At 45.5% G+C, this 137527-nt stretch overlaps 4 long non-coding RNA genes and 1 other non-coding gene across 8 annotated transcripts; 3 read left to right on the forward strand and 2 right to left on the reverse strand.

The window, feature by feature from the left end:
- Positions 1–50450: 50450 nt before the first annotated feature.
- LOC147360210 (small nucleolar RNA SNORA79) lies at positions 50451–50597 on the reverse strand. Its single transcript, XR_015140076.1, has one exon. It is a non-coding gene; the product is annotated as a small nucleolar RNA SNORA79 (small nucleolar RNA).
- A 2443-nt stretch (positions 50598–53040) lies between these two features.
- Positions 53041–92023, forward strand: LOC147360211 (uncharacterized). 4 transcript variants are annotated; one of them, XR_015139004.1, is made up of 4 exons: positions 53053–53241; positions 55831–55961; positions 56095–56227; positions 91324–92023. It is a non-coding gene; the product is annotated as an uncharacterized LOC147360211 (long non-coding RNA). The 4 variants fall into 4 exon arrangements; XR_015139006.1 differs by lacking the exon at positions 91324–92023 and adding an exon at positions 75667–76062; XR_015139005.1 differs by lacking the exon at positions 91324–92023 and adding an exon at positions 59059–59790.
- A 520-nt stretch (positions 92024–92543) lies between these two features.
- On the forward strand, positions 92544–108776 carry LOC147360212 (uncharacterized). Its single transcript, XR_015139007.1, has 2 exons — positions 92544–95113; positions 108585–108776. It is a non-coding gene; the product is annotated as an uncharacterized LOC147360212 (long non-coding RNA).
- Positions 108777–110721: 1945 nt separating this feature from the next.
- Positions 110722–115269, forward strand: LOC147360213 (uncharacterized). The gene is made up of 2 exons (XR_015139008.1): positions 110722–110905; positions 114800–115269. It is a non-coding gene; the product is annotated as an uncharacterized LOC147360213 (long non-coding RNA).
- Positions 115270–128885: 13616 nt separating this feature from the next.
- Positions 128886–132172, reverse strand: LOC147360214 (uncharacterized). Its single transcript, XR_015139020.1, has 2 exons — positions 131356–132172; positions 128886–130004 (listed from the first exon to the last, which is right to left on the reverse strand). It is a non-coding gene; the product is annotated as an uncharacterized LOC147360214 (long non-coding RNA).
- Positions 132173–137527: the final 5355 nt, after the last annotated feature.

The following is a 137527-nucleotide window of genomic DNA, read 5'->3' on the forward strand; positions in this document are numbered from 1 at the left end:
AAAAGGCAGAGGAACCAGAGATCAAATTGCCAACATCCACTGGATCATCAAAAAAGCAAGAGGGTTCCAGAAAAACATCTATTTCTGCTTTATTGACTATGCCAAAGCCTTTGACTGTGTGGATCACAATAAAATATGGAAAGTTCTGAAAGAGATGGAAATACTATACCACCTGACCTGCCTCCTGAGAAACCTATATGCAGGTCAGGAAGCAACAGTTAGAACTGGACATGGAACAACAGACTGGTTCCAAATAGAAAAAGGAGTACATCAAGGTTGTATATTGTCACCCTGCTTATTTAACTTCTATGCAGAGTACATCATGAGAAACACTGGGCTGGAAGAAACACAAGCTGGAATCAAGATTGCCGGGAGAAATATCAATAAGCTCAGATATGCAGATGACATCACCCTTATGGCAGAAAATGAAGAGGAACTAAAAAGCCTCTTGATGAAAGTGAAAGAGGAGAGTGAAAAGGTTGGATTAAAGCTCAACATTCAGAAAACTAAGATCATGGCATCTGGTCCCATCGCTTCATGGGAAATAGATGGGGAAACAGTGGAAAGTGTCAGACTTAATTTTGGGGGGCTCCAAAATCACTGCAGATGGTGATTGCAGCCATGAAATTAAAAGACACTTACTCCTTGGAAGGAAAGTTATGACCAACCTAGATAGCATATTGAAAAGCAGAGACATTACTTTGCCAACAAAGGTCTGTCTAGTCAAGGCTATGGTTTTTCCAGTGGTTGTGTATGGATGTGAAGGTTAGACTGTGAAGAAAGCTGAGCGCCGAAGAATTTATGTTTTGAACTGTGGTGTTGGAGAAGACTCTTGAGAGTTCCTTGGACTTGGAGATCCAACCAGTCCATTCTAAGGGAGATCAGTCCTGGATGTTCTTTGGAAGGACTGATGCTAAAGCTGAAACTCCAGTACTTTGGCCACCTCATGCGAAGAGTTGACTCATTGGAAAAGACCTTGATGCTGGGAGGGATTGGGGGCAAGAGGAGAAGGGGACGACAGAGGATGAGATGGCTGGATGGCATCACCAACTCAATGGACATGAGTTTGAGTAAACTCCAGGAGATGGTGATGGACAGGGAGGCCTGGCGTGCTGTGATTCATGGGGTCGCAAAGAGTCGAACATGACTGAGAGAGTGAACTGAACTGTCTGATAGCTAAAAACTAATAAATTGCAAGTTTAGGAGCAGCTGCTACTTTGGGGGCCATACTCCAGTCCTCCCCACCCACATCCAAGTTCAACGAAAAGATATTTTAAAGGTAAGCATTTTTATTTGGGGCTGTCTACCAAATGGATCGGCTCCCCAAGTGGCTCAGTGGGTAAAGAATCTGCTTGCAATCCAGGAGATGCAAGAGATGCGAGTTCAACCCCTGGGTTGGGAAGATCCCTTAGGGGAGGGCCATGCAACCCACTCCAGTATTCTTGCCTGGAGAATCCCATGAACAGAAGAGCTTGGCAAGCTACAGTCCATGGGGTTATAAAGAGTCAGATACGACTGAAGCGAGTGAGCACTCACGTACCAAATGGGTACCAAGGGACAAAAAGCATAGGACTTAGAGTTGTACAGACTTGGGTTTGAGTTCTGCCTCCTCCAGGTACTAGCTGTATTCCCTGGGAGAGTCACATTACCTCTCCATATCCTGTTTCCTCCTCTGTGCACTTACCTTGTGATCTCCAGGAATAGATTGATTGTGGATTCCATGGGAAACTGACCAGTACCAATCTGATATTCATTGATCATTCCAGGTTTCTCTCCATGGGTTATCTCAGATGGCCCTACTCTCTGCCTCTCTGATGTGAGAAGCAGCTCATTCTCGCTCTCTTGAAAGCTTTAGACCGACCCACCCGAGCCCTGACCCTGCCTGACTTCTGCCTATGTTCATGTTGTATGACTAGAGATGCAGGTCCAAGTCCCAGCAACACCAGCTTCTATTTATGTAATCTGGAGTCACTCATTTGATTTCTGAGATGCTCTTTCTTTTCCGTAAAATGGGAATTATTTTACAGACTTTAAGAGTTTTGTAGTTGGTTAAACATCATAATGTTGAAATTAATTGATGGCATGTGTTTGTCCTCACCTCGGGGAATGATCTCAGTCCTTCTAAATGAATTCTTAAAAAAACTGAACTATAGTTGGTTCACAATGTTGTGTTAGTTTCAGGTGTACAGCAAAGTGATTCAGTTTTATATATATATATATATATATATGTATTTTTCAGATTCTTTTCCATTATAGGTTATTATAACATATTCAGTATAGCTCCCTGTGCTATACAGTAGGTCTTTGTCTATTTTATATATAGAAATGTGTATCTGTTAATCTCATACTCCTAATTTATCTCCACCCCCTGGTGGCTCAGATCATAAAGAATCTGACTGTAATGAAGGGGACCCAGGTTCAATCCCTGGGTCAGGAAGACTCCCTGGAAAAGGAAATGGTAATCCACACCAGTATTCTTGCCTGGAGAATTCCATGGACAGGGGAGTCCAGCAGGCTACCGTCTGTGGGGTTATGAAGAGTCAGACATGACCGAAGGACTAACACTTTCACTTTCCCCTGTGGGAGCCGTGTTTTCTAAGTCTGTGAGTCTGTTTCTGCTTTGTAAATGAACAAATTTGGATTATTAGATTAGGAATCTAGATGGCTAGATTCCTGCTAGCCATCTTTCTTTTTATTATTAAACTTTTTATTTTGTATTGGAGCATGGCTGATTGATAATGTTGTAATAGTTCCAGGTGAATAGCAAAGGGTCTCAGCCATACATATACATGTATCCATTCACCCACAAACTCCCCTCCCATCCAAGCTGCCACCTAACATTGAGCAGAGTTTCTTGTGCTATACAGTAGGTCCTACTAAATGAATTCTTTTGCGACCTTAAGAGTTCCTAGATTAAAGAGTCCCTCTGGCTTTGTTCCAGAGGGACATCTGAACCAGCTGGTTCACTGCTGTGAAGATTTGGAGTCCTCAAAAGGTCCAGTGCATGAGTAACCTCCTCCATCAGATGCTGCGTTAAGACTGATCTCTGCCTGGCTGAGACAGATTTTCATATAGACATAATCTCATTTAATGTTTTCAAAACCCTGTATCCAGACATAACCTGCCAAGGTTACAGAACCAGCAGGTGGCCGCACTGGGATTCAGATCTGCTTGCATCCTTTCTGGGGAGCCCACTGACGCTCACAGGCCCAGACTCTGCTTGGAATTCAATGTTACCATCACCAAGACTCACAGCCTGACTTTTAGCTTCACTTGCTTCTGAGGTTGTAACAGGGCTTTGAAAAGATATTTCAGGAAAATCAGAAGGTTTTTAAAAAAGAATTGGAGGTCTAGGTTCATAGGGACTTCAGAGACCCTTTCTCTTTTAAATAACAGCTTTATTGAGATATATAATTTATATATAATAAAATTCACTTTGTAAAATAATAGTTTGATGGTTTTAAAGCATATTCACAGAGTTGTTATGTAACCATCACCACCATTTAATTTTAGAACATGTTTATCACCTCCCAAAGAAACCCCATACCTGTTAGCAGTCACTCCTCAAATGTCCCTGGCAACGACTGATTTACTTTCTGTCTCTGAGTCTGTTTATTATGGACAGTTCATGTAAGTGGAATCATATGCTACATGGCCTTCTGTGACAGGCTTCTTCTACTTGGCAAAATGTTTTCCAGTTTCATCCATGTTGTTGCATGGATTAATATTTCATTCCTTTTATGGATGAATAATGTGTGTGTGAGTCACTCAGTCGTGTCCAACTCTTGCGACCCCATGAACTGTGGCCTGCCAGTCTCCTCTGTCCAAGGGATTCTCCAGGCAAGAATACTGAACTGGGTTGTCATTTCCTCCTCCAGCAGATTTTCCCAACCCAGGGATCGAACCCACGTCTCCCACATTGCAGGTGGACGCTTTACCGTCTGAGCCACCAGGGAAGCCACCTGGATGAATAACATTCCATTGTATTGATACACCACATGTTGTCTGTTGATCAGTTGAGTTGATAGATGTTTGGGTTGTTTCCCTCTTTTTTGACTATTATGGATACTGCTGCAATGAACATTCATCTACGGTTGTTTTTTTTTTCATTTATTATTTTTGGCTGCGCTGGGTCTTGTTGCTTTGTGCAGGCTTTTCTCCGATTGCAGCGAGTGGGGGATACTCTCTAGTTGTGGTGTGTGGGCTTCACGTTGCAGCGGCTTCTCCTGCGAAGCACGGGCTCTAGAGTGCATGGGCTTCAGTAGTTGCAGTTCCCGGGCTCTAGCACACAGGCTCAGTAGTGGCGGTGCACAGACAGGCTTAGTTGTTCTTCCTGAATGTGCATGTGTGATCTTCCCGAATCAGGGATTGAACCTGGGTCTCCTGCATTGGCAGGCAGATTCTTTACCACTGAGCCACCAGAGAAGCCTCATCTTCAGGTTTTTGTATGAATATATATTTTCAATTCTCCTGGGTGTAGACTAAGGGTGGAACTATTGGATGACATGGTAAATGTTCAATATTTTTTGTGAAACTGCCATACTATTTTCTGAAGTGGCCGCACCATTTAACAGCCCCACCTCCAGAATGGATTTAGCATGGCCAGAAAAGACCACCCTAAATATCCTGTAATAAAATTCAAAATATAGTACAGTCTTGAGTTTGAGTTCTTCTGTAAGAGCTATGATCTAGCACAAGAAGAACCACTTAGAATAGTACCTGTCTTGCTTTGAGTTCCTTTTGATGTGATGCTGAAACAAGGATTTGAGTACAAGTTATTTCCTTGGGAGGCTGGTTCCAAATTGGGAAAGGAGTATGTCAAGGCTGTATATTGTCACCCTGCTTATTTAACTTATACGCAGAGTACATCATGTGAAGTGCTGGACTGGATGAAGCACAAGCTGGAATCAAGATTGCTGGGAGAAATAGCAATAACTTCAGAAACGCAGATGACACCACCCTACGGCAGAAAGTGAAGAAGAACTAAAGAGCCTCTTGATGAAAGTAAAAGAGGAGAGTGAAAAAGCTGGCTTAAAACTCAACATTCAGAAAATGAAGATCATGGCATCCGGTCCCATCACTTCATGGCAATTAGATGGGGAAACAATGGAAACAGTATAGACTTTATTTTCTTGGGCTCCAAATCACTGCAGATGGTGCCTGGTGCCATGAAATTAAAAGATGTTTGCTCCTTGGAAGAAAAGCTATGTCCAACCTAGACAGCACATTTAAAAAGCAGAGACATTACTTTGCCAACAAAGGTCCATCTAGTCAAAGCTATGGTTTTTCCAATAGTCGCGTATGGATGTGAGAGTTGGACTATAAAGAAAGCTGAGCGCTGAAGAATTGATACTTTTAAACTGTGGTGTTGGAGAAGACTCTTGAGAGTCCCTTGGACAGCAAGGAGATCCAACCAGTCCATCCTCTAGGAAACTGGTCCAGACTATTCATTCATTCACCATCTTTCGACTGATGGTAAAGCTGAAACACCAATACTTTGGCCACCTGATGAGAAGAACTGACTCATTGGTAAAGACCCTGATGCTAGGAAAGATGGAGGATGATGGGGACGATGGAGTATGAAATGGTTGGATGGCATCACCAACTCTATGGACATGAGTTTGAGCAAGCTCCGAGAGTTGGTGTTGGACGGGAAGCCTGGTGTGCTGCAGTCCATGGGGTTGCAAAGAGTCAGACACAACTGAGTGACTGAACTGATGTGATGCTGAGACAAGGATATGAGTGCAAGTTATTTCCTTGGGAGGTGATCCCAGGAAACACTTGTGAAGAAATGTGAGAGAGGCAGGAGAAGGAAGCTGATAAGGGAGGTACTGTCAAGCAAATCACCATTGTAGGCAACCAGAGCTCAAATCAGCTGGGGAACGCTGGAAACCAGTGTAGAACGCATCTTGAAATTATCCCAATGGGGAAACAAAGAAGAAGCTGGAGCATTTATTTACCATTTTCTTATCTGTCAACTGGTTGAGGGCTGCTTCTGGGGCATTAACTGCTTGGGACTTCTGTTTTGCCCTGCGTGCTGACCTAGCCTGTGCTCATACCCACAGGCGATGAACTGCGAGGTTTGCCCTATGCTGCCTTCAGTGTATGGAGCTCCACAGGCAGAGAATAAACAGCATCAGCTATGAAGCCAATATAAACCGGTATTTGAGTAACTCTGTTAATGGCCATCTCTGCTGCTGTTGCTAAGTCACTTCAGTCGTGTCCAACTCTGTGTGACCGCATAGATGGCAGCCACCAGGCTCCTCCATCCATGGGATTTTCCAGGCAAGAGTACTGGAGTGGGGTGCCATTGCCTTCTCCGGATGGCTATCTCTGCTGCTGCTGCTGCTGCTAAGTTGCTTCAGTCGTGTCCGACTCTGTGCGACCCCATAGATGGCAGCCCACCAGGCTCCCCCATCCCTGGGATTCTCCAGGCAAGAACACTGGAGTGGTTGCCATTTCCTTCTCCAATGCAGGAAAGTGAAAAGTGAAAGTGAAGTTGCTGAGTCTTGTCTGACTCTTAGTGACCCCATGGACTGAGGCCCACCAGGCTCCTCCATCCATGGGATTTTCCAGGCAAGAGTACTGGAGTTGGATGCCATTGCCTTCTCCGGATGGCCATCTCTACCTGTGATAAAAAGGCTTGATCAAAATGTTATGTAAGGCTGTCTTTGTTGACTTAAAGGAATCAAAAGTAGGAGAAATAAAATCTTCTCCTAAACCTGTCCCTGAGGTTGGAAGCACAAAGCTTCTAGAACATAGGAAACAGCTGATATATTTTGTAAAAAATTGAAGTTGGAGGCTGTTTTTTAAGAAAGAAAAGAGTGGGGCAATTGAAAGGCACTTGTTGAAGTAATCAGAGTTGAGAGGCAGGAATAGAGATGGAAATCAGAATCTGCCTTGAGATAATTTAGCGAAATAATCACTTGCTAGGAATTGTGCCAGTCCCCCCCAGATCAGAACCACAGGGTTCCACAGGTCTCCAAGCACATGTTTCTGTTTAGGCGGACCACAAGAAAGGACCGCTGTAGAAGCAGGTTCCAACGCCACCGAAAACCAGAGTCCCCTGGGGCACGTGAGAAAAAGAGGGGTCTAGGGGCTCGCTGCAGAATTTCCAAGGGTGGGGCCCTGAAATCTGCATTTTAACAAGTACCCTAGGGTGACTGTGAGTCAGATTTGGTGACCTCTGAGAAGAAAGCTGTGCATAAGGTTCTGGAAGTTTTTGGAAATTGACAGGAAAACAGATAACCTACCGTGTTCCCATCTCAGCCTTCCACATGGCCCTCCTTAGATTCCACTGGCTCGTGCTTGCAGCTAGCCCAGGTCTTTTGTCACCCACCTTCCCACCCCCATTAAAGTATCTGGTAGGAAGTTCTGTTGGAGTTGGCTTTTCATCCCTGGAAATTGGGAATTTTAGACCCATGTGGTCCTCTTTGTAAAGCGTGGTCCTCTTTGTAAATCATGGTCTCAGACAAGCAAAGAAAACAATCAGAGTCTAGTCAGCTGAAAACAACACAAGAGAAGTTGCTTTAACTTCTCTCTAAACACATGAAAGGCCATTACATCTTCTCCTCACTCCTCATTGAACTCGTTTCCTCAGTGTTATAGCCGATGCTGTCCCTCCCCAATTCATGTTAAAGTCCTGTTCCCCAGGACCTCAGAATGTGACCTTATTTGGGACAGGGTCTTGCCAGAGTTCATCCAGTTAAAATAAGGTCATTAAGGTGGGCTGTAATCTGTGTAACTGGTGTACTTATGAAGAGGGAGAATTTGGAGACAGACGTGCATTAAAGGAGCAAGCCATGAACGTGAAGACAGATGTCTACCAGCCAAGCAGAGAGGTCCCAGAAGAAACCAACCCACCTTGATTTGGGACTTCCAGCCTCTAGAACTGTGAGATGATAAAATTTTGTTGTTCGAAGCACCGGGTCTTTGGTATTGAAACTTTATTCCTTTAGCAAACTCACAGAGTCAGCTTCCTCGCCAGGGGAGCCTACCTCCCAAACTTCTCTCAGTCTGTCTTTTCCCTCCATCTTCACGGCCTTTACTGTGACTTAAACCTCTATCATCTCCCTGGATTCCTGCAGCAGCTTTTAGTGTTACTGAGCCGGGTTTGTTTGCCCGATGTGCTGCAGGGCAAACACTGAGACGCTGAGGTTTGCAGCAGAGAAAGAGTTTATTCATGAGGCATTCAAGTGAGGAGATGGAAGAACAGGTCTCAGACCCACTTCCCTGAGGGCAAGGGGCTCGGGATATTTGTATGATCAAGGAGCAGGGTGATCAAAGGTGTGGGGAAAGGCGATGGGAGGCAGGAAAAAGGTGAAGTAATCCAGGTTCTGCACAAGTGTAGCTGAGTTATGTGCTTCTTCCTGGGATGTGTGTTTAGAAAATGGCAGTGTCAGCATGATCTGAGGGTCGTTTTGGGCCCATAAAAAGTCATTCACTGGACACTCCAACAAGCCCAGTTAAATGGTCAGTGGTCTTGACTGATTTGAACAGGGCAAAATTATGTTCCTGAAAAACAACTTAAGCAATCGTTTAACTATAGTGACTCATGTCAGAGACGTTATCTGTTGTTGTTCAGTCACTAAGCTGTAGCTGACTCTTTTGCAACCCCATGGACTGCAGCCTGCCAGATTCCTCTGTCCATGGGATTTCCTAGGAAAGAATACTGGAGTGGGTTGCCATTTCCTTCTCCAGGGGATCTTTCGAACCCAGGGATTGAACCCACCTCTCCTGCATTGGCAGATGGGTTCTTACCACTTAGCCACCGATCTATAAGGGGCAGTTAGAGGAGTCTCGTACTATATTGTTTAAGTTTTTGAATTGAAAGTCTCTCAGTTGTGTCCGACTCTTTGCGACCCCATGGACTATACAGTCCATGGAATTCTCCCGGCCAGAATACTGGAGTGGGTAACCACCTTTCCCTTTTCCAAGGGATCTTCTCAACTCAGGGATCGAACCCAGGTCTCCCGAGTTGCAGGCAGATTCTTTACCAGCTGAGCCATGAGGGAAGCCCTGTTTAAGTTTGCAGGTGTGCAATTTGCAAGAACAATTAAAATGACCTTAGTCAGTGAAGGCAGGTTTGAGAATATTATTTATTTATCTGGCCGTGCTGGGTCTCAGTTATGTGAGCCTGCGGCATGCAGGATCTATTTCCCTGACCATGGACTGAACCCAGGCCCCCCGCAGAGGAGTGTGGAGCCATTAGCCCCTAGACCACCAGGGAAGTCCCCAGAATATTATTTATTAAGCAGGTTATATTTTGAGGGATCTAATTGATAATGACCCTTGGTTTTACAAATTTGCCTTTCTGCTTTTACTCTGATGCCTGACATTTTTTTCTTTGCCCAGCCACCAGCAGCATGCTTTATAAACACACTTGGATTGTGTCTCTCCCCTGCTTAAAATTCTTCAGTGGCTCCCTATGACTTTCAGGGTAAAGACCCAGCTCCTCAGTCACAAGTCCCCATTTAGTTGAGCCTGGGGTGTCCTTCAGTTTTATTGCCACTTCCCTTCTCCTATCCCCTCACTCTGGTCTTTTTTGGAGTCTGAATTAACCTTTCTTCCCGCTCTGCAATCTCTACCAGGAATGCTCCTCCTGACTCCGCCCTACTCTCCGTTGATTGCCCTCCTTCCCTGAGGCCTCCGTTAGTGCAGTTCCTCAGGGGGTGACCAGGTTAGATTTCTTCTGCCATGTGCTTTCTTAATGCCCTGGACTCTCCCATTGTAGCAGCTACCTGTTTATAATTAATAATATGTGCAATGACTTATTTAGTGTCTCATCTAGAGTGTAAACTCCATGGGGGCAGGATTGAAAACAATTATTTATTTCTTTGGCTGCATCGGGTCTCAGTGGTCACACGCAGGATCTTCGATCTTCCTTGTGGCTCGTGGGATCTTTAGTTGTGGCATGCAAACTTCGTTTTCGGCATGTGGGATCTAGTTCTCTGACCAAGAATCAAACCCTGGTCCCCTGTGTTGGGAGCACCGAGTCTTAACCACTGGACCATCAGGGAAGTCCCAGGGGGCGGGATTTTTGCTCTATTTGTTCACTTCTGTGAACCGACACTGGGAACAGTGCCTGGTTGTATAGCGGGGCTCAGTCCATGTTGGTTGCACGAACAAACGAATGCATGGAATCACCGGAAAGGCCTGGCCCAGGTCTGTCTTGGTTCTTCCTGTTTCTCCAGCATCCAGAGCGGTGCCAGTCACAGAATAAACTCCCTGTGAATGTTAGGGGAGGGTGGTGAGAGAGGAGGAAGGGGAGGGAAGGAGGGTCCCTGGTGGGTGGGACTGAATCTCATCAGACAGAGCTTCCCTGGGTTGGACTCCTTCTCAGGGAGCTCTTGGCTCCAGGGGGGGCAACCTCTTGCTAGGAGACAGTCTGGCATCACTGTGATGGGGACACATCCACAGGGCTCCTGGAGTCATGTCAAAAAATGTGGGGCGGGGGTAGGGGGTGGATTCCGGGTAGAAGGAGTGGAAGAAAGGGGCTGGTTGAAAGGGCTGGTGGGCAGAGAAGAGGAGGAGGCTGATGAGGAGACATTGTTTCCAGGCTTCCCTGGTCCTGCTGGTTTGCGGGCCACGTGAGGACTTAGGGGGAGGCTGCCTGAAAGCTCGCCTACACTCACTCCCCACGTGAGCTCCCCCACAGCAGAGCACTGGGCTGATGGAGCTGCCTGCCTGGTCTTCACCACTGCACATGTGCTGCTGGGGTTCCCCCTTGCTTCCCCAAACTGTGGGCAGGCTTTTCTTAGAGGCTAAAGGATGGAATGTCTGTATGAAGCTTCCATTCTAGAAAACAAATTCCTTCTTCTCTTCCAAGATGTCCAGCTCTTCTAATGTCTAGGAAGCTTGAATTTATTCCAGAGGTTCTTTGGCAGATGGGCCCTGTTATTCAGAGAGTCCTCTGTTGGCTCCTCCCAGCAGGCTGGCCTTGCCAAAGGAATCCTTCCTCTGAAACTTTCTGTGCCTCAGCTCCCTGCGTTTTAACGCACTTCAGCACATTGTCAGGCTGTTTGGGTTTGGATGGCAAAACCGTCAAACATCTTTAAGAAGAGGGGAAAAGAAAACCCATGCCCAGCCCACCAGAGCTTTCTTGGGAAACATCCACAGGCCTGGCTCAGGCTCCAGATTGGATCTGGAGCTGAGAATCTGCCTGGAGGAGAGTGCTGGTGAGAGACCATGGGTTTTCAGGGCTCCACCTGATGTGGTTCCTCCAGCCAAGAGTCCTTGGGCATTGGGGACCACATCCCTGCTTCCAAGGATATCTTCAGCTTCGTCTCTCTCCTTCTCCTCCAGCTAAATGGCTTGACGCAGGTACTTTTGACTGAATTAGCAGTTCCTCAAGCACAACATAGATAAGAAAAAGTTGGAGGCAAAGTGTAAATGAGGAGATGGAAAGATTGACTATATTAAAACTCTCACCGAGGGTACCACAGAAATGTGATGTGATAATTCATTGAGATTGCTTTGTGCTTTGCTGATGCTGCTACAGTAGAATCGGAGATTGCTTGCAATCTCTTTGGACTTTTGGTGTTTTTCCTTCTATCCAGCCTCTTTCCAAGTAAGCATCTTGTCATCTCAGGTGGAGAGAACTGGACTCTATGTCTCAGGTAAGCCTGCAAGGAAGGAAAGCATGCCTTGCTCACCTTTGCTCCCAGACCCCATCAGCTCTTTGCAGCAGGTTCCCAGCATTCTGAAAGCTTCTCTGTGCCTCAGTTTTCTCATCTGTAAAATGAGGTTCACCTTCGTGGGGCTGTTGTGAGGATTAAATTAGTTAACACAGGCAAAGTCCCTGGCATGGACTAAGTGCTCGATTAATGAATTTTTACCATCACTCATGTATAGAGTTGGGGGGAAAGAACTATTTAGCGTATGTATAAGTCAGAGTTCTCCAGAGAAACAGGACCAGGAGGGTCTGTGTCAGTATCAACATCATATAAATATCTGTATCTGTATCTAGACCTGTGCTTTATCTATACCTATACCATACCTATACGTCTCTCTCTCCCCCCATATATATATATAGACACACATATATGTATATATATATAATATGTACATACAATTTATTTCAAGGAATTGGCTTGCATGACTGTAGGGGCTGGCAAGTCTGAGGCTTGCAGGGCAGGTGGGCAGGCTGGAAACTCAGTCTTGAGGCAGTCTTTGTCCTCCGAGAAGTCTCAGTTTTGCTCTCAAGCCCTTTCGATTGATTGGATGAGGCCCACTCACAACCCTGCAGGATAATCTCCTTTACTTAAAGTCAACTGATTGCAGGTGTTCACTACATCCACAAAAATACCTCGCACAATACCTAGATAAGCATTTGATAGAATAAGCGAGGTGCTACAGCCAGGCCAAGGTGATGTATAAAGCTGGCCATTGGAGCATGACATTCCTAATCTAGCCAGCTTGTTCCCGTGTATGGAAGACTGCTCGGACCAGCTGCATCTGACCTCCCGGAAGCCTTCCTTTCTGCTCCCACACCTCTGCCTCCCCTGTTAAGGCTGCCCCCATACCCCCATTCCTGACCTCTGACATGGGTACTCTCTTTCCTGTTAATTTCCCCTGTGGGTAGGGGAATTAGGGGGTGACCTTTGGATTCTTGGGGCGGCAGAGGGGAGGAAGACCGAAGAGGGAGTCAGGATACATGGAGACAGATGGCTACTCCTTTCTTCCTGTTGACACTGACTGTTAAAGGAAAGAAGGATCAGACCTCATCCACTGCCAGCGTGAATCTTATGCCAGAGCTCATGCAGCTTTTAGAAACTCATTCAGCTTAGAGCGTGTCTGTCTCCTCCCCAGTCTTTTTTTTTTTAATAGTTTTTTTTTTTTTTTAATGTGGACCATTTTTAAAGTCTTTACTGAATTTGTTACAATACTGCTTCTGTTTTATGTTTTGGGATTTTTTTTTTGTTTGTTTTTTTGGCTTTGAGGCATGTGAAATCCTAGCTCCCAGACCACAGATGGAACCTGCATCTCCTGCATTGGAAGGTGAAATCTTAACCACCAAACTGCCAGGGAAATCCCCTGGTCTTGAGTGATGTTAATAAGCTCCCTTTCCTGTTTCCTGCTCCATCTAGTTTTCTTTCCTTGATCACAATAGACAGGGGAGGGAAGGGCTGCCCTGTCCCAGTGGCTGGTGACTGTCACCCAGCTGGGAGTTTTGATTGGAAGACGAGACCCTGGTGTGTGTTTCTCCATCAGTTATGAAGCGTGTCTTCCACTCCTGCCCGCCACGGGCTTATGACTCTTAGGCTGCAAACTCCTTATTACAAACAGCTTGTCACAGTCTCCCCTGGTTGTAAAATTTTATTTTAAAACATTTTATGCTCCAGAATATTTACAGATAAAATTTGTACTGTTTGGGAGTTGCTTCGTAATAGTGCAGGTGGGACAAGAGGGTGGTGTATAGTGGAAACCAGATCAGCTGCAGAGAGAATTGTTGAAGCTGGGTGGTGGGTATATGGGGGCTTAATTGGCTATACCTTTCTGTGTACTAATGAATGGGGCTTCCCTGGTGGCTCAGTGGTAAAGAATCTGCCTGCAATGCCGGAGATGCGAGCTTGATTCCTGGAATATCCTCTGGAAGAGGAAACGGCAACCCACTCCTGTATTCTTGCCTGGGAAATTCCATGGACAGAGGAGACTGGCAGGCTACAGTCCATAGGATCACAAAGAGCCTGACACAAATGAAGCGACTTAGCACACACCCATGTACTATTGAATCTGCTGACAATTTTCCATAATGAAAAATTTAAAGAGACAAAAACCCCACATTCAGTTCAGTTCAGTTCAGTTGCTCAGTCGTGTCCGACTCTTTGCAACCCCATGAATCGCAGCATGCCAGGCCTCCCTGTCCATCACCAGTTACTGGAGTTCACTCAAACTCATGTCCATCGCATTGCTGATGCCATCCAGCCATCTCATCCTCTGTCGTCCCCTTCTCCTCCTGCCCCCAATTCCTCCTAGCATCAGAGTCTTTTCCAATGAGTCAACTCTTCATATGAGGTGGTCTAAGTACTGGAGTTTCAGCTTCAGCATCAGTCCTTCCAATGAACACCCAGGACTGATTTCCTTTAGAATGGACTGGTTGGATCTCCTTGCAGTCCAAGGGACTGTCAAAGAGTCTTTTCCAAAACCACAGTTCAAAAGCATCAATTCTTTGGTTTTCAGCATTCGTTATAGTCTAACGCTCACATCTATACATGACTACTGGAAAAACCATAGCTTTGACTATACGGACCTTTGTTGGCAAAGTAATGTCTCTGCTTTTGAATATGTTGTCTAGGTTGGTCATAACTTTCCTTCCAAGGAGTAAGCGTCTATTATGAAGTCCTTAAGTATGTTTTCAAATAGTGTTTCTCAAGAATATATACAAGGTTCCACAGATGTTTGGTTAAAATTTCAGTATTTAATATATTCTTAACTCTTTAAGGATTGGACTGACAGGATGTGGGAATGTAGAGCTGGGACTGACAAAATCTAGAAAGGGCCAGAGAGTGAACTTTTTTTTTTTGTCAGTATCATGAGGCTTGCAGGATCTTACTTCCCCAACCAGGGATCGAACCCAGGTTCACAGCAATGAAGGCACTGAGTGCTAACCACTGGATTGCCAGGGAACTCCCCAATGAACATTTTTCTTTGCAGGCTATATAGTTATATAGTATAAAAGCAGCCACAGGCAATGTGTAAATGAATGCATATGGCTGTACTCCAATAAAACTTTATTTATGAACATTGACATTTGAATTTCATATAATTTTCACATGTCACTAAATAGTCTTTTGGTTTAAAAAAATCATGAAAAGATATAAAGAGCATTCTAAGCCTGCAGACCTTACAAAAACAAATGGCTGACTGGATTTGACTTGCATGCCATAGTTTGAAAAGACAGGGCTGTAGATGATAATTTAACACACTGGGGATGACTGACCAGGTAATTTGTCCTTCCAGGGCTGTGTTTTGTTTTTGTTTTTTCCTTAAACAACTTGGAGGAATAAAACCTGCTCTGTCATCTCTGTGCATGTTAACAACAACAGCAACGAAAAGCAAAGCAAAACACCCAAGCCAACTTGAGAGTATTCTGATTGAAAAAGAAACAATTAAGCGTTTCCCTCGGGCTCCAGTGGTTAAGGTTTTGCCTTCCAATGCAGAGAGTGCAGGTTTGATCTCTGGTCGGGGGCTAAGATCCCATATGCCTTGTGGCCAAAACAAAACAAAATAAAACACAGAACAGAAATAGTATTGAAACAACTCAATAATGACTTTAAAAATGGTCCATTCAAAAAAAATCTTTTTAAAAAAGAATCCAACAATGGAAATGTGACAAAAGTACAGAAGTGAAGTTCCCTTTCTCATTGTCTACCCTCTGGCCCACTCCCCAGAGGCAATGGCTGGGGTTCCAGCCCTCGGGGATCCTAAAACACACTTGTCCATCCTTCTTCTTCCTCCCCAGAAGGCCAGACTTACATCAGTGCTGCCCTAAGGACTAAGCAAAAGACAAAGATTAGCTGACCACTTCCCCTAATATAAAGAATTATGCACTTTACCTTTTGAGAATCGGTCCACCCACTGGCAGGTGAACACTTGGAACTGATAAACCCTGAGGGAAGTGAAGGATTGTACGTCTGACCTGTGTACATGTGTCAGTGTTGATTTAAAGTCCTGTGGTGTGTGATACCTGTGAGCTGGACCCCCTAGGGAACCTGGAGCGAATCTTTCTTCCTGCCTCAGCTTTCCCAGTGTGTCTGGCCCCATTGGAATCCCCAGCTTTGGGGAGGTAGGTTATCTGATCAACCTGTGGGTCTGACGTCTCTTGTGGATTTTCTTTTTGGTTGTTGTTTCCCCTCTCTTTGTTTTTTCTTTTGATTTTCTGAGAGTGGACGCTAATTTGACTCTCAGCTTCCTTTCAATGTTTTCCTTTGGGAATCAAACTGGGCTATTTTTGTTCATGAGATGGTGAAATACACTGAAAGTAGAGAGAAAAAAAGCGTGAGAGAGAATATGCCCGCTGCTTCCGCTGGGATCCTCACTGGCTGCTCCTGAGTTTCCAGGGAAAGCACTTAGATACTCGGAACAACGTCTAAGCGGTTTGTGGGCTGCATTTTTGTTTCAGAACCCGGAGAGAAGAACCTCAGGGATTAGCTGATCCAAACCCATTTCCATATAGGTGGAGAAACCAAGGCTCATGGAGGTGGATGGCAGGAGGAGGGGAGGTGTGTATAAACAGTAGGGAGGTACATATGGGGGATGGTGAGCAGGCCTGGGGCTTGGGGTAGGTGGGGAGGAGGTGCTGTAGTGTGTCAGGGTTGAGAGATGAGCGGGGAGGGGCCAGGCTGATGCTTCCTCTTGGGGGTTAAAAGGTACTGGAAGACTTTGGCAGGGGGTCTTGGGTTCTGTTGTGCTTCAGAAAGATCTTTCTGTGAAGGAGGGACGTGTGATGCGAAGCTGGAGGCTGGGAGACTTGGGAGGGGTGAGAAAGGACAGACCGCAGGTGTGGATGTTTGGTGGCAGATGGAAGGAATGAGAGGAGGTATTGGTTGGGAGCTAGGCAGAACCAAGGCCCGGGGCTTTTGTCCAGGTGGGGAGTCCATCTGAAGGATTGCCCGAAAGAATCTGTGAGGCAGGGGGAGAAACTGAAGACCGGAGAGAGTTGCCACAATGGGATACCTTGGAGGTGATGACCCCGGGCCAGGTGGCGGAGAAGGGGAGGACTCAGGTGGCAGGTGCTGGCTTTGACAGGTGGGGGACCCAGACTAGAGTTTTGGCCCAGCCACAAAGGGCTGACCTGTGACATCCCCGTTCATGGTCAATTCCCTGACCATAGGGGCATTGGCCACTGGAAGGACAAGTCAGATGGGTGGGTTCTGGAAACCCGAGGGTCTGTAGTGTCAGACCCACCTCCGGCCCCACCTCCAGCCACCAACTCATCCTCCTTACTCTTGGAAGTAGAATCCAGGTGGTGTTGGCTACTGTTTGAAGAAGCTTAATGTGATTGGAAAATGTAATGACCTGAATGAAAACCACTGATTGGACATCTGGGAGCATCCTCTTAGCATCTGTGTATTCATGCTGACTTCTTTGGGCAGGTTCCTCACATAATATCAAGTCCCGCTCCAGCCATGCTTATTTCAGATCCTTTCCAATCTCTGACAATTAGTTTTTTGGCCATTAAACTGGGCTGAAGCAGGAATACTTTAATGTGCTTATTTATATCTCATTGGTTACAGAAGTTCCCTCATAAGTAAGCTCTATGATCCCCCGAAGTGTCTGTGTGAGAGCTTAAATGGACTCATCAATTTCTCAGCCGGTCTTCCTGGAAGGTCACCCTTGAAGTAAATTGCATCTTTGTCACCCCTGATCTCACAGCCCTTTTACCACTTTCGCCTCATTTTTGAGCATGAGGACCTTAGAATAGAGTTACAGGGTTCAGATCAATTTGAGAGAGGAGGTGGGGGCCATGCAGGGAGGGCCTTCCTAGCTGAGAAGGAGTCTAGATAAATATGTGGAGGGGCCCCACAGAGCTGGGCCCCTTCAGAGAGCTGGAGCCTGTGGCCGAGGGGCTGAGACCCAGATGACAGGGAGGCTGCTGCGTGCTAGTCATGGGAGGATCTTAAACCAGGAGACAGCACCGTCAGGCCTCACCTGCAGAAGATCATTTGGCTGCATGGTGGAGGATGCATGGAGGGAGGAGAGGCAGGCAAGGGTCCCACTGAGTGTGACCAGCTCCCTCACCCCATCAGAGCCAGCTCAAACCAGCTTCATGATTACAGAGCCCAGTGCAAAGTGCAAATGAGAAGCATCTTATTCAAAATTTAAGCACAGTGGGGTATTATTCAGCCATATAAAGGAATGAAGTACCGACCCCTGCTCCAACATGGATGGACCTCAAAAACATGATGCTAAAGGCAAAGGAGCCAGACACAAAAGGTCACAGATATTTTGTGATTCCACTTTTATGGGATATCCAGAATAGGTAATTCGTAGAGACAGAAAGTACAGTAATGGTTGCCAGGGGCCTGAGGAAGCAGCGACTATTTAATAGATATGGGGTTTCATCTTGAGATAATGAAATGGTTTTGAAACTGAAGGTGGTGGTTACATGAGATCACGAATCCACTAAATGACACAGAATAGTATGCTTTAAAGTGGTTAGTTTATGTTATGTGAATTTTTACCTTAATGAAAAAAACATATTCTCAGATGCTGGAGATTAGGATGTGGAATTCTTCATTCAGGGGTGGCCACTGCCAACCCTGAACGAATGATGAAACCAGTCCATCCTAAAGGAAATCAGCCCCTGAATATTCATTGGAAGGACTGATGCTGAAGCTGAAGCTCCAATACTTTGGCCACCTGATGCCAAGGACTGACTCATTGGAAAAGACCCTGATGCTGGGAAAAATTGAAGGCAGGAGGAAAAGGGAATGACAGAGGATGAGATGGTTGCATGGCATCACCGATTCGATGGACATGAGTTTGAGCAAGTTCCAGGAGTTGGTGATGGACAGGGAAGCTTGGCATATTGCAGTCCATGGGGTTGCAAAGAGTCAGACACCACTGAGAGACTGAACAATGATGAGAAGGGTGGCAGGGAATCATTACTCTGCCTACCACACCTTTCTAGAATGATGTTGGCTTTCTGACTCAATAGCTTGCAGAGCTAAGTTTTTCTAAAAACCTTAGTTTCTCAACAGAGTTCAGAGGTTCTTTTATAGTTTTTAGATAAACTATCCTTCTGCTGCTATATGTATGCATTTATGAAGATCTGTTTATTTGCAGTGGTAGCTACTCTAAATATATGGTAACTTGGACATTTTTGATGGCTATTATGAATTCCATGCCAGAATTATGTGTCATTAGCTATTCTCTTTACAGTTCATCTAGTCTGCAAGACAGAGGCTGGTAAGTGTTAACAGAAGACTAAAGGACCACAAGGGCAGGCTTTGAGATAAATTATTTAGTCCAACCATCTTACTTGATCCATCACACAATTTGAGAATTGCAGGAAAACTTCTCCTCCAAGCACCCTGATGATGTCCAAGCTTGATTGAAAGGATCTGAGTGAAGGGAACTCACTACCTGTCACAGCAAATTACCCCAAGGTTGAATATTTCAATGCCTGGAATGCTCTTATTTTCCTGCAGTGGAAACATGCCTTCCTTTAGTTTACACCCACAGGCTCTGGTTCTGTCCTCTTGGGCACACCAGTTATCCTTCTGGAGGGAGGTAAAGGCAGAGATCGGATCCCTTCTTCTTTTTATTAATTTATTTATTGGCTGTGCTGGGTCTTTGTTGCTGTGCTGGGCTTTCTCTACTTGTGGCAAGTGGGTCTATTCTCTAGTTGCTGTGTGTGGGCTTCTCATTGCAGTGGCTTCTTGTTGTGAACACAGCCTCTGGGTATGCAAGCTCAGTAGCTGTGGCACATGGACTTAGCTGCCCCATGGCATGTGAAATCTTCCCAAACCAGGGATGGAACTCATGTTCTCTGCTTTAGCAGGCAGATTCTTAACCACTGGACCACCAGGGAAGCTCTGGTCCCTTCTTCTTAAAGCTAAATATCCCCTATTATCTTGCAAACTTCTTCAGGGCCTGCCCATCCTCCCTAGGTACAATGAAGCTATTTGAATCACTGTTCAAACCTGGTGACCAGTTCTCCTTACCCCTTTCCTAATGCCACTTCTCTCAGGCTCCTTCTCAGGGTGCTGCCCCCTTCTTATTCAGGAATCTCACACAGAAGCCCTTCTTCTGATTCTTTAGTCCCAAGGTGGGGCTTTTTGATCTCCTGAGAAAACAAAGCCTCACTCTAGAGGCACGCTGAGCTTGCTGACCCTCACTGAAAGGGAAGTGGTCTGTTAGTGGCTGGATTGTGTCTCCCTTCAGCATTTATATGTTGAAGTTCTAGCACCCAGTACCTCAGAGTGTGGCTGTATTTGGAGATGGAACCTTTAAAGAGGTGATCAAGGGAAAATGAGGCCATATGGGTGGACCCTAATTCAGTAGGACTGTTGTCCTCAAAAGAAGCGATCAGGGCACAGAGGGAAGATCACATGAGGACACAGGGAGAAGACGGGTATTTACAAGCCAAAGACAGAAGCATCCGGAGATGGCAATGCTGCTAATGCCTTGATCTTGAACTTCCAGCCTCCAGAATTGGGAGAAAATACGTTTCTGTGGTTTAAGCCTCCCAGGCTGTCACAGCCCTGGCTAACCAATATAGGATCCTGGTCAGCAGAACCTCCCAGGCCGCTCCTGCTTTTCTCCCTTTCAGAGGGTCAGTCCCTACACAACCTCCACCTTTGGCTAGCCCAGGGTACAGAGAGCGACTTCTGCCTGAAGCAGAAAAAAACTAAAACCAAAAACATGGTTTCAGTTCACAGCAGGCCTCCCCTCTCCTGAAACTTTAACAGCATTCCATGCTTCTCCAGGAAGTTGAGTCCTAATTTTAGTGTCTTGCTGATGAATTATCTCCTCCCCCATCTGGACTTTGGGGTTATTGTCCCAAGTGCCCAAAATGGCAACTCTGACTCACCTTTTCATTTCTAATGGAGGGAAAATAGATTTAATAAGGCTACCAGCAGGGACATTCTGGTGAACAGCATGGATTTGGCCATACTCTAGGAATGCTTCTAAATGCTCAAGGTCCAGGGGGTGAGGTGATCGTGCCTAAACATCGCTCATCACAGTGGACAGTGGCCTGAGGGTCTGGGTGGGGCCTGATCTCCAGAATGAAGCTGGAAGTGGGTAGCTGAGGTGGCTTTTCCAACTCTGGCAGCTGGAAGTCCTCACCCTAGCAGACTTGCCACACATGGTCTTATGCGCCTTCATGGACAGGGTTTTAGATTCATTATTAGCCATATGCCTGAGTCACAATCAAAGCAGAACAAAGTTCACCTCTTTCTTTGGGTTCAGCCAAGATGGCATCTCAAGGCAGAAATTGATGCTAAAAGTTGAGAAAGGTCAGAGCAGAAAGCAGACACGACTCTCTGGTTGGCTGAGCTAGGTCACCAGGAGCAAACAAGGCGGAGGATAGGAGGTAGGGGTCTATAAGTCAGGGTCCCAAGATGGACCCTTATCTCTGACAGCCTGCTGTTTTCCATGTTCAGTGCTATAGGCCAAAACTAGTTGTCTTGGTTACAGAGCCTGTTTTCTTATAGGAGCAAAGGGCAGATGTATTAATGTCTGTTTGTGTCAATTGCAGGAGATATGAAGGAAGGTGAGGGATTTAAACAGCTGGGGGTGGGGATTTTGGACCTGGATGAGGCAGGGTGATTTACAAGGAGGAGGTGGTCACGAAGATGCAAGGAGCACGGTGCCTCTATCATTTGCCCCTCTCCGGTTGATGCTCAGCACTGAGCCCACTCTGGGCAGCACTGAGCACTAATGAGTTAGGTTTTCTGAGATTCTGGACTCTCTGGGTTGAGATCCTATACATGCTGAGGCTCCCTGAGCTTATGTTGCTGACAATGTTTTGTGTCTCCTAAGGTTATGATTCCTGGGGAAACTTCTATGGTGTAAGTCTTAAAATTAAGGCACCATTTGATGGGCTGCCATGATTATCTGGTGAAACTTAGGGGCCTTGAATGGCCCAGCTACAAGTTTCTTTCTCCACTCTGTTCCCACAGTTAAGGTCCTCTTACCAAAGAACCCTCCCTATCAGGGGAACTGGGTGCAGTTCCTGCTTATCCCTCAAGTAATAGGTTTCTGTTCTCTGTCAGATCATGGAATTACTCCAACAAGACAATCACATCCTCTCTTGGGAACCAGGGGTCAGCCCACCCTTCTGATACTATAAAACATGCCTCCCACCAACTCTGGTCTGTTCTCTGTGTTCTGGAGTACAATGCCTGTGTGGCCTCATGTGGCATGCAGTGTTCTCCTTACCCAGACTCTGAGTATATACCATCAATCTGCCCATCATATCTATTCAGTGATGGGTGAGCAGATTATTTGGGCATTCCCTTAACCCTAGAGCAGAAATCTCTCCTTCATCTGCAAGGTAAATAGGAGATGATTAAAATAGACTCTCTTCCCAGCCATGCTTGGTGTCTGTCATGTTAGACTCTCTGGAGAATGGAACTGCTGTCTCAGTTTAATTCAATTAGACCTTTGAGTTGCTCAAACCAAATTCCCTTGGGCCAGGTGGGAGGGTCAAGCCTGGGCACCTCCATCCTCCACCTCGGAGGTCATTCTCTGCTCCTTCCTTTGATCCAGTGTATCAGATCCAGCTTCTTAGGAGCTCTGCTAGCAATCCACAAGCCTTTCTCCTCTTTTATCCTTTGAGGCACTGATAAAATAAGACCCCCTGATGACTGTCTTGGTGTGCCAGCATTCCCATAGTTCAGATGCTTTCTTTCAAGATGAATAAATGAATGAGCAAGAGGGAGAAATGACTCTGTATAATACAGGCTTGATGTTCCCCAGGACTGTGTATTAGTTAAGATAAAAGACACGGCTGTTTTAACAAAAGACCCCAAATAATGTGGCTAAAGGACAGAGAAGCTCGTCTCCCATATAGTAGTCAGAGGCGACATCCTAGGAAAGGAGGTAGCTCTGCTCCACAGTTATGAAGGAGTCCAGGCTGATAGCACCTGTGTTATCTTCACATGGCTTCCAAGTCCCTTTGATTATCAGTAGGAGGGGTGTTGTTTGGTTGCTCAGTTGTGTGTCTCTGTGATCCTGTGGACTGTAGCCTCGCCACACTCCTCTGTCCATGGGATTTTCCAGACAAGAATACTGGAGTAGGTTGCCATTTCCTTCTTCAGAGAAGGATTGAACCTGCATCTCCTGCATTGACAGGCAAATTCTTTACCACTGAGCCAGTGGGATAGGAGGGGAAAGATATGCAAATCCAGGGTCATCAGTGCCATAAATTGTTAGTAAGCAAGTGAGACAGAAATAGCACATGTCCTGTTCACTCATATTCCATCACTGGAATGGGTACATTGCCATCCTTAGCCTCTTAGGAATCTGGGAAATGCATTTCCTAGCTGAAGGGCCATGTCCCAATCACAACAACTAGGGAACAAAGGGAGAATGGATTTGGGTGGACAGCTAGCAGTCTTAAAGAGCATCTTAATGTAGATGAAGGGACATAGGACTGGGAGTCCGAGGATACTCGTTCAAGTCCTGGCTTCCCTGCTGTTAGCTACGCGCTCTTGGGTAAGCACCTTTCCACTGTAGCCTCACCTTCTCCATCTGCAAAATGAAGACCACAATCCTGTTTCCCTCACTGAGTTGTCCTGAGGGTCAAAATGAGATGACGTGTGAACTGTTAATTGTTGGCATGCATAAGATATGCTGAAGTCCTTGGCTCTTTCTGGCCTTCACATTCTATGCCCTGGGGCAGGGGGCTCTTGCCTTAGTATCCTGGTCACCTGTGATGCTCATCTTCACTGTACTGGCTGTTCACTAGGAACAAGAGAATCATTGGGGGTTGAGGAGGGGGTTAACTTCAAGTGCTCAGGGCTCTCTCAACAGCTTTCTGTGGGAGCGCCTGCCTCCACCTACAGCTTTAGGATTTCCTTTCCTCTTCTGGTGCGAAAACAGAAAGAACTCAGAAAGGAAGATTTGAATCTATGTGGTGGAGAAAAACAGGAATCCAGCAGGCAAGCATCAGAACTGGGGCTTTCAATCTTGGGTCCACGGGCTCCTGTCTGGACATTGGGGTTAAGAACTCCTTGGAAAGGCAATACAAAAGTTTGTGAGTATGGTGCATGGTTTTGTTTTTTTTTGCTTCCAGGGAAGAGATTCCATAAATGTACTAAAATCTCAAAGGAGTTCCTGATACAGGAAGGCTAAAAGGCTTGTGTGAATGAATGACAGACAATTTCAATCAATACTGTATGAAAAGGACACTGGCCAAATGGGATACGTTGGAGAAGGCCACTCAGAAGCTGAGGAGACAGGGAGCATGTTTTCTAAGAAGGACATGTAGAGAGAAGTTGTGCTGTTCAGCTTGGAGGGGAGAGGTTGGGCCACAGGGATAGGACACACTGGCTGTCAGATAACCATAGGGCAGATGCTGTTGGTATTCTCACATCCCTGACACTCGGCTCTTGAACTTGCTGATGGCTTCCTACGGCAAGTTCCCCACAACTGTCTGAGAGTTTTCTTTGGCTGCTGAAGCTTGCAGGAACACTGGACAGGTTGAAATTCTCCCCTAGGAGCAACACTCAGCCAATGATACATGGAAATTGGTGGACAGAGCTGCAGCTTCCTCACGTCTTGGGTGGGATAACTCTAAAATATGCTCAATAACAGCACCAAACAATAGAAATATGTGAGCCATAAATGGGAACCACATAGGTAATTTTATTTTTAAAAAATATTTATTTATTTATTTGGCTGTGCCAGGTCTTAGTTGCAGCACATGGGATCTTTAGTTGTGCATTGTGGGATCTACTTCCCTGACCGGAGTTCGAACCTGGACCCCCTGCATTGAGAGCATAGAGTGTTAGCCACTGGATTACCAGGGAAGTCCCCGCACAAGTCCTTTTAAATTAAGGTAAAAAGAAACAAGTGAAATCAATTTTAATGCTCTATTTTGACCCAGTATGTCAAAATATTGTCATTTCAATTCATAATTGTTACTGACATATTTTACTTTTTTTTGAAAAACCCAGTGTGTGCTTCATACTTATTCCACATCTCAATTTGGACAAGCTACACTTAGAATACACTAAGTATTCCATAGTTCCACATAGCTAGTAGCTGCTATATTGGCCAGCATAGTTCTATATAATCTCCCAGAGGTTTCCCAGAGGCATTAAGCTATAATTGTCCACAGTGGTAACATGCTCAATACCCCCCGTATTAGTTTTGTTCCATTCCCTGTCTCAGATCCCATTCACCAACTAGGGGTTCCTAAAAGCACCTCCAAAATCAGTGTCTGCTTTGGGGGTTCCCTTCCTAAGACAGGCAGTCATAAGACCAAGGGTACTCCAGATGATAACATTAGGACCTTTGGGTGAAAGTATCAGGAGCGTTCTTGGAGCAGCACTGCAGGTGTTCATGCATTCATTCAAAAATATGCAATGAGTTCTTGCTATGTGCCACGAATGGCTGGGGAATGGGTGCGAAGCTCCCCATCACAGGAGGGGACCAGGAAGGTGCAGACAGACTTCTTGGTGGGGCAGCTCCACAAAGACTTTGTGAATCAGACTAGGATTTTGGTCACGTGCCGTCTGGCATCCTTTGCAGCCTATAGATGCTGCCTTTTGTGATTCATCTGTGCTCCGTGAAGCTTCTCACGTTGTTAATTGCCTGGCTCCTGTGGCACGTCGCTGCCTAAAGCTGCAAATCAAGGTTTTTGTGACATTTCTTCTCCAGCAGTGACTTGTGATTAGGTTGTTGTTCCTAAAAAAGGTCCATTCCTCATCATCTTTGCAATTTCCCTTTGATTTTCTTGTTTGGCAAATTGCGGTTCTCCAGATAAAGACTGGTTTGGAGTCTACTCACTTTCCCCCTTCATTATTCTGCTAGAAAACACACCTAAAACTCTTGTGACTGGAAGGGACCTCAGAGACCATCTGATTCAATGCCTTCATTTCAGAGATGGGGATATTGAGGGCTAGTAATGGGGGAAACTGCCAGCTCAGATTCACAGGGTAATACAAAGGCTCAGTGGAGGTGGAAGGAAGTTCCTGGGTCTCTGCAATTTCTTTCTCCAGCCCTCTGCCTCAACTGGCCCAGCTCATGCCAAAGCTACACCATCAGTATACACCACACTGGCTGGGGCAAGAAGCAAGCGTGCCCCTGGAAGGAAATGGTTCTTTTCATGGTGGGGGAGACTGTTTTTAGTCTTGAATTGTCCTGTGGCTATTGGGGGTGGTCACACAATAGTTAGGGCCTGAATCAGGATTCTGGGTCCTCCTTGAACAGCTGTGAAACTCTAAATGGGTCTCCTGGCCTCTCTGAACATCAATTTCCACTTCTAAGTGAAATAGCACAATTGTTATATGACTTTGCTCTGGTGTTAAAGGACAAATAAATCCATGATGCAGCCTTCAGGGGTTGGCCCCTGTTGAACCTGAAGATCCCTTTTATTCTGAGCTGCCCCTTGGTCGCAGTACTTGAGCTTCTTGGACTTTTTCTTAGTCCCTCGAATATGTTGGGGTTTTCTGCCCTGGGCCTTTGTCTATGCTGTTTTCTCTGCCAACACTGCTCTTCATACCACTGTTTCTTCTTTAAAAAATACTTATTTACATTTTGGCACCAGACATGACTGCACCAGGTCTTAGTTGTGGCAGGCAGGATCTTTAGTTGCAGCATGTGGGATCTGGTTCCCCAACCAGGGATCAAGCCCAGGCTCCCTGCATTGGGAATGAGGAGTTTTAGCCGCTGGACTGCAAGGGAAGTCCCCCTTCTCTTCATTGCTTGTTCACGTAATGCCTGGTCCTCTTTCAGATCTTAACTCAAGAACGACACTCTAAGAGAAGTCTTCCTGGGCCCCCACATGAGTCTAGGATTCCAGTTACATCACCACGTATCTCTTGTTCAGTGAATCTGTCTCAGTGCTTCATTGCATTCTCATTGGTGTGATTATCTGATTTTTGTCTGCCTCATGCACTAAACTGTGGTGTAAAGGCATCCACTTTGAGCTTGCTATATGACTTAGATTAGTTAATAATGAATACTTTTTGCAGGTAAGAAAACTGAACCCCAGAGAAAGGGAAGTGACAGTCTCAAAGTCATGTGGAACTGTGGTGAGAGCTGGGCTTCCACTCCTGTTAGTCTCATAGGTTTGTGAGGACATAGGTACACGTCCATTGAAAACTGTAAACTGTTGTGTAAAAGATCAGGTTTTAGGGTGTTTTTTCAAAGGTATGGTCTAGGGGTTGTTCTTTGAACTACTTTCCAAGTCTGGGTTTTTGCCTCATAGGGACCCATGGGTGGCAGTTGATGGCTATGGCCACTTAGGATGAATGTTGGCTGGCTTTTTCCCCACATGGGGCCCTTATGCTCTGAATGCCGCATAATCTGAGGTTTTTTGAGTCAGCTAGTCCAACTCTTTCCTAGCCATTATGTCCTCTGGATCATATGTGAGGCCAGTGGTCACCCAGACTGTAGGAGAACACACTCTGCATTTCCAAACCAGGTTGGAGGTGAGTCAGACTGCCTAAACTAGACCTCACATTTCCAGCCCTCTACCTCTTCGTACTCAAACCAGCCTCACTCTCAGCTCTCAGAACAGAGATGCCAGTCCAGCCAAAAGCTATTCAAAAGAGTAGAGTGCATTCTACAAAGAGGAAATAGCTTGAGCAAAGGCGTGGAGATACTGAGAACTTGTTGTCTCAGGGATGATTATGAATAAGCACTTTTAGCTTTCTTCCTGTTTCCACAAGGAAGCCTACTTATTCAGTTTCTGGGCTCACCTTTGTTGTATAGAATACAGGCAAAGTATGAAATGGAGAGAAAGCACTAAGGCTGTCAGAAGATTGAGCTGATTTACCCAATGAAGTCCATGGGGAACGCTGCAGTGCACGGGGTCTCAAAGAGTCGGACATGACTGAGCAACCAAACTGAACCGACCCAATGAAGAACTACTGTGAAAACATGTGGAGAGGGGGAGAAATAGAAAAGCCTCAAGGTCTGGAGGTTAAAAGTGAGTGAAAGAGAGAGAGAGAGTTTTAGGAAAATGATACACATGGGATGTTGAAAGCAACAGAGATAGGGAAGTTTTAAAGATGTTTGTTGAATGTTAACAGTGGATATACTTTTGCCTTTGAAATTCTCTTGGAGAACGAGTAAATATTTTAAGCGTTTTAAATTACTTTTTGGGTGCTGGACTGTTTCTTTCAGTATAACACTGTGTTGGGATGGCCAACATAGTCCGCATCCATACTGGGGTGACATGATGTTTGCGATTGAACTTGTCAGCAGTTAGAATCAGTATCATTAGGGGTCATCAGGGTGGAGAATACCAACATGTGAAGCTGTAAGGGACGATGAGAGTCTTCAGAGTAGTGCTAAGCCTATTCATATTTCCTAGGTTACCATGTCCCGCTTCTGTGTTCTTCACCAAGTAAATGTGTGTGGGAATAATAGTAATAATATTTGCTCTTGTTTACCATGCACTTACCACATGCCTGGAAGATTTCCAAGAGCTTTATCTGTATTATCTCAGTAATCCTAACAACTACCCAGATGAAGTACATATTATTATCTCCCTTATTTTGTAGATGAAGGAATTGAGGCATGGAAAGGTTAAGTGATTTACCCAAAGTTACTCCACTTGGAAGTGGTAGAGCCTATATTTGAATGCAGGCAGTCTGACCCTTAATAACTATCATAAGAATCAAAGCAATTGTTTTTAAAGGGAAAAATGACTTTGGCAATCTCTGAAAGGTTTTTCTATCTCCTTTTTTCCTTTTTCTTCCTCTTCTCTCACCTCTCTCTTTTGTGAGGGATTTATCATAGCGTTATGTGAATATATTGGATTTATAATATAGTTTACAGAGGCAACAGTTTTAGTTAAAGAAAATTGGTTTCCTTTTCAAAATGTCATGTTTCTCATTTTCTCTCAGCATCTCAGGCTTTTTTCAAGCTCCCCTCAGCTCCTAAGTCATTCAGAAGCATGCCTCACAATTAGAATGCTAGAAGTCCTCACCAGCCAATTTGAAATTTGTGATTTGTTCAAAAGGACACTCAAAATAAACCCGGGAGTTGATTTTGAAGGAGAGGAATGAGTGGGAGCTAGAGGGGAGAGGAAAAGAAGCAAATGTGAAGCAGTTTGACATCCCCAGGGATGAGGGGCTCCATTTATCCATCATGAACCATTCTCCCACCTGTTTATCTGTCCTTCCAATGTATAGACATCCTCATCCATCATCTATCCATTCGGTCATCCACCCAAATCCTTGTACAACCTCCATCCATCTACGTTAGATGTTTTTCTTTCTCTAACATCTCAGTGAAGTGAGGAATTTCTCAGGAATAAGCCTGGAATGGTTGATTTATAACCATTTATTGAACATCCAGATACCTAGAATTGCCCTAGAAAATGTGTTAACATCTACAACTGAAATTCCCAAGAACCCTAAAGAAGTGAGGCTCAGAAGAGTTAAATATCCCCATTCTCAAGATCACACAGTTAATAAGCAAAATGGAAACAGAGAAGGTAGAGGGAGAGGGTTGGGAACTGGACAGGGTTTGCCCCTGATGTGAGCTTGATTCTGAGAGAATTCACTTAGAGAAGATGGGGACATAGGAATTCCAGTCAAGTGGAGCTAACTGCTAGTGTCCAGAGATGTATCAGACAGCTATTGCTGCATAACGAACTATCCCCAAATGCTCGCTCCTATCATCTAGGGAATTTCAAGGTTTTAGAGGTTACCCTCACAGGTGCTGGGAATGAAGTCTAGGCCTCTCTTTGGGCAAGACTAAATTTTTACTACTCAAAATTAAAGATTGAGAAGTGTTGATTTAGGAAGAAGGATGGAAGAGAGGTGGAATCTTGTTTTTAAAAACCCTTAAACAATTTTTTAAAATTTTTATTTATTTGGCTGCAGTGCGTCTTAGTTGCAGCACGTGAACTCTTAGTTGTGACATATCTGATCTTGTTCCCTGACCAGAGATTGAACCCAGGCTTCTTGCACTGGCAACACAGAGTCTTAGCCAGCAGACCACCAGGGAAGTCCTAAGGAATCTTATTGTTTTGATCCTCCAATACCTTTCCCCCTGGTAAGCTCAGAACAGATGGTGCATTAATAGATTCTTCATCTTCATCATTATTAAATTTCTTCCTTCCTTTTCTTCGTATGGACCTCTGTTCAAGCGTAAAGTTTTTAAATGCATAACAAATACATAGGCTTCCAAAGGAAATCAATTATCTTGAAATATAGTTATCCAAATGTTAAGAAAAATATTTGTGAAATTGTGATCTATGTACTTTATTAACACTTTAACTATCAACAATGGAGAGTTTACTAAATAAATATAATTTCAAAGTAGTGCTGAATGTAAATATTTCAAAATATTTGAAATATGTCACAGTTGTTAGGCAGTATGAAAATATCCATGGGTTTAACAGGTGAAAGCCCAAGTCCTCCTTCTAATACCACTGTGGTTTGTTTTCTATATTCATAATGGAAAAAAATTCCAAATTTTAATCAGAGATTGGTGAATAAAAGATCTAACTTTTTCCTGCCTGACTTTATAGATCACTGAATTCTATCCGCTGACCTGCAGAACCCAGGTTAAGAAGCCCTGCTTTGAAATCTTGCATGATATGTGCTTATTTTTAATTGGATTCTGAGTGAAAATTTGATTTGTTTTGAGAAAATTTTGAGAAGTTTGCAAGAGTCATTGAGATAATTGGAGGCACCCTGGAGTTGCACAGTACTTGGCCTGGGAGCTTGGTGCACTGGTGCCTGATGGATTTATAGATAAGTGGGAGTGGAGCTGTTTATGGCCTGTAATCCTCCCATCTGGAAAAGTTACATTGTGCAACATGGCTCAAAGGTGGGCTTGGCATATCCCATTATCGGTAATGACATTCAAATTTATTCTACCCAAAAGCACTGGCCCAAGGCCAGGGTGAGGATGGAAGAAAAATAAATGAAAAATTTTAATAAAAGCAACTGTGCATAGCCTTTGGGAAGTCCATTTGCAACCACCACCCAGCATCAACTGGTCCCTCTGAATAAAGCCACAGTTTCCTAACTCTTCAGGACCAAAAAAATTGAATGAGACCCAAGAGCAAGACTAATGTTTTTTTAAAAAGGCATTTCCAGCATGGCCCACAAAGATTTTGATTATGTTCATCATTTTGTGCATAATTTTTACTGGCACTGTTAAGCCTTCCACTCACAGAAAGGTTTTCCCCTGTGTTCTCTTTTTAGGACTATGAAGGCAGACGTTGACTGTTGGCTGTATGCCAATACTCTTGTCAGAAAGAGCATTTCCTCAGAAATTCAAGGGCCAAACCCTTTTTCTATTTCTATGTGACTGGCACCAGCCCCTGTCCCCCAGCTTCCAATCAGAGACAAACAGGTTCTCAATTTGGATCCCTTTTGGGATCTAGTTGGGGTGAAAGCCTTGTGGTGACGTTGGTGGCAGATTCTTACCTGGATCTTTTTAACTGTTAAACGTTTGACAATGCAAAAGTTGACAACACAGCTTTGCTGGGCTTGGACTGACCTGATGCTTCAAAGTCTGCTTGACAGGCCTGCAACTAAGATCTGAGTCATGCAACCTTCCTGAAAACCCAGGGAATGAAAACTGGGAGCCCTCTGGAGCACACTGTCATGGTGGAGAGCTGAGCCCCCCCACAGAGCCCCAGGAATCTATATTATTGGCACTGGAGGCAGAAGTGAAAGGCACATGTTCCCCGTTGAAGGTTGGGTTGCTCCTTAAATGCACTGTGTCCAAGATGGAAGTCAAGGTCTCTCTCTCACCTGGTCCCCTCCCAGGAAGTAGTGATGCCCGTGTCTTAGATGTGATCTTCCTCCTCAATCCTCATATCTATTCCATCAGCACCTGCTACTAGTTTCATTTCCTAGTTACCCTTGAAATCTATCCATGCTTCTCTATTTTCACTTCCATCTCTCTAGTCCCAGCCACTAACATCCTTCTCCAAGAGTCTAGGATTCAGACGACAGCAGTGGACTCATCATCCATCTGCAGGTCTCACTCTGCACAGTCACACTGATTTTCCTGTGAACCTTTATAAGCAAAGCAGAGACAATGTAGTACCTTAGTATCCACTGTATTTTAATTATTTAATCAATTCATTTAATAAACATTTATTGAATATCCATGACTGTCCTATAGCTCGGTTCTAAGCCTGGCAGACTGGGATGTGTGCTTGCCTTATCCCTGGTGCCATGGACTGTTCACTTGGAACTATCTCAAAGTCAAGTGTCTCTGTTCTCAGTAAACAATGATCCCTGAGGTTTCTATAGACAGGAAAAACCTGTATCAAACTTACCTGTTTCATTTTTTTATTGTAATGATGGAATATTTCAAACAGAACAAAGAATTTGGAGATAAAGCCAAATACCCACCATCCAAAAATAACATATGTGAACATTTAATCATATTTTCTCATAAAACCTTTCTTTTTGCTTTTGTAAAATTTAAAAATTAACGTAAGTGATACCATGCTATAAATATTCTGCAACTTGCTTTTTAAAAATCAAACATTATGTTTTATAAATTTATCCATACTGATAATACAGGTCAAGTACATTCATCGTTTTAAAAAAATATCCCCTTATTTATTTATTTACTTATTTAGCTGTGCTGGGTGTTAGTTTCAGCACTTGGAATCTTTAGTTGAGGCATGCAGAATCTCTTAGTTGTGGCACATGGGATCTAGTTCCCTGACCTGGGATTGAACCTGGGCCTCATGCATGGGGAGTGTGGAATCTTAGCATCAGTATTAGCCAGGGAAGTCCCAAGTATGTTCATCTTAACTACTATATAGTATTCTAGCCTGTGAATTCATCACCATTTGCTTCTGTGTTTCTCTATTGAGGGATATTGAAATTACTGATATTTATTTTTTTATTATCCTGATGACAAATGATGCTGCAATAAACACCTCTATACATCTATCCTTGAGCATGTACCTGGGATATCTGTATATCTTCAGTCTTTAGCAGATACTAACATAGGACTTTTTAAAAAATGTTTATTTATTTGGATTTTCTGGGTCTTAGTTTGCAGCACATGGGATCTTATGTGGCAGCATGTGAACTCTTGGTTGCAGCACGTGGGATCTGGTTCCCTGACCAGGGATTGAACCTGGGCCCGCAGCATGAGGAGCACAGAGTCTTAGCCACTGGACCACCAGGGAAGTCCCTAATATATGACTTTTTAAAAGAGATTATTTCATGATGTCTGGGCTTCCCTAATAGCTCAGTTGGTAAAGAATCTGCCTGCAATGCAGGAGACCCCAGTTTGATTCCTGGGTCTGGAAGATCTGCTGGAGAAGGGATAGGCTACCCACTCCAGTATTTCTGGGCTTCCCTGTGGCTCAGCTGGTAAAGAATCTGCCTGCGATATGGGAGACCTGGGTTCAACCCCTGGGTTGGGAAGATCCCCTGGAGAAGGGAAAGGCTACCCACTCCAGGATTCTGGCCTAGACAATTCCGTGGACCATACAGTCCATGGGGTCGCAAAGAGTCAGACACAAGTGAGCGACTTTCACTTTCACTTTCATGATGTGGCAGGGAAGTCTTAGAGTTAGGAGTCAGGTGACCCAGTTCTAGTTTAATTCTGGCACCAGTTGACAATGTGACCTCTGGCTTGTCCTTGTTTGGCCTGAGTTTGTTTCCCTATCTTTAGGATGAAGGTATGGACTAGCAAATTTCTACACTTCCTTTTTGCTAAGTTGATTAAAAAGTTGTTTCACAGAAAGATCTCTTTTGGAAATAAATCTCCCAGAGGAATGCTTTCTGTAAGTCCTAGAGAAGGGTTTATTGTGGAAAGCAGTTGATACTTTTTGAGGTCCTAACAAGGGTTGGGCACTTCAGTTTTTCATTTACTTGGCTTAGGGAGATTAAATGGCTTGCCCAAGACCTCAGCACTAGAAAGTATCAGAATTGGGATTTGAACCTTTGTCTGAGGGATGGTGGCTCAGATGGTAAAGTGTCTACCTACAATGCGGGAGACCCAGATTCAATCCCTGGGTTGGGAAGATCTCCTGGAGAAGGAAATGGCAACCCACTCTAGTATTCTTGCCTGGAAAATTCCATGGACAGAGGAGCCTGGCGAGCTACAGTCCATGGGGTCATAGAGTTGAACATGACTGAGCGACTTCACTTTTCCCTGAGGGATTTCAGAGCCTCAGTTATGTTAACCATATAAACTGCTCTTGCTTTTCCACAGGGCAATTTTTTCCTAACACCCTTCTGTGTTGTTGAAATGGCATTCTCCATGGGCATCTCAATGAACACAAGGAGCCCCTATCCTGCGCCCTGCCGCAGGAATGCAGAGCTGAGCCTTTTAAACATGAGTAGGTACTAAGGAAGATCCCTCTGAAGGAAAGATAGGGAACGAGTGGCACTGAATCAGAAGCTGAGGACATCGTAAAAGTAAACTCTGAAGGCATTTATCGTCTGACCATAGCTAATGAACCAGTGAGGAATCGGCATCAATAAGAAGCAAATTAAACACCAGCTCCAGTTAATTAGTAAGCACAGCTGCCTGCTTTCCTACATTCAATTTCAGACTCACATTATGAATTGCCTCCCTGGAGAAACCAGCCCCCTCCTCCCCCAAAAAGCCTTGATCCAATAAACTAACTTTTAATGGAGCAGCATCTTTCAATAGAAGGACGGCAACTTATCTCTGGGTCCTAGCTCTGTGGTGACACAAATTCTCTGAGCTGCCCAATCTCACTCAAGGTTAGTAATTAAGGCATAATTGAAATGAAATTAATTGCAATAAATGTGTAATTAGCACAGCCATTGATTAAGGGCATTTGAAATGCAGTCTGTGCATGAGACATTGATTGTCATGTCTTTTTTTTTTTGATAAGTGTAATTGCAATGATATCTTTTGTTACTCCAGAAGGTCTTTTTTGGGTAATGAATTTCCATGGGAAGGATTGGCCTTGAAGCCATCTAACTTTATGGAAATCAGAGATATAAAGAGAATATTTCAGGCTCCAGCTGTGTGAGGTATGGACTCTTTTGCCCAGATTTCATGTAGAGTCTGTTTTAGGGCGGCCCCCTAACCTATAGGCATCTTTGATCAAATTAGCAAAGACACTCCTTCCTTTGGGCAGTCTCAGCTCATGCCAGGTGCTCAGTTTGGCCAGTGGAGTGTGGGTTGGATTTCAATCCACACTGTTCCATCCAGCTGGGCACCTTTGTGTGATGAACTCATATCCATACATGGCAAACCTGGTATCCTTCTCCATGTAGAGGGAGGTGACAGAAAGGCAGAGCCAGACCTTTGGGGGTTGAAATTCAACTCAGGAGCAAAGCCTGTAGATCCTGGATATGCCCTTCCCACCAGCCACCTTGATTGGGTGGATGTTATGCAGAAATTATAATCTGGAATGTTGAGACTGTAGCAGTAGCCAAGAGGGAAGACAGTAAGACTGGGCTAGACGTGGCTTGGTGAGGTGGGTGTAAAACGGCTGTAGGGCCAAATGGTGGGTAGATGGTAGAGGCAGGGGGGCAGACTGTGGCCCTACCACACTATGGAGGAGGAATGGTGACCCCAGGGCAATCAGGCAGGTGACCTTATATAAGGGTCAGGTATGGTGGTAGAGGGGTGGTTGGCAGAACCTTCCAGATGAGCTTGTGGGTAGCAGGGATAGGGTTCTCTGGGGTCCCACACTGAGTCTGGGGCAGGAAGGTCCAGCTCTGAGTCAGTGGAGAGGATTTAGTATGTCAGGGCAGCACCATCGAGTCCAGGCCCTGCCCTTGGACAGGGCCGAGCCCCAGGCTGGATGACAAGGTGCTGAACGTCATGTCTGATACTTCATGACAATGTTCCTCAGCTTTCTGGCTGTTCCTGATTGATCCCGAGGCCTTCCCTCTGTGAGTATCTGCTCCTCACACTCAGGAGTTTATTTATTCACCTGCTCATTTATTTTTTCATTCCTTCACTCAGTGACTATTTAAGAGAGCTTTGTGTGCAGGTGCTACGCTAGCTGCAAGAAACGAAATGATGACCTTGTTCCTGCCCTCGTGGAGTTCAAGTTTGAATCAGACAGACAGGCTTTGCATAATTTCTCAGGCTTATGTATTTCTTTAATTACAAGGTGGGACAACGCTCTGCACCTTCTGTTTGTCTCTCCCGGTCCACCTTCCTCCTTCCTCCACTGTTCTCTGTGCCCTGGGGGATGACCTCTGAGGACTGCATTGAATAGCTCTTCTATTCTCTGCCTTCAGGTTGGACAGAACCAATGGGAAGACTGGCTGCAGACCAGGAGGAGGGAGGGAAATGCAGTCGGGGTATTTACTCCCCTAGATCACTGATCATAGACTGTGTTCTTACTGAAGGCCATAGCACTCCACCCAGCTCTCAGGTTCTGTACAGCTTCGTCCCCACTGGGCCTCTGGCTGGGCTGTTCACCGTGCCTGCTGTTTCTAGTCCAGAGCACTGCATGAGCCTTTGTGTAAAATGATCCCTCTTTACAACTCCCCTCAGCTACCCAGCCTGACTGTGCTGTGTGTTTCCTCTGGGGACAGAATGGGTTCACAGAAGTAGAGGGAACTATGAGAAGGGATGACAGGGAGCACAGAGTTGATCTGGGGTGTGTGTGCATGTATGCATGTGTGAGCACAGGTGCGTGCATATGTGTGCATGTGTGTGTGTGTGCGCAGGTAATGTGTATGCACAGGTGTGTGCGTGTGTGTGTGTGCAGGTATGTGCGTGGGAAGTAATGCTTCTTTGTGGTTAAAGCTGAGATCCGAAGGATGAGTAAGGGTTAAACTGGCTCCTGAAAGAGAAAAGAGAAATTTCCCTGTAGAGGAAAGACCAATACAGAGGGCCTGGGGTGAGAGGAGACAGTGAAATGTCCTTGGGGCCTGGGAGGAGGCTGAATCCCTGCTGGCCTTCGCTGTTTCCTCTGGCCCAAAGCAGGAGCAGCTCTGGTCCCTGAAGCTCGCAGTAGTGTTCAGCATGGTCATACTCCTTCCGTGGGGCCTGGTCCAAGGCCCTGTGATGGTCTGGAGGCCCTTCAGCCATTTCCTCCAGTTAGTGAGTCTCCTTTTCTCCCAGTCCACATGTATCTTTTAGCATGCTTCTTGAACAGGAGCTGAGCGCTGGACATGAAGAGCAGTAAGCTTTGTGTGGTTGACCTCTTGGGACGATACTTACTTAGGTGTGATCCTACCTACTCTGGACCTGCTGCAAGGTAGTTACCACTTGGAGTCTCATTTTTTCACCTGTAAAATGGGGCTCAGGACTTCAGAGCCCTACTTCTTCTTGGCTGAATGTTGGAACAATCTCCCAGCTGGGTGCTTTGTTTCTCACCTTCAGTTTTGATCCCATCTGATCCACTCTTCCATTTTCCAGCCAGGTTGCTCATTCTGAAATGTCAGTTTGGCCTCAGAATGCCCCTAACTGTGAGTAATTCATAACTCTATCAGTGACTCCCCAGGGCTCCCAGCTGTGGGAACTCAGATATACTTGGAAAGTTTCCAGAAGTCATGTACAGATGTGAGAGTTGGACCATAAAGAAGGGCTGAGAGCCAAAGAATTGATGTTTTTGAATTGTGGTGTTGGAGAAGACTTGAGAGTCCCTTGGACAGCAAGGAGATCAAACCAGTCCATCCTAAAGGAGATCAACCCCGAATATTCATTGGAAGGACTGATGCTGAAACTCCAATACTTTGGCCATCTGATGTGAAGAGCCAAATCACTGGAAAAGACCCTGATGCTGGGTCTTTTGGATTGAGGGCAGGAGGAGTAGGTTACAGAGGATGAGATGGTTGAATGGCATCACTGAGTCAATGGACATGAGCTTGAGCAAACTCCAGGAGATAGTGAAGAACAGGGAAACCTGGCATGCTGTAGTCCATGGGGTCACAAAGTGGTGGACATGACTTAGCAACTGAACAACAGCAACAAAAGCACTCGGGGCTTCCCTGGTGGCTCAGAGGTAGAGAATCCACCTGCCAGTGCGGAAGGTGCAGCTTTGATCCCTGGGTGGGGAAGATCCCCCGGAAAAGGAAATGGCAACCCACTCTAGTGTTCTTGCTTGGAAAATCCCCTGGAGAGAGGAACCTGGTGGGCTACAGTCCATGAGGTTGCAAGAGTCAGACACAACACAGTGACTAAACAACAACAAATGCACGTAGCATAAAGCTTATCATCTTAACCCTTGTTAACGTTAATTAAATTCACATTGGTGAGCAACAAATCTCCAGAACTTTTCCATCTTGCAAAATTGAAACTCCATGTCCATTAAATAATAACTCCCCACTACCCTTCCCCAGGCTCCTTGTAACCATCATTCTTTCTATCTCAATGGTTTTGACCATTCCAGGTACTTCATGTAAGTGGAATCATATAGTATTTGTCTTTTTGTGACTGGCTTATTTTGCTTAGTATAATGTCCTTAAGGTTCATCCATGTTGTAACATGTGTCAGAATTTACTTTCTTTTAAAGGCTGAATAATATTCCATTGTGTGTATAGACCACATTTTCTTTATCTATTTATCCATCAGTGGATACTTGGGTTGCTTCTGTCTCTTGGCTGTTGTGAGTAATGATGCTATGAATGTGTGTGTGTGTGTGTAAATACCTCTTTGAGACCATGCTTTCAATAATTTTGGATACATACCCAGAAGTGGGATTGCTGGGTCATATGATAGTTTTGCTTTTAATCTTTTCAGGGACCACCATACTGTTGGAAACGTTCGGAGAAGTATAGAAGCCTAGGTTCTACCCTGGGAGATGCTGACTCCGTAGGTCTGGAGGCGAAGTAGGAGAGCTGAGCATCTCCCCTTTCACCTCCTCTGCAAGCCCCTCCCACACTCCTGGTGACTCTATAGAATTGAGTCTAAATTCTTGAGCCTGGCACACAAATGCCTTGATGACCTACCTCCACTCTGCCTCTCCAGCTTTCTCCTCTCCACTGTACCCCTCACCACACTTGTGCTTGAAAAATAACCATCTGCTTGTTTCCTAGGTCTTTCACACTTCCAGGCTTTTGCACATGCTCTATCTCCCATCTACAGTTCCCTACCCCTCTCTTCTGTGCCTGGAAAATCTCAGTTTAAACTGGCAAAATTCAGCTCAGATATTGGTCACCCCCATATGGAAAGCCCTTCTCTTCCTGGTCTTGACTCCTCTTGGCCAGAAGTCAATCTGAGTCCCACTGAAGAAGGAGAAGAACTATCCTGGTCTCTCTCAGGTCCACATAAGGAACCATTTCTTTATCCTCATCTGCAGATTTTGAACAAAGTTTAACTGCACACATGTCATGGTTTCCATGGTTACTGTAAAGGCATTCTAAATGTAGATGATTATATAACCAGCTGGGATGACTCTTTTGGGGAAAAGAAAAGTTTTGACCCTCCTCTCGCAGTGAATGACTCGCTGACTCAAGGAATGTGGGTGGTGACTGTGCATGGGGTCACTGCAAAATAATGCATTTGGACTGCAGGCAGCAGTAAGACTTGCCTTCAGAGAGCAAGTACCCCCATGCCACCATCCAGAACAGAGCTCTCCTTCTGCATATGGGAAAGCTGAGGTCACTGAAGTGACTTTCCCTGAGTTCTATAGAGAGCTGGAGCCTGAGCCAGGACTAGCTTCAGGTCGCCAGGGGTAGCAAGCCATGGGGGAAAGGAGCCCTGAATTTGACGTGGGACTACTTAAATATGAACCTTGGCTATTGGAGCCTCTGCTTTTAAACTTGTGTTATTATTTGTATTAATATTAGTCAGTGTAATCAATGCTGTTTACTGTAACAAAGAAGTCCAAAATCTCAGTGACCTTTTCAACAATAAAATTTCCATTTTTTGTGTGTATGAGACAGTGTAATTGGGCATTTGATGGATAACCTTCCATGTGGTGACTTGGCAGTCCAGGCTCCTTTTGCTGCTTGTTTCTGCCATCTCAGAGGATCATGAAGAGCAGATGGCGAAAGGCCTCCTTCTGCTAGGTGGACACAGGATAACAAGCACAGTGGGTTCATAGGAGGGAACATGGGAAAAAGCTGTCCTCCCGCCAGGAACATCTGCCTGTATTGCTTTAGCAAACTTAGCCTAAAAGGTTGGGGGGTCCTTGAAATCAAAGAATTGGTCTCCATCTGGGGCACCTATGAAAGCCTTCCACTTCCACACGGCTCCTTCCTCAGCCACCATGCTGGAATTTACCTGAAAGGGAGGCCAAAAGATAAAGACCAGAAACTTTAAAGTCATGCAGATTTGAGTTTTATCTTTGCTCCCATGTCTTACTAGCCATGGGATCTTGGGAAAGTCATTTACCTTCTCAGAGTTTCTTTACTGAAAAAGGGGATAATTAATAAAGACGGGAAGATGAAATTGGCTATATATAGAACAGTGCTTGCCCGTAGTTGGTGCTCAACAAATATGTTCTTTGTTACTTTCCTGGTCTGATTTTTAGAACCTGGAACCTAATGGCCCTCAAAACCGTGACCGCTTCTTCCTCCATACAGTGTTTTCACCTCCTGTGTCTTTGCCTCTTTTTATCCTTGTCCTGGTAGATGTGCCTGGGGTGTATTTCACAAGCCAGTCTCCACCTTCTTAGCATTTCCCTACCACTCCTAGCTCTGGGCCCATCCTAGAATGCTGTCAACCCCAACAGGCCACAGTCGGATAGGTTGGTAGATAGCTCTTAGGAACCACAGGGCCAAACCATGCAGTTTGTTGGAGGCCTTGAGGACAGTATTTTACTCTAAATGCAATGGAAAATCAACAAAGGATGTTACAAGATGAGAGAAGAATGACTTAAGTGATTTTAAAAGAGATGTTTTTTTTTTTTTCCTCCTGCTCAGTGGGGAATGAATTGTAGAGGTATGGGGCTAAGCAGGAAGACCTGTTGGAATGGGAGTAGTTGGGATGGAGAGAAATGGAGAGACTTAAGAGATTTTCAGGGGGACTAGAGTTCGATCCCTGGTCAGGGAGCTCATATCCCACATGCCAAGTGGTATGGCCAAAAAACTAAAAAAAAAAAAGAGTCTCTATGACTGGGAAGTTCTCCCAAAACAGAAGGGCTGAAAGTGATCAGAAGGAAGGAGGAGAATATTCAGGAGATTTGAAATATAGAACATTTTTCTCAGCAAAAGAAAACAATATAGCAGTGCTCGTTGTAGAAGCAGCAGTACCTGAAGGCGCAGTTACAGAAAAGTTGACTGAGCTAAAGAAAGACGAATCTACAGATGGAAAGTCTTCTCATATAATAAGAAAAAAGAACCGTCACACAGTCCCTGCCAGGGAAGATTTAACATCTCAAGGATGAAGAAACAATCCTAAGAGTATACTTGAAGGTAAACATTTTTAAAAGAAAGGGAGAAAAATCAGACCAACATGAGAGCAAATTTCTCCACAACATTCAATACAGAAGAAGAAAAGAAACAGAGTCAAAGCTTTGAAGGAAGATTACGTTCAAGTTCTATGCTTAAGCAAGAGGTCATTCCTGTTGGAAGACAATGTAAAAACATCCACAAGTATGCAGAGACAGTAATTATGCCACTTGAATTTTTTTTTCTGAAAAAAAAAAAAAAAAGACTGGAAAATGTCAAGATATAAAATAAACATTTTAAGAATGGGAAGTGAAAATTATCAGTGGTGGGCAGTCAGAGTTGAAATAGTTTAGAATACATCTAAATATTTTTTAAAATAGAAAGCAAATGTCATAATGGAGCTTTTCAGATGGCACAGTGGTAAAGAATCTACTTGCAATGCAAGAGATGCGGGTTCGCTCCTTGGGTCAGGAAGATCCCCCAGAAGGAAATGGCAACACACTCTAGCATTCTTGCCTGGGAAATTCCATGGCAGAGAAGCCTGGCAGGCTATAGTCCATGGGGAGGCAAAGAGTCGAACGTGACTGAGCGACTGAGCACATGTGCAAATGTCATAAACAATCCTAGACTAGAAATAATAGTGAATGGTTAGTGAGCACTTCCCATATGCTTGGCTCTGAATGTTTTACTAAATTCTCATATCTTCATAAGGGGCACTGTTAGAACCTATTTAAAAAAAAAACAAGGAAGTGGAATACAGAGAGATTAAGTAATTTCCCCAAGGTTACACACACACACACACACACACACACACACACACACGAATCTAGGAAATTTGACTCCAGAGCTTGCATGATCATACTCCTTCCTAACCAAATGGGAAGAAGAGGGTAATAAAAATAAAAAATAAATACGGGTGAATCTTACAAATCTATATAAATAAAAATGTGTATAGGAGAACTTTCAGGTGGAATTTCAAGCTGGATACCTTCCTACAACAAACACATAAAAATCATGAAAGAAAAAACATTAAAAATTTTGTATTATATGACCTTAAGCATTCCTAAGAAATAATCAGTAATATACCTACAGGTTTATGTATAAGGATTCTTGACTTTGTTAAATTAATTTATTTCTGGCTGCACTGGGTCTTCATTGCTGGGTGAGGATTCTCTCTACTTGCAGTGAGCAGGGGTCACTCTTCAGTTTGGGTCCATGGGCTTCTCTTATATATATATATATATATATATATATATATATATATATATAAAGCAAACTTTTTGGTCAACCCAATACATATAATTGTATTCCTTTTCAGATTCTTGTCCATTATAGGTTATTGCAAGGTATCAAATATAATTCCCTGTGCTCCACAGTAGGTCCTTTTTGTTTCCTTTATATATAGTAGGTTGTATTTGCTAATCCAAAACTCCTAATTTATCCCCCCCCACACCTTTTCCCTTTGGTAACTGTTTTCTATACATCCGAGTCTATTTCTGTTGTGAAAACAAGTTCATTTGTATCATTTTTTTTAAGATCCCACATATAATTGATATCATATACTATTTGTCTTTGTCTGACTTACTTCACTCAGTATGACGATCTCTAAGTTCATCTATGTTGCTGCAAATGGCATTATTTCATTCTTTTTTATGGAGGGGTAGTATTCCATTGTATATATAATATATATTATATATATATTACATCTTCTTTATCCATTCATCTGTCAATGGACATTTAGGTTGTTGGGAAATGTAGTTTTAAAAATATCATGAACAATCTTACAAGGTTTTGGTGGATTCTGTAACCAAAGGGAGAGTGGGAGAGTGAATCAAAGTGAAAGCCGCTCAGCTGTGACTGACTCTTTTCGACCCCCATGGACTGTAGCCTGCCAGGTCCTCTGTCCATGGAATTCTCCAGGCCAGAATACTAGAGTGGGTAACTGTTCCCTCTTCCAGGGAATCTTCCCAACCCAGAGATCAAACCCATGTCTCCCGCATTGCAGGTGGCTTCTTTACCATCAGAGCCACCAGGGAAGCCCAAGAATACTGGAGTGGGTTGCCTATCCCTTCTCCAGAGGATTTTCCCCATCCAGGAATCAAACCTCGGTCTCTTGCATTACAGGCGGATTCTTTACCAGCTGAGTTACTCTTTGTGACCCCGGGGACTGTAGCCTGCCAGGCTCCTCTGTCCATGGGGATTCTCCAGGCAAGAATACTAGAGTGGGTTGCCATGCCCTCCTCCAGTGGATCTCCCCAACCCAGGATCGAACCTAGGTCTCCCACATCTCAAGCAGATTCTTTACTGTCTGAGCCACCAGGGAAGCCTGGGAGAGTGAATACTAGAAAACAAATCGCACTCTGACTTGGCACAGAACAAATCTTACTACATATTAAGTGGAAAAAGTAGGGGAAAAAAACCAGAATCAATTTTAGACATCTATTTGTAAAGCAGGAAAAAAACAGAATGAATTTTACACATCTATGAGAACCTGTGGGCTTCCCAGGAGGCTCAGTAGCAAAGAATATGCCTGCCAATGATGGAGACTCCAGTTTAATCCCTGGGTCGGGATGAGCCCTTGGAGAAGGACATGGCAACGCACTCCAGTGTTCTCATCTGGAAAATCCCATGGACAGAGGAGCCTGGCTATGGTCCATGGGGTCACAAAAGAGTTGGGCACGACTTAGCAACTAAACAACAAAAACGTGTACCTGTATGAAAAACTCATTTTTTTTCCTCCTGTATAAATAGCGGTGTTCTTTAAGAGTTGGGGTTGGGGATGATTTAAATTTTCTTCTTTGTGCTTGTTTGGTGTGTTTTCCCAATTTTCTACAAACTAACGTTTATTTCCCCCTATAATCAGAAAAGTTCACCGTATATTCATTAAAAGAAGATTTAATTTAGGAGAGAGAGCCATGTGTGTAGTGTGACTGCAGCTGCCTCTCCTTTCTTCTCTGATTTCCCTCTGCTGGGCTTCTTTTGTTGGGGGATCTCTCATCTCTCACACAAAGGGATGACACTGTCTTTTCTATGTCTCAGATATGAAGCCCCAGAGGGAGTTGTCAGTGAGCTTATTTTGGTGAGAGGCAGAACGTTTCCTACCAGGAATACAAGTCAGCCTCAAACATGGCCTCTCCTCCAGGGGGATAATTAAGAGCAGTTCTCTTGTTCTCCCAGGAATGAGAGGCTCTTGCACTGAGATGGGGAGAGAGGGGCTGTTCAGAAAAGGGTGATGCTGGAGGCTGGGGCAGGAACCAGGAAACAGGAAGGGCTTTAAAGAAACTTCGATTCCCAGTCCTTCTGCTTCTTGGAGACTGAGACAGGGAGGGGTTCAGGAAAGACCCGCTTCATCCTGGGGTCTGGCTTCTTAACTGATCTCCCCCAGGGGAGGGACAGTCTTTTTTTCTTTCAGTTTTATTGAGATATAATCGCTAAATAGCACTGCATACATTTAAGGAGTACAGCATGATTGACTGTTACATATATTACAAAATGATAATCACAATAATTTAACATCCATCATCTCACATAGATACAAAAAAAAAAGAAATGGATTTTTTTTCCTGTGATAAGAACTTTTAGGACTTAACTCTCTTCGCAATTTTCAAATATACCATACAGCAGCATTAACTACAGTCATCACGCTGTATGCTATATTCCCAGTGCTCATTTATTTTACAAGTAGAAATGTTCACCTTTTGACCACCTTCATTCAGTTCCCCCAGCCCCCACCTCTCTCCTCTGGTGACTGCAAATCTGATCTCTGTTTTTATGAGTTTGGGTTCCATGCCCCCCCCACTCTTTTTTTCAGATTCCACATGTAAGTGAAATCTTGTAGTATCTGTCTTTCTTTGCCTGACACATAATGCCCTCAAGGCCCATCCATGTTGCAAACAGCAGGATTTCCTTTCATACGGCTGGATAGTATTTTGCTGTACATATGTGCCACATTTTCTTTACCCATTCATCTATCAGTAGGCACTTAATGTTGTTTCCGTGTCTTGGCTGTTGGGAGTAATGCGGCAATGAACATCTGGGTGCAGATATCTCTTTGACACAGCGCTTTCATTTTCTTCAGATGTGGACCCAGAAGTGTGATCGCTAGACCATAGGGTAGTTCTATTTTAATTTTTTGAGGAAAGACAGCTCTGACTCCCACTCAAAGCTTTGTTGGATTGGATGTTAGCCTGGCCTTTGGTCTAGTGATGATGCCTCAAGGCTCCCAAGGAGTAGACGAGTGTGTCCTGTGTGCCCAGCACTGTTCAGGCTGACGAGGAGTTCAAGGTTCAGCCCTGTGTTTTACTTACTGTGTGACTGCAGACAGAGCACTCACCTCCTCTGACCTTCAGTTTCCTGTCTGTAAACTGGTACTGTACAACCTCTACCCTTCAGGATGGATGAAAGTGTTAGTAGCTCAGTCCTGTTCGGCTCTATGCAACCACATGGACTGTAGCCCTCCAGGCTCCTCTGTCCATGGAATTCTCCAGGCAAAAATACTGGACTAGGTTACTGTTCCCTTCTACAGGGGTCTTCCAGACCCAGGGATAAAACCTGGGTCTCTTGCATTGCAGGTAGACTCTTTACCATCTGAGTCACCAGAGAAGTCCTTCAGGATGAGTAGGAAGATTAATTAACCAAGGTCCATGAAGTGGGCTTCCCTGGTAGCTCAGCTGGTAAAGAATCCACCTGCAATGCAAGAGACCCTGGTTTGATCCATGGGTCAAAAAGATCCCCTAAAGAAGGGATAGGCTACCCATGCCAGTATTCTTGGGCTTTCCTGGTGGCTCAGACTGTAAAGAATCTGCCTGCAATGCAAGAGACCCTGGTTTGATCTCTGGGTTGGGAAGATCCCCTGGAGGAGGGCATGGCAACCCACTCCAGTATTCTTGCCTGGAAAATCCCCATGGACAGAAGAGCCTGGTGAGCTACAGTCATGGAGTCACAAAGAGTCCGTCACGACTGAGCAACTAAGCACCCACATGAAGTGTCTAGCATGGTGCCTGCTGAAGACTGAAAAATACTGGCTTAGGTGCTAGCCATACAGAACCCTTACACTGGGTGGCTTGAACAACAGAAACATTGTCTCAAAGTTCTGGAGGCTGGAAGTCTGAGATCAAGGTGTTGTCAAGGTCTGTGACTTCTGAAGACTGTGAGGGAAGGATCTCCCTCCTTGGCTTGTAGATGGCCATCATTTGCCTGTGTCTCTTCACATCGTCTTCCTTTTAGGAAGACTATGTGTCTGTGTCTAAATCTCTCCTTATTATAAGGACACCAGTCATTTTGGGATCGGACCCACCCTAAAGTCTCCATCATTAACTAGATTACCTCTGTAAAGACTCTGTCTCCAAATAAGGTCACATTCTTAAGTAGTGGGGTTGGGACTTCAACATATGAATTTCCATATGTGGGTGTGGGGTGGGGAGGGTGGGGGAGGAAGTTTCAATCCATAACAGGCACCTATAGCATCCATAGCAGAATATTAGAAATGTCATGATCAGCACGGTCCTTGCAGGCTTTTATATGTCATGCTGCCCCAGGCCATCTCGAGTTGCCATGGCACTGGTTTCCTGGAAAGGGGTCAGAAAAGTCTTTCTTGCCTGAGCCACAATGGTGACATTCCTGTCTGTCTCCCAGGGCTTCATCCCAGACAGCTCAACGTGCCAACAGTCTCCGGGGTGCTGGCCAGCTTATGCCTTGTCGGGTCAGGTCTGTTTAACTCCTTCTCTCTCTTACTGAGAAAGTCTGAGAAATTCAATTATTATATTCATTTATTTGGCATCCACTTCTATTATGCTTACTATGCACCAGGCATTATTCTAAGCACCTTGCACATATTAACTCATTTAATTCTCGTATCAATCCTATGAGGCAGCTGCTGTTTTCACCTCCTATATGATCAAATGGAGGCAAAGAGAGGTTAATTTGTCTAGGATTTCGTGATTAGCAAGTGGCTGAGCTGGGGTTTTAACCCAAGCAGAGTTGCTCTGAACAACCACATTATGAAGGGGAAGCAATGTGGCAGGAATATAAACTTTGACATCAGAGAAATGGGAATTTGGATTTCAGCTAGTGAGCAGAACTGGAAATTTCCATCACTGCCTGACCCACAAATAGTTTTTCTAAGAAGAATAAGCCCACCCCCTAGTTCTCCTGGTTATGTTCCACTATGTCATTCCAGGTCTCAGGTGATTGGACTGAGGTGGACATGTGACTCAAGGGTGCTCCACTTGTTGGCTGGGACCCAAGGATGGCAAGTCAGATTTCACTCTCTGGCATTTGCTAAGAGGCTTGAGCAGTGAGGATGCGAGCTGAAACCTTTTGGTCCAGAGGCATCGTTGAACTGGAATGGTCATTTTGGGTCAGATGCAAGTTTGAATTAGAAGACAGTAGAAGGTGGCACAGTGGTAAAGAATCTGCCTACTGTTACAGGAGGTGCAAGAGATGCAGTTTCCATCCCTGGGTGGGGAAGATCCCCTGGAGGGGGAAAAAGGCAACCTGCTCCAGTATTCTTTTTTTTTTTTTTTTTTTTAACAGCTAAACAGGTAAACTTTATTTTTTTTTTTTTTCCAAAAATTTTATTTAAAAAAAAATCACATGCTCCCCATCCTGAACCCTCCTCCCTCCCAACCTCCCCATACCATCCCCCTGGGCCTTCCCAGCGCACCAGCCCCAAGCATCCAGCATCGTGCACTGAACCTGGACTGGCATCTCGTTTCATACATGACATTTCACATGTTTCAATGACATTCTCCCAAATCTTCCCACCCTCTCCCACAGAGTCCATAAGACTGTTCTATACATCAGTGTCTCTTTTGCTGTCTCGTACACAGGGTTATCGTTACCATCTTTCTAAATTCCATATACATGCGTTAGTATACTGTATTTATGTTTTTCCTTCTGGCTTACTTCACTCTGTATAATAGGCTCCAGTTTCATCCACCTCATTAGAACTGATTCAAATGTATTCTTTTTAATGGCTGAGTAATACTCCATTGTGTATATGTACCACAGCTTTCTTATCCATTCATCTGCTGATGGACATCTAGGTTGCTTCCATGTCCTGGCTATTATAAACAGTGCTGCGATGAACATTGGGGTACACGTGTCTCTTTCCCTTCTGGTTTCCTCAGTGTGTATGCCCAGCAGTGGGATTGCTGGATCATAAGGCAGTTCTATTTCCAGTTTTTTAAGGAATCTCCACACTGTTCTCCATAGTGGCTGTACTAATTTGCATTCCCACCAACAGTGTAAGAGGGTTCCCTTTTCTCCACACCCTCTCCAGCATTTATTATTTGTAGACTTTTGGATCGCAGCCATTCTGACTGGTGTGAAATGGTACCTCATAGTGGTTTTGATTTGCATTTCTCTGATAAAGAGTGATGTTGAACATCTTTTCAAGTGTTTATTAGCCATCTGTATGTCTTCTTTGGAGAAATGTCTATTTAGATCTTTGGCCCATTTTTTGATTGGGTCATTTATTTTTCTGGAGTTGAGCTGTAGGAGTTGCTTGTATATTTTTGAGATTAGTTGTTTGTCGGTTGCTTCATTTGCTATTATTTTCTCCCATTCTGAAGGCTGTCTTTTCACCTTGCTAATAGTTTCCTTTGATGTGCAGAAGCTTTTAAGTTTAATTAGGTCCCATTTGTTTATTTTTGCTTTTATTTCCAATATTCTGGGAGGTGGGTCATAGAGGATCCTGCTGTGATGTATGTCAGAGAGTGTTTTGCCTATGTTCTCCTCTAGGAGTTTTATAGTTTCTGGTCTTATGTTGAGATCTTTAATCCATTTTGAGTTTATTTTTGTATATGGTGTTAGAAAGTGTTCTAGTTTCATTCTTTTACAAGTGGTTGACCAGATTTCCCAGCACCACTTGTTAAAGAGATTGTCTTTAATCCACTGTATATTCTTGCCTCCTTTGTCAAAGATAAGGTGTCCATATGTGCGTGGATTTATCTCTGGGCTTTCTATTTTGTTCCATTGATCTATATTTCTGTCTTTGTGCCAGTACCATACTGTCTTGATAACTGTGGCTTTGTAGTAGAGCCTGAAGTCAGGTAGGTTGATTCCTCCAGTTCCATTTTTCTTTCTCAAGATCGCTTTGGCTATTCGAGGTTTTTTGTATTTCCATACAAATTGTGAAATTATTTGTTCTAGCTCTGTGAAGAATACTGTTGGTAGCTTGATAGGGATTGCATTGAATCTATAAATTGCTTTGGGTAGTATACTCATTTTCACTATATTGATTCTTCCAATCCATGAACATGGTATATTTCTCCATCTATTAGTGTCCTCTTTGATTTCTTTCACCAGTGTTTTATAGTTTTCTATATATAGGTCTTTAGTTTCTTTAGGTAGATATATTCCTAAATATTTTATTCTCTTCGTTGCAATGGTGAATGGAATTGTTTCCTTAATTTCTCTTTCTGTTTTCTCATTATTAGTGTATAGGAATGCAAGGGATTTCTGTGTGTTGATTTTATATCCTGCAACTTTACTATAATCATTGATTAGTTCTAGTAATTTTCTGGTGGAGTCTTTAGGGTTTTCTATGTAGAGGATCATGTCATCTGCAAATAGTGAGAGTTTTACTTCTTCTTTTCCAATTTGGATTCCTTTTATTTCTTTTTCTGCTCTGATTGCTGTAGCCAAAACTTCCAAAACTATGTTGAATAGTAATGGTGAAAGTGGGCACCCTTGTTTTGTTCCTGACTTTAGAGGAAATGCTTTCAATTTTTCACCATTGAGGATAATGTTTGCTTGGAAAATTCCATGGACAGTGGAGCTTGACAGGCTACAGTTCATGGGGTTGCAAAGAGTCAGACATGACTGAGGGACAGAGCACGCGCGTGCGCGCGCACACACACACACACACACACAAGATACATGTGGGCCACTGGAGGACTGCTTTCAGCGGTGGGAAGAAGGGAGCAGAGCGCAGAGAGAGACAGTGATGCCTCATGCTAGAGCAGAGGTTGTTCCCAAGAAGGAAAGACAAGAGGCACACACACTGTTGCTGACCCTCCCCTTCACTGGTGCCCTTACACATTCAGCTTCTGTGCACGTTGGCTGCTAACACCTTAAAGTTGTTTCTTCCCCAGAGAAACCCTCAACCTTAGGGCTTTCCAGCCAGGTGGGTTAGTTCCTCTGTCCCCAGCAACCAGCTGCAAGGACTGACTCACATGAAGTACAGGAGGCTGGCGTCCCGACTCAAGATGAGGCCGACTCTGTGCCATTCATACCCTGGAGCTCCCTGTGTGATCAGGCTGGACCTGGTCTCCACCTGAGATGACATTCCTGCTTAGATTTCCTCTCTCCCCTTCCCTGTCCTGATTCCCTCTCACCTTCCTCCTAGGAGCCTCCCTCAATAATCACTTGCACAAGAATTCCCATCTCAAGGGCAAGTTGGATTCTCAAGAAACAAAGACAGGTACCTTGGTTCTTGACTGCTGTCCCCTTTAAGGCTCATAACATTTGGTCTTGTTGAATTTCCTATCCTAGGATTCTGAGTCACCTATTTTTTTTCTTTCTTTCTTTTTTTTTTCCAACTGTTGGACTCCACAAGAATCAGAAAGCGCTGATGGACAGCCAACCCATTCCCATGGTGCCCTGAGTGAAGACAAGTCAGCTTAGATGTATGATGGACTAAAATCCCACTACATAAGGCTCCAAGCAGTGAGAGGAACTGAGTCACTTATTTTCTGTATAAGGACCTGATTGAGTTAGACCAGGATGGCCTCTCTGTTTCTCACAGCTGAGCAAGTGCAAATTGAGTGAATTTGGTAAAGTTTGTGAATCATTCTTAATCTGACTCCATCTGGAAAATGGGCCCATTATTCTCCTAACTTTAGTGCTTGCTTTAGTGACTTAAGAGAATGTATTTTGTGACAGCTTATAGCATTGTGATTGGTTTAGAGTAGGCACTCTGTTAGTGAGTTCTAGGCTTTTTGTTTGTTTCTTTCATTCTTTTTTTTTTTTAATAATATACTCTTTCTCCCTTACTCAATTCAGCCTGGGGAAGCATTAAGAGAAAATTTATCAGAGTACTGTATGACTTTCAAAGCACTATGGAAATGTGGGAGTTCAAAGAACTATAAATTTAGAGTCCCAGAGGTCCAAGTTCAATTCTCTAGCCCACTGCTTCTCAAATTATAATGATCTTATGAATCACTTGGGGTTATTGTGAACATGCAGACTCTGATTCAGGAGGTCTGAGTGGAGCCCAAGACACAGCCTTTGTAACAGGGCTCCAGGCAGTGCCAATGTGCTGGTCCTCAAAACAGCAAAACTTTGAGTGGGAAAGCTCTAATCTGTCTTTCGGTTCCAGAGTGATTTTTTTTTCCTCCCCACACAGTCAACCTGAATGGCAGGCTCTTCCCTTTACATAGCATTTTGCACCTCCTGTGAGATGTGGTTCCTGCCAATAAGGAGAGCTCAGTGGTTGAGGCAGCCAGGAAAGCTGTCGGTTGTAAAGGAAGGTATGTGGTAACTAGAGCAGGGAGGTGGGAGGCTGCTGAGGGGCCTTGCTCCTGGAAAAGGAGTCAGGAAAGTCTCCTTGGTGGGAGGAGCTCTCAGTCTATCACTGCCCAGATATCCCCGATTCCTACGTGCCTGCTCCCATACTCAAGGACCACACACAAGAATCCCGGGACTTCTATGACATCTCACCTCCTGTTTCCTGGACCCTGCTGTTGGTGCCCTGTCTTCTGGACAATATTATCCACACCTGAACCCACTGTGTTTCTGTGGCCATGGCCTTGAACTTCCCAGCTGCCTATGTATTGACATTAGAGGTCCTGGCCTGCCTCTTTCTGATCCAGGGTCTGTTTTGACACCATGAATAAAATGAGAGGTTCAAGCAGTTCCAGATATGAGGGGGGGGGGAATGTGTGTTATTTCCACAACATTTAGTGCATTTCCTTTTTTCATTATAATCCTGGCCAAGTCCTTACAAACATTATCCTTTCCAAACCGAGATTGGTTTTCCTTGTTCATGGATGCCAACAGCTGGGGTAGGTTTCCCCCATCTGTTCACTTTCTCCTTTGCCATTCTTCTTTCTTTGCCCCTGTTTTCCCTCAGGGTTCTCAGCATGGAGGCTTTGTCTAGGAAAGGCCACTGTCGGCCTGAGTAGGGGGAGGAGGTTTTCTGCTTTTTGTTAAGCCACCTTCTGTTGGCATATCTGGGAGTTTCCACTTATATCCTAGAAGTAGCTGAACAGAGAACAGGCCCTTGATTGATTAATCCTTTCCTAACATATGCTAAGAATCCTGATATGCCAGACACTGCTCTGGGTTCCATGGATACAGCAGTAAACAAACATGGTTCCTGCCATGACAGTCTAGCTAGACGTACTATTCTAATCTTATCAATGGGGGCACTTTACACACATACATACACCAAACACACACACACACACATGCATTCTAGTCTTCAACCTCCTGAGAAACCCAATCTCACTGTCCTCAGGGGAATGGCTTCTGTCCCAGGTCCAAGGAAAACAAAAGAAATTCCTAGAAACGTCTATTTGAATAGCTATTATCAAAAAGACAAGAAATAACAAGCGTTGGTAAGCATGTTGGAAAAAGAGAAGCTTTGCTTATTGTTGGTGGGGATGTAAATTAGTGTAGTTTTCCATACGGAAAACAGTATGAAGTTCCTACAAAATATTTTTTGTAAAAATTAAAAATAAAACTATCGTAAGATCTAGCAATCCTACTTCTGAGTCTGTTTCCAAAGGAGCTGGTATCAGGATCTTGAAGACATATCCGCACTCCCAGATTCATTGCTTTATTATTCACAATAGCCAAGACATGAAAGCAACCTAAATGTTTGTGGAAGGATGAACGGATAAAGAAGATGGGGCATGGACTATTATTCAGCTTTAAAAAAGGAGGAAGTTCCATCATTTATGACACATGGCTCAACTTAGAGGACACTATGCTAGGAGGACACTATGCTAGGTGACATAAGCTGGAGAGGAAAAGAGAAATACTATATGATTTTTGTAATAGAGTGCGGCAGAGCAAGGCCTTCAGCAAGTGGCTATTGCTGTGCACAATTACCCTTGCCTGCACTCCATGCCACCTCCCACATCCTGTTCCCGAGCAACGTTAACCCGGGACTATTAGTCGTCCTGCTTAGCCATTGGCTGGTGCCACAGTGGGCCCCTCCCACAAGTGGCCAGCTGTCAGTGAGCAACCGTTAGTGGTCCTGCTCAGCCATTGGCAGGCGCCACAGTGGGCCCCTCCCACAAGTAACCGGCTGTCAGTGAGCAACCGTTAGTAGGTCCGTTAAGCCAGCAGTTGTCAGAGTGGTGGGCGTCCAGCAGAGAGTGAGGTAAGAGGTGGATCCCGGCCTTCTCCCAGCTTTGGGCGAGCAGATGAGCTGGAGATCCCTGGGGGCTCCAGAGCCCTCACCAAGACCACCCACTGGCCAGGCCCAGTCCTTGAGGCTGAGATGAACCTCTCCCCAATGCTGCCTCTTCAACCTAATGGCAGTGGTTGTCTGCATGGGACACAGTTGGGTGGCCTGAGAGCCTGGGTCCTGGGTGCCTGGCTCCTTCAGCGATGATAACTGCGTCTGGGGACCTGGCCCCAAGGGATCCACCAACTAAGATCTGCCTCCTCTTTGCCAGGAGGACCTTGGAGGAGGAAAGTTGTGCCTTGAGAACTTGCCCGTTCTTGTTAGAACAGAGAATAACATTGGTTTTGGTGGAGGTTTATAGGAAAGACTCAGCTCTATGACCTGACCTCAAAAACAAAGGCTCTGACACCAAGAAGTTTGCAAACTACTCATGCCCCTCCCTCATTGTTCATAGAAAAGGGCTTTGCTAAGAGCTTCCAGGGAGTCAGAGGAGCCACCCATCTCCTTGCATGGCCCTGCAGTAAACCTTGCCTTGCTCCCGACTCTGACGTTTTGATATTGTTTGGCCTCACCGTGCTTCGAGCACAAGGACTTGGGTTTTGGTAACAATTTCACTTAAATGTGTAATCTAAAATAGCCAAACTCAGAAGCAATGAGTGGAATGGTGGTTGCCAAGGGCAGGCAGAGGGGGAAATGGGGACTTGTTGGTGAAAGGGTATGAAGTTTCATTTATGCAAGATGATTAGATTCTGCAGATTTAATGTAAAGCAATATGACTGTAGTTAACAATCGTGTATTGTACACCTGAGGGTAAATATTGTTAAGAGGGTAGATGTTAAGTGTTCAAGTCATACAGGCCAAAAAAGAAAACAGTGGTAACTTTGTGAGACAATGGAGATATTAATTAGCTTGAGTTTGGTGAACCTTGCACAACATATTCGTTTATATGTATACCTTAGTGAAAGTCGCTCAGTCGTGTCTGACTCTTTGCGACCCCATGGACTGTAGTCTGTGGAATTCTCCAGGCCACAATACTGGAGTGGGTAGCCTTTCCCTTCTCCAGGGGATCTTCCCAACCCAGGGATGGAACCCAGGTCTCCCCAGTTGCAGGTGGATTCTCTACCAGCTGAGCCACAAGGGAAGCCCAGGAATACTGGAGCGGATAGCCTATCCCTTCTCCAGTGGATCTTCTGAACCCAGGAATCGAACCGAGGTCTCCTGAATTGCAGGCAGATTCTTTACCAACTGAGCTATGAGGGAAGCCCCCGTATATATACCTTACATATACACTGACAAATAAAAATTGTGTATATGTAAGGTATACATATATATAAAGATCATGTAAATGTATACCTTACATATACACAATTTTTGTCAGTTATACCTCAATAAAGCTGTTGAAAGTAGAGCTCACGTACTTTAGTCATTTTTTCCTCTAGGGGAATTTTGAGGGCAAATGGAGTGGGAGTCACAGGAAAGGTTTAAAAGTACCATCGATCAAAGGAACCAAATGGCTGGAGACTTGTTTGATGTAGAAGAGGGTCCAGGAGTGCTCTGGAGGGTCTGGCCCATTGGTGGAGGAGGATGCTCTTGAGGGAGGCAGTGAGTCATAGCTGGGCCCCACGTGCTTATGTACAGAATTTCAGATCCAGCAAGGAGAGGCTCTTGCTTGAAAACTGATGGTGAATACAGACAATGCTCCAATCCCTGTGGAAAATGACTGCACTCAGCTCCCTAAATTCTGTGTTTCTCCATATTTATATGTGCTGTTACCCAGTGAATACCTGATTAAGGAATGCAGCTGCCAAATGAATACATTTGTCGCTCATCAAATGGAACCATAAAGCCAGCGATGATGGGGCTTATTAAAAACCTTCTTTCACTCAGTTGAAAAATCCTCCACACGTCCCAGCCGGTCTCAATATCGCCGCTAATGAAATGGGTAACCAATACACAAAGCTATGTATTCAAGAGCAAATTAACTGCCTCAGGAATAGGCATCATAAAGATTGCAGCCTGGAAAATAAATAGACAGTGTATTGGGCAAATTGGCCTCGTGTTTAAGTGTTGATGAGTTGGAAATATTGGTTTAGCTTCTTGATGGAAGCAGGCAGTATGGGATGCTGGAAGGCAGACATTAGTATTGAGAAATCAAGCTGGTGAACCTCTTATTTGCCAGAACTGGGAAAGGGTGAGAAGGAGCGAGCCTTGAGCCATTCCTGAGCCGTTACTTGGTGCCAGGCCCTGTGCTGTTGCCCACTAGTTCTTGTATTGCCCAAGAAGCGGAGAGACACTGTGTTTTCAGCCTAACCTACCTACAACCATGTAGTCAGATGACACAAAGAGATTTTGTTTTCTCTGTCCAAACCATTAGTACATGAGCCTTTATCAGAGTCTTTAAAAAGAGTTAACCCCTCTTAAATAAGCCTCCAGGTATTTCTGGGCTCCCTTGAGCCCTTGCTCATGATTGGAAAAAAAAAAAAAAAGAAAGAAAGGGAGGGAGGCAGGGACTGAGAGAGGGGAGGAAGGATAAAGGATTTCCATTTGTGTCTTCTGTTCCAGATTCTGGTCCTTCTATCCCACATCGACTCTCTGCCTTTATTCTTCTCTGGAAGCTTTCCAGACCAGAAGGAAGCAGTGACCTACAAGTTGAAAGGCCTTTGCCAGCACCTCAGCTCAGCACCTAACCTCAGGTTAGGTCTACTGTTCTTCCCTCCCTCCTCATCCCAATCAGCACATGCACAGCTGGAGGAGAAGGCCACAGGGTGGGTTTTGAGTCACGTGGGTTTTGAATCACGTGAGTTTGGGTCTTGTGGTCCTGGGCAGGTCTCCTGACACTCCAGAGTCCCTGCTGCACCTGGAGAGTGAAGATGAGCTCGTCTCCCTCATGGGCCGTTGAGAGGAACTGATGAAATAACGCACAGAAGTTTCTGGAGTGATTCACAAACATCAGTCCCTCGTGAGTCCTGATTGCCTCTATGATTTTCACAGGTCTTCCTTCTTTCAAAAGGAGCCAGTGAAGGGGATCGCAGAAAGGAAGGTCACAGCAGCTGTAGGTTCCTCTACAGAGGAAATGAATGGAGCTGATCTAATGTGTAACAAAATCACAAAAAGATAAAACCCAGCAGCCCCAACCACCTGCTTATGCAGCATTTTAATTACTGTTTATTATTTAATTTATTCTTTTATATTAGTATGTTTAAAATATTGATAGTTACTAGATTTCCTTATTTTTTTAGCCTGATTACTACAATGATTATTTTTAAAGGAAAGCTAATGAGTTGTTTGGGTTTATCTGCTGACAAATCCAGGCTAAATGACAGTCAATTTCCTTTTGAGGTAAATGGACTCTGAAGGGCAGGAGAGGCTGTGCACCCCATTTGTTTAGGGGCACACGTCTTAGAAGTAGGCTCCCCCAGAAGCAGATAAAGGTGTAAATGCCTGTGATTTCCCTAGGAAATGATCTGAGGAAGGGTCTGCAGGAAAGTGGCCCAAGGAAGGGAAAATATAGAGTGCCTTAAAGAGCAGGTTAATGCAGTAGCTCCTGGGGAACTTATGGTAGGCAGCATAGAGTGGTCTTTCATCAGTTATCCCACTGTTACTGATACAGTGCCCTAGGGGGAAGTGTCATACAGAATGCCTCGGGAACTCCTGAGCCTCCTGGGGAACCCCTGAGCTCTCAGCTAGGGGATGGACTGGATTCTGACCCAGCATTCATTAAGGAAGCTGTGGGCTCTCTACCAGGGCCTGTGGAGTGTGGAGCTGGGGCGTTTAGATCTGCTTCCACATATGTTAAATTAAACACAGTTAAATGGATTTTGTGATGCCTCTTGAGGAGGGTAGAAAGAACTTTAGGCAAGAATAATTGTTCCAAATCCAGGAATTCACATCTCAATGGTACAGGATAGACTTTACTCCTTCAGGGATAGCTAAAGACCATGAACTGCTCTTGGCAAGTGGTTCTACTTCCAAGAGGCACTTTTCTTGCTCACTATGTAACAGGTGAGAGTAGGACTGAAGATGCTTCTAGCAGGCAAGGATCCTTGAACTTGAAGCTTCACTAGCAACTTCCATCCTGCCCCTCAGGGATCTGGGCCAGAGAGCTTGTACATGAGCATGTATCAGTGCATATCTGCTGCAGAGGGCAAGGGGAAACAGTTCAGTCCCACATCATTTGGAGCAAATGTATTCCAGGCATCATCCTATTTTCTGGATATTTATACCATCTATACCTTCCGAAAGGGTTGGATTATGAGATTCAGAAACCAGCTCTCTACTTCTCACAGAAGGGAGATTGTTGGAGCCCTGCAGATGGATGGAGGCTGGAGAAAAATGTATAAGAATCAAGGCAGCTCCTGAGGGTAGGAAGCAGAATAAGGTGGGGCTGGGATGGACCCCATATTTTTGCAATTTCTTTGTCTATCCATTCAAGATTTAAATTTCAGGGAGAGAAGCCATTACACAAAACACGAGACATGACAAGACATTCTCAAAGAGGTGCACAGGCTTCCAGGACCCCCAGAGTTTCCCATGGGAATGTTCAGTTTTTGCTGATACCACTGCTGAACAAGATAAGGTGATCTTTGTCATTCCTATGAGGAATGCCATTCCTATGTTATGCTCTCCAGGTGTGTCCCCCAACCCCCAAATGTTCTGAACACCGTGGTAGCAGACCAGTACAACATAACTGCAGTGAGCAATGACTCCTGGAGGCTCGGAGGTGAATTTTCTAGACCTAGCATCACTCAGCAGGTTCAAGCATGAAAAGTTGCCTGAGATGTATTCCTGGGGTGGGGATTGACTTAGTTCTATTTGCTTCTTCCTCCCCCCAAAATAGCTAACAGCCCAATCTTCAGGACATTTTAAATTACAGATTATGATAGTTTATTTGGCAAGGTACCTCTGTATTTCTTAAAACTAACAAGTAATCCCAAGGCAGTATTTGAGCCTTGATGTGGGAGTGATTGCTCCTGCTATGCTGCGAAAAGGGGGTAGTTGCAGGGACTTGGGACACCAAATGTCTCTAAGAAGAAGCCCCATTGTAAGAGTATGGAGGAGGACAGCAATCTTTGAAGAGCAGCTTCAACCAAACTCTCTGAACAAAGATGCACTGGATTAGACCCTTGAAAACAAAACAAATTCTCAAGATCCTAATGATTTACCAGGACTTTCTGATGCTTCACTGGTCATCTGGGCTGTGGCATCAGGAGGCAGGCTCTACTCTGTAAACAGACTAATTTCTGCATGTAGGTCAGGGCAGATCTCTCAGAACAGAGAAAATCAAACCAGGGATCATCATGGAGAGAGAAAGAGAAGGTTTAAAAGGGCAATCTTGGTAATACTTTACTGCCTCTTTAAATGATCACTAGTATGATAGCCAATAGCTTGTTTATCTCTTAAGGCACTTATAGACTGTTTCCAATGTGTGAGGCATTAGGAAGGATGGATGAAAACACAGAGAAAGTATGATCCCCATTCTCAAAGGAATTATAAACTAGGGGTAATGATAATAAGTAAAATTAAGAGGGGGCTACATAGTTTGCAAGGTGTTTGTGTGTGTGTGAATGTTATAGTGCTATTCATCACAGGTATTATCCATTCAGGATTTTTCCTGAGAGCATCAGGAAATCGAAGCTCAGGGAGGTTAAGCAACTTGACTAAATTCGCACAGCTTATCAGTGAAGAGATTAAATTTTTTTTTAGATTTTCTTTTATTTTATATAATACATGTATCTAATCTTTTTCAAATTCTTCTCCTGGCATCTGGTCCCATCACTTCATGGGAAATAGATGGGTAAACAGTGGAAACAGTGTCAGACTTTATTTTTTGGGGGCTCCAAAATCACTGCAGATGGTGCTGCAGCCATGAAATTAAAAGACGCTTACTCCTTGGAAGGAAAGTTATGACCAACCTAGAGAGCATATTCAAAAGCAGAGACATTACTCGGCCAACAAAGGTCCATCTAGTCAAGGCTATGGTTTTTCCAGTGGTCATGTATGGATGTGAGAGTTGGACTGTGAAGAAAGCCAAAGAATTGATGCTTTTGAACTGTGGTGTTAGAGAAGATTCTTGAGAGTCCCTTGGACTGCAAGGAGATCCAACCAGTCCATTCTGAAGGAGATCAGCCCTGGGATTTCTTTGGAAGGAATGATGCTAAAGCTGAAACTCCAGTACTTTGGCCACCTCATGTGAAGAGTTGACTCATTGGAAAAGACTCTGATGCTGAGAGGGATTGGGGGCAGGAGGAGAAGGGGACAACAGAGGATGAGATGGCTGGATGGCATCACTGACTCAATGGACATGAGTCTGAGTGAACTCCGGGAGTTGGTGACGGACAGGGAGGCCTGGCGTGCTGCAAGTCATGGGGTCGCAAAGAGTCAGACATGACTGAGCAACTGAACTGAACTGAACTGAATCTTTTTCAAATTCTTCTCCCATTTGGGTTATTATAGAATATTGAGCAGAGTTCCCTGTGCTTGCTCCTTGTTGCTTATCTAATTTAAAAATATTTATTCTATTTATTTATTTGGCTGCATTGAGTCAGTTGTGACACATAGGATCTTCGATCTTCATGGCAGGATGTGGGGTCCTTAGTTGCTGTATGCAAACTCTTGGTTGCAGCATGCATGTAGGATCTAGTTCTCTGAACAGGGATTGACCCTGGGCCCCCTGCACTGGGAGTGCAGAATCTTAGACATTGGACACCAGGGAAGTCCTTGTTTGCTCTTATGAAGCTGTGTGTCATTTTGGGAAGGGCACTGTGGGCTAGGAGGCAAGGGACTTGGAATCTAATCTGGTCACAGCCTGGTCACTGGTCTTCTCTGGCTTCATTTCCCATCTATAAGCTCAGGAGGAGGGAGCAGGAGGAAGCAGCTGCTTGTCCCTTGAGTCAGCAGACTGCTGACATCTCCTCACCTCCCTTCGGCCGTCCTGATTCCACTTTGGACAGACACACCTGGAGCAGGGCAGGAAGAAACACACACACAGGTTCCCTTGGAACTACCATCTCTGTCAATCTGTTCTGAATGTACTGTAATGCTGGGAGCTCGAGTCTATGCTCTTTTTTTAAAAAAAAGTATTCATTTATTTATCTGGCTGCTTCGGGTCTTAGTTGCCACATGCAGGATCTTCGTCACGGTGTATGGGTTTCTGTTATTGTGGTGCAGGGTTAGTTGCCCTGTTGAATGTGGGATCTTAGTTCCCCAACCAAGGATCAAGCCCATGACCCCTGCATTGGAGGTGGATTCTTAACCACTGGACTACCAGGGAAGTCCAAAATGCATGCTCTTAATAGCAATTTTCTTTGTAGTTGTTGCCCTGCTGCTGAGCCCAACAGTTTTCTTTCCTACAAATGGATGTCTTATGAAAAAAAAAACACTTAATATAGCTCCAAAATCATGACTATGGCATTTACCTAACTCTGCAGGATCAGAGAAACAGAGGAAACAAAGCTGGACCTTGTCCATGGAGGCAGTGAAGTGCAGTGGGTGTGTGGGTCCTTAACTTGACCTCCTTGAGCCTCTGTTTCCTCATTTGCACAAAGGGGACAATACCTTTACACTGTATCAAATAAGATGACATGTGCCAAGTGCCTGGCACATAGTAGGAGCTCAATAAATGTCAGGGCTCCTTCCCAGGGAGCAGGGAAATGGCTCTTCTCCCCAAACAGCCAACGAGTCCCTCTTTGCCTACAACTCTCTGGGTTTGTTTATCTTGTGTAGTAATTAGGCACCAGCAGCTGAGAGTATCCAAACCTACAGCCTTATCTTTTCCCCAGGCTGCTTCAGTTGATAGAGAGTTGGGTGGTAGATGACAGCTTGTTTATCCAGAGAGCCTGTAAAATATTCTGTTGAGCGAACACACAGAAAAGCTCGTTTGTCTTGTCTTTTGTCTCTACAACTGCACAGTTCAGAAGGGATGTTCTCCGATCTTACCAACTGCTTGCTCCTCTGAACGTTGTTCACAGACCCTCTCTGCCCACCCCTGGGAATGCTGGGGCTGTTCCACCCCCTCCCTCTCACCTTGCTAACCCTTGGCAAGAGGGCACCATAAAGGCTCCATTGACCACATCTGGTTTTGGCCGCTTCTCTGAGCTTCACACTGGACACCACACCTGGGTGTCCATGGACCTCACCCACTCAGCCCATTCAAGATGGAAGCCACCTCCCTTCCCACACTTGCTCCTTCTCTGGGTCTCTGGGTCTTGGCCACTGGGAGCACTAACCACCCACTCCTTGGGCCTGAAACCTGGGAGACCGTCCTGGACATCCTGCTTTTTCTCTGCTCCACATCCTAACACCTATCAGGCCCATGTTCTCTCTCAAATCTCTCTCCTGATTGTTCTCAATTCAGCCCCAGCCACCACAAGCTGGGGGAAGGCACCGGGTCCTTCTGCATGCCCGCAGCCAGGGAATGGTTCTGGAACACACGGCAGACTCTGTCAGCCCCTCCTCCCAGGTCTGCAATCTTGAGGACAGGTGCAGAGAAGAATCTGTGATCATCCCCAGAGGGCATGGGAGGCAGGAAATAAATCCAGGTTTTTGAGAAAAACAAGCCAGTCAACAACAAAAACAGGAAACAAAATAAACATATCCTGGCCTAGTGGTGCCATTTCTGACACTACTTCAAATCTCTCTGGAGCTCATTCTCTTCATTTCTGAAAAGGGGCCAATACTTCATGCCTCCAAAAGGTGCCGTGAAGTTGTTGGATGAAGCTGTTTATGCAGTAGATGACACAAAATTGATCAGCATTAGGCTCTTCTCTCTGTCCCTCACTTTGAACAGTACTACATAGATCTTAGAACCTTTCCTTAGACTGTTCATTCATTCTGCTCTTTCATTTCACACCCTTTTGTTGTGTGCCTGCTGTGAGCCGGGGATGATTCTGGGCACTGGGGTGGACTGGAGAACAAGTCAGACGTAGTTCCATCTCCCCTGGGTTTCCATTTTTGCTGATGTGGAAGAAGAAAGCAAGTAACAAGCAGGTAATATACTATCAGGTGGTGTTAAGTGCCATGATAAAGAATCAAGCAAGATAAGAGAAGTGTTGGAGAGCAGGAACTCCCTCGGGAGAGCCAGGGAAAGAGTCAATAAACAAGTCTAAGGATAATTAAAATAATTTCTTGACTCTGGGATATGCTTGTGAAGGAAATAAGTGTGGTTATGCGAAACCACAGGCAGGTTGAGAGGATTAAATATGAAAAATGTATGGGACACGCCTTGCATGTTGGTAAATACCCTACACCTAGCGACCCATTCTTTTCCCAATTCCTCTCTTTCCTGTGTCTTTAATTTCTCCCTCCATGGGATCCCTCCCACCAGCATTTACAAGGCCAAGTCTCTTTCTGCTTAGAACACACCTTTCTGCCTCAACCCCACGCCTTCCTCCATCTCTGATCCTACCTTACGCCTTTGAGAAAATGGTTCCAAAGAATTGTCTCCACTCCCACAGTTCATTCCTCTACTCATTTCAGTCTGGTTCCTGCCCCCAGAAGTGTCCCAGAAACTGCGCTCTCTGAAGTTACCAATGACTTCTATGGTCACTGAATCCTTTGAGTTCTCATATACTGTCTCTGGGCCACATTTAATACCATTCTCTCTCCAGTTCCCAATATATCACCATCTTTTCAAGTCTGTTTTTTTTACCCCCCACCAGTCTGCTTACTCTTTCTCAGGCTTCTTTGCTGACTTATCTTTCTCTGTTGGTGCCTTAAATTACTGGGGTGTCCCAAAGGTGCATCCTGGGTCCCCTTGGCTTCTCTCCTTGTACATGACCCCTCAGTGATGGCTCATGTTGCCCTAATTTATGTCCTCAGCCCAGTTTGCTCCTCTGAACTCCTGGCCCATATTCTCAGTTCATTCTTAGACTCCTCCACTTGGAAGTCCCATGGACGTCTTAGACTCAACAGGTCCAGATTAGCGTTCACCATCATCTTCCTCTCCAGTCCTTCTCTTCTGCTCTTCCCACCCCAGTGGGTTTCACTACCATGCAGCTGTTGTGCAAGCCAGAGCCTTGGACTTCACCAGTTCCCCTTGGCGCCTCCTTGACCCTCATGTCTGCTCATCACTCTCAGATGTGTTTCTCTTCCACTGTTTTCTCTGCTCGCCTCCCTAACCCAGCATGTCTTGCCTGAACAACTGCACAGTCTTCCCTGTCTCTGCCTTTGTCCCCTCTGATCCGTCCTGCCCATACAGAAGACGACCACGCTCCACTGCAAACCCGATGGTGTTCATTCTCCTGTTAAAAACGCTTTAAGACTCTTTGTTGCCTGCAGGATTAAAAACCAGACTCCTTTCCTTTGCACCCAGGCCCTGCAGGCACTACCTATCTTTCTGCCCTCCTCTCCCGTGTGTTCTCTCTCACCCAGTGTCCCCAGTCACACCAAACTTGGTCCAGGGGCTCGGACCTGCGAAGCCCTCTCTCTCTTGCCTGGGACATCTTCATCACTCTTCCTTCTCTGGTGGTTTTTCTCACATTTGGCTGAAATGAAGGGACCTGGCAGAGAAGCCATTCTAGCTCCTTCTCTAGTGGATGAGTCTCCTGAAGCCCAGAGAGGAAGAGTGATTTGCTGAAGGTCACCCAGCATGTTCTGCTTGCTTTATACGAAGCAGAATGACCTCACTTGTCTCCCTCCCTCAGCCATGATGACAGGGAAACTTGGCATCGGCATGGATCCTCCCCCAAAGGTTCTGGCTCTTTTTGCTGCTGAGATCAGAAAGCTGAGCAAGTGGTAAGTATTGCTGGGAAGGGGTTGGAATAATGTGGGATCCCTTTGCCTTGGATTTCTGAGGCTGAAGTCCTGGTGACACTGGCTTCTCCTGCCACTGGTCCAAACCTCTTATGGTTATGCCCCAGGTTTTCCTCACCACACCACTGATCCAGACCCTCACCTGCAGACACTCCTGCCTGCTGCTTCTCAGCTGAAGCAACTTGAGTCTGTCAGGCACAACTTGGGTGGGAACAAGTCCAGGTAATATTTGAGACCCCAGTGCTCAAGCAAGGTGCCAAATCCTATACCCTGAGCTGAGGTGGGATTGATGCCTTGGCCATTGAGCTGGTAACCAGGTCACAGACTAGGCCCTGACCCTGGCCACAGACTGAGCTCTAATTTTGGTCATTAACTGGTCCTGACTCTATACCCAGACACAGCTTTGACACTGCTTCCAGACTTAGCCTTGATTCTAATAATAGACAGAACCTTGATCCTCATCCCAGACTGGGGCCTGACCTTGGCTATGACTGAACTCTAATACTGGTCCCAGGCTGTGCCCTGACCCTACTTCCAGACTGAGCCCTGATCCTCATCCTTGCCTGAGTCCTGACCCTAGCCATGGACTAAGCCCTGATCCTGCTCCAGGCTGTGCCTTGACCATGGACTGACCCCTACACAGCTCACAGATGAGATCTGCAGTGGTGGGCTCCTGGTGAGAGGTGTAGTTGACTCAAGGCAAATCCACTCCTTTAGGGGAGGGATAGAGAATGTGGTTTCCTGGGAAAAAAAGGAGATCAGCCTCTGGTGTTGTTACACTCATGGATTTTTGGGATCACCAGCTGTAGAAGGAGCAGGCTCAAAGGACCTCGGCAGAATCATGTCTGGCAGAGCTTCCCAGGCAGTTTAACTCCCAAATAATGGAGAGATTATTCCTGATGATATCCATCAAGCTGAGATTGAGAGCATTTCAGTGAGAAGGTGCTTTAATGACTCTTCAAGGATTTGGGGCCTAATGAAGCACACATCAGAGGACAATTTAATCTTTCCCTCATAAAACCCTCACAACAAGGAGATCAACTTCAGAATCCAAATTCATCCTGACATAAAAATGTGAGCTCAAGACAGTCCTGGATCACTGATAATTGTCTGGGGCTAATTGCTATGGTCTTGGGGGTGTTTAAGAGCAGCCAAGGGTGGATGGGTGTGGCAGGGGGCATCCAGGGACATGCTGAGCTGCCCCCTGCAAGCCCCTGGAAGGAGCTGACAGTAGTGACATTGGAGGATAAGCCAGAATAAGGTGAATTTGGGGGCAGTAGAAGGTCTTGCTCAATGATGGCTGGCCCATCCCCTTCAATGTGGACCCTTCTTCCCAAATCCCTCTCTCCAAATGGATTAGTGGTCAGCATATAGCCAGTTATTTGCCTAATTGGGAGCCTTAAAAGTGCTGAGAAACTCCTGTTCCCAGGCCATAAACGAGAAATTAGGTCTTATGAGAGCTACTATGGAGAAAGCCAAAAGGAGCCGCAGAGCTGATCCAGGCACGTGTGGGGAGGGTCACCATCCTCAGAATGGTTTCTCAAGCTCTCTGAGGATGAACATGGGGTCCCCTGATCAGGGGCTCCACATGGGCCTCTCTGCCTTCCATCCACAGCTTGCTGTTAGCTGGGGTCTCCCCGACCACAGAAGCAACATCTCCTTCTTCTCTCAAATGCTGAAGCTTCCTATGTCTTATCTTCTATTGCAAAGATTTTTTTTTCTGTTGCATAAAATTAATTGATGATATTGTGTATATGTGGGGGTTGGGGGAAAGATCATGAACAAATAGAGCCTTGCCACTAATTTCAAAAGGAAACATATTTTGTAATAATTAGCTGGCAAAAAGCTGGAAATGATGAGCTGCAAACTCAATCCAGCCCTGGCTGGTGCATAATATAATCATTTATACTAAATTTATGTCCATAATGTGTTGTGCAGCCAGGGAAGGTATGAGATAAAGTGATGCGACCCTCCTCCCACTTTTTTTCTTTCTATTAAAAGAAGACAACATTTTTTAAAAAATTGAAGTTGAATTGATTTACACTGTTAATTCCTGCTGTACAGCAAAGTGACTCAGTTACACGCATATATACGTTCTTTTTTTAATATTCTTTTCCATTCTGGTTTATCCCAGGATATTTGATATAATTCCTTGTGCTGTAGAGTAGGACCTTGTTGCTTATCCTTTTTACATATAATAGTTTATATTTACCAACCCCAACTCCCTATCCATCCCTTCTCCGCCCCCACCCCCCTTGTCAAACACAAGTCTGATCTCTACATCTGTGGATCTATTTTTTGTTGTGTAGATAGGTTCGTTTGTGCCATATTTTAGAATTCCACATATAAGAAATTCATATATTTGTCTTTCTCTTTCTGACTTACTTTACATAGTATGATGATCTCTAGCTGCATCCATGTTGCTGCAAATGGCATTATTTCTTTTTTATGACGAGCAGTATTCCGTTGTGTATGTGCACCACATCTTCTTTATCCATTCATCTGTTGATGGACATTTAGGTTGTTTCCATGTCTTGGCTACTATGAATAGTGCTGCAATGAACATAAAGGTACAGATACCATTTTGAATTATAGCTTTGTCTGGATATATGCCCCGGAGTGGGATTGCTGGATCATAAAATTCTATTTTTAGTTTTTTGAGGAAACTCCTTACTGTTTTTCATAGTGGTTGCACCAACTCACATTCCCACCAACTGTGTAGGAAGGTTCCCATTTCCCCACATCCTTTCCAGCATTTGTTATTTGTGGACTTTTAAATGATGGCTATTCTAACCAGTGTGAGGTGGTACCTCCTTGTAATTTTGATTTGCATTTCTCTAATAAGGAAGATAACATTCTTGAGTAAGACACAGAAGACTTAAAGGAAAAAAATGTACAGATTTACTGTAGAAAAAAATTTAAGTTTAAAAGTATACAGTGAAACACAGAGCCAATGTTAAAAGAAAGCAAAGATTAATAGAACATACTGACAGCATATGCAACAAAGAGCTGCTACACTAGATATAAAAGAGTTTCTGCAGATCAATAACAAAAGAAAAATATGCAATAGATAAGCAGGTAGGGCTTCCCTGGTGGCTAGTGGTAAAGAATCCACCTACCAATGCAGGAGACACGGGTTTGATCCCTAATCTGGGAAGTTCTCACATGCCTTGGAGCAACCAGGCCCGTGCACCACAACTATCGAGCCTGTGCTCTAGAGCCTGGGAGCCACGACTACTGAACCCATGTGCCACAACTACTGAAGCCCGTGCACCCCAGAGCCCGTGCTCCTCAACGAGAGAAGCCACCTCAGTGAGAAGCATGCACACTGCAACTAGAGAGTAGCCCCTGCTTGTCGCAACTAGAGAAAAGTGCATGCAGCAATGGAGACCTGGCATGGCCAAAAGTAGAATTAGTAAAAAGAAAGAAAAATAGGCAAAGAGTATGGCCAGGTATCTTCTAGGAGAGGAAAGACGACAGCAATGTTGCTCAGATCTCCTTTCCAAAGAACCTCTTGTAGGGAGAAGTGATTGACAGCCTCAGTCTAAAGTATCTTTTGTTCCATGGTCACTCCAGGCCAAGCTTCCGCCAGCCTGTTTGCAGCCAGCAACCAAGTACACTCGGGTCTTTGAATCAGGACCCTCAGAAACTCCCCAGTAGCCTGATGCAGGCTTTCTCAGAACTGTGCTGTGTCTGAGAATATTCCTACCTAATTCTTCCTTCCCCTCCTCTGTCACAAAAGTGTCAGACCAGCACTTGGTCCAAAGGCTCTCCTGCCTCTTGCTCCTTCTGCCTTTTATCCTCCAGAGGTATTTATCCTGGAAGGGCCTTGCTTCTCTCATCTCATCTTGGCATCTGCTTCTCAGAGGCTGTGAATTGACATAACCCCAGGTCCACATAAAAAGCTATTCAACCTTCCTCGTAATTAAGAAAGTACAAATTAAAATGTCATTCTATCTTCTACAATCAAATGGACAAACATTTTAAAAAGGTCATTAATATTTTGTTTAGTGAGGGAGGTACAAAATGAATCTCCCATATTGAGCTGGTGCCGAGAGTACAAAATATACATAATTCACTGAATCAGCATTTTATTTCCAGAATCTATCCTATAAAATATGTACATATATTTGTGGCATTATTTATATTAGTAAGAAACTTGAAAATGTTCTAAAGGTACATTAATAAGGAACATTTACATCAGTTATGGAGTACCCACACAATATAATTTGTAGTTGTTTAAAAGAAGATCAAGATGTATGATGTGAAAATATGTTTGTGATACTAAGCTCAGTGCAAATAAGGGCAAAACCAAAGGATATACTGTGTAATGCCTTTGAGTAGGAAAACTCATCTCTACATGAGTTTCAGATCAGATCAGATCAGATCAGTCGCTCAGTCGTGTCCGACTCTTTGCGACACCATGAATCGCAGCACGTCAGGCCTCCCTGTCCATCACCAACTCCGGGAGCTCACTCAGACTCATGTCCATCAATTCAGTGATGCCATCCAGCCATCTCATCCTCTGTCGTCCCCTTCTCCTCCTGCCCCCAATCCCTCCCAGCATCAGAGTCTTTTCCAATGAGTCAACTCTTCGCATGAGGTGGTATCTCTGAAGATACCTTTGCAATTTTGAAAATCGTGCGAGAAAGTTTTTTTTTCACTCCATGAGCAGATAAATGTAAACCTGGCAAGTTTGGAGACTTAGCAATTGTTTTCCCTGAAATAATTGCTGTGTTTTGTGTTTGGGAGCTGGTCTTTCTGAAGCCTGACTCCTTTACACTGTGCAAGTAAAAATTTCTAAGTACTTCTACATCTGAGTCTGCCTTGACAGATGAGATAACTTAGTGTGTTAATTTGTGTGTGCTCCAGTGTTCCCTATGCTAAGTGGAGAGGGGTTTTGTCTTCCCTTGCTAAGCGGCGCTTATACTGTAGGATGGAAAGCAGAAGCCGCCTAAACAGGAGTCTCTTTCTTGATGTTCCTGAGAACCTGGGCTTCCTAGGTGTGGAAAGGGTAAATCTAAGTGAGGAGGGAAAGAGGACTTTGAGGGATAAAGTGGAACCAAGTGACCAGAATAGGGGAGGGAGAGCATATTCCCAAAGATCAGGAAGCACATGTTGTTTGGGGTTCTGTTGAGAGAAGGGAATTCCTGAAGATAGTAGGATTCAGAGAGTATGACTATGAAGGGCTTCTAAGGAGGCTGGGTCCCCAATATTGGGGCTCCCAGTTGGGCAGTTTCCTGAGCCCAACTTGGCATGGAGGCAGTATTGCCATCTGCCACCAAGGAACCCAAGGGCTAAGGAACAACCCTCACAAAGGCTACCATTGTGGACCTACAACCCCTAGATATCTGCAAAGTAGGCTCTTTGTAAGACCATTGGGACAAGAAACACTGAGTATAAACTTCCTGCCAGCTTGGTAAGCTGAGACCTAGGATAGAGTTAGAGAAAATAACATTGTGACACGTCTTGCCTTTCTGAGCTTAACACTCACTACCATTTCCCCCAGTATTTAGCACCCTCTGTCTTGTCTTGTCCCCTGACTTGTGCTCTACCCATCCCCAGCCTCCTGTCCCCCTCACACCCTGCCATCCTGAAGGACACACTTTGGTTTGTCACATTTTGAACAAAAGGACATATCTTCTTACCTATTGTCTACCATGCAGCCTTGTACCCAGCAGGTGCTCAGAAAGTGTTGGTTGAAATGAAACAAATTGCACTTGGGCCTAGCACCATGCTTTGCTTCTGGTTGATATTCAACACAGGATTGCAGAATGGAGAAAGGTGAGTGGAGTATTCCAAGGTGACCACTTTATGGGAGACAAGATGAACCTGAATGAGTAAGTTCACGTGTGTTGTTCAAAAGCACATTAGTGACCTGGTTTAATCACAGGAGACTGGCAAGCAAGGGGCCTGTGCATCTGCGAAACTAGCCATTTTAAGCCAACCCTTGCACAGGAGCTGGTGCTGCTTGATCAATTAACCCCACGCCCTTGTCTTCCATCTGTGCTTGGATGGAGATGCTCGGCTCTGCCATAAGCGCAGAAGGTAATATCCATCCTTCGAATGGGCTGCATGTACACGCGTAATTGATGGGTTTCTGCGATCTGGGGAGAGAGGAAGAGATCCAAAATCAATTGCTCGCTGTCTGTACACAGTGGCTGGCCCTTCTTGTGGCCTGGGAGGAGAGGGCAGTCAGCTGTGGCCTCTCGCTAGGGACGCCAGTGGGCCAGACGGATCAGGCCTGCCAAGGGCTGCTGGGAGGGCTTGTCCTCTGTCTTCAGCCACAGCTCTCCCTCCTGGCAGAGACATGAGTCCTGCTTTGTGCTCAGGGTCACCCGGACACCTGTCGAGTGGTGGAAACAAGCTGTTTTAAAAGGTGGTGTCTGGCCAGTGTGAGTACGCTGGCCTCTCTCTGAATCTTTTTTCTTTTTTTTAAATTCGTTTTCAAAGTAATTTAAGTGATTGGCTATCCAAGTCTGTCCTAGGAGGATGCACTGTTGAACAGCCCTAAGGGTGGGGTCTGGAATCACACTGCTTGGGTTCAAACCCCGAGTCCTCCGCTTGTCAACTGTGAGCCCTTGGGCTTGCTCAGCCTCTCTGGGACTCTGTTTCTTCATCTGTAAGCTGGGATAAAATTGATAGTCAACTACCAGACCCTTGTGGAGGGTAAACTGAAATAATCCATGGGACAAGAATTCATGAGATTATCCACAGTGCTGGATACTCTGTCAACAGTGCTCCTGCTTGACCACTGGGTGTGTTGAATGTGTGATTCTGGAAATCAGTCCTGTTTGATCTCTGATTGATTAGTGTCTGCCTTTTTTGCTAGACTATCAGCTCCACGAGGGCTGTGGCTATCTTGTTTACCTCTGGACCCTCAGAATGTACACTGAGCCTGGCTCTTACAACACACTCAGTAAATATCGTTTCAGGGGAAAGAGAAGAAAGGTGATGTGGGCATGAGCCAGGGATCTGGAGGGGCATGGAAGCCCTGGGGGTCTGGTGGTAGGAATTAGGTCCTGGTGTCTACCCACAGCTACACCATCAGTCCCAACAGGGAACAAGAGTAGAACCCTGGAGCAGGGTTCAAGGGCTCAGTCATGGACACTATATAGATGGCTGGTTTAGAGCAGCTTTCTTGCCCCTGGGACTCTGTCTGGTGTGTGGGCACCAGACCCAGGCCAGCTCAGCATGAGCATCTATTTGGCTGGGCCAGAGTGTTGACATCATTTTGGGCAACTGGGCAGATTTGTGGCAGGCAGGAAACAGCATCAGCCACAAGATACACTGACTAGTAATGTATCCCAGTGGGGGCTTCTGGGAACTCGCATGAGCTTTCAGTTCAGTTCAGTTCATTTCAGTTGCTCAGTCGTGTCCAGCTCTTTGTGACCCCATGAACTGCAGCACGCCAGGCTTCCCTGTCCATCACCAACTCCCAGAGCTTGCTCAGACTCATGTCCATCAAGTCAGTGATGCCATCCAACCATCCTCTGTCATCCCTTTCTCCTCCTGCCTTCAATCTTTCCCAGTATCAGGGTCTTTTCCAATGAATCAGTTCTTCACATCAGGTGGCCAAAGTTTTAGAGTCATATAAATATGGGTAAAGATCCATTCTCATCTTTGTGCTCTGAGCAAATGATCCAATACCTAAGCCTCAGTCTCCCCACCCATAAAAGGGGAAACTATATAGCCAGCCTCACAGATGTGTGACTGAATTGAAGACATGTACGTAAAATGTCTAGAGCAGTGCATAGTCAACTCTTCATAAACATGGGTGTTCCTCCCCCTCCCATTTAAAAATCATTCAAAAGGCAATATCTCATTTTTTGGTTCCATCTGAAAGAAGCAAAGTACTTTTCAGACATCTTTATTTGGGAGCAGTGAGTTATTGACCCAAAAGTTCACAGTGGGAATTCAGTGCTTATTTTCGAATATGTGGAATTCTCAGGTTCCTACAGCTTTCTCGAGTAGAAAGTAAAGCTGGCCCCAGCTTCTAACAGTCCTTGTAATTACCTTTCAATGAATCAAGCTGAGGTTTATCTTTGTGGCTGAGGTTTATCTTTGTACCCAAGGTTGGTGTGGGTTTCGCTGCCCCTCACTCTCCACACCGACCTTTGAAAGTAATAGCTAATTATGATTTATAGCATGGCCTGGTTGAAGCTGGCCTGCTTGTTTGGGGGTAGAGCCTTATAGGTGACCACCTTCCCTTTCAGACAACAGTATAGGAGATTCAAAGATGGCATGGTCCCCCATGATCAAAGGGCCCAGCAACTTTTCTATTAAAAAATAAAGTGTAGGGATATGCATTAACGCTGGGCGGCTGACAACCTATAATTCCTGTGGCAGCAGCAAGATGTATTTCTCTCTTAGAGTTTTGTTAAGAGGTGGTTTTCAGCGGTGGGTAGGACTGTGTACCCTGAGGCTGTGAATTAAGAGCCTGTGTTTCTGTTTGTTTGTTTTTTACTCTGTGGAAGCAGAGGAGGGAGCCCAGGCAGATTCTATAATGAATGGGACTGTGTGTGTCCTGAGGTTGTTAACTCATCCAAGACGTACAGGGAATTGTAAAGACTGACTCCTGGACCTCCAAGAGAATCTGTTCATCCATCTATTGAACCACTGATCCATCCATCTGTCTGTCGACCCACCACGACTCCAACAAGTATTTATCAAACGTCTCCCAAGATTCTGGAGATAATAGTAACAAAAATAATAGCATCAGCAGTGGAGGATAATATGGTGCACTTACTATAAGCCAGTCTCTGGGTTAAACACTTTATATAATTCATTTGATCTTCACAACAACTCTTTGAATTAGGGACTATTATTATCATCCTTATTTTACAGACAAGGAAATGGAGGCTCGTAGAGGTTGTGACCTACCTAAAATTTCAATCTGTTGCAGATGCAGAAGTTGAATTCAGTTGGTTTCAGAGTCCACACTTTTCCTCCCCGTGTGTCATTTGGTTTGGTCCACATCTCATGAGCCAGCTTCTGCAGTATGGATTCATAGGTGTTGCCTAGGTTTGTCACTGGGGTCTCTGTCTCCACTTTGGGTTCCTTTTGATCAATTTGATGGGATTCAGAGAGGGGAGTTTTGTGACTATTGTTTCATTCTGCAATCAGTTTGTAAGTACTGTTACTTACGAACATCAGTAATAGTAATAATTGCAGAAATAATAACAGCTAACATGCATTGGGATCCTATATGTAAGCTCTGGTCTAAATGCCTTATAAGTAGTAACTACTTCAGTCTTCACATCAACCCTATGATGTTACTTCATCAAATTCCCATGATTACTCTTATTTTACAGATGAAGAAACTGAGGAATAGGGAAGATAAGCAATTTGCTATCTTTCTGGAAGTCTTCCTATAATCCATGGGAATTCTGTTATCCAAATAACAGAAAAATCTATCACTTGCTTAACGAATTCTTTAAAAAAAAAAAAAATCTCATGTAACAAGAAATCCAGAGAGAGAGCGTCCAGGGCTTTGGTATGGCAGATCAAAGATGCCATCAGGGACTCACTACCAGGTTCATTCCTCTGTGCTTAGTATGGTGGTGCTTTGCTGTTGAGCTTGTTACACCTATGGTTACAAGATGGCTACTCCATTTCCAGTTTTATCTTTACATTTGTAGGCGGAAGAAGGGGGAGCTAGGAAAGTGGAAGCCTCCCCAGAAATTCTCAGTAGGTTTCCAGCGCATTTTACTGGCCAGGAGTGTGTCACAAGTCCACCCTGAGCTGCAAGAAGTTCTATAAGATTGAATACCTCCCCCCACCATCCTTTCTAGCCTTTACAATGCAAAGATAGGAAAAAAAGGGTGGGGATGGGGATTCAGGGACCTAATGTGCAGTGTCCACCACATTCTCTCTCATGTATTTTTGTTGTTGTTGGTTCACTTTATTATTTTTTAATCTACAAGCTTCTCCCTATACTTTTGGGTTTTTCATGACCATAAAGTTTTTTTTATTTCATTTTTATTTTATATTGGATTTACAATGCTGTGTTGTTTTCAGGTTTACAGAAAAGTGATTGGTATATGTATATACATATATCTATTCTTTTCACATATAGGTTATTCAGAATACTGAATAGCATTCTCTGTGCTGTACAGTAGGTCCTTGTTGATTATTTTATGTATAGTATTGTGTATATGTTAATCCCAAACTCTTAAATTATGCCCTCAGCCACATTTCCCCTTTGGTAAACATAAATTTCAAAGTCTGTGAATCTGTTTCTATTTTGTAAATTTCATTTGTATCATTTTTCCAAGATTCTATAAGTGATATATTTGTCTTTCTCTGACTTCACTTAGTATGATAATATTTAGGTCTATCCATGTTGCTGCAAATAGCATTATTTCATTCTTTTTTATGGCTGAGTAATACTCCATTGTATATATGTACCACATCTTCTTTATCCATTTCTCTGGTGATGGACATTTACGTTGCTTCCATGTCTTGGCTATTATAAATCCTGCTGCATTGGAGTGCATATATCTTTTCAAATTATGTTTTTCTCTGGACATATGCCTAGAATGGGATTTAAAGAGCCCAGACTAGTTGTCTTATAGGACATTTCAGACTGCTTCCTCTAAATTGCTTAAAGTTAAAAAAAAATTGAGATATAATCCACATACCATAGAATTCACTGTTTGAAAATGTGTGATTCAGGAAAACAGTATGATAGTTCCTCAAACAAACAGACTTTCCATATGATCCAGCAATTTCACTTCTGGGATTATATATCTGAAACCTTTGAAAGTAGGCACTGGAACAGACTGTACAACAGTGTTCGTAGCACCATTCCAATAGAAAAGATGTGGAAACAACCCGAATGTCCATCTATGGATGAATAGATAAACAAAACGTGGAGCATCCATTACAGTGGAATATTTTCAGCCTTAAAAAGGGAAGAAATTCTGACACGTGCTATAACATATATGAACCTTGAAGACTTTTATGCTATGTGAAATAAGCCATATACAAAATCATATAAAATATTGTATAATTCTATTTACACAAGGTACCTGCTGCTGTGGCTGCTGCTAAGTCGCCTCAGTCATGTCCAACTCTGTGCGACCCCATAGACGGCAGCCCACCAGGCTCCGCCGTCCCTGGGATTCTCCAGGCAAGAACACTGGAGTGCGTTGCCATTTCCTTCTCCAATGCATGAAAGTGAAAAGTGAAAGTAAAGTCGTTCAGTCGTGTCCGACTCTTTGCGACCCCATGGACTGCAGCCTACCAGGCTCCTCCGTCCATGGAATTTTCCAGGCAAGAGTACTGGAGTGGTTTGCCATTGCCTTCTCCACACAAGGTACCTAGAGGAGTAAAATTCATAGAGACAGAAAGAAAAATGGTGGCTGCCAGGGGTTAGGAGGAGGGAGGGATTGGAATTTTGTTTTTAATGCATATGGAGTTCTTTTTGGGGAAGAAGAAAAAAATTCTGGAGATGGATGGAGGTGGTGTTGCACAACAAAGTGAATGCTTTTAATGCCTGAACTGTACACTTAAAAGTGGCTAAACTGGTAAACTTTATCTTATCTTATATGTATTTAATTGTTGTTGGTGAAGGAGACAAGGGTAAATGGAGCTATCTGCATTCTTTCTTCAAATCTCCATTAAAACCACTGTATTTGCCCCCAGGAAGCCACATTGTCTGGGCCTTGGGTGAAACAGAGGAGGAGGTCAAGTGTGGGAATCAAATCAACAGCATGAACCATGGTGAACTTTTTCACCATCTTCAAGGTGAAGATGAATCATGACTCTGTAACATATCAGGAGCAGCTTTAAAGACCTGAGATTGCTGAGCCAGATGAAAAGAAGACTCCTGGGAAATATTCAAAGGGCTGCCGTGGAAGGGAAATATGGCATCAGTGAGAATTTTAGAAGCTCACAGATATGGATTTAAATTCTGGCTCTGCCACTTACTGGCTAAAACATCTCAGGCATATTTACGTCTCTGAGGGTCAATTTCCTCTTTGGTAAAAGGGAGATAGTTACAGACTTGTAGGGTCGTTGAATTAAATAACTTGTAAAATATATTCTATTCCCCTCTTTGTGTCTGCTAAGGGTAAAGCTGTAACTGTTCATTTACAAGTTATATTTTAAAATCCACATTGCAAGACAGGACTTCATTAGACATGGGACAGTCATATGGAAGGAGACAGAGAGCCATGTAGCTGGGGATGCAGATGGATGAATAAGTGACTATGACACAAGGGGAGGCTTGCTGCTTTGGTAGAAGCATTGAAAGGACCGGGAGGCCACCAGGAAACTACGGCTGACACTGAAAGTCTTGGGGATGTTCTCAGTGGATCATTTAAGCCAGGTCTTTAAAGGTGAGTAGGAGTTCTCCAAAGCAAAAGTATGTAGGTGAGAGAACAGCCGAGTTAAAGGTGAAGAGGTGTGAAAACAGTGCTTTTAGGGACGGGTGAGAGCTTGCACTTGGCTGCAGAAACCTTGGGGCAGTCATGGCTTAGGAAGGAAACTTGAGTATTAGGCCTTGGAGTATGACCTTTACCTCTCTTGAAAGTCTTGTAAGACTTCTAGGGCACAATGTCTGGCAGGACCCTAGAGACACTAATGAAAGCAGAGGTGCTGGAGGCAGGGAGACCAAATGGAAGCTCGTTCAGAGTTCAGGGGAAGGGAAGAGGTTGGGCTAGTGGTGAAAGATGAAGGGAAACCAAACAGGGAACTTGGAAAAGGCTCAGGGTGGGTTTATGAGGCAAGAACATGTCTGAGAATGGCTTTTCCAAGAACCCACAGTTTGATGGGGACAGAGTCGGGACCAGAGCTCAGAAGCCCCACTTTCCTGAGTGGCACAGTGTAGCTGGGGAGAACTGGACCTAACTTACAGCCCTGATACTGGCTGTGTGACTTTAGGCAAGAGTCTTTTACTCTGGGATCTCAGTTTCCTCATCTCTAACCACAAATGACAATATCCACTACGTTGTATGAAGATTAGACAAGGTTCCTTAATGCAGTATTTTCAGGTAGAAGGTCTGCCTTTCTGTAAACATCAGTACCGCATTTAACTTTCAAGAATATTTTTGAGGACTAAGTGTTACATCTACATCACAGACTAACATGACTTTAAAAGTCTGAGTGTTTAAAATTAAATTAATTGCCAGCTTTTAAAAACCAGGACCTAGCACCAAAAAAGTCTGAAATCCTGGTTTTTCTTTAAAAATTGGAAGATCTAGCCTCTCTGAATCCATGTTCCCATGAGAAACAAGGGGTTAGAGGTGACTGTTTCCTTTAGACAGAGCACTTACTCTCCAGTTTATTATAGTACCCACCACTCCCTACTGGTTTGGCCCAAGTGTTGAACTATTGAGTATCTTAGTCTGGAAGCATGAAGACCATGTGGGTGGGATATTGTTAAACACAAGAGCTTGGGCTTGGGTTGAGGCTGTGAGGATGGAGAGGAAAGGACACACACACACCCGAAGATGCCAATCATAAAAATTCATCAACTGGAGACCAAGTAAACTTAAGGGATAACAAGATGAGTGTGAAGTCATTCAAGCTTTCCAGCCTGAATAAGGAGAGTGATGGGGTGGCAGGGGTAGGGGCAGGCATTGGAAGGCAAAGAAACTGGGAGGGTATGCGAAAACATAGTATTGGGACCTAATTCTAACCCCCATCCCTACCCTTAAGAAAAATCCCCTCCAAGGCTGCCTTCAGTTCAGTTCAGTTCAGTCACTCAGTTGTGTCTGACTCTTTGTGACCCCATGAATCGCAGCATGCCAGGTCTCCCTGTCCATCACCAACTCCCGGAGTTCACTCAGACTCACGTCCATCGAGTCGGTGATGCCATCCGGCCATCTCATCCTCTGTCGTCCCCTTCTCCTCCTGCCCCGAATCCCTCCCAGCATCAGAGTCTTTTTCAATGAGTCAACTCTTCGCATGAGGTGGCCAAAGTACTGGAGTTTCAGCTTTAGCATCACTCCTTTCAAAGAACACCCAGGACTGATCTCCTTTAGAATGGACTGGTTGGATCTTCTTGAAGTCCAAGGGACTCTCCAGAGTCTTGCTTCATTCATTTCCCAGAGCTATGCAGACCTGCTCGCTAGGATTCCTCTCTGTGCTCCTCAGATGTCCTGGAATTATGCAAATGCTCAGGTCACCAGGAACAATGCCAAGAATCTTGGGCTTTCCCAGAGCTTGGATTGTTGTGTGGCATCTGCAGACAAGTCAGTGCTGTTTGCATTTCTTCTCTGCCATGTCCTCCTGGGCAGATGCCAAGGGCCTCATGCGTGGTCTGGGGGCTGGGCTTGGGCGCCTGTCCATGGCACCACTCACTGCAGGTTTTCCTGCCAGCACTTACTCACTTGCCATCCTCGGGAGCTGGTCCATTGCTTACATTTGAGGGAATTTTCCTTCTGTTATTTCCTTCATTATTGCTTCTCCATCTGTCCTGTTTGCTTCTTCTAGAATTCCAAATGGGAGCTTACTGCCTTCAGGATTCATTCTCCATTTCTCCTCTCTTATCTCGTCATATTCATCTTTTCCTCCCTTTCCTCTCAGTTTGAGGCAGTCACTCACTCACACTGATCTTCCAAATGACTAATCTGGTTTTTGGCGGTATATAAACCCATTGTTTGGCCTCCACTATATTTAGATGTTAATCATCATGTTTGTTTTACCACTGAAAGTATTTTCTGATTTCTGAGTTTTTCATTCATAGATGCCATGCTTGTTTTGTTTAGTCTTGTCTTGTTTTTATGTCTTACTTTAGGTTGACAGAAAAGGTGCAAAGATATTACAGAGTTTCCACATCCCCTTCATCTAGATTCCCCTAGTGTTAACATCCTGCCATGTGTTCTTGGATCTTATTGCGTTTATTGAGGAGAGATTTCCTAAAGGTTTTTCAACTGTAGATGTAGGAAAAACATCCGCAGAATTGGGCTGTTGTTTTCTTATGGTAGGTGATTTTTCTTTATTTTCTTATTCTTTAAGAGATTCATGTTTGTCAAAGACTGAGATGGGTTCTGTCGGATATTGTAAGCATCTCTGCTCAAATGTTCCCCAAAGAGAGAGATAGCAGAGTCCAGCTTGTATGTATGTGTGTGTATGATGGGGTGGTGGAGGCATTTAAAGTGGTACCGCCTCCCAACAATGTCCCCGCAGTGGATCCTCTCCTGTGTTCATGTGAATTTGACATTAGCTAAGACAACAGGCCTCATCCCTCATGGACTCTGCTGACCGCTCTAGGACCCCACTGTGGCAATAATCCCACTAGATTTGATCCCCCAACCCACACCAGCAAGTCTAGGGTTAACTTCCTGCCCTGTGTGGGTTTCCCTAGATCCTGAGATAAAAATTTAAGGGCAAGTAATTTACTTGAAAGGTAATTTCAGGACATACCTGATGTGGAGAGTGAAGGAGTGAGCTAGGGAAGGAAAGGCAGCGGTACAAAGTACAAAACCAAGCTGGTTACCTCCAGTCACCTGAGCTCATTCCCACCAGGGAACTCTGGGAACCAGCGGAGAGCACGCGCCTCAGAGTTATCCTGCCCGCGAGGTGAGGCAGCTGAGGGATTTATACACCCTACTTCGACAGACTTGATCCTTCTGGTCCACCTTATGTGGACAGAGCTGGCTCTGGTGGTCACAGAGCGTCCTCAGACTGAATACTGCTGGTGCTGGTGTTGGAAGTCAGTCAGGCTGGCATGCAGAGAGATAAGTGCTGAGATGACACAGCCAGGGCTTTAACAATACCTGTTCTCTGCGCTTCTTGTACACTTGTTCCTGTCCCTACATCCTTTATGGGATTAAAATTTGCCTTTTGCCTAACATCTCACCTTTAGCTCCCAACACTCTTGTTATTTTCTTTTCTTTATTTTTTTGGTCCAGGGTAAAAGAAGGGATGCTGGTTCTACCAGATCCGTACCCTGCCTGCTTTCTGGATGGATTTTTTCCCTTTTCTGATCTTGCACTGTGAGTGGACCAGTGTTTTCTTTGATCTGGTGCTGCCTGTTCTGCTGTGTTGTGCTCAGTCGTGTCCAAATCTGCAGCCCCGTGGACAGTAGCCCACCAGACTCCTCTGAGCATAGGATTTTCCAGGCAAGAATACTGGAGAGGGTTGCCATTTCCTCCTTCAGGGGATCTTCCTGACCCAGAGATCAAACCTGTGTCTCTTACGTCTCCTGCATTGGCAGGTGGATCCTTTACCACTAGCGCCACCTGGGAAGCCCACTGTTGAGAACACCATCATTGTTTTCTGACATGGAGATAGATTCTTCCCCTTCGTCAAATTTCTAGATTTCTTTGTTCATTTTCATTGTTAGATCAGAGGAAAAGGATTTAAATATGTAGGCTCATAACTGGCATCTCAAAATGCAAGTAGTATGCCTTATTCCCAGAAGGTATCCTCAATGTGTTATCTTAGGGACATTTGAACTCCTATGCATTTAATATAATAACAGTTACAAAAAGTAGCAGGAAGAAGCAGCAGCATTATGTTCTTGGTTCAAAGACCATTTGTGTTTCCCCAACATTAACTTCCTGTACTTAAACTGACAAGCCCCAGATAAATGCAATAATTTCTTCACATTTCACCACGATCAGCTCTTTACTTCTAACAGCAACAATTGTGTTTCTCATTAAGTTGTCCACTGCTGATCCTTGGAGTGTTTGCATCTTAAAAAAATTGTAAGAAACTGTCACAGCGCTTGTAAGAGACTGAAGAAGTAAAGAAATAAGCTATTGTGGTTTTGTCTTAGAGATTAAAGATGCTGCTTGGGTCATGAGTCAGAATTTCATCATGTCTTCCTCCTGGGCTGTTGTGCTAAATCTTACATGTGCTATTTGTAGGTGATGCTCCTGAGTTTGTGATGGGTGTAGTAGGGGAGGCTTTAGTGGGAAGCTTAGAGAAGGATAGGGGATCCAGAAGGTCTGGACTGCAAAGAGGGAAGTTGGCATTTAAAACCAAGAATTTTAGAATGACTTCATATCACTTTACATGCCTTTAGCGTCTTTGACTGAATTCAGATCAGAGTGAGATTCCTAATGTTACTCTAGTTACATATCAGAGTGGAAAGTTTCAGCTTCTTGAATTTTACAGACAGTGGCTGGCTGTTGGCCCAGCTGGTTCCCTTTTCTTTCTGGGAACATCACTAGAGCATGTTTCCCAAGCTCTCTTGCAGTCAGTGTGACCACACAACTTATTCTAGATGATGGAATGTGAATGGAGTGATGGGTACCACTTCCAGGCAAGGCCCATCAAAACCTCCCATCTGTGTCCTCCATGCTCCTTCCATTTATGCCTTGCAGGGGAGCATGATGTTTGGAAGCTACATGATACAGATTTCTATCCATAGGAGAAAAAGAGCCTGGATCCTTAAATCACCACTTGGAGGAGAGCCATCCACTGATACAAAATACCCCTTTTATCTTTCAGTTCAGTTCAGTTCAGTCACTCAGCTTGTCCAACTCTTTGTGACCCCATGAACCACAGCATGCCAGGCCTCCCTGTCCATCACCAACTCCCAGAGTCCACCCAAACCCATGTCCATTGAGCCGGTGATGCCATCCAATCATCTCATCCTCTGTCATCCCCTTCTCCTCCTGCCCTCAATCTTTCCCAGCATCAGGGTCTTTTCAAATGAGTCAGCTCTTCGCATCAGGTGGCCAAAGTATTGGAGTTTCAGCTTCAACATCAGTCCTTCCAGTGAACACCAAGGACTGATCTCCTTTAGGATGGACTGGTTGGATCTCCTTGCAGTCCAAGGGACTCTCAAGAGTCTTCTCCAACACCACAGTTCAAAAGCATCAATTCTTTGGCACTCAGCTTTCTTTATAGTCCAACTCTCACATCCATACATGACCACTGGAAAAACCATAGCCTTGACTAGACGCACCTTTGTTGACAAAGTAATGTCTCTGCTTTTGAGTATGCTGTCTAGGTTGGTCATAACTTTCCTTCCAAGGAGTAAGCGTCTTTTAATTTCATGGCTGCAATCACCATCTGCAGTGATTTTAGAGCCCAGAAAAATAAAGTCAGCCACTGTTTCCACTGTTTCCCCATCTATTTGCCATGAAGTGATGGGACTGGGTGCCATGATCTTAGTTTTCTGAATGTTGAGTTTTAAGCCAACTTTTTCACTCTACTCTTTCACTTTCATCAAGAGGCTCTTTAGTTCTTCTTCACTTTCTGCCACAAGGGTGGTGTCATCTGCATATCTGGGGTTATTGCTATTTCTCCCAGCAATCTTGATTCCAGCTTGCTTCCTCCAGCCCAGAGTTTCTCATGATGTACTCTTTACATAAAGAAAAATAAGTTTTTAGTGGATTTGAGCTACATAAAGAAATATTTGACAGTAGCTAATATATATGACCTTGACTAATCTACCCAGGGTCTGGAGGCAGAGCATGAAAATTAGAGCCTGTGCCCTCATCTCCACCTCAGAGTCCACTCCTTGAGACACCTCAACTGGGGCATTTAGTACAAGGAGCGGCCTGAGAAGGCAAGGGTAAAGATGCAGTCTTGAAGTTGAAGCACCTGCTGTCCAGCTGCCAGTGAGGATTGTAGTAGGTGGGGCTCAGAGAGTCTGTGACGTGAGGTAGCAGTGATAGAGCGAAAATCCCCCCAGTGGGGAGCTAGGGTGCTATTTCAAAGAAGGGAAAGCAGCAGGTGATGCGAAGTATCAGAAATTGGAGAAACGGGGGCAAAGGGCATCCAACATCTCAGGGAAATTAGACAACTGCTGCTAAGCTCAGTGGTCACATTGGAAACAGATAAGGAATAACTTTGAGTGATTAATAAGCAAATAAAAGCAAAACGTGAAAACCAGAGGCCTTTCTTGGTAACAAGGAGAGGAACTCCCATCTCCTAAACCTGCAGGTAGAGAAAGCCAAGGCCCAGGCCCTCGTCATGAGAGCAGCAGAAGATAGACTCTCATCTTGGTCCCATCTGAGTCCCTGACTGGGAAAGACAGGTACCGTGATACATGGGACAGGAACATTTGAGTTGATGCACCCTGCACTTTTGAATTCTCAAATTCCCTGAAACTATCCAAGTCTGCAAAAGCGACTACTGGCATTGCCCCCCTGCCCATATCCTGTCTAAAGATGAAGCAGAACCCTCCTTCCTACATGGCCTTTGTGCTTCTCTCAGCATCTGCCTCCCCTCATGGCCAGGGGCCACAACTGGGATTAAGTCTCAACACAGTGGAGATGGGCTGTGCCTGAGGATGGAGGAAACAGAACGCAGACAGTCCCCAGCTTACCATCAGATTATTTTTTTTTGTTTTGACTTTACAATGGTGTAAAAGTGATACAAACTCAGTAGAAACTGTCCTTCGAAATCTGAATTTTGATCCTTCCTATCCCTAGTGATGTGGTCTGATCCTCTCTCCTGATGCTGGGCAGCTGCAGTGGTCACGGTTCCCTGTCAACCATTCTGATCTTCTCTTTCAGTACAATATTCAGTGCATTACTCTATCATAAAATAGCCTTGTGTTAGGCTATTTTGTGTGTGTTAGATGATTTTGCCTAGCTAATGTAGGGCTAATGTAGGGCTTCCCAGGTGGAACTAATGGTAAAGAATCCACCTGCCAATTCAGGAGAGGCAAGAGACATGGGTTTGATCCTTGAGTCAGGAAGATCCCCTGGAAAAGGGAAAGGCAACCCATTCCAGTATTCTTGCCTGGGAAGAGAAGCCTGGCAGACCACCGTCTACAGGGCCACAAAGAGTCAGACACGACTGAGGAATTGAGCACACAGGCTAATGTTAGTGTTCTGAGCCTGTGTAAAGAGGGCTAGGCTAAGCTAGAATGCTCGGTAGGTTACATATATTAAATGCATTCTCAAGAGTTTATCTGTATATAACCCCATCAAAAGTCACGGAAGATCTATATGCCCCCAAAGACACTGCAAGACTAGTACAAATGTGCCCCAGGGAGCCCGGTAAGTGCATGTGGAACTGGGTTCTGAGAGCACTAGGTCAAGGAAGAGAAACGCAGAGCTGGACCACCGAGGTTTTTGAGTTGGGAGCATTCCCCTGGGACAGGAGATTCAACACCATGGTGAAGACCCTGAGAAATGAGTAGACGTGCTGTTAACAGGGCTTCTCAGAACATGAAAAAAGCCATGTGGATGGTTGGGGATGCTCTACGCTCTCAAGATCCTTGCTCAGGACTGAAGGGCTTATGCCCTGGCCGCTGTGGGTGCTGCAGGCTGTCAACCCAGGCTGTTGGTCCTCTGCCAAACTGCATCAGCTGAAGACAGTCACCTCCCTGCAGGTCATGTCCTCTGCCCAGGGCAGCCTGTATCGACAAGTGTGAATGGAATCCTAACTTAGGACTACTCTGAAGGACCATCTTGGAAGTCAGTTGAGGCTTTTATTGCCTCCAGCTTCTCTGTCCAGTCCTGCTGCCTTCCTGGGGAGTAATCCGGGGCATTTGCTACTCTGTCTCAGAGTCTGCTTCCTAGGGAACCCAACCTGCTACAACCTCTTAGGAAGGTCTCTTAGTGTGGACCATTGTAATACCTCTGGGTGAATCCAGCCAGATGCTCTTCCTCCAGGGCTGGAAGAGGTTACTGGTACAAGGGCCTTGGATGAAGAAACATGCTTCTTCCAACTCTGGAATCCTCATCCATGCAGAGAGACGCCTACACATTGAAAGTCCCAAGGGGACAGAGACCAACCAAGGGAATGGCAAATTCATACCCTCAACTCATGTCCGTTCTAGAGCTTGTGTTCATTAAGCAGAAGGTGGACAGAGGTGGTCTGAAGCCATGCTAAAGCTGATCACAGACATAGTAATTAATCATCTATTCATGCATCATGCACCTTCCCATGTATCCATGTGTCCACCATGCTTCCATCCATGCATCTCTTCATTCTAAGGACATGCTGATGAATTCAGTGCACGAGCCTCAGTGCGGGCTCAGGGGGATATGAGATGGATAGGACCAAGAGCCTGTCCCCAAGGATCTCACAGTCCAGAAGAGGAGACAGACATATCACAGGTCCGGGGTAGTATGACAGGGGTAACACAGGAGCTCCAAGAGCCTGGAAGACAGAGGGACCACTCTGCTCATGTTTCCCAGAGAAAGGGATGGCCGAGCCCTGGACTAGAAGGGGGAGTTGGAGTTCTACAGCTGGGAAACAGGAGATCAGTGGTGGTTCTGTCAAAGAGAATGGCACCTTCAGAGCCGAAGAAGAAAGATGGATTCTTCAGCCTGAGATTAGAACACGGTGAGGCAGAGAGGGAGAGATAGGAGGTTGGGAGGGCTGGCAGGAGAGGGTTACACTGGATTGTTTGGATTATATGCTGCACTGGGTTAGGGCCAGAGGTGACCTTCAGGGCCGTGGGACAAGGATGTGAAGAACAGTATGAAGAAGGGACAATGAGGCAGGGCAAAGAACCGGGTAGGAGGCTACTGGACATGTTGAGGTAAGATAGAACTGGGCTGGAAGAAGGAGGGCAGTAGACGCGCTCAGGAAGTAGAGCGCATGGAATTGGTTACGCAGGTGCGGCAGGTGAGGAGGCAGCCTAGGCCAGGATCCTTCTGCTGCTTCTCTCTTGGGAGTCTGAAGATGCTGTGGACTAAAACATATAGCCGCAACCTGAAAGTAGAGAGTTGTTCTATTCGGTGGGAACTTTTAGGACTCTGAGCCTGAGAGACAGCATCTCAGTAGCACTGAGAAAACTGCGCCAAGGAGGCAGGAGGAGAAGTCAGGCTGTATAGAAGTTTGCAACAAAGGAAGCAGGCAGTCTGAATGTCAAGGATCAGGTATCAAGTTAGGAATTTAGCGTTCTGTGTTTGGGAAGATGCAAGCCTCTGGGCTCACTGAATCCATTCCTTTCGTGTGCATCACCTATTTCCTTGTTCGCCTTGCTTCCTGCACTCCCCCAGCTCCTCAGCAATCACCACTGGAGGTGGCAGTGTGCACTGATCCCAATTCTGGGAGCTCTCGTTCACATTTGGAGGCCAGAAATCGCTGATGGCTGTGACATTTCTTGTTTATTGATATGGCAGGAGATATTTTCATTTCACAATGCCATAATGCCAGAAGTTGAGTGTGGATAAAAGGAAATCCAGAGTCATCTGAGCAGAGAGTAAGGGACTGATCCATCTAGAAAGCTTCCAGTTTGCCTCTCTTAGAAGGGGGTGGAGAGCTCTATTCAGAGGACCTCCACTGGCTGTGCACGACCTGTGGGAGACCAGCCCTCTCAACTCCCTTGTCCTCATACTAAACTTGTGTTCTTCTGGCCCAGCATAAAATTAAACACGTTCAAGGCACACTGTGAATCCACTTTAATGTCACACCTCTTCCTTTGATCCACGAACAGTGTTTGAACTGAGTGTGGGATTCGTAGTTTTCCTTTCTGAATTCCATCGTTAGGTTTGGCCCACCACCCCTACCTGGCAAGACCTTCCTGAAACCTGATTCTGTCATTCAGTAAGTGTGGGCGAAAAATAATTGTAATAGTTTGAGGCAGGATCCCAGGATTGTGAGCAATTCTCTAGACCCTTTTAGAACAGTTTGTTCCAGGTCGGGGGTGGGTGAGGAGCACATAGGGGACTGTTGAGGTGAACGAGTTTTCTTTAACGAGCATCTGGAAGGCTTAGAGAATGTGTGTGTGTGCGTGTGTGCGTGTTACAATATCAAAGCCTAATAAAAAGAAGGAGAAATGAAGCAGGTAAGATGCCCAACCTCCAGCATTTATCTCAAGCTCGGAGCGTGTATTCAGGTCAGTTGTCATTTTCCAGGCCAGTTCTGTCATCTCAGCTTCAGTAGGGCCAGGACTCAGTTAATTTGAGCCAACGCTCACTGCATCTCAGAGGTTCTGCATTTGGCTTTGGCCCTAAGGACGAATTTGCCACCGCCTGCCCTCTCAGAGCTCTCAGGGTCTGGGAGAGGACCCCGATGGTTCTCTCGGGGTTCTCCGACTCTGACCCCTGCTGTGCTGTGGGAGCCCAGCCCCTAGAGGCAGCCAGGGTCCATGAGTTGGACAGGACCAGCACTGCTCTTTTTTTTTTTTTTTTGAGCCTCAGTTTCACCCTAGTGGCTCAAATGGTAAAGCATCTGCCTATAATGCGGGAGACCCGGGTTCGATCTCTGGGCCACTCCAGTACTCTTGCCTGGAAAATCCCATGGACGGAGGAGCCTGGCGAGCTACAGTCCATGGGGTCGCAAAGGGCGGACACAGCTGAGCAACTTCACTTTCACTTTCACCAGCAGTGAAATGGAAAGAGTAATCTGTGCTTCATACGTGCTGTGTGCTGTGCTTAGTCTCTCAGTCGTCTCCGACTCTTTGAGGCTGTATGGACTGTAGCCTGCAAGGCTCCTCTGTCCATGGGGATTTTCCAGGCAAGAATACTGGAGTGGGTAGCCATTTCCTTCTCCAGGGGGATCTTCCCAACCCAGGGCTCGAACCCAGGTCTCCCACGTTGCAGGCGGATTCTTTACTGTCTGAGCCACCAGGGAAGCCCATGCTTCATATAGGCACGAGGATTAAATGATAGACTTGAGCTGAACACATGGAGCCAGCTCCTAGGATTCCAGAAGACAGGGTGGGGGAGGCTGCCAGGGTCCTATCTTCACAAGCCTTCTAGGAGTCCCTGGGGAGATGTGCTTCAGATCCTCAAATCTGGCCTGGAGATGGGGGACCAAACCAGAGAGGAGCTTCTGAGTCCAGCGCAGTGTTTGTCACTGAGCAGGACCCCAGCCCACCTGTGGGCCATTCCTAAGCTTTCTGGAAAGGTCGTTGTACAAGGTCCACCAGGAAGGCCTTCAGGCTAAGGTGCCTGGAGTCTGCAGATTTTGTGCCGATATTTCCTACAAGGAGAGGAGCTGATGCCCTCTGTGCAGACGCCAGCTCGCTCCTGACATCAGAGGTGCCACAGAGGCGGGTGGAGCTTGAGGGTCCCCTGGGCAGGTGCAGATGGCTCAATTGCGGTCAGCCTGGTGCTGGAAGAGAGAATTGGCAGACACCGCTGGGCAGCAAAAAACACCCTCTGGGGCTGCTCGGAAATGTCCAGGAGAACTTCAAGGTGGGGCATGGGCGGGGACTCAGGGCATGATATGAGAGCTGAAGTTCCTTTGTGATCTATTTCTTTTTTTTAATTGGAGGACAATTGCTTTACAATATTGTATTGGCCTCTGCCTCACATCAACATGAATCAGCCACAGGTATACATATGTCTCCTCCCTCCTGAGCTCCCTCCCGCCTCCCACCCCATCCCACCCCTCTAGGTTGCCACAGAGCACGGGGTTGAGCTCCCTGTGTCACACAGCAAATTGTCACTATTGTACTTATGGTGAGGTATATGTTTCCATGCTGTTCTCTCAATCTGTCCCACTCTTTCCTCCCCCACTGTGTCCACAATAGCTATGACATGGAAGCAACCTAGATGTCCGTCAACAGATGAATGGATACCAAAATTGTGGTGCGTGTATACAATGGATTATTACTCAGCTATAAAAAAGAATGCATTTGAGTCAGACCTAATGCAGTGGACGGACCTAGAGCCTATTACACACAGTGAAGTAAATCAGAAAGAGAAAGACAAATGTTGTATATTAACACAGACGTATGGGATCTAGAAAGACGGTACTGATGCACCTATTTGCAGGGCAACAGTGGAGACACAGACATGGTGATCTATTTCTTTCTTGTGGTAAAATACACGTAACACAAAGTGTATCATTTAAACCATTTATTTTTTCCTTTATTTTTTAATTGGAGGAAAATTGCTTTACAGTGGGGGTGACGATTCCTGTGGTACAATGCACACCAGCCGTAATCATACATATATCACTTCCCTCTTGAGCCTCCCTCCCCTCCTGCCATCCCGCCCGTCTAGGTCATCGCAGATCACTGGTCAGGCTCCCTGTGTTGCACAGCAGCTTCTCCCCAGCTGTCAGCTTTTCACATGGTGGGATATGCATGTCTGTGCTGCTTTCTCCGTTTATTTATCTTAATGTTTTTGGCCATGCCCCGTGCCATGTGTCTCCCCATGCCATTAGTTTCCCCACCAGGGAAGGAACCCACACCCTCTGCAATGGAAGTGCAGAGTCTTAGCCACTGGACTGCCAGAAAGTTCTTCTTTTAAACCATTTTCAGGGCTATAATTCTGTGGCATTATGTTCATTCACAGTGTGGTATAACTATCACCACTATTTGGTTTCAAAACATTTTCTCATCCCAAAGGGAAACCCCATTCGTAGTCATTTCCTATTCCCTCCCTTCCCCCTAGCCCTGACAACCACTAATCTGCTTTCTGTCTCCAGGGATTTGCCTGTTCTGGACATTTCATATAAAGTGGATCACACCTACATGAGCTTTTGTGTCTGGCTGCTTTTGCTTAGGGTCATGTCTTTCAGATTTCTCTGTGCTGTACTGCATTCCTCATTAATCTCTTGTGGCCAGAGCCTGCTTTCTCAGACACACAAAAAATCAATCCCACCTCTTTTCCTTATTCACAGATTTACTTCCACCTGTTGGCGCTCCAGAGTCGGCTCAGAGTGAAGGGACATGAAGGGCGGGGCTGGGACATAGTAGGTGCTCAAGAGTCTGGGACGTTTTGTTTCCTGGATGGTGTGTGAAATCCCAAGTTCCCGGCAGCACTAACCCCGAGCGCGGCCAGGGGGCAGCATGTTCCCGCGGAGCCTCGAGGCCGAGGAGGACCGGACGGATGCTCACGGAGCCGGTGGGCTCCGGGCCACGTTCACCGCCTTTCCATCACGCAGTGTTTCAGATGCTCTGCTCCAGCCAAACAAATTGTCTGGGCTTAATTTCTGGGAAATCATTGTCAAGAATCGCTGAACCAGTTTAATTCTAAAGCACATATTTATACGGGCTCCAAAACTCACATCCCTATGCACTATTATAAATGGAAGGGAAAGTTTAATCAGGAATGGGATTAGGTCTGAGCCGGGAGGGTGGAGGAGAGGGCGGTGGAGATGGAGTGGGAAGGTGTGGATATCATGAACCCCAGTCGAGCAGCACCCCATGGAATAGGGGTTGAGGGTTGGGACTCCCTTTGGGCTTAGATCCATGGACAAGCTGGTTTGAAAAAATGATGAAAGTAATGTGTAAACCAGGGGCTGTGTATCTTATGGGATATAGGGGGTTTTGGGGGTGAAGTGGCCTGTTCAGTGTCTGCTGAGTGGCCCCTGCCTCCAGGAGATGCCAGCTTGCCACTCTCTCCCTGTACCACCCAATGGGGTACATCTTGCTCCTGTCTCCCTTGCCTCATCCAGGTACCTGCCCTCAGCTCAGGTTGAATGGGGCATGTAAAGCTAGTCCTTGACAGCAGGTAGTCAGAGCCCCTACCCAGAAGAAAGAAGACAGAGAGATTCTTGCTAATGGCGGTCTCTTGCCCTCTGTTCCCTTGTGCCAGCTTGTCTTCCTCAGCTGTAAGACAGCAGCAGGAGGTCTGTGCATGTACCACCCTCCCAGGGAGGCATCCATATGGCCTGTAGCATGGCCCAGAGGAGAGAGATTCAGTGGAGGACATAAGATGAAGGGGAAGAAGCCTTAGGCTTAGAGATAGCAGAACTTCTAGCCAGACTTGTTATGCGATCTTGGCAAGTCCCTGCCCCTCTCTGGGCCTCTGTGTCTTCATCTCCAAATGGAGTGTGTTGGGCCCATTCAGATTCAGAAACAAACATGTGTGAACAGCTTTTATATACCAGACCCTGTGCTAAGATTTTGTGTGTTAGGATGCTATTTAATTCTCAGAATGGACTACCAGGAAGGTATTAAGACCCCCGTTTTGCAAATGAAGTGGGGATTTAGAGAGGAATGTCACAGGGGTGGCAGAAATTGTAGGCCCTGCATCCCTGTCTGAGGTCATGATGCTTGGCTCTGATCCCTGCATTTCCAAGCCTGTAGGACATAGGGGATTCCAAGCAAGCATGCTGCCAGCCACAGGGTGAAGCAGATTCCGGCTCTGGAGTCTACTGGCCTCTGTGACTTTTTAAAAGTTCATCTTAGAAGGAAGTTTTTGCTACAAAAATCAGCTTTATTCACGGTGTCCATACAAAGTTATCAAACTTTTAAAGCAAATAAAGGCTAAATCCACTTTATATTCTTTGACACATGAGGCAGTATAGCTCCATGAACATAAGCTTTTGGATTCAGACAGGTCTCTGTTCAGATCTCAGCTCTGCCACTTCCTGGCAGTGTGGCCTTAGGTAGGTTGTCTGACTTCTCTGTGCTCAAGTTTTCTCTTTTATAAAATGGGGATGATAATAGTGATTTAACTATTTTATAGGAATGGGAGAGATGTCTCACTAAACCATAGCTTTTTTTTTTTTGCCATACCATGTGGCTTGCAGGACCCTAGATCCCTGACCAGGGATTGAACCTATGCCCCCTGCAATGGAAGTTTGAAGTCCTGACTACTGGACCACCGGGAAACTCCCTAAATTTTAGCTTTACTACACATACACTGATTGAATGAGAAGTCTCAGCTACACTTCATGTCAACTGAAATCCACAACATGAGTTAAAACCTACATCACTTGCAACAGCCCATCTCAAAGAGATAAGGACTGAAAATGCCTGGGGCTGGTGGGTCTGGAGTTTAGGGTGTGTATAATTCATTTGAGACTTTTCAAGGCTTTGGCCATAGGAATGAAGAGTGGGCTCTTGTTCTGCTCAGCAACCTTCAAGTTTATTTATTAAACCCTGCTTTGTGTCTAATCTTTCTTTTTGTGGCCATGCAGCAACACACCGTAATTCTCTAATACTGTACAGTGCCAGCATCTTGGAGGGTTTCAGGACAGATCCGAAGAGCCAGCAGTCTCTGCATTGTAACAGTCAGATGCAGGAATCCTTGAGAGACCTGCGACTCTCTAAAGCCGGGAACTGAAGCAGTTTTTCTTTAAACATTTATTACAAATACAAGCATTATTTGTATTCAGCACAGACCGAAGAAAGACTAAGCAGTTGGTCCTTTTTATTGCAGTTGAAATCTGGCCCGATCTGGCAACCCTTTTTAGAATCAAACACTGAATAAAGTTCCCAAGACATGTGGGGAGGTGAGACAGTTTCTGTTTGTAGCACAGGGGTGTTGGGTGTGGGGGTGTCTCCTGCGTGGGCTAGACACATGGGTCTCCAGGGGAGCTAGCAGGCTACAGGCTTACCTCACTCTTGGTTGATGATGGTGAAACTGAGAATGAGGAATGCCACAGGACTTCATTTTTCATTAAATTAGGAGCACTCTAAGGTCAAATACAGCTGTCAGAAACCCAGTTCCAACCGGCTTAAGTAAAAAAGTGAATCTGTCGGTTCTTGGGGCTATGAAGTGCCTGATTCTAGCTTCAGGCATGGCTTGATCTAGGGGTCTTAGATTGGATACCTTAGAGACAGAGCTTGCAATGGGGATTCTTGTGCAATGAATTATTGAGAAAATGCTCTCAGGAAGAGTTGCAAGGGAATGAATCTGTAAGTAGGATAGAGTGAAAGAAACAGCCAACGAAGCCTGCTGTTTCAGCTGGAATCTACCTTCAGCCTGACCCCACAAGGAGCTCTGGAGTGTAGATAACATTACAGAGTTGTCTCACTCTAAGGCAAGAAGCTTGGCCTTTGGTACTTTTGTATTAGTCTGTCATTGACTGTGTGCTGTCTCTGAAATGGAGCACATACCTCCTGGGACTTTCTGGACAAAGTGACTTTCTTTGGCTAAAGGTAATTCTCTGAAAATTTCAACTGTGAGCCGTTAGCAATCCTCAGTTACAGTCAGTTCTTACAGATGGGTGCAGTCTGGTAGCGGGGATCTGGGCAAGGTATCAACCTTGTCTACATCAAGGGGCTCAAGCAATGACCTAGGGTTTCACCTCTCACCCTACTTCTGAGGTTTACTTCTTGGCTCCATTCTCAAATAGCATGGGGACAAGGTGACCACCAAAGGCCCTGAGCTCTCCTTATGTCTCCCATGCAGCTTATATAGAAGCCTGATCTCTCCTGGTGTTAAGTACTGAGTTTCCTGGATTAGCCCCGCATGACTTCATGCTCACCTTGCTGTTGGAGACGGTGGTAGTGTCAGCTCTAATTAAACCTCAAGGATGTTTCCCCACAATGGGTTTATATTTCTAAAAGAGGGATGGATGCTGAATAGGCAAAAAACAGCAGTGATCCCCTGCTGGGCTCTGAACTCCTGTTTTAAGTCAGAAGGCAGGGAATAGCATGTGTGTGGCTGAAGGATGCTAAGTAGCACCACACCCTTGGGGTAGCAAAAGTGGGCTAGATCCCTGGGAGGAGGAAGTTTGGGAGGGAGCAGATGGGGAGGAATGAGAAATACACAAGGGTAGCTCGTGGAGGGCCTCATGAACTAACAGAGGAGTATCAACTTGATCCTGAAAAATGTGCGTTCGGCTTGAGGTTCATCTGAGTCTCTACTGTCCTTTTCTTATACCATTCTTCCCCCAGGTGTCTGGTATCAACCCACCAATAAGGCTAGAGATTTTGGGCTCAAACCCAGCCAGTGCCAATATCAAAGGGACCCATTCGAAGGGCAGATTCCAAAGGATTCCAGGGACAGAATCTGGTAGCAAGTTTGCTGGGCAGTGGTCCCATGAACTGGAGATGGGGAGGAGTCGGAGGGCATCACCTCTGACGTTTGAGGTCATTGTCCATCTAAAACAGATCTCAGTCCAAAGCTGGGTTGATGAGATGTTGACCAAGTCTGAGCAGTCAGTCCCAGATGGATTGGGATCAGAGTCAGCCCCATCTTGAGGGGAATATATTGTTCTTTTTCAGGAAATTAAGACAGAAACCCAGCTATGGGGGTCAGACCAGCTCACAACAGAGAGAAACCGAAGATTACAGTTCTTCTCAGGGAGCAAGTGGGACTCCAACCCTCTCTCCATGGGGAGAGACCCATGAAGGTACCAGGGGTCAGGAAGAGAGATATATTGGTTCAGGTTACTCTTGCTGATGTAACAAATAACCTCCATCATTTCAGTACCCTCATATGAGTGTTTTCACCATTTGGATACTCAAGTTCCTTCTGTCGTGTAGGTCCATCATTCCCCAGCATCTGCATCTAGGCAGAAGAAGGGAAGAGGGAGAAAGCGCACCTGCTTCTTAACCTCCTTGCCTAAGAGAGACACAGATCACTTTTGCTCATACGCAATTGGGGAGAACCGGTCACATGATTTCACGTAGCAGCAAAGGTAGCTGGGAATTATAGTTCCTGCTGGGCTGAAGGCCTCAGGGAGAACTCTTATATCACAGAAGGGGAGCTTGCATTTTGATGAGCAGTGGCCACCCCTGCCCTGGGAGCCTAGCAGACGCCCTATCAGAAAGAGGTCTCAGTGAGCCCAGCTGAGGGGTGGGATCATGTCTTTGCCCTGCTGACAAGCAGTTCTCCTGTATACAACTTGGCCCCTGAAATTGTCTGAATGGATTTGAGCACTTTCCAACCCAACAGACTGTGGAATTGGACTAAGGCGATAAGGACTCAGTGAAACGTGGAGCCCTGCAAAGTACACAGGAAAAATAAGTGAATGCATGAAATGACAATTTCCTGACAGTGGGACCTAGGTTCTGGGAACAGCTTCTGAGTACATAGGGTTTGCGATAAATCCGGTTTTTCTCCTGTAGCTTCTGTTTGTGCTCAGGTTGTGTTTGATCAACTCGATTTCTGTTTGGAATCAAGGACCTTCTCCTGCTCGCTTATTCCTGGCCTTCTCCTGGAGCCGTAGTGCCTCTGTGTAAGGCTGAATTCATAGCCCGAGGACATTCTCTCAGCAGCTCCTTGTAATGATCTAAATATAGACGCCTCACCTCAGGTGCAGAGCAAGCAGAGGAGAGACTGCTTTGCAGACTCCTTGCTGCGGCATCCTTGGTCGAGGGCTGGAGGACAAGATTCCAGTCTGGGTCTCTCCACTTACTCTGCGATCTTGACAAGTGACAAGGCCTTTAGCCCTGTTCCTTTATCTGTAAAACTGGAACAGCCGCCATGATAAAAATGGATGAGTCCAAAAGAGTGTGTAAAAAGTGCTGTGTCAGCATTAGTGATCATGGCAGTGTCCATGGGTGGGTTAAAGCACAGACTCTGGAGCCAGCCCTCGAATCCTGATTAGCATCCAGGCTTTGCTGCTTTCTAACTCTGTGACTCAGGTAAGTTACCGCATGCACACATCTGCACCTAAGTCCTCATCTATACAATAAGATATTAACACTACCTGCCTCATGGGGGTGTTGTGAGATCAGGGGAGCTAAGGTATGGGAAGACCTGAGCACCACCTCTGGCCTTTAGTTCCTGCTCAGTAAACCCTGGCAGACATTGCTGCTCCACGCATTCAGGCCTCTTGATTTTCTGCTCACTGTGTCTTGGTTCCTTTGGTCTCATCCCGCTGCAGCGCCTTTTCCCCAGTCTCCATGGGTGTGGTTCTCACTCACCTTTTGAGGCTCAGCAACAATGCCCACTCCTCTGGGAAGCCTACCCTGCCCAACACGAAGCAGACCAAAACACTTAGATGCGGAGGCTTGCAGCAGAGACAGGGTTTATTCACAAGGCAGCCAAGTGAGGAGATGGAAGAATATGTCTCAGATATGCCTCCCCAAGAGCAAGGGGCTTGGGGTATTTAGGGGATAAGTAATGAAGAAGCATGGGAGCATGGGGAAAGGTGACTGAAAAAAGGTGTGGCGATTGTTGTTCTATACAGGTTTAACCAAGCTACGGGCTTCTGCAGGTTCAAAAAGGGAGGCTTAGCGGGATCTGATGGTGCAGTTTTCAGCCCTCTGAGGTCCAAAGGTCATGGAGCAGACACTCATGCATGCCCAGTTGGGGGATCATGGGCTTTATCCAGTCTAAACCAGCTCAGCTCAAACTAGACACAGCTGACTCCAAGTTCCTGGAGAACAACTCAGGCAAACATCTTATTGTTTAGACAACCTGCAAGTCCTTGATGAATGAAGACAGGTGAAATGGATTGACTAATGATGACCCCGGGTTTCATTCAGGGTTGCCTGAATCCTAGTTGCTGGTGCCTCTTGCAGGCATGCAAGAGGGCAGAAATTGCCTGATATCATCTTGAGGCATTTTCACCTCGGGTCTGAAGTTCCTGTAAATCACTCCTCTGCTGGGATGCTTGGGTACGTCCCCTCTCTTACCAGACAGGGAACTTTTCAAGGGCAGGGAAGTTATCTTGGGCTATACTTGCTGCTATAACAAACAAGTACCAATATTTTAGTAGTTTAACACTTTCACATTTATTATTCGAGACCGGAACCAGGATGGTAGGAGCATCACATTATATTTTGAATGAATGAAAGGATGAACAAAGGAATGGTCAAAGGTCTCCTTAGGAAAAAAAGATCTTTCTGGAACTTTGCCCCACTTGAAGAAGAGAGATTTCCCCAGCAGATCCCATGAACTCAGAGGGGAGGGTGGGAGTGAGTGTAGAAGGATAAGAGGGTCCGGGCTCCCAGTCTAGAAAGGCGGGAGGCAGAAGGAAGACAGCAACTTGCCCCGCGTTATCTAGACCAGGGGTCCCCAACCTCTGGGATCTAATGCCTGATGATTGAGTGGAGATGATGTAATAATAATACTAGAAATAACAGCGCACAATATATGCAAAGCACTTGACATCCCAAAACAACCCTCCCTACACTGGTCCATGGGAAGCTTCTCTTCCATAAAACTGGTCCCTGGTGCCAAAAATGCTGGGGACTGCTGATAGATGCTCTTAACTGCTCTTAACTGCTGTGCTGTGTGGAGCTGGCGTTTCAGGCCTGGGCCTATTGTGCTATTTACATATCTGAGAGGAAAGTTGATTTTTCAGGACACTGGGTCATATGTGACATATTTGTGCCTTTGCTCAAAATATGATCTGGATACTGATACTGTTTCAGCATCGCCTGGGTCAAATGCAGGCTCTCAGACCCAGATCAGCCCTCCTAAGTCAGAACTTCTGGAGTCCAGTAGTCTGTTTTGACAAGCCCTTCAAGTGGTTCTGAGTGTGAAGTTCTAGTCTCCAACACATTGCTTCCTTCCAGAGAGCTCCACACATGCCTGTTCTGGGGCTGGCTCCTGTCCCCACCCCTGCTCCCTCAGCTGCGTGCTCCATGCTTATTTAGACATTCCACACCCCATGTCCTACAGATGACACTAATCCTATGAAACACCATTTTTATGACCACACAGTAGCTGCCCTGGATCCAGTCAATTGTCTGCACCCCAGTGCTCCTAGTAGACTCTGCCCCCCTGGACTGCAGACTTCTCAAGGCTCCGAGTGTTCGTCTTGGAAACCAGGCTCCCAGGCCCTCCCAGCTGCCATCTCACACTTCTGTGATTTACACGTGCAGGTGTGAGGGGCAGCACCCGTTAGAAATATACACCAGGCGGGTTTTACTTTTGCACCATAAAAATGGATACATCTGCCATCCATAAAGGCTTATTTATTGCTAAGAGTTCATTATATATGCATGAAAAACCAACTAATTTAACTCTCTGGCAGTAACTACCTGCCTGAGGCTGGATACAGGATCGGAATTCAGGGTTAAATGGGGGCAGCTGAGAGGAGCTTGAGAGACTTGGACCTACAGCCGGATGCTAAGGGTTGGGAGGCGTAAGGCATGTTCCAATCCTGGCCTGGCAAGGGGTGTGACGGTAGGTAAATCTAGCCTTGCTCAGCCTCAGTTTCTCACCTGCAAAACAGGGACAATCATATCTACTGCCTGAAAGTATTTTAGCAATTAAAATAATACACTATTTCATCAAATCAAAGCTGCTGACCCCTAAATGTGCTATGCACTTTTAGGCATCACTAAAAAGGAAAGAAAGTGCTGTCAACTAAAGTGGATTCTATGCTTTTTAATCACTTAGAATTTTTATGTTATGCTTATTGAAAGAGTTCTTTTATATTCATTTAGACATAGATTCTGTGAAGGCTGGCGTACTTTAAAAGGAAAATACAAGCAAAATAAATTGGGGAAGGTATACCTAAAACTTTTCTACAGAGTTTAATTTCTCTGGATTGAAGTATTTTTCCACATAATCTTGTCTTTTGTGCTGGTGAGAGGGTTCCCAATGCAGCAGTTTTTGGAAGAGTGCTCTCAGCTCTGCCCCCAGGATTTTTTTCCAAGCTGCCCATTCTGCAAATTTTGATGCTAGAATTTTTAGAATTTATTAGGAAGCATTGAGAGAAGGTTTGTAGACAACCAGGACTCATGTTCCTGTATTAAATAGCTCTGTAGAAACAGAAACTAGAGGATACATATCTGAGGGGTACAGAGAGAGAGATATTGATTTATTAGAGGAAATGGCCCATTTGGCCATGGAGGTCGAGAGGTCCTATTTGCAAGGTGAAGAATCAGGAATCTGGTCCAAATCTGAAGGCCTAAGAATTGGGGGGCTGAGGTCTAAGTCCCAGCCTGAGTCCAAAAGCCCCAGAACCAGGAGCACCCATGTCCCAAGGCAGGAGAGGATGGGTTTCACAGCTCAAGGAGGGAGTAAATCCAGCCTTCTTCTGCCTTTTTGTTTTGTTCACACCCTCAGCGCATTGGATGATGCCCACCCGCATTGAAGAGGATAATCTCTGCTCAGTCTGTTTGTTCTAACTTGAATTTCTACTGGAGATACCCTCACAGACCCACACAGGAATAATGTGCTACCAAGTATCTGGGCATCCCTCATCCCAGTCAAATTGGCACATGAAAGGAACCATCACAGTCTGGAAATAGTTTGTTGATGGAAATGTGGGTCTTGCCCTTGTGCCATGGGAATCCCTAGCAAGTTTAGTCATGTACAGCCACAACCACACCTCGATGCCTACCTTGCCTGGCTGCTGCTGGACACACCCCCATTTCAGAGATGTTAGAGTGGGACAAGAAGATGCATCTAGACTCAAATGTGATAGATGAACATGCTGCTCGATGAGTCTGGCATATGCGAATGCAGAGGAAATTAACATTTGCTGCGTGCTGTCTACGTACCAGATGTATTAGTTAGCTCAGGCTGCTGTAACAAATACCAGAGAGTGGGTGGCTTACACAGCAGAAACTCACTTTTTCCACCTAGAGACTAGAAGTCTGAGGTTGGTGTCAGTAGGGCTGGTTTCTTCTGAGGCTTCTCTCTTTGGCTTGTAGATGGGTAACTTCGGTAACTTCACAGTCTTTCCTCTGTGACACTAGCTGTGTTGGATTAGGGTCCACCCTAATGACCACATTTCAGCTTAATCACCTTCCCTACCACCAAAGGCATTCACATTTGGAGGTCCTGGGGCTTAGGGTTTCAACGTAGGAATTTGGTGGGAGGGACAATCAGCCCCTAACACAGGCCCAGCATGGCTACTTTGTAAACAGGATCTCCCTTCAGCTATGCGGTGATCAAATTGGGCCTTTATCTGCATCTTACTGATTAAGAAACCCAGGCTCTGAAAGATTATCTGTCAAAAATCGCATAGCTGGTAGGGGGAAGATTTGACTTTCACAGCCAGGAGAGGCCTGTACTATGCCTTTCTTGCAAATTTCTCCTGTCAAGCTGTGCTTTATGGAGCCTAAGGGCATGTCAGGTAGGGCCACCTGCCCACCCCCTTCCCCCCTTGAAGCTGCAGGTTAAGAGTGGGATGCCTGACTTCATGCTTGCCCCCACCCCATTATTAATCATAGCTCTTCCAGTATCTTGCTGGGCTCCCTTATGAATTTTTATTTGAAGAAAGGGTGGTTGAGCAGAGAAATTTGAACATTCCTATACTACATCATGTGTTAGTTTCCCAGGGCTGCTGTAGAAATGGCCACAATTTGGTGGTCTAAGACAACAGAAATTTATTCACTGAGTTTTGGAGGTCAGATGCCTGAAATCAGGGTGTCAGCAGGGCCGTGCTCCCTCTGCAGGCTCCAGGAGTGGATCCTCTCTTGCTTCTTCCCAGCTTCTGGTGGTTACCAGCATCCCTTGGCTTGTGAGTACATCCCCCCAATCTGTCTCCACTATTACATGGTCATCTTCCTCTATGTGTATGGGTCTAGGCCAATTCATGTTGAATTTAGGGCCTGTCTTAATCCAGGATGACCTTACTTTAATGACATCTGCAACGACCCTGTTTTAAAATAAGGTCACATTCACAGGTCACCTGGGGCTAGTACTTCAACATATCCTTGGGGGAAACACATTGTGAGTAGTAATATATTGGCCTGGTTAGGAAGAGAGCATGTGTTAGAGTGGAAGCTGATGTCACAGATGTGGGACCTGCAGGCAGAGCCTAAAGATGATGCATGAAGCTGTGAGTGGTCGCAGGGGTCAGGTTGATGGAGTGGGGTGCAAGGGATAGAATGGGCTGGCTTCACTCTTGGGGGGCTTCCCTTGTGGCTCAGCTGGTAAAGAATCTGCCTGCAATGTGGGAGACGTGGGTTCAATCCCTGGGTTAGGAAGATCCCCTAGAGAAGGGAAAGGCTACCCTCTCCAGCTGGCCTGGAGAATTCCAGAGGCTGTATAGTCCATGGGGTCACAAAGAGTCAGACACAACTGAGTGACTTCCACTCACTCACTCACTCACTCTTGGGAGGAACATGTATAACCCACCTGCCATTTAGTGAGCTTGCTGGCTCTGAGCTGCGCTGTGCTCACTCCTCTGTCCCATTCACTTGCTCCACATCCCCCAAACCCCAACATTTGACAGGGACATGGCAGGGCAGATGACGGCTGGTAAACACCGGGACCACCCTCTCACTTTTTTCCTTACTGATGAGGCAGAAGTCTTTGAAGACAGCAGGGGGCTCTGCTTTGAATCTGAGGCATCAGAGTTTAATTCTTTTATAATCCTTGGTGGGGAGCTTCCAAAAATACCTTATCCTTAAGCAGTTTTCATTATGGATGTTAGTTGCTCAAACCTTGACTAATTCAGGTTAACTTAGATCCCAGTGGAGTTTTTTTCTTTTTTTTCTCCTGGCATTCTCTGATGTCAGGCCAAACAGAAATTCACATAGAGGATGTGAGCCCACACTCCTCCCGGCATTATATCAGAACAGCCCTGGGAGGGTATTAATAGCCCAGAGTCATGGTACGAATGGTTATTTATATGTGGAGATGATGGCTAAAGTACACCCTCCAGTAATTATTCACAATTAACAAGCACTTGAGTAAATGAACAAAATCTGTTCTTAATCCATTGAGGCAGCAATTCTTTATCGGGAACTCATGTACCTGAAACTTCTGGTTAACCAGCCCTCCCACACAGCTCCAGAACAAAGCTAATTAGAGATTATAATCATGACCTTCAGGCTCCTTCCAGAGCCTGAAGGGTACTTGAGTCATCAATAAAATATAATGTGTTCGGTAGAGTTTCAGTTGACAAGCGTAATAGAGTTGAAAGCCGGTGCTCTATACATACCTGTTAACTCTAACTAGAAAAGTGAGAGCCGTTCTTGTACAGCCAGCTCTCACCATGTGAGACTGTATAGCTGTATAGTTCTTGGGGTCGCAAAGAGTCGGACACGACTGAGCGACTTTCACTTCACTTCACTTCACAGGGTTCTATGGGGCTTCCCTGTAGCTCAGATGGTAAAGAATCTGCCTGCAATGCAGGAGACCCCGGTTTGATCCCTGAGTTGGGAAGATGCCCTGGAGAAGGGAATGGCTACCCACTCAAGTATTCTTGCCTGGTGAATCCCATGAACAGAGGAGCCTGGCGGGTTACAGTCCATGGAGTCGTAAGAAGTCGGACACGACTGAGTGACTGACACTTTCATTTCACTTTCATGTGGTTCTTCGTGGAGGGGATTCCAGCTCTGGGGTGTCCCAGTGTATCTTTGGGCAAACAGTAGGAACCAGTCTCATCTCCCTGCTTGTCTCTTCTAAGCTGTTGTCCCTGACTCAAGTTCTATGATAATGTAGTTTATGGAGGGTCTGTAATGTCCAAGCTGGAAGAAACCTTCAAGAGGATCCTGCTAAATTATTATATTTTCTATACATGAGCAGGCTGAGTCCAGAGGGACTGAGTGATGTGCTCATCTTTGCCTTTGTCTCCTAGGCCTATGTTCTAGGAGACCTGATCATGGTATACTTCGAATTGGCGAAACTCATTCCCGCCACAGGAACTTTGCACAGGATATTTTCTTCATCTGGAATGTTCTTTCCCCAGGTGGTTTCTTACCTAACTCTTCATTTTATTTATATTTGTGTTCAAATATCACCCCTTCAGAGAGGCTTTCCCAACCGTCATGTCTACAATATTTCTTTGTGCTGCTTTAGTGTTGTGAAGACCATTTAATACTTCCTTATCATCATTCCTCTGGAAGCAGGCTAGGTTCAAATCCTGAGTAATGTCAGATTGAAGAACGCTAAGAAATAAGTAAATGAAAAGTTCCTACATTGCATAGGAATGGGATACATGCAGTGAGATGGGATCCTGGACCAGACAAAGGACATTAATGGGAAAATTGGTGAAAATCAAATAAGGTCTGCAGATTATTAAATTGTATTAGATCAATGTAATTTTTTGGTTCTAATCATTACACTATGATTGTGTAAGTTCTTAACATAAGGGAAAGCTGGGTAAAGGGTATGCAGAACTAGCCAGCTCTATTACTGCAAATTTTTAAAGTCTAAAATCATTTCAAATTAAGAGCTAAAAATAATTTACTATGAGAATAAGATGGGGAAATAATAGATTATTCAGTCAATGATGGGAGGACTATTAGCTAGCCATTTGGAGAAATATATAATTTTAATATATATATGTTTTATTTATAAATATATAATTCATACCATAAAACAAAATAAATTCCTTGTGGACTAAATATTCCTAAGCAACCAAGATAGAAAGTTACATATTCTCTTGAAGACAAAAATAAGAGAAATTAAAGTTAGATGAAGCAGTGTTAGAAAATGAATATGTCATTTATGCACAATGATTAGAAATCAATATCTATGGTTACTACTTTAATTAATATTTATAGTTTAGCATCTTTATGTTAAATGTTACATCTTATTGTAAAAATAAGTTGTTATCCATACCTTTCTAATGATCTACTTAGGGATAGCTTGCTCACTTTTCAGGTGAAAAGTCAGAGAGACTTGGTTTCAAATTTAGACTGCACTGCAAGCTACTGAGTCTGTATTTAGACATTAATTACATTAATATGTGTTGAGTGACCAGTCATGGTACTAGGATTCCTATTCTGTTTTAGCTTTTAATTAATTCACTTGTAAAGTAGAGATTGGGCTTCCCAGGTGGCGCTAGTGGTAAAGAATTCGCCCACCAATGCAAGAGACATAAGAGGCATGAGTTCCATTGCAGGGTTGGGACGATCCCCTGGAGGAGGACATGGCAACCCACTCCAATATCTTTGCCTGGAGAATCCCATGAACAAGGAGCCTGGCGGGCTACAGTCCACAGGGTCACACACAGAGCTGGACACGATTAAAGTGATTTAGCATGCAAATTGCAGATTACAGTGTCTGTTTCCTAGCATTGTTGAGAGGTAATAAAGATGGCAAACTGAAGTTTTTGCATCAAAGCCTGGTATATTTTAGGTGCTCATTCAATATTGGTGCTTCCTACATCCATTGGTTAGGCACGACTTCACTTGTAAGTAAATGACCACACACAATTGCCTGAATTATGAAAAATATCATTCAAGAGTATAATGTCTTGGTTAGGAAAACACAGTCCTGGAATCAGACTAGGTTCAAATTGTAGCTCTTCTGCATGTGAGCTCTGTGGCCCTGAACTGGTTACTGAAGTTTTCTGTGCTTCAGTTCCCCATCTATGAATTATGGATAGAAAGAGGATCTACCTAGTAAGGATGTTATGAAGACCAAATGAGTTAAGATTTGAAGTGCATTTGGAACAATACCCATAGCAAAGCATAATAAGTACCATATAACGTTTGTTAAACAGAACATTTTCAAAATAGATCATGGGAGCAAAAATCACTTTCCTCTCTGCACTGAGACTGGAAAAGGGTGCTATCATCTTTAGCTCTGTTAAGGCCTGACCAGCTCCTGGGAATCAGTCCAAGCCTTTTGCCCTGGGCCCAGAAATGCAAAGCCTCATTCACAGCAAAGCAATGAGCTTGTGAGGGGAGAGGGCGGGGAGGAAGTTCTGCAATCACATTAAAATTGTAGCAAATACAAGGAAATGATTTCAGACAGATTTGCTAATGAATTATTAACCTTAACACTTGTGACAGCGTATCTGCAGAATAAATCATGTTGGTCTAAATAATCCAGATTTACTTACAACCAAGAAGGAAATAAGAAACTACTCTTCAGTTGTAGAAAAACAGTTCCCCAGAGATCATGAAGTGTTTCACAAAGATGCTAACAGATTGCTTTCCCATGGAGAAGAGAGATTGCCTAAGAGCAAGAAAGTTCACAGGGAGCTCCAGGGGACACGTGTGATCCAGACCCAAGATTGATATTCAGCTGGTTTCCCGGGTACAGCAAACCTCCTGGGGTCTGTTCTGATTGTTCCTGCCCATGCCATATTTGCTGCTTAGTATTTTAAATATCAAATTAGTATTTTTAGCATCATTTCTGTTTGGGACTATGGTTACTTGATTATGAGGCTGTTTGCATGCACTGGCAGATAATCAGTTGAGATCCAAGAGACACCAAAAGTAAAATTTGTCTGCTTTGTCAGGTTCCCTCCCTAGAGCGCTGGTTGCCAGGTAACCACTCAGTTTCTGAACTTTGACCCAAGTCGGTGGCCATACCTTAACTTTTTCTTTCTTCTTTGCACAGTTCATTCAGACGTGAATACATGTTTAACTGAACTTTGTAAGAAATTCAGATGACTTAGTGCCAGGTCACTTCCCTAAGCAATAAAGATATGATACTGTCCCTGCCTTTTAAAAAAGTACAGAGGGAAAGAAACTAAATCACACACACACACAAGATGGGATCGAGAGTCAGAATTTGGGGAGCATAGAGAAGGCAGTGTGAAAAATAGAGCTGGCTCTCTTTGTAATTATGAAAGGAGAGTGAAAAGGATGGACCAGGAAAAGCAGATCTTTAAAGTGTGGGGGTTTGCAGCAAAGAGAAAGGGCAGAAGTAGCAAAAAATAAGTCTTTGAAGAATCTTTGCTTTATGAACAGAGAGTGACACCAGGAGCTGTATTAGAGATCTAAGCAACTGTCGTCTTCTCAGTCTCCCACAAGACATGTTTAGACAAGGCGAGTTTAGGTAAAGGAAGTGTTTACAAGGGGAGGGTAGCGTTTAGGGAAACTGAAAAGAGCGCTGTGGGGACCCCTTCCGACCCCAGGCTGGAAGGAACGAGGGAATGAAGTGATGACCAGAACTTGGAGGGGGTGCAGCTCATCATAGGCTGGATTTGATTTGACTTTATTTAAAAAACAAAAACAAAACCCCATTCTTGAGACTTTCTCTGGTGGTTCAGTGGTTAAGAATCCACCTTGCAATGCTGGGGACTTGGGTTCAATCCCTGGTTGGGGAACTAAGATCCCACATGCCATGGAGCAACTAAGCCCACAGGCCACATCTACAGAGCCTGTGAGTGCTGCCACAAAAGATCCTGCGTGCCATAACTAAGTCCCAATGAAGCAAATAAATAAATACTAAAGAAAACAAACAAACCCATCCTCAGAATTAGCGGCTGGTGGTAATTGGTGTATAAATATCCCAGTTCTTTCTCCCCTCGGATGGAATGTTGCTGACACGTGGGTTCCCAGTGGAGCTGGGAGCTTAAATCCACATAGCAGGTGGCTTGGTAACATACCCTTTAGTGACAAAAAGGGAAAACAAGGCTTAAATCCTTAGAGAGGGGAGAACACTGGGGAGGACTGCCAGATAGGAGTTGTGGCTTTGAGCAGAAGGATGCAGCCAATTTGCAGTCCCCCAGGAGTGAGGGAGCTGGGGAAATGATGATCACAATACCCCAGTCGTGTGCCCCAATATTTGAATCTCTTTTCCTGGGGGCACTCTCTGAAGCCAGAGAAGGCAGCTCTGCGAATAGAGTAGGACAAAGCACCGGGGAATAACCAATGTTCAGGGTGGTCTCCACTTCCTGGAATTCACACCCTTGGATGTTCCCTACTCATTAAATGAGGGCTGGACTTATTGAATTACTTCTAATGACAGAACACAGCAGAAGTGATGGATGGTCCTAAGAGGAGGCTGTAATGTGACTGTCGTGTCCAGCTTGGGAATATCCTTTCTTGCTTTCTCACTCATTCCGAGGGAAGCCAGCTCATGCCGTGAGCTGCCCTGTGAAGAGGCCCACAATCACACAGGTAGCCTTAGAAGCACGTCCTCCCTGACTTAAGCCTTTCTTTGAGACTGCAGTCCCCAGCGACAGTTTGCTGCAACCTCATAAGACATCTTAAGTCAGTGGCACCCAGCTATGCTCTATCTAGATTACTGATCCCCAGAAACTGTAATATAAGACATGTTTGTTATTGTCAAGCTGCTAAGTTTGGGGGAAATGTCATATCAAAATAGATAACTAATCTACTGTTTCTCTTCTCTACTGGCCTGCTGATATTTTCTTCGGGTCCCAAACAAACAGTGCACCCTTGAATCCTTGACTCAAGGTCTGTTTCTAAGGGCAGCCCAAACTAAACAAACACAAAGAAACAGAGGCTAGGAGAGAGGAAGGAACTTTCCAGAAGTCCTGCTCTGGTCTCCAACATTTGATTCTGAGTCTGGTGCTTCCCTGGCGGCTCGGATGGTAAAGAAACTGGCTGTAGGGACTTCCCTGGCGGTTCAGTGGGTAAGACTCCATGCTTCCATGCAGGGGGGGCCTGGGTTTGATCCCTGGTCTGGGAACTAGATGCCACATGTTGCAGTGAACACCCATTATAGCCAAATTAAAAAAAAATTTTTTTAAGAAAACTAATTTATAAAAAAAGAGAGAATCTGCCTGTAATGCAGGAGACAGGGGTTCAATCCCTGGGGTTGGGAAGATCCCCTGGAGAAGGAAATGGAAACACACTCCAGTATTCTTGCCTGGGAAATCCCATAGACAGAGGAGCCTGGCTACAGTTGATGAGGTTGCAAAAGAGTCAGACGCGACGTAGTGACTGGACAACAACAACAAACTCGTGCTTACAGGACCACTTCCCACTGAGGGAGTCAGAGACGAGGAACAGGAGGAGCAGCAGAATAAATGCTGGACTTGAAGTCAGAGAGTCTGGCCTCAAACTGTCCCTCTGCGCATTCTCTGGGTGATGAAAGTACTTGGTATTTCAGGGACGGTTTTCCCAGCTGAAACACTAATGACTAACTCAACGGCACGAGGAGTAAATGTGCTTAAAGCCAGTGGTCAGGGCTTCGGAAACACATGACTTAGCGCAAATGTGAGACATTACAATAGGCAAATGGCCATGGGTCCCCAAATCACTACTCATAGGACCAACCATGTGACTCCTGAGTGGCATGGGACTCTGAAGCCACCCATTGCACTTCTGGGCCCAGCCAGCTTCTTTTCTTTGCTTGGAATGCAGAGTGCCCTTGGAGAGGAGGCGAAGCAAGCAGCAACCCAGCCCACTCTGCTCTGGCAACTCAGCCGCTCTTTTAAATAGAAGTATTGTGTCCCAAGGCCCTTTTAAAATAACCCTATTTTGAGATGTTTATATACAAACCTGGGAAAGAACGGCAGTATTATGCCCGTAACAGAAAGTGCTCATAAATAAGAAGGTGCCATTTCTCATTCATTTCCAAGGCTGCTCTGTGGGCTGCTGCCTTTGGAGTGAGGCCTGGGAGAGGTCTGACATGCTGGATGGGCTTTTCTTGGGGTTTTTTGGGCTTTGTCCACCAGCCTTGCTGGGGGAAGGAGCACGCCTCATCCTGGAGTTCCAGGACTTTCTCTGCTGCACTGCTCATCTGCCTTGTCAATGGGACCTGGCAACCTCCTCTAGATGGAGGATCCACTTTAGAAAAATCATTTTTTCTTTGTAATCAAGGGTTATAACATGTTTCAGTGAATTCTTCAGAATCACTTGCAATCATTGTAGAGAGCCCTTGGGGGTGGGGGGTGGGGTGGGCGGGGATGGGTTTGAATGCAGCGTATGACACACACACATCATGGGTTACCCTCAATTATTCTCCTCTTGATCTGCCACCTAAACATATTATCTTCAGGCACCCCTGTCCTGTACCTCCCCACGATCACAGCTAGCATATTATAGGAAAGGCACACCGAGAGAGGTGAGGAATACGTATGCATGTATTTTGGGATAAATATAAACATGTGTATGTTTTTGGATATGTATGTATATGTTTTTGGATATATATACGTTTTTGGATATATGTGTATATGTTTTTAGATATATATGTATAATTTTTGGATATATATATATATACACACTTATTTATGTATTTGGCTGCATCAGGTCTTAGCTGTAGCACACAGGCTCTCCATTGCATCCTGTGGGATCTTTCATTGCAGCTCATGGACTCTAGCCCTGGCAGGTGGGCTTGGTAGTTGTGGTGTGCAGGCTTAAGCTGCTCCGTGACATGCGGGATCTTAGTTCCCCAACCAGAATTTGAACCTGAGTCCTCTGCTTTGCAAGGTGGACTCAACCCCCGGACCACTGGAGAAATCCAGGAACACATATGTTTTTAAGTGTGGATGATGTGCCAGGACCAGTGCTGAGAACTCTCTGTTATCTCATTTTGTCCCCGCAGCATCCCCAAGAGGCAAGCACTATCATGATCTCCATTTCGCAGATGAGAAAACAGAAGCTCAAGGAGATGAAGCTAGTTAAAGTCACACAACTAGTAACTGATGGAAAAGGGACTCAAACAATGGTTGTTTCATGCTATGGTGGTGCCTCCCGTTGATTCAAGAGCTACAGTAAAGATTACTGCAGAAACATATTTACTGCTACTGCTATTAATATCACCCTACTCCTTGTTCCTCCCCCAATATGCCAATAGCACATGTACAATATACTTCAGAAGGGTGATCACTGTTCAGCAGACATTCGCTTTCTACATGCTTCCCTGGGAGGCATGCAGTTCTTAGCTCTGATGTTGGGCTTGGCCATGTAATTCCATTTGGCCAATGGAGTGTTCTTGGATGTGATATGGGCCGAGGTTTGAGATGTGCTTGCGGGTATGCTAGGACCCTTCTGCTGTTCTCTCGATCTCTTGTTACCTGCAGGTTTGTGTACACACCCAAGGCCTCCTTCCTTAAGCACCTGCAATTCTTTCAGCCCCAGAGGTTCTCTGGCCCCAGGAGGGTCCTCAGCCCCCACTTGGGGCATCTACAAGTGCCAGGGAATTAATGTCTCAGGAGTGACTCTCAACTCATGAGGGATGGGAGTTGGTGGATAAAGCTCACGTTCAGTGAAATAATTCTCAAGTGTGTAACACAGAGTTTCCCAAAGGGGACCAAGTCCCAGCTGCTTTCAGAGGCGACCTGCTCATTTACTGTGTTTTACTGGCTTTCCTCCCTTCCACGTCTCCTTCCCTCACTCTCTCAAGTGCTTCTGGAATCACCTCTCAAATAAACTACCTGCACCCATGTTCTTGACTCAAAGTCTATTTTGAGGGAACCCACCCAACACAGGGGCTTAGCACAAAGCCTGGAATTCAGTAAGTTCTCAGCAAGCGGTACTAACAATTGGACTCTTATCACCCCTGCTGCCACCCTGGCTCTGCCACATCCCTGGGGCATGCAGGGGGTGTCCTATCCCCTCTCTTGGTCTGGCCCAGCTTTGCAGAGCAAGAGCTCAGGCTTTGAGTTAGAAGATTGCTGGCCCTTTCCCGAGTTTGGCTTCAGCACCTGCCCATCCAGTCTCAGGCAGCTCAACACTGGCAAGAGTGTATCTTTCTTGCTGGACATGACTCAGGTCTGGGAGTAAGAGAATTTTACTTACTGGCTGCTTAAGTGGCTAGCCTCAGATTCTTCTCTGTGCAATGGGTGTAATTAAGAGCCTAGAGCTGTTGTCTTCGGAGAAGGCAATGGCACCCCACTCCAGTACTCCTGTCTGGAAATTCCCATGGATGGAGGAGCCTGGTGGGCTGCAGTCCATGGGGTCGCTGAGGGTTGGACATGACTGAGCGACTTCACTTTCACTTTTCACTTCCATGCATTGGAGAAGGAAATGGCAACCCACTCCGGTGTTCTTGCCTGGAGAATCCCAGGGACGAGGGAGCCTGGTGGGCAGCCATCTATGGGGTCGTACAGAGTCGGACACAACTGAAGTGACTTAGCGGTAGCAGAGCTGTTGTCTTAGTCTGTTCAGGCTGCTGTAACAGAAGACCATAGATTGGGTGGCTTATAAATAACAGATATTTATTTCTCACAGGCCAAGTGAGAAAGTCCAAGATGAGCTTTGTACAAGCACGGTGTACTTCTGGTGAAACAGAACGGTCTGTTTCTGGTTCCCCTGCTGTGATTGCAGACTGCTGACTTCTCACTGTGTCCTCACATGGTGGAAGGGCAGGAGGTCTCTGGCGGGGGGTCTCCTTTATAAGGTCACAGATCCCATTCATGAGAATTCCACCCTCATGGCCACAGCACCTCTCAAAGACCCCATCTAGTAATTCTGTCGCACTGGGGGTTAGGATTTCAACATAAGAATTTGGATGGCCGGGCAGAGGGGAAACAAACATGCAGACCACAGCAGTCCTAGAGATGACTAAAGGAGGGAATGCTTATGCAATGCTTCATCCAGTGCCTGGTACAGGAGGAGGACCCCAAACTGTGGCCGGAGACTCTCTAGACCAACCCACCATGGCATGCCTCGAAGAGGCTCTGAGAGTCACCTGTCAGAAGTGTCGAATATGCAGTCCTACCTGCCATGGGCTGTAGGGGTGGGTGGAGAGGAAGGGTCTGGATAGGGCCTGAATGACAGCAAGCCTCTTTGTGAAATTTCTGGCACTGGCAGCATCCGCTGATCAAATATTTATCAGACCCTTCTATGTGCCCACAGCACTGTGCAGAGATGAAAATGACACCCAGCTGGCCCCCAGGAAGCTCACAGCCATGCACCAGGCAGGTAAGCCCATGACAGCACAGAGCAGAATATGTGTCACGTGAAGGATGTTTTCGGGACTGTGGGAGAAGCTGCTTGGGAAAGCTTCAGGTGGAGTCTCTGCCCCCTCTGTGATAGCTCAATAATCATGTTGACCATGAACATTTATTGCTACTTACTCTGAGCCAGGCAAGTGTAGAACAGTTCACAAGAGTTAACTCAGTTGATCCTATACCAATATGGACCCTGTAAGTGGGGACTGTTATCATCATCCTCATATTATAGATAAGAAACTGAGTCCTGGAGAGGTCACTGTTGCAGGCTTGCCCTGGGTCACACAGTTGGTAAATGGTGGTGCTGAGATTTGAAGAGTCTGGATCCAGAGTTCTTACTTTTACCTGCCACTGTCTGCCCCGCCCAGACTCACAGGGGACCTATCATCTGGGTCCTCTGTACTTCCAGGGGTCCCTCTGGGGAATTTGTGTGCAATTTTAGTTAATGATGCTTTGGTTAATTTTGGTCCCTTAGGCTCCTTCCTGGGCCCTGATAAGTTGCCAGTTCTGAGTTTGGTTTGGATTTGCTGGAAAACTTGGGTCCGTTGAGTGTGCGAGCATGTCTGGACATCTGCTCTGTCCTGATTCCCTGGGGGCCCCATTCTAGCGTCTAAGTGTGTGGAATCGATCATGGTTTCCGAGACATGACTAGTCACCTGGCCATTTCCATCCTACAGACGGACGGTTCTAAAGGTTCCCAGGGTCACCGACTCCAGTAGATCCTGTTCTGATGCCCTGACGCGATCCCTTTTCTTCCCACCCCTCAGCTGCTATGAGGTCAGCAGCTAGCTGCCCACAGCTGTTCCCTTCTTAGGGTTGTCATATTTAGCAAATCAAAATATTCGTTTTCATCTGGCAGCCCCTGATCATTAACTTGCAGGAGTTTCCCATATTTTTCTACTTATAACCCCCTAGTGGGATTAACTACTTAATCCCCTATTTTGTCTTTTCATTCTATTCCTATCACCTCTGCTCAGTAACTCACAAGATACTGAATCCTCACTCAAGCTCTCTTCTGGAGAACGCAGATCCTCTTGAGAATGTGATAAAAACTCTAGGCCATCTCCGTACAACACAGATGTAGTTACACACCAACACTGGCACAGAGTTGTTGGGACTGACCTTGAAGAGACCCCTCTCACTTCCTCCTGTGTTGCTCAGGCCTTGTCTGCCTCACCCTTTCAGAGCTGAGGGCCAGTGACTGGCAGCGTCCACTGATCAAACACACTCAGTGGTTGGGGAATGGAGCTCCACTTCTTGAAAGGAGGAGCATCACAGAATTTGTGGACTTATCTTTAAAATCTCTCAGCCACCTACAGTCGCAGTTTCACCTTTAATTCATGTGATTACTTGATTACTATCTGTCTGGGCTGCCCTAGTAAAGAAAAAATATATTTTTTCCTGTTTCTCACCATTATGTCCCAGCACCTAATACATAGTTAGCACTGGATAAATACTTATTTAATAAGTGACAAGCTTATTTATTAACATTTGTATAGTTCAAGAAACATCTTTGGCTAAGAAGTCACGATCAAATTTTAGTGGTATGTCACCAAAATTCGGGGTTTTCCTGACAATCCTTGCAACTGCCCTTTCAATTCCAGTTGGAGGGTGAGGTATAGAGTATGGAGATTTTTTTCCTTCATCCGTTTTGCAAATATTTATTGAGCACTTATTGTATGCGGGAAAGTTCCAGATACTGAGGACATAGAGATTAATAGGATGCACCATGGCTTTATAAATTGAGACATCTACATGCTAATATATAAAGCAGCCCAAAGGTTTCTGAATAATCTTCAGATATGAAAGACAATAGGCACTTGTATTAGAAACAGATCCCTTGAAACTGAGTTTGCTGAGGATGTTTTATCAGCCCAGCATGTCACCAACGTGAAATGGAGTATTTACATTTAATTCCAAAGTGGTTTGTGCCAACCTCGGTCCTCTGGTCTTCATACTTTGGGTCACTGTTTGCAGATGTATAAAAGGTTTTGTCAAAGGAGCCGGATAAAGATGGAAAGAGAATGACATTATATGCGACTAGTGGGGATCGCAGAGTGGTTGATGCCGAGGAACGGCAGGTCAGGTCACGGCGGGTGTTCATGGAGAGTGAGGATAATGTGAAGAACTGGAATGGGAGAAAGGAAAATAGCAGCAGTAAAGGCATTGGCTGAGAATAATGCAGTGTGGTAGGAGGGCTGGTGTGTGGCTCAGGAGACCTCAGTTCCGGCCCCTGCTCTGCTGCAGGGAGCCCCACGCTGCCTTTCCTGGGCCTCTTGCTTGTAAGGGGTATGCATTGGATTAGACCAGAGGTCTTAAACTTTTTTTGATTAGCGTATCTCTACTATAGCATTTTAACCCTACACCCAGGTATGTGTAGAACAGGTAAGATCTAAGCCTCTCCACTTAGAGGAGCAGGAGTCGGGGCTACATCCACGCTGTTGGTGCCTTTTCCATACTCCCTTGCCCTTAAATTTTCAGTTCATTCCACTGAATTCTAACGGCCAGCCTGTGTTTTTGTTTTTTTTTTTTTTTTTTTGCCCAGGGGCTTTCTCTAGCTTCCAGCATCCATTTTTCTACGTACTTGGCAGGATGAAAGTACTAGGGAGTTAACATTCCCCACAAGCAGCACTCAACCAATGACTGATGGGAGGCAGGGTATTTATACCCTCAGGTGGGCCATCCTGAGGCATATGATATAGACTGGCTCCTAGGGTTCCCAAGAAGCCACAAGTCTTGGGTAGCCCACAGTGGTACTTGCATTACCGACACATCCTTTACTGGCTCTCTTTTTTCTTTTCTTCCTTTTCTCATTTGCTCCCTCTCCAACTGGTGTTTCCTGGGATCACCTCCCAAACATATGTGTGTGCATGCATGCTCAGTCATGCCCAACTCTTTGTGACTCCATGGACTGTAGCCTGCTGCTGCTAAGTCGCTTCAGTCGTGTCTGACTCTGTGCGACCCCAGAGACAGCAGCCCACCAGGCTCCCCCGTCCCTGGGATTCTCCAGGCAAGAACACTGGAGTGTGTTGCAATTTCCTTCTCCAATGCATGAAAGTGAAAAGTGAAAGTGAAGTCGCTCAGTCGTGTCCGACTCTTAGCGACCCCATGGACTGCAGCCTACCAGGCTCCTCTGTCCATGGGATTTTCCAGGCAAGAGTACTGGAGTGGGGTGCCATTGCCTTCTCCTCTATCCTTGGGATTCTCTGGGCAAGAATACAGAAGTGGATTGCCATTCCTTCCCCCAGGGGATCTTTCCAATCCAGGGATCAAACCCATGTCTCTTGCGTCTCCTGCATTGCAGATGAACTCTTTACTGCTGGACCGCTGGGGACTATATGACTTGCACTTAACCCCTTATCTCAAGGTCAACTTCCAGAGTGACCCTAACTAAGACAGGAGTTTATAGCAGAAAACCCTCTCCCTCCTTGATTTCTCACCTCCTGAGAGACCTCTCTGTGGATCTCCTTGGCCCCAGCACAGATTGCAAACCATTGAACTAAAAAAAAAAAAGCTGCTATTTCCTTACAGCTATAGCCTTAAAAAATGTCCACACATCTCTGCTTTCGAAGAATATGGTATATGAGAAACAACTTTATGTTAGCATTCTCGGGTGAAAAGAATCAGATTCTTTATAAACCCAAAGTCAAATGGTGCTTCGACTTTGGAGATGGGTTATTATGAGCTAGCTTTCTCTTTTGCTCACTTGCTTTATGGAGTGAGGAAATGAGTCTGTGCCAACTAGCAGGCACGCTGGTCCCTAAGAGGTTAGGGACAATGAAGCTCAAATGGTTCCTGGATTGATAAGGCACCCCCTCCTTATGACGGGTGAGTCCCTTTCTGACTCTTCTCCTAACCTTCACAGGGAGGACAGAAGAAGAACATCAGAGCCTCAGAGGCTTTTGTCCTCCACAGCTGGGAAGAGAAAACACGAAGCACAGATGTAGCGCTCTCTGTGGGGTGATGCTCAGATATCCTTGCCCTTACTGCCTCCAGGCACAGCAGCCGGGCTTCCAGCTGCTGCGTGTGCACTTTGTTGCCAGTGGCTCGTGGCTGACTTCCAGGGAATTCTCACTGCCTGGGAGCTGCCCTCAAACTGAGATCGAGGGGTGTTGGGATACCAGTACCCCAGCTCCCTAGTCCCTGAAGCAGGGAAACTCAGGTGAGTGCTGTACCATGTCCTGAGCGCCCCTGGAATTTGGCTCCAGGCTTCCACGGTGATGATGAGCTTGACAACACGCCCTGAATTGGTTGCCTTGTCTGCCTCGCTTCCCCACTCCTCGACTGTCGACTGGTATTTTCTCGCACCTCCCAAATAAATCCCAGCTGCTCAAATCCTTGTCTCAGATTCTGCTCTTGCTAGGACCCCAGTTGAAAGATAAGTTTCCCAGACAAGTGTTGGGTAGTTTCTGCTCATCCCTTATTTGTCTCTGGAAGCCTGTATCATATGTCACAGTATCAGTTGATGAGCAGATGTGCATGGATGCTGTTAAGTGCCTCTGGGATGGGGACCCAGCCTTGGGTTCAAGCCTGAGTCAGAACCAAACTTGGGTCCACTCACCTGCACACAGCAAAGCCGATGTACTGATCCCAGATTGCAGTGAAGGAAAGTACAGCACTTATTGCAAGGCATGAAGTGGGGTGCACATCTGGTCTTCTGGAGAGTCACAGAGGTGGGCTGTTAGAAACAAAGGCCAGAGGATAAGACCCCAAAGACCTCAGGGCACAGTCCCACAATCTAGGTAACAGGGGTTAGAGGATTAAACCCCATTCCAAGAGTGTCCACTAGAGGGCTCCCCACATGTCTTGTGTCTGAAGGAAGTGTGGACACAACACCCGCAAGCGTGGGTCTTCATTGCCTGAAACCCGCCCCCTCCCCACTCTCGTTCTTCATGCATTCTCTGGGTCCTTGGCTTCAACACGTGCTCTACCTCCAGGATCACCTTTGGTCCCGGCTCCCACCCTCACAAGTTCACCCTTTATAAATTCACCCCAGTTCTTTCAATCCTCCTTCCAAAATCTTTTTCAGAACGTATTCCCTTTCTTCCATTCTCTTGACCTTGCTGCTACATCCTCAGAACCCAGTAAGGTACTCATACACGCTGACTGAATGAATGAATAAATGAACGAATGGATAAGCGGTGGCCAATCAGCTGAAAGAAGTCCAGCCACTCTAGCCGCCTGTGTGGTCTCACCCTCCTTTCTTAGAGCTCATGAATGCCTAAATACACACTCTCCTTAACGGCAACACCCACCACTTACTCTTCTGTGACATAACACGATCATTCTGACCCTCTCACCTTTGCTCTGCTATGCTTCACACCTTAAAACGCCTAGTTTTCCGTCTTGTAAAAATTCTGCTCATTTTCTAAAGCCCAGATCCCCAGCCTTTTTTGAACTTGTGACATTTAGTTTGTTTCTCTCTGAGGGAACAACTTAAAACATGTTTTTGACACCACCATCTTTAAAAGACAGTGAGCTTCTCCATATCAAGAGTTGTATGCATGGTTGACTTTAGCTGTTTACCAAATATTTGTGGTTATCCCCTCTTGTGGACACATAGGAATGTGTCATCCTATCGGCTTGAAGGAAGTCATGACCATGTGACTTGCTTTGGCCAATGAAATATGAGCAGGGTGATGGGCATCCCTTTTAAGAGCGAGTGGAGGGTCTTCCACATCCCCTTTCTTGTTTTAGCGATCATGGAAGGGCGGGGATGGATTTCTCTCAGCCTGAGTTCCTGAGTGAGGACGATGTCCAGCAGAGGTAGCACAAGCAAGAAATAAGCTTTTGTTGTTTCAAGTCTCTAAAATTTGGGGGTTGTGGTTACACAGCATAAGCTAGCCCCTGTGAGAAGCAAGCTTGTGTCTTCCTGCTGAAGACAAGGTGTATATGTTGAATTAAGTCACTAAGAAACTCTCTTTCTTCACTGGAGTCACTACCATTCTGTGGCTGAGATGATGGAACAGATAACACCGGCATGCTCTGAATTTAAGGTATTAAAATATTGGATTTACATGAAGTTAAGTGAGGCATTGAGTAACTGTCCATTGCATTTTCATTGTAGATGGCCAATGAGGTGGTTATAGTTTAGACATGAAAAAATGTCCTCCATGGACTATTTTTTTCCCCTCCTCCGTCCCTCCATTCATCTCTCCCATCTCTTGCCCTTCCTCCATCCCTCCTCCCTTTCTTTCTCTTAAACTTAGTGCTATCTGTTGGTTGAGCATGAAAAGCTTGTATGAGAAGCAGGAACAAGCCAGCCACATGATTTTTAATTTCTTTAAGGTATGAATAAAGAACAGAAAATCTTGCCATAAGAAAAAATAAATTTGTGTTTTGAAAACATTCATCTTTTAGACCAGCAGAGGCAATTTTGATCGGATCTTCCATTCCTCAATTTTTCATCCTCTACATCTCAAATTTCACCCTAGAAGCAAAAAGGATAAGCTTTTCTAATGACAAAATAAATCTAATATTAAATTTTTGCATCACGCTTGTCTCACTTTCTGAGGTTATTTCCTACCATAATGGTCCAGGTTCTCTGAAATATCTTTAAGAAAAAAAAATTTTTTTTCATCAGTGCCTGCAACAAATGAATCACACAGACAATTTGCTGCAGTGGCTTTTCTTTTTGTGTGACGAGCAAGAATTCCTGAGTGACAAAACTCAGAATTCACCAACCTCCAGGTTTTGAAATTACTCATCTAGACATGAAACAAAATTGAAAAAATCAGAGAGATCTAGTTTGAAAGAAAAAGAATGGTTGATGGCCTGGGAACCAAGTAAGCACTCATTTTGCTTTTGTGCTATTGGATGAAGATGCTTGGATCAAAAGAGGACTTGGAAACGTCAAGGAATTGACAGGCAGGTCTAATAGACACAGGCAAAGTGTTTATCATACAAAAAAGCATACATCTGGAGTGTCAGCAGTGACACTCAGCCCAGAGAGCCTCACATCGCCCCTCTTGCCATAACAAACTCATTGACAAGAACGGCCACTGACTCTGCTTTATCTTCCGTGTGCTCCTAAGAGGGTGCGTTTCAAGTGCAACCTACGTAAATGGAGGTTTGCTTCCTGACCTGAGAGATCAATTCTCTGTCAAAGAGAGCTGACTGATGGATCACCATGTGGCTGCCACTGCATTGAAAATCACATCAAATACCTTCTCAAACGCACCTCTGAAGTACATGCCGGATCTCCAAAGAGGAGGTTACAGATGCATCCACATAGCTTACCCACCTGCCTGTCTCACAAAGCAAATTAAATGAGACTGTTGTTCAGTGGTTTGGGCTGTTCTCCCAGCCAGAGGCAACAGGGTACCAAGGTTGACAGCACAGATTTCAGAGCCTGGTGGCTGGTTTGGAGCCAGGATCTGCCGCTTATCAGCTCTGGGCAAGTTATTCAGCCTCTCTGTTTTGGTTTCCTCAGCTGCCAAATAAGGATAATAATATGGTACCATCCTTCCTGCCTCTCTCCTTCTGTCCCTTCCTTCCAGGGATTTACGCACGCTTCCTCTAGTTTTATTGAGGTATAATTAACATACAGGGCTTCCTAGGTGGTGCTAGTGGTAAAGAACCTGTCTGCCAATTCGGGAGATGTTAAGAGATGAGAGTTCAATCCCTGGGTCAGGAAGGTCTCCTGAGGAGGGCATGGCAAACCATTCCAGTATTCTTGCCTGGAGAATCCCATGGACAGAGAAGCCTGGAGAGCAACAGTCAGTGGGGTCGCTAAGAGTAGGACACGACTGAAGTGACTTAGCAAGCACGCATGCATGCATGCAATTGACATACAACATTGTTTAAGGTGTACAACATAATGATTTAACTTACGTGCCTCATGAAGTGATGACCACAGTAAGTTTAGTGAACATCCACCATCTCACATAGATACAAATTAGAAAAAAATTTTTTTCTTGTGATGAGAACTCAGGATTTATTCCCAGGGCCGTATCTTAACCTGAAATGAAGTGAAAGTGTTCATTGCTCAGTTGTGTCTGACTCTTGGCAATCCCATAAACTGTAGCCTGCCAGGCTCCTCTGTCCATGGAATTCTCCAGGCAAAAATACTGGAGTGGGTTGCCATTCCCTTCTCCAGGGGATGTTCCTGACCCAGGGATTGAATCCATGTCTCCTGCACTGGCAGATTCTTTACCATCTGAGCCAGCAGGGAAGCCCGTATCTTAACCTGGGTTCTTCAAGCAGACCCTGAGACATGTTTCTAAGACAAGACATTAATTGGGAGTTAAAGATGGATGAGGGCTGAGGGGAGATGGGAAAGATGTAGCCAGGAAGCAGTGATTCACTGAAGAAGCCATCCTTGGAGATGACTGGAACTTGATACAGTCCAGGGAGCTTCAGAAACTGTAAAACATGAACCTCAGAGCAGAGCAGGCACCCGAGGGGTGGAGAAGCTGGGGTGCGCATACACCAACTTCCGGCCATCTCCATGAGGTCTGCACTCATGTGTGAGTGCATATGTGTGCGTGTGCACACACAGAGAAGTGGCATTAATTCCCCCATGCTTCTAACTTGCCTTGTGGGCTGTAAAGGGCTCTGTCAGGATGATAAAGCCCTCAGGCAAAGACATACACGCTGGCAGTGGAAATCCGGCAGTGCCCTCTGGAGAAGTCAGAGTGAAGAGATAGGTGCGGGGTGATGCCAGCTGCTTTGAAGATGAAATGAGTTAATTATTGTGCGACACTTAGCAACATCCCCGCCCAGAGTAAGCACTCCTCAAAGAGCTTGATTAACACAGAAGCTAGACCGCTGTTCTTTGGGATGATTTAATATTTTTGGATGGATTTTATTTCTGTTTCTCACTTTTTCCTTTGGGATTCTGAATCATGATTAGGGGCTTGTAAGATTGGCCAAGTGCATTACAGGTTTTCTTCAAGATGAGTGTGCAAACGTGAAGAGGTTTACTGATGGAGCTGTCTCAATCAGAGAGACTCATCACTGTGTCATGGCCTCTGTGACAAATGTCTGTCTGGCTGGCTGTTGGAGGAGCCACATGTCATCAGCACTTATTCAATACTGGAGGTCACTGCCAGCTCGAGAGACACGATTTTGATTCCTGATCTGGGAAGATTCTGCGTGTGCCATGGAGCAGCTAAGCCTGTGCGCCACGGCTGTTGAGCCTGTGCTCTAGAGCTCAAGGGCTGCAACTACTGAAGCCCATGTGCCCTAGAGCCTGAGCTCTGCACAAGAGAAGCTATGTCAATGAGATGCCCGCACACCACGACTAGAGACTAGCCTCCACTCACCCCAACTAGAGAAAGGCCTGCACAGCAACACAGACCCAGTATAGCCAAAAAATAATACACAAACAAAAGTATAAAAAATACTGGAGGTCACGATCTAGCTATGCTTATGCTGCAATGACAAATAAGCCCAGAATCTTACTGGCTTAACAGGAATTAACACCCATCTAATCTTGTCCCTCTGCTTATCCTGCACTGTAAACTCACTGAAGTGTGCCGAATCTTAGTCACCACTGTACCCTCAGCTCCTAGGACAGGGCACAGCACAAAAAGGGGACAATGATAAGCGACAAGTGAACCAATGAATTCCATGAGCATCACACTTGCAGATTTCCTGTCCTTTGAAATATGGGTCTCTTCCCATTGAACATCTACTCAGCTCCCTGAAGCTCTTCTTGCTCTCCTGAGCCTGTCATAGCCCCTCTCCTCTAACTTCTTGGGCGCTCGATATCTCTCCCCAGGATATCACCTTCTGCCTTGCATGATGGTAATTTCTGTGCATGTCAGACCTTATCACTCTTCCCTTAAACCCCCAAGGTGGCTTCCAAGTACCGTTAGGATGCTGTCTACATCCTGATCCGTGCTCTAGCCCCCAGGTCTCCCCTGGGGATCTTGCCCACCACTTTCTTCTCTCCTTCTGCCACAGTCGTCCTGTAGGTATTCCTTGGCATGTGTCATGCATGGTGCTGCCTCAGGCCCTTTGCACCTGCTGTGCCTTATGACATCTCTCTACTTTCTGCCCTCAGATCACTTGTTCTACTGATTCGGATCACTGCTCAAATGTCATCACGTTAGAAAGGGCTTCCCTGACCACTGTATCTTAAAAAGGATACACACCGCCACATTAATCTGCTTTATAGAAATATTTTTTATCAATATATCACACATTTACTTGGTTGTCCTGTTGGCCCCCTTCTCCTACAAGGATGACAGCGCCATGTGGACAGTGACCTTCCTTATTTTCTGTGTTATCTTCAGCTATGACAATAATTGGCACTTAATAGGACCTCAGTAAGTGTTTTTTGCATAAAGGCATAACGATTATCATCTCATTTTAGACACAGGGTAGCTGAATCCTATAGAACAGAATTAAACCACATAAACTAACATAGCCATTTATCTATCATGTAGCTCACATCTACTATGTGTAGATATTTCACTTTAACTTTTATAATAAGAAGTTTCTTTTACATATAGGGAAACTGAGGCCCAGAGAGGTTATGTGACTTGTCCAAGGTCACACAGCCAAGAGAGCAGTGGAGCAGGGCTTCTGACTCATTGATGGTCCAGTTCCTGGGCTCATGCTCTTAACCACTGTGCTCTAGGAGGCAGCCAAGAGGAATACACTGTGGGTTGTTGGAGGAAATACCAAGAGACTGTTAAAAGCTCTCCATTGATGATTCTACATTGACTGGGAATTTCTCATGTGGGAAACATGATGGGATCTCCAAGACTTAAGCCTGGACAAAAGCCGGCAGTGAGTGTTGGGAGCTATGATGTAGGTGAGGCAATTACTCTGTGACGTGCCCAGGGCACAGGCCTGGGGAGATGGTCGCATCCTGGGTCTGTAGAGACGGCTTATCCAGAGGCTTAGGGCATGACTCACCACGTGAGCAAACGTGAACAAGGTCTTTGCTTATGTCATCATCCAAATCCATTCATCTGTGAGCTATCATCTGCGTAAGGTGTCCTTGCCCTGGCAAACTCCTGTGTCTCTACAGTACCCCACAAGGGCCAGGTATACATGAGGTGTTCAATAAATGCTCAGTGAATGGGGGCTACTTTTTTCCATCCTAAAGCAGACATGAATTTAGGGACACACCCATCCACCCACTGCCCACAACCCGTCTCTCCCCACACTTCACACACAGGTGTCTAACTGTTTTCACAAACCCAAATATGATGAAAGCCCTTCCATGCTCATAAATTTTCCCTGGATCTTCATTGTCCCAGGAAAAATTCCAAAGTCTAAAAAGGAGTCCTCTAGGATATCAATTCTTGGCACAGTTTCACAGACTAGCTATGGGGTTCCCTCTATCTTTCCCTTGACTAATTTTACAGGGTCCTGATAAAGTAAAGGAAATTGACCAAGGATGCAGTGGGCCAGTGGTGGAGACAGGCCTGGAAACCCGGTCACCTAATGCCCAGTCCAGTGGTCTGACCTCTGTGAGTACTGCAGGGCACAAACATGTAACTCCAAGGTCACAGAGAGCAGCTTTTTGTATGAAGGCAGCTGAATCCCTCCCTCCCTCCGTCATGGTAACCGTTTCCATACAGTTCATCCCTCTTTGGCCTCTGATCCCTGGGCTAGATAATTAATCAGGCTTTTGAATAATTAAACATTTTTAAAAAATGCCTTTGTAACTGTTTAAATTGCTCCAGTAATTACTGCCTTATCAAGAGACTGCTGCTGCAGACTGGAATCCTTCTCCAACAGATGTGAAGTATTTTCATTTGAGGCTTTGGGATTCAAAAGTTGAGGAAGGTGCGTTTGTTATGTTAGCTAGTCCCTTTGAACATGAATAGTGTCAACTCTTGACTCCAGGATCTCCACAGAACCACCCCGTCTCATTCTTAGAGTGAGATCTCCTAACGAGATGCAGTGTATCTCCTTTGCTGTCACAGCCTGCTATCAAGTATGATCATTAATTAAAATACTGGATTGATTCATTTAATCCAATTCTGCACATGGGCCTTTCTGAGCCTGGCTTCCGAATTCAACATTCACTTTTCAATAAGAAAATTCTTTTTTTTTTTTAAAAAAAAACAACTATGTATTCGTTTGGCTGTGCGGTGTCTTAGTTGGGGCATGTGGGATCCAGTTTCCTGATCAGGGATCAAACTGGGGCCCCATGCACTGGGAGCATGGAGTCGTAGCCACTGGACTACCACAGAAGTCTGTGAATAAGTAACCTCTTGTGGGAGCAAAGTGAATGATGATGTTTGCTTTTATTAAGTTACTACCTGGCCTTTCCTGACCCAGCCAACACCTGGTGCTGAGCCCTAAGATGAAACATTCTGTCCCCACCACTTCTTCGTCATACCTCTTAATGGGTTTGTTTTTTTTTAAAACCCAGATCCAGGGTACTCAGGACTGACAACTGCATCCTGGATTTAGGATGCTGTGCAGAAACATGGTGGATGATCCCAGGAAATACAACACGGTAGAAGGACCACCTTCCCAACCAAGGCCCCTTAAATTGATCAAAGACAGGACCAACCATAACACCTGGGGAGGAAATAAGAAGGCAGGTGTAGTCAGGGGGGTGATGTTCATGGGACCTTATAAGGGAGACATTATTTTATATTGGTTAAGACCACATGCCCTGGTGTTCACCTTAGTTACAACTTCCCCTGGACACATCTGCCATGGTTCAGGCTTCCATGCGCTTCCACATCCCTGGGCTTCCAGTATCTTTGTTCCTCTATCCTAAAGCTAGGAGTAGCTTCTCGCTCTGGTGTATTTCTCAGTTAAACTTCCCGTCCCTTTCTGGGATCTCAGTTACCTCATCACCTTTATAGACAATTTCTAGAATTAAATTTCTTCTGTTGTGAGTACTTTAAGCAGTTTCTGTTTCCCTGATTGGATCTCAACTGATCAACCACTAAGACAAACAGTAAGTCAACACGTGCCCTCTTGGGCTTACATGCGTTTGAGATGGGTCACTTACAACCTAGAGAGTCTGGACTTACGTGGGCGTCAATGGAAAAAAAGTAGCTAGCAGCTGCCAAGCGCTTACTCTGTCTCTACAAGGCACTGTGTTCAGTGCTTTGGTTTCATTATAGAATCTAAGAAGTAGGGACCATGATGTCTGTTTTGTAGATGAGGAAGTGGAGATATGATCAATTTAAGCAATGTCATCTCCATCAGGTTTATTTTCTTCTCAGGGAAATTCACTCAGAGCCACCTGCTCCTTTCAATAAGGAAGAGATTCCCTGCAGGTACGTCAAGGCTCAGGGGTGGCAAGACAAGCAAGGAGGTGAGAAACGACAAAAGGTAGTTTCTATGCGCTGTTTCGCGATGCGGTCTAGAAGCGGAACCTGCTTCTCCGGTCAGGAAGGTGAGGTGTCAAGAGAGGGCCACGTGAACCAGCCACAGGCATCTCTGGTAACTGATTCAAGTCAAGTTCTTGCTGCTAATTGCACACACATTTTGCTAAAGGTAGTAAATAGGAATCACTCACGTGTCCTTAGAGACCGCGGCACCATTCAGTATTCATGGCAAATATGTCACTGAGCTTCATAAGAGAATCATTTTAAAACAAAGCTTGGTCAGCTGTTTAATAATTTACTGATGGTGACAGCAGGGAGAATATCTAATAACCAGTGAGATTGGCTTTCAAATAGAAAATAAATTCATGTTAGAAGTTACAGGAGGAGAAAAAGGAGGAGGGGGGGAAATGTAGTTAGCAGTAAGGAAATATTTAACATTTGTCTATTCTTGATGTTTTGGAAACCTGTCAGAGAAGAGAAACCTGATTATTGAGAGATTGCACAATTCCATACATTTATATTTTAAAACATCCATGGGTCTTTAATGTTCTTCCCTTGGGAAACAAGAATTAGTTTGTTCTCTGAAAGCGGAAGCCCTGACCCCCAACCAAGCCCTGGGGAGCTTTGTTAATCTGGGGGCTTTTGGGGGGGCTATAGAGTCTTTGTTATCATATCTCAGTTTTCCTGAGGTAGGTAGTGCCTGAGAAATTTGGGGAGCATAAGGCTTAAAGAAATAAACTCAACCTAAACTATAATGCCACATTCTCCTGCTCTGGGGAGAACCTTGCCCAGAACTTATTACAGGGCATCTGACTTCTGGGTAAGCTGAACTTATTTATTTTTGTTTACCAGCAAAGCCCTATTGAAATGTCTGTAAAATGAAAAGGGTTTTGAGATGGTTAGGCTTGGAGTTCTCTGCTCATTCCATTATTTTTTGTCCATGGTTGGGAGATACGATAACAGTGATTTTGAAAGGAAATGCTGAGAAGAAACCTAAAGCCAGTAGGCGTCCTGAATCACTGAATTCCTTGTGCTTCTGTTTCCTCACCTGTTAATGGGAAATAATAAGAAAATTGTAGGGTGGATGCACGTAAGGTTTTTAGCTGTGGTCCTGGCTCACAGTAAATGCAAGTTTAAGCATTTCAGGAGGGCAGAAGCCAAACCAAAGTGAACAGTCCCCCAGATTATTGATCTTTAAGCTTCAGTGGCAGACAGTGATGAACAGTGTTTCTGAGTAAAGGAGCCTCCCAGCTCCCCCTGCCTTTCAGCCCGCTCCCCAGGGCGCAGGGCACGCTCTGTCCTCCAACCAATCCCTAAATTTGCCATGCCAGAGACAGGTTTCCAGATAAGACAGATGATTTCTGTGTTTCCAGATGGTATTTTCTGCGGTTTTACATTCCGAGATCGTACCCTCCATTCTTCACGTCATTCAACAAACTCACCCTCGTTCAGCCTTGAGTTATTAGCATTTATTTTAGCTGGTAGAAATAATGATTTATCAGCATTTTATCTGACATGATAATGGCTTAAATAAGCGTGCACAGTCTGGCCTGGGCACCCATGGGACAATCTCGATGCACTTGGGAGGGCTCTGCCCCCATCCTGCTAGGTTCCAGGCATGAGGAAGGAGATTCTGGGGACTGAAGTGTGTGGCTAACACTCTGGGTGAAATGTTTTTCTCTGTAGTACAGTACAGTAAAATAATATTTCTCAAACAGACTATTTCCGAAACTGAAGGAACTCGTCTTTATTCCACTGGGTTGCCTGTGGAGTATCTGACTGGTTGAAAAAGCTTTGGTACAGAGAAGGGGCAACGGTTGTGTAAAAATCACAGGGTCTGTGGTGGGGGGTTGGATAGAGCATCTGATGGAGAGGGGGGCTTCCCAGGTGGCTCAGAGGAAAAGAAACCGCCTGCCAATGTAGGAGACACGGGTTTGATCCCTGGATTGGGAAGATCCCCTGAAGAAGGAAATAGCAACCCACTCCAGTATTCTTGCCTGGGAAATCCCTTAAACAGAAGAGACTGGTGGGCTACAGCCCATGTGGTTGCAAAGAATCGGACACGACTTGGTGACTAAGCAGCAGCAGCAGCAGACCCTGGGTAAGTGGTCAGGTTTGTAAACCACTTATTAAAAGCATTCATGAATATTTCATTTCATAGGTGAGGTGAATAGATGCTACTTGACTGCCCAAGATCCTTTGGAGAAAACCTTCTTTTCCCACTCCATCTGATCCTCAGGGGGCTGTCAGTTATGGTGACTGGCCCCAGTATGGAGGGGTGGTCATTTGTCCACTGACAGGCTGGTCAGTTCTAGTGCTGCCCTCCCTACCACTTCCCAGGCCGAATGAATTATTTCAGGAAATGGAATGTGCCCCAATCCAGCCAATCAGTGTCTTTGCTAGAGTTTGGCAGGGGTGGTGGAGAAGGTCTCATTTTTTATTTTACGAAGACTGGTAAGTCATGAGAACTATACATGAAGCTGTCATTGTCCAGTTTCTCTGACTACCCCCAAACTGAGATATGGATGGGGAAGGAGGAGAGAGAGAATGGCATTTGAGTACCTGGATCCAGCTTTGCCTGAAGGTGCCCATGAATTGCTCAGCTAAATAGGCCACTGGATTCCTCTTTTCACTTAAGCTTGTTTGAGCTAGATGTCTGTCATTTGTAAGAAAAAGAATCCTGCCCAAAGCACATCGTGTATACATGTTCCAGGCTCAGTGTTCATCCTCTAGGTACAGAGACGCAATGCTGATGTCCGCATGTTGCTGACCTGGCCTCAGCGCACTGAGAGTTGTCCCTGGAGGCTCTTAGCTTCCCTTGTTCCTGATGCCACATCAACTATTCACCGACTTACATATGCCTGAGAGTCACTAGTGTCCAAGTTAAAAAGTCAAATACCTGAGCCTCAGTCTCTAGGGATTCGGATTTAGTTCCATGCAAAATTAACGAATTAATTGACAAGCCCCTGATGCTGGGAAAGACTGAAGGCAAAAGGTGAAGAGGGCGGCAGAGATGAGACAGTTGGATAGCATTACCGACTGCAATTCAATGGACATGAACTTGGGCAAACTTCAGGAGACAGTGAGGGGCAGGGAGGCCTGGTGTGCTTCAGTCCTTGGGGTCACAAAGAGTTGGATATGACTTAGCAACTGAACAACAAAATTAACCAACACCCTGAGTGGTTCTGGAATAGATGTGTCCTGTGGACCCATGTTGGGAAATGGACTGTACACTTGCCCACCACGCCTTCCCTAGGAACATCTCTCCTTATGTGCAGGGGGTCCCTGTATTTATAAATACACCTTTATAAAGGTGTATTTGAGGGTATAGCCCCCTCCCACCTCCACCACCAATTCTCAGATGATTCATATGCACACACCCAGCAGGAGACTATGAATGGGGAATTTTTTGCAGTGGTTCTTAGTGGGAATATTAGGTAGATTAGAACAATACTGTTACCAGAAATGAAAGAGTTAGCCGCTCAGTCATGTCTGATTCTTTGCAATCCCGTGCGTGAACTGTACCCCGCCAGGCTCCTCTGTCCATGGAATTCTCCATGCAAGAATACTGGAGCAGGTTTCCATTCCCTTCTCCAGGGGATCTTCCTGACCCAGGGATCAAACCCAGGTCTCCTGCATTGCAGGCAGAATCTTTAGTGTCTGAGTCACAGGGAAGGTAGATTGACCAGGACTGTTACCTGGGTCCTCTCCAAATCACACGATGGCTGTGTGAGGGTGGGATCCTAGGTAATTCTAATATGTAACAGGGTTGAGAACCACTGCAGCAGAAACCCAGGCCTGGCTGCCTTGTGAGAGCCCAGAAACAATTGCGCTCTCACCCCAAAGGCTCTGTTGCCCACCTAAATTTGATCTATGGAGCATTCAAAGGCTGGCCTGAGTGTGCAGAATTTTGTTACCATCAAGAACACAGATTTTATCTGTGGGTGGGAGGTCCACTGATACTTCTCAAAATACAACAATAAAGTAACAAGTCAATGAAAAGAAAATGCCAAATCCATATAATCATAAAAAGTAATAAACATAAGTAAATAAATAGTGAGAAAGTTATCTAGGTAAACATTATGAAACTATATTAAGAATCAGGAATTCTGGTGAAGCCAGTTCTGTAAACCTGAGGTCTGAAGGAAGTTTTTGGAATTTCTTAAAAAAAAAACAACACTGCTGCTGTTGTTTAATCACTAAGTTGTGAATGACTCTTTGCCACCCCATGGACTGTAGCCCGCCAGGCTCCTCTGTCCATGGGATTTCCCAGGGAAGAATACTGGAGTGGGTTGCCATTTCCTTCTCCAGGGGATCTTCCACACCCAAGGACTGAACCCAAGTCTTCTGCTTGGCAGGCAGATTCTTTACCACTGAGCTGCCTAGGAAGCCTCTCTTAAAAAAAAAATTATAAAAAAAAAGAGGCATTTGCTTTTAGCCATCATGAAGCTGGCCAGACCACAGACATCAGATGTTAAAGTCCTCCCAGCACTTGACCCTACCCTGAAGTCCCTTAATAGGATTTGAGGGGCTTCTCTTCTGGTCCAGTGGCTGAGACTCCTTGTTCCCAATGCAGGGGGACTGGGTTTGATCCCTGGTCGGGGAACTAGATCCCACATGCTGCAACTAAGATAGAAGGTCCTGAGTGCCACAACTAACACCTGGTGTGGTCAAATAAATAAAAACAAATACACATTTAAAAAATATGATTTTATTCCGCTCCCACCACCCCACCCCCATCCCCCAAAGAGGCTTTATTTCTGTATCATTTGTTTCATACTTCTCGATCCCATTTTCTCCTCAAAGGTCCAGTGTCCATCACTCCTGAGGCTCAGGCCCCACTTGGAGCAGGCTTGGCACTGGGGGCAGGCAGGCTTCTGAAGCCTCCAGGCCTTCTCTCCTGGTTCTGCTCCACAGAAGGAGCACCTGCAGAGCTGCCTTGTCCATGAGGGTGGCTGCCTCTGCAGTGTCAGGACTGTGTCCACATCCTCATATCCTCAACGCCAAGCCCCCAGGCACATCCAGAAAGCATTCAATATATGTTGATGAGGGCCAAATTTGCCTAGCGGGGCCAAATAGATCAGGATGAAGTGTCTCCACACACGAGGTTCAGTGCTCCTTCTGTCAAGACCTGTGGGGAGGTCAGCTCACCAGAGCAAGGCTCCTGGGTGCTCAGAGTGAGATGCGTCAGGTGACCTTTCCAATGGTCCCTGATCCTGGGATCCCCCAGGAGCTCTTTTTGATAACTCAGAATCCTCACTCAGCCCAGAACTGATGAACCCCAAACTTCAGAGCCTGGCAATGTTCCCTTTGTATCAGACTGCACTGAAGAGTCTCATGGGAGATCCTGGGAGAGAAACTCTGTCCAAGCCAACACATGAGCAGCGGTGGCCACGCTGTAATCAGACTGCTGTTAGCGCCCGGCCCAGGTGGTCCTGTGGACATGGAACAGCTGGACACTTCTTCATTCCGTCCACCTCAGTCCAGCCCCTGGGTCCTCCCAAAGCTGAGTGTTGAGGATTTGGATGCCTGCTGCTGCTGCTAAGTCGCTTCAGTCGTGTCCGACTCTGTGCGACCCCATAGATGGCAGCCCACCAGGCTCCCCCGTCCCTGGGATTCTCCAGGCAAGAACACTGGAGTGGGTTGCCATTTCCTTCTCCAATGCATGAAAGTGAAAAGTGAAAGTGAAGTCACTCAGTCGTGTCCGACTCTTAGCGACCCCATGGACTGCAGTCTACCAGGCTCCTCGGTCCATGGGATTTTCCAGGCAAGAGTACTGGAGTGGGGTGCCTTTGCCTTGTCTGATTTGGATGCCTAGGTAAGGATAAAGCAGGATGAGGATTTTGAATTTGGCATTGCAGAGACAGAGGAGGCAGTGGAGAGTCACCCACTGTGGCTTGGAGTAAAGAGTTTGTGTAAATAATGTCAGAGGAGAGAAGGAGCCTTTTGGGCACGTCCTAGCCTATGGGAATGAGCAAACTCCTCTGCATCTCTGAGTGTTTTCCTAGCAGTTCCTGCCACGCAAATGCCCTTCTTTCTTCCTCGACCTGGCGAGGAGGACTCTGTGTGGGGGAGTTTAAGGTGAATTAGGGAGGGGACAGGCTTAGAAAGGCTGGCTGGGCTCAGTCACTTGGGGACTTTTTGGCCATATTAAGGATTTAGACTTTATTCTTTTTTTTTTTAATCTATGAGGAAACTTATTATTTTTTAAATTGGAGGATAATTGTGTTACACTGTTGTACTGGTTTCTGCTGTACAACAATGCGAATCAGTCATGAGAATATATATATCTCCTCTCTTGAGCCTCCCTCCCATCCCCCCACACTCTACCATCCCACCCCCTAGGGCATCCCAGAGCGCTAGGCTGGGCTCCCTGTGTTATAGAGCAGTTTCCCGCAAGCTATTTTGCACGTGGTAGCGTATACATGTCCTTATTCTGAGGGCAGTGGGGCAGCCGTGAAGGGCTTTAAGCTGGCGAGTGACAGGATTGTGGGCTGAAGGTCTTCTCCATCAAGCGCTCGGGCTGCTGTGCGTGGGGTGGGGTTGGGAGGGATGAGACAGGAGGCAGAACAGGGCTGAGGTCTGAGCTCAGCTCGATGCAGGGGGATTCAGAGAAGCAACAGGTTCAGCCCACCTCAAACAGGTGAGTCCATCTCTTACCTGGGACCCTCCTGAATCTGAGAGTCCAGAGTCAGGGACGAGGAGAGGAGCTGAGAGCCTTGGGGAACCCCAGTGCTCTGAAATGCCCGTGTCCAACCACAGGGCCCCAGGCTACCACGGAGACCGTGGCTTTTGTCCTCCTTCATCAGAGAAGCACTTTGCTGGAAGCAAGAAGTGAAGCCTGGGGCCATGCCTCAATTACGTTGGATGTCCATTGATTACGTCCATGACCCTAACACCCCCCTGCCCCTGGTGTGCTGTGTCACCTCTCCCTGGGGCTGACTCTGGGCGCCTGTGGATGGGGATCACCTTACCTTGGCATCCCGGTTGCTCAGCCTGGGGCTGCGCACGTGATGGAGACACAAGCAACCGTGGTGGGTGCTTGGCACACGTCGCTTAGTTGTGTGTGTGTGTCTGTGAGTTTCCATGAAAAGAAACAGCTGTCTGGCAGAACCCACTTAGGCAAAGCAAGATGCCCCCTAGCATCCCAGGCACTGAGACCTACCTGCCAATGGTCTGGACCATGTGCCGGTGGTTTGGCCCAAGGATGAGGCAGCTGGTGCTCCAGGCTGTGTTGGCATCCAGGTGTCTATGATATTGGCATGGCGTCAAGGCTGGAGTGGTTTGTGAGTCTAAGACTTGGAAGTAGCAGAGGAAGGAAAAGAAGAGACCTCTAGGTGTCCTACCATCCATAAAAGCACTTAATTCTTACTCAGCTCAGTCTGGGGGAATAACGACCCCAGTGGGAGAAAGACCTGCAGAGGAAGAGTGACTAGTTCATGGTCACCATGGTGGTAAAGGGAGGTATAAGGAATGTGAGCAGATGCAAGGCTTCACCTGGAGGGCCTTTTAATTTTTATATTGGAGTATAGTTGATTTACAGTGTGTGAGTTTCAGGTGTGCAGCAAAGTCATTCAGTTATACATATATTTACCCTTTTTCAGGTTCTTTTCTCATAAAGGTTATTGCAGAATATTGGGTGGAGTTCCTTGAGCTATACAGTAGGTCCCTGTTGATTATCTATTTTATATATAGCAGTATATATATGTTAATCCCAAACTAGAGGAGTGTTACTGAAATAAAGCATGTTCTAGAAGAGGAAACAGATGTTGGCGGTGGAGGTGGCATCTGAAAATCATAAAAGAAGACACCCAGGAAGGATGCAAAGCACAAGTGCCCCATCTTTTTGGCACCAGGGGCTGGTCTTGTGGAAGACAGTTTTTCCACAGACCGGGGTGGGAATGGTTTCGGGGTGATTCAAGCGCATTTACTGTGAACTTTATTATTATTACATCAGTTTCTGGGGACCCCTGATGTAAGGGATTGAGAAGGCTTACCGAGAGCACACCAACATCCAGTGAAAGCCACTTGGAAGTGTGTCCAGGCTTTCTGTCTGTCCCAAGAGAGAAGCTGACTCTGGAGGGGAGAAAGGCACAGGGTGGTAGCATCGATCCAGCACAAGAGAAATCTTTCCAACCACAAAGGCCTAAACCTCAAAGTGATTTCTTTGTAGAGTTTTGCTTTTGGACACAGAAATGTTATTGGATAATGCATGTTTTTACAGAACAAAACAGTTAGATCATCAGCTTATGCTTGAAGTATACATATGGTTTCTAAGTTGCATTTGAGTTATTTAGATTTGCATATTTCAACAGAAAGCATTAACACATATTAATATTCCTGCTGTAAAAACATTATTTAAGCCAGAACTATTGGCTCTGAAAGAGTCTGTGGTGTGTGCAGAACCACTCTGCTAATAGAAAGGTTAACTTGTATTTTTGAATTATTGATGATTGCTTGTTACTAATTTTTTTTTCTCAGAAAGGAGGAAATTATTAATGAAGAGATCATTGCCAATGTGTCTGACATCATTAATGGTTTCATCTTGCAACCAGATTAAAAGAGACAGCTGGTCCATGAATTTGTGCGTGGAGACAGCTCCAAATGCGCTGACAACTCTGTGGGAGGGCGGGGCCGCCAGGCACTGGGGCCTGGGCATTGGCACAGGTGGCTGGTGAGAGGTCCCCTCCCGGCTGGCATGGCCTGGTCCAAGGGCCGTCAAAGGCTTTGCTGCAGAGGGACCAGGCAGCGGATGGGCCATCACTCTCCTGACATCTTTTCAACTCTTCTGTTGCCCTGGGAGCCCACTGACACCTTTCTCTGCCAGTCACTTACTGGCATTTTCTCCATGGCTGTTTTAGATCTGTGATTTTCAACATGAGCTTGCATCTTCTAAACATGCTCACCTGGGAGCATCACCTGGGAGACTGGTGAAAACACATTCTTGGGCCCCACCTCTAGCATTTCTAATTCAGTAGGTATAGGGTAGGGCCCAAGAATTTGCATTCCTAACACATTCCCAGGTGATACTGATGCCGCCAGTCCAAGGATCACATTTTGAGAACCAGTTTTTACCAATGATTGTCAGCTTGCACTGTGACACTGCTCTGGAGAAGGGGCTGGCAACTTCTTCTGCAAAGGGCAAGGACAGTAACTATTTTCAGTGAAATGGGCCAAATAATCTCTGTCACAGTTACTCAATTCTGCCTCTGCAGTGTCGAGAGCAGCCAAGGGCAATTGTAAACAAATATGCAGGACTGTGTTTCAATAAAACTTTATTTATAAAAACAGGAGGTGGGCTAGATTCTGGCTTATGTGAATAATGTCTTTATGGCAGAAATATTAATAAACACTAGTGCTGCTGTTACTGAACCAAATTTGGGTCTGCTTTCCCACGTGCAGGCAAGCCAATCTACTTACACTGGGTTCTGGTGAAGGAAAGTGCAGTGTTTACTGCAGGGAACCAAGTAAGGAGTTAGTGTTTTAAAGGGCAGCTAGTGTTTTAAAGGCCCAAACTCCCTGAAGGCTCTCAGGGGAAGGTTTTTAAAGACAGGATAAGGGAGGGGGATTCTGGAGTGTGTGATCAGCTCGTGGACATCCTTCTGATCAGTTGTCAATGTCATCAGGAGTCAATGTCATCAACCTTCTGGTTCCGACCCGACTGGGGCTACGTGCTTGTGGGCGGCACAGAGTTAACTTCTTCCTCCTGGTGGGGGTTTCAGTCTCTGCAAAACAGCGCAAAGGACATGGCTCAGAATATTATCTATAGCCCCCTAGGAGGGACTAAAAGTCCTTGGATTTGTTTAACGGCTAAACTATTATTATTTTGTACTGCTTGACTATTTTCCCTTCTTTCTGTATTTTCTCACCTCTCTGAGTAAATGTACTCTTTGGACCTCAGGGAAGCCCAGGAGGCCACAGTTTTTCCACAGACAAGAGACAGGCAGAGGACCTAGATCAGGGGCTCTTCTGGGAAGTCCCCATAGGATCCTGCTCGGCTACACTTTCTGTCAAGACATGCAAATGTAAATAACTCAAATGCAACTAAAAAACTGTAAGTATTTTTCAGGTGGAACCTCACGACCCAACCATTCTGTTCTACAAAAACATGCATTATCCAATAATACCGCTGCACCCCAAAGCAGGACTTTACAAAGGACCTGACAGGTGGCAGTGTTGCTGAGTTCAAGCTTGTAATGTTTGCTGCAGGACAGGCCAAAAACTCCAGAGACAAGTTGCTGGAGTAAGGAACAGCAACTTTATTTAGAAAGCCAGCAAGACGGAGAAGATGGTAGCATCCCAAAGAACCCTCAGTTAGAATTCAGGCTTCTTTTATACTAAAAGTGGAAGGGGTCAACTAAAACATTTCTGGTTCTGGGCAGACTCCTGAGGGAGTGTGCTAATTTCTTCTTTCCTGCAGCCATTCACAGGTGGTCCTAAACAAAGGTATTTTAGCGTAACACTCATCTGGGAGGCAGGTTTCCCAGAAATGGGCCATTATGTATAATTTAAGCTTATAGGCAACATCCCTTTAGTAGTAACTCGTAATAGAATACAAAGATTCTTCCCTATTACAGTAGTTTGCTGACCTCTGCTTGAGAGCAGCACTGTCTAATAGAACTTTCTGCTAAAAGCAACCATAGGCAGTACACAAATGAATAATAAGCATGGCTGTGTTCCAATAAAACTTTATTTAAAAAAAAAAGGCAGGCAGTGGGCCGGGTTTGGCCCATCGGCTGTAGTTTGAGCAGTGCTAATAGATTTTTCTGTGTTAATGAAAATGGTCTATATCTGTGCTGTCCAATATGGCAGCCACTAACCACATAAAGCCCCTGAGCACTTGAAATGTGGTTAGTGTGACTAAAGACTCAATTTCTAAATTCTGTATTTAAATGGCTAGAGGTACCCTGCACAACAGCAAGGAGAGAGAAGGCGCCAGTGGAGGGCCGCTCCTCAGCTGCCTCCCTACATAGGGTGAAGCCTCTTTGAGTTTCCTTGTGGATAAGATGGAGATGAAACAGCTACATCACCAGGCTTTCCCTATGGGTAAGTAAGGCATCCTGGCCCAAGGTGTCTTCTCCCTGGTCCTCTGATCCCCACTGTAGAGCTGACCATCACTGGGGGCAGAGGGAAGGGCCGGGGAGATGGAGGTCACCTCCGGATCTTCACCTCTCTTCTCCGTGTCTGGTCTTTACCACTAGACTGCAAGCTCCAGGAAGGCAAAGACCAAGTCTCCTGCTCAAGCTGCACACCCACAGCCCAGCCATGGCACATGGCAGTCAGCCAACTCCCTTGTTGAAAGAATATGTGCTTCAGGCTGCCCCTCAAACCATGCTTGGGCTGAGAGAGCTGCAGCTAAAGTGTCTGAACATTCCTGTCTTGGTGCCCCCAGAGCTGAAAGGGAAGTCACTGTGTAGACAGGGACACCAGGGCTGAGAGACGGCTTGCCCTCAGTCCCACGGGATTAAGGAGAAGGGGCCACCTTCTTGAGTGGAATTGAAAGGGGGTAGTGGGCCCTCTGAAGCCATCAAAAAGCTCACCCAGGCCCTGGCCTCCTTGCTTCAGCACTGACACTGAACCTGGCCCTGAGCCAGGAGTGAACATGTGGTCAAGATCCCCCACCTCCCCGGGCTGATGGGGGCAGATGGGAAAGCAGCCCTTCCTTTCTAATCAGCACTGAAGTTCCCGCAAAGGAGGGTGGGAGATGATGCTGTCACTTTCCATGAAGTCCCTCCTCTGAGAAGCCAGTCATCTGTGGCCCTGAGCCATCCCTCCCCTCAACTTCCCATCAGCCAGCATCCCTGTCTTAAGTGTCCAGGTGCCCTTTGAGAACTCAGGCTTGTGGAAAAGACCCAGGAGACAAACCACATCCCCACTGTGTAAAAAGCATCACCCCAGCGGCTGTCTCAGGGGGCCTTGGCAACTGGCCGTGGGCAGGAAGTGCCTCTCGGCTACAGAAGTCATTTAAGGAGCTATTCGGGGAGGTGACACAGGGAAGGGCCTTCCAGGCAGAGAGAACGGCAAGTGCAAAGGCATGGTGGTGGGACCAGAGTCAGAGTCTTACTGGGTGGTGGGTTTGGCTCCTGAAGAAATAGAGGGATCAATTTCTAGGCAGAGGGTAGCAGGCAAAACACAGAGAGCCCTGGCTTCAACAGGGGTAGGTTCAGTCCAGTGACAAGGGCAGGTGATGGTCCTGCTCACCAGCTTGGTGACCTTGGGAGTGGAGCTTTTTAAAAAATATTTATTTGACTGTGCCAGGTCTTAGTTGCACCATGCAGGATCTAGGTCCCTGACCAGGGATTGAATCCAGGCTCCCTGCATTGGGAAAGCAGAGTCTGACCCACTGGACCATCAGGGAAGTCCCTGGAGTGGAGCTTTATTTTGGGGTCACGTGAACCCCACTCAGTGGGTTAGGGCAGCAACATAGCACCTTTAGACTGTGGATATGGGAGGGCTTGTGCTCTGAAGACACTATTGAGAAATGCATTTTGTGCTTTTCCAGAAAGTTTGAGAGAGGGCATGAAGAGGAGCCAAAGGGAGCCAGGACAAGTTATAAGAAATCAGAAGCTCCCTAGTGGCTTAGAAATTTCCTGCTTCCCGGGTCAGGCCTAGGATCAGCCATGTCCAGAGTCACAGGTCATGGGCCTGGGTCAGGCCTTGCTAACAACTCCTCTGCCTGAGACAAACCTTGGATGAGGGTTTGATGGACGCTGTAGCCAGCTGTTTAGCTCTGAGCAGATGGTATCTTCCCAACCCAGCTGTCCTGAAAGCCAGTCACCTCTGTGCCCCTAGAGACTAGCACAGCAGGGCACATGGTTTAGTGCCCTGTCGAAATCTGTAAAATTATAAAGAATCTCTGAGGCAGCTGGTCCACACCCGGGCCTCCGCCTAGACGAGCACTAGCTAGTCCACGAGGCTAGTCTAAGCCCTTCACCGTTTGAAGGTGGTGGGGGAGCCAGACAGGAGTGGGAGAACAGTGCAGTGTGGGAGGAGTTAATGGGTCTCCATTCAAGGCAAGTGTCCCACTGCATCTAGTGGGATCTGGGGTACAGGGGAGAGAGACTGTGTTCTCTGCCATAGCAACTCAATCCAGAGCCCCGGCACACCTGACTTTTGTATTTCTCCCCAACAGTCTGTCCAATCCCATCCTTGGACTCCCAGCAAAGATGAGCCTGGGGATGGGGTGGGGGTTAGGGGACTGGTCAGGTTTACAGAGTGTGAATCCCTTGAGCTTTGCCCAGAGACCCTTCTTCTGGCTTTTATAGCCCAAGCCCTCAGCCAGAACCAAGGGGCACCTGGTCTCTTCCATGAGATCCCCTGATCCCAGGAGGGCAGAG

This window comes from Bos grunniens, chromosome 13, assembly GCF_055505025.1.
Source record: "Bos grunniens cultivar Pamir isolate PY7600 chromosome 13, Bosgru_T2T1.0, whole genome shotgun sequence".
NCBI classification, from domain to species: domain Eukaryota; kingdom Metazoa; phylum Chordata; class Mammalia; order Artiodactyla; family Bovidae; genus Bos; species Bos grunniens.